General features: G+C 39.7%; 1 protein-coding gene and 2 pseudogenes across 3 annotated transcripts; all 3 read right to left on the bottom strand.

Annotated features, from left to right (window-relative positions):
* Positions 1-3,411: 3,411 nt before the first annotated feature.
* LOC308239694 (glycolipid transfer protein-like) lies at positions 3,412-4,034 on the bottom strand (annotated as a pseudogene). The gene has a single exon. The product of its transcript is annotated as a glycolipid transfer protein-like (transcript).
* Positions 4,035-17,642: 13,608 nt separating this feature from the next.
* IGSF1 (immunoglobulin superfamily member 1) lies at positions 17,643-31,444 on the bottom strand (the record flags this gene model as incomplete). Its single annotated transcript, XM_080653509.1, is given in 22 exon segments — positions 17,643-17,675; positions 17,679-17,778; positions 17,934-18,057; positions 18,505-18,783; positions 18,907-19,194; positions 19,357-19,644; positions 19,830-20,117; positions 20,904-21,191; positions 21,829-22,107; positions 22,406-22,696; positions 23,072-23,104; positions 23,201-23,271; positions 25,135-25,166; positions 25,170-25,255; positions 25,590-25,862; positions 27,043-27,336; positions 27,554-27,856; positions 29,729-30,016; positions 30,545-30,785; positions 30,787-30,827; positions 31,198-31,224; positions 31,375-31,444. Coding segments are annotated over 22 exon segments (4,017 nt in total).
* Positions 31,445-41,007: 9,563 nt separating this feature from the next.
* On the bottom strand, positions 41,008-72,036 carry LOC308240242 (olfactory receptor 10A4-like; annotated as a pseudogene). Its single transcript has 2 exons — positions 71,090-72,036; positions 41,008-41,243 (listed from the first exon to the last, which is right to left on the bottom strand). The product of its transcript is annotated as an olfactory receptor 10A4-like (transcript).
* Between the last annotated feature and the right edge of the window lie 72,143 nt (positions 72,037-144,179).

A 144,179-nucleotide genomic window follows, 5' to 3' on the forward strand; every position in this document is an offset into this window, starting at 1 on the left:
TATTAGGATAGAAAATGGAGGCAATTGAATCTGGAGACAGAGATAGAGACTAGATATGGTGAAAAGCTTTGCTTGTCACATTAACTGCATTAGACTGAAGTTTCAGAGACTTGTTGTCTTGGAAATAATGAACTAGAAGTTTCACACTGTGGTGTAAATGATCAAAACAGGTATTTGTGTTTTAATGAAGAACAAAATGTTCCAAAGGTCCAATTTCAAGCATTAGTAATTAGGGAGGAGAAATCTCCCTCATGTGCCTCAATTGACACATTTATGAGAAGATGACACACCTGGTTGTCAGGGTACCAGACTGTTCTACTTAATGGGGAATCTGCCACCCTACAAGAGTTATGGGTGGGTTCTATTTTCCAGAAACCCCTTGAACAGAACTGGTAATAAGAGGCTAGGGGAGAGAGGATGGCTCCCATGGTAACCAGTCAGTTGTGGACATTATTATATTTTTATTATAATACTAGAGGCCCAGTGCATGAAATTCATGCACTGGGGAGGGTGTCCCTCAGCCTAGCCTGCACCCTCGCCAGCCTGCCAGCCTGATCTGCCCCTAACCACTCCCCTGCCAACCTGATTGACACCTAACTGCTCCTCTGCAAGCCTGGTCCCCACCAGCTGCCCTCCCCTGCAGGCCTGGTCCCCCCAACTGCCCTCCCTGCAGGCCTGGTCCCCCCCAACTGCCCTCCCTGCAGGCCTGATCCCCCCAACTGCCTTCCCCTGAAGGCCTGGTCCCCCCCAACTGCCCTCCCCTGCAGGCCTGGTCCCCCCAACTGCCCTCCCCTGCAGGCCTGGTCCCCCCAACTGCCCTCCCTGCAGGCCTGATCCCCCCAACTGCCCTCCCCTGCAGGCCTGGTCCCCCCCAACTGCCCTCCCTGCAGGCCTGATCCCCCCTAACTGCCCTCCCCTGCAGGCTTGGTCGCCCCCAACGGCCCTCCCCTGTTGACCTGGTTACCCCTAACTGCCCTCCCCTGCCAACCTGGTGGCCCCTAACTGCCCTCTGCAGGCCTGGTCCCTCCCAACTGCCCTCCCCTGCAGGCTTGGTTGCCCCCAACTGCCCTCCCCTGTTGACCCGGTTACCCCTAACTGCCCTCCCCTGCCAGCCTGGTGGCCCCTAACTGCCCTCTGCAGGCCTGGTCCCCCCCAACTGCCCTCCCCTGCAGGCTTGGTCACCCCCAACTGCCCTCCCCTGTTGACCCGGTTACCCCTAACTGCCCTCCCCTGCCAGCCTGGTGGCCCCTAACTGCCCTCTGCAGGCCTGGTCCCCCCCAACTGCCCTCTCTCCTCTGCCAGCCTGGTCACCCCCAACTGCCCTCCCCTGCTGGCCATCTTGTGGCAGCCATCTTGTGACCACATGGGGGTGGCCATCTTGTGCGAGGGTGTGACGGTCAATTTGCATATTACCTCTTTATTATATAGGAAGAGAGACGTAGGGGCTATTCCAGGTAGAGGGAACATTAACATATTAAAAGTTGTTGGTTGTCCTCCATTCTATAAGATACAAGGGAAAATGCCCAGCATATAGAGTAAGATATTGATTTTCATGCCAGCTTTTCCACTTGCTAGCCATGTGACTATGGGCAAGTTACTTAATCTTTCTGAGATGCAAAAGGATTGTGTAAAACAGACTGAGGAATCTCAGAGGAAAGGGGGTGAGGGGGATTGGAGGAGATTAACCAAAATTTATATGCATAAGCCATGGACACAGACAATAGTGTGGTGAAGGCTTTGGGAGGGGGAGTGGGAGTGGGATGGAGTGGGGTCAATGGCAGAATAATAGGGGACATCTGTAATACTTTCAACAATAAACATAAATTTTAAAAAAGAAATGAAAAAATATTCTTTGGTGAGGTTTAACAAAAATAAATAAATAAGTAAATTAATTAATTAAATAGTACATATAAAGCACTTAGCACTGATGTGTGGGGATCATTTACATGTTAGCTTTTATAATCATAACTAGAGGCCCAGTGCACAAAATTCATGCACGGGGAGGGTGTCCCTCAGCCCAGCCTGCACCCTCTCCAATCTGGGACCCCTCGGGGGATGTTCAACTGCTGGTTTAGGCCCAGTCCCTGTGGGATTGGGCCTAAACTGGCAGTCAGACATCCCTCTCACAATCCGGGACTGCTGGCTCTCAACCACTCGCCTGCCTGCCTGCCTGATCACCCCCTAACCACTCCCCTGCCAGCCTGATCGACACCTAACTGCTCCCCTGCCAGCCTGGTTGCCCCTAACTGCCCTCCCCTGCAGGCCTGGTCCCCCCAACTGCCCTCCCCTGCCAGCCTGGTCGCCCCCAACTGCCTTCCCCTGCTGGGCTGGTCACCCCCAACTGCCCTCCCCTACTGGCCTGATGGCCCACAACTGCCCTCCTCTGCCAGCCATCTTGTGAAGATATGGGAGCTGTCATATTGTGTGAGGGTGTGATGGTCAATTTGCATATTACCTTTATTATATAGGATTTTTTTAAATTCCAAAATAGAGATTTATTTATTAAGAATTATTTGGTGTTTGCATAAAAGTCACCAATTGTTCCTCATAGGGTTTTTAATACACATGAATTCTTTGGGAGTCCCTCTATTCACCCCAACAATTTCAAAATACAGCTCTTGTTAGTGCCAGGCACAACAGTTAAGGCAGGGAGGTGATTCCTTGGATCTCAGCATCAGGAGGACTTGTGGTCTCCCCTCTGAGAGAACACACATGATAGGTAGTTTCTTAAATGAGGTAGGCTGTCCCTGAAGGAAATACTTATGCAGAAGAATGCAAAGTCAGTCATCTGTGGTCAGTTACTCATACCTGATAGCTTTAAAATAAAGTCCCCTTGGAAAGCTCATTAAAGGCTTGCTGGTTGTTTTCAACTATAAAAAAACTGTCTGTAAAAAGACAGTAGGAAAGAGTGGGGTCTATACTGACAGTGCTGTGAGGCTGGGCTGTTGCAACCACAGGAGCACACAGCAGTCTGTTTAAAAAAAAATCCTGTATAATTTCAAATCAGACTCCTTGTGGTCCTTAGACGACCTGAAACATCACTGCACCAGATCCTCATTTTTAAAATGAGGTGTATGACAGGGCTCCCCCAGGGTCACGCACCACATGGGGTGACAGAGACAGAAAACCCTAGGACTTGACTTATTAGTAACATTAATTTATTTTTATCACACTGAAATGAAGGCCGTTGGTCTGTGCTGCCCTGAAATTAAAGGTGATTCAGAAGTAGGGTGGTTATTTATTGCTCTCTTAGGATAGACCCCAAAAATGACTTTTCAGAAACCAGGGCTGTGTCCTTCACCCTCAGCCAGACTCTGGGCCGCTCTGGAGGACGCAGGCCAAGGCGGCCTCCAGCTTGCTTCACAGTGATTCTGGCTTGTCTGTTTCTGGGAGTGCTGGCCGCTGGCCAGCTTACACCTTGTAGTTGAGCTCGGCATTCATCCTGGTGTACATCTCATAGATGATGTCGATATTGGCCATGTAGTTGATCGGAACAGGCGGACCTTCTCCAGACACTCCTCTTCCGTCACATTCTGGCTCTTGGAGAGCGCTTTCAGGAAGTCGGACTTGTAGGGCGTGGCATACAGCACTGCCTGGAAGATCTGCTCGATCGAGTCGTGGTACTTCTTGAGCGCCATCTTGTAGGCCTTGGTGGCGTTGACGTGGATGAGGTTGGGGTGGCTCTCATCCTGTTCCCCATCGCAGATGCTCTGCAGGAAGACCTGGATGAAGCGGAGGCCCTTTTTCAGCTACATCAGCGCCAGCATGGCCCCCACTCTGAGCCACTCTGCTCCATACATTTCCTTCTCTGCCTCCAGGATGTTCTGCAGGGTCTGGAACTTGGCCGGGTCGGTGTACACAGCTTTGATTTTCATGATGTTACCACTTATGTCTGCCTTGATGGGCATAAACACTGGGGACCCAAGGCAATCCAAGAAGGGTGGCAGGTGGGACACCGCCTCCAGGAAGGGCCTGGTCTCAATCTGCTTGTCCACGGGCAGCGGCTTCAGCAGATGCTTGGCCAGCAGCGCCATTTCGGGGTCTAGGCCAGCGGTGATGCCCCAGGTGGCGCCGCCTCCCCTCACTACCCCCCGCCCCCCGCCCCCCGGCCGCCACCATTCGTGCCTGGGCTGTCCCAGCCCCAGCACCAGGGTTGTCACTGCTGCCCGCCAGCTACTCCAGGGACGCTGATGTCGCCACTCGCCCTTTCTTTATTTTTAAAAGACTGCACCGCACACGCCCAACCCCCAGAGCCTCCCTGGCCAGGGCTAGAGGCCACCGGGTGGTTTGAAGGTCGGCCACGCCCCCATCCAGAAGGGGTCCCCTCGTGGTGACTGGTTGTCCATCTGGTTGTGACGCCCTAGGCTATTATTAGTATAGATTATTCTCTCTTCTACATAAGCCCAGTAAGAATTACCATGATCTTTGTCATATTAATTATAATTATTATTATCCATTCTTAACCATGACTTTTTCTAAAACTTTTTCCTTCTTCACAAAGCCACCAAATATTACTATTATTGCTGTTTTTATTTGTATAATTCCTTCTTCCCTATGAGCCTACTGTTGAGTGTTTCTGTTGTCATTATTACTATGGTTGTCACTGATATTATTTGCTCTTCTCCATGAGTTCTCCTAGGATTACACTCCTCACTTTGTCTCCACCTTATGACTTCTCCAGGCCACACCACTGGAGGGAGCAGCAGAGCTGACACACCATTACTTGTGCATCTTTCCAGACCTGCCCTACATGTTTTTAGCAGTAGAGAGGGAGTCAAGAAGGCAGAAGTGAAAGGATTTCCTCTCTATGCTTTCCATACTAACCATCCCTTCCCTGCTTGCCAGGGTCATAGTGTCTCCTATAGTTTGGGGGTCTGCTTCTTCTCCTTTTTTCCTCCTTGGTAGAATGATTTGAATAAGTAATCTCAACCAATAGCTGGAAATAAGTCAGCTCACGTTTTCCCAGAAAGCAAAAGAGGATCTAGAAATAAAGAAAAAGTGAAAGAATTTATTGGATGTGGATGGAATCTATGAACACATTTCCAGAAATTCACAGACCTGGGAGGTATAAGCTAATGGGAGCAACTTCTTTTTACTGAGCTCTTACACTGAGACAAGCACATTATGTCCTATGGCACTCATATGAATTGGGCTCTCTTATCATTCTTCTGGTGCAGATGAGGGAACTGAGGCTGGGAGAAAGTAAGGGAGTTGTCCAAAGTCACAGAGCTGATAAGGGGCAGTGCTGGCATATGATCCCAGGCTTGTCTGACTCCTGGGCCAGGAATTTTCATCTTGACATCAAATTGTAGTTTAAAGAAAAAGTAAAAGAAGAACTTGAAGTTCACCAAGCCTGTGGCAGAGATAGCTCAAGGTTATTCCTATTCATAGTTATGTGATTGTGATTTGTTATAATTTTCTCTAGTATTTTTCTTTCAAAGTATTGTGATTTTGTAGCCTTCAAATTTTGTTTGCAATTAGTATCTTTTAAACCTCACTAGTTGTTTTCTAACAGGGTCCTTGCTGAAAAGCACTCAGGAACCACAGACCTCCCTAGCTGGTCTTCCCTTTTCAGATTCTCTAATATATGCCTAGTGCATAAAGAGAAAATATTCATTTAAAGTTTATTCTTTGAATGTTGCAAAATAGTCAGTAGTGTAATAACGCTGATACTATTAGCAGGCCTCAAAGTGGCCTTTTTCCATGTTGTCCCAATGATTGTCAGGTCTGGCGCCAGAAAGAATTGCTGCCTAGGGAGTATTCTTTCCTAGAACTTTTTTGAGACCTGCTACCATCTACTCTGCTCTTTGTTCCTCTTTGAGCCTGGCCTCATTTGGCTGTTCTCCCTCTGGTATGCCCCTAGCTGGAGTGCCAGCCAAGCCTTTGCCCTTCACAAACCCCACCCGCAAACCGATATGCTTTTTCTCTTTGCTTGGCTGCCAGGGAGAGGATTTATATCAGGATTGCTCAACTAAGAAATGCTCAGCTCCGTAAAATTCCAATTCTTGCTCTCTGTCCATTTTTGTTCTTTTGTAGTGTTGATGTTTAATCTTTATGTTGGAGAATCTTTATGGAAGAGTCTACCATGAAAGATTTTTCTTTACTAGTAAGTCTTAGGTTTAGTATACTGTGTCTCAAATTATTTTAATTGCCTGGCCTAGCCCACCTCTTCTGTCATTGAGCCACTATCAATAAAGATAGTGTTCACTTCTTCAATAAAGTAAATAATAAAACATTATTTTTTACATGTGTACTCTGATCAAAAAAGAGTTGTTTACTAAAAGTGAAGTTTTCTATTGAGGTCTGAGCCAAACCACCACCTGGCCATTTCTATAGTACTTTCTAAATTATCATACAAGTAGTAGTATTATATAAAATAACCCAATAGGGAAAAGTAAGTTTTAATAGCTATAAAACTATTTCTAACCTAACCTTCCTCCCACACATACCACATTTCTGGCCCCTCAATTATGTTAGTAGGCAGCAGTAGGAAAGCAAAAGTAACCATAAAATCACCAACATTGAAATATATTTTCTTCAAATGCTCTTAATTAACAAAATTTTACTTTAAAAAGTGTCTTTATGCATGTGCCTATAATAGGCAGGGGGAACCTGCATTTCAGCAATTACATAAGCCAGGGGATACATTTTGAGTCCTTGTGATGACTATTAGCCAAATGATTAAAGATAACTAGTTTTAGAAGAGTGTTTTTAACCTTGGATATGCACCAGAATAACACAAGGAGCTTTAGAAATAATCATTTCCAAGTCCTAACCACAGATATTTTAATGTGGGGAGCATTCAGGTCATGGGAATTTTAAAAAGCTCTTCAGGTGATTCTAGTGTGTGGCCAAGGTCTAGAACGATTAAGTTGTCATCCTCAGGCCTAAGAGTCTTGCTATAACAAAGTATAATCTGTGTACCCACATCATCTGGGAGTTTGTTAAGAAATGCCTAAAATCAGGCCCTGCCTAGATCTACTCAATCAGCACTGCATTTTAACAGGATCCACTAATGATTTATATGCACATTAAAGTTTGAAAAGCACTGTTCTAGAATAAGTGTGAGCTCTTGTAAAGCAACTCCTGAAAAAAAAATATTTTTGCATCATCAACCAATCTGCCCATTGACATTCTGGGCTTTCTAAAATATGGCATGTAAACCTGACAAACTCAATTGCAGATGGCCTCTACATCAGTCTAAAAATGATGAATTCTCCCACTTCAGAAAAATGAGAAAAAGTGGTAGGCAAGTTAGGGTCTAGCATTGTTTCTTTCTGGTCTGTATTATAAGCTTGGATACCTCCCTTGGTAGTATTCAAAGACTTGTGGATAAAAAGAGAGATGTCAAAAGATTAAATAAGACAATGATTCCCCCTCACTCCCAAAAGCAAGGAGAATCTAAAAATGTCAGTCTTTTGAGTTTGAAGTTGATCCCCAGCACACTTCCAGAATGGATTATTAAGAATATGATTTATCAGCCCTTGGAAAGGGACTTATTAATGACTAGGAACCGGCATGGGTTCATTAAGAGCAAGTCATGCCAGACTAAACTTATTTCCTTTTGGATGGAGCTTTCAAGAGGATACTGCAAAAAATCATTTATTTGAGCTTCAGCTAGGATCTTGACAAACACTTCTATGATGTCTTTTCAGACATTATGAATAAACAAGATAGGTTGATAGTATGGATAGTTGAAAGTTTAACTCATTAAATGATCATCAAAATGTATACATTTAATCAATTATTGTAAACCCAGAAAGACATATGCTCTAATACTTTGATAAAGACAAAAATGAGACATTGATCAAATTTGGGAGTAAGACCAAGCTTGGAGGGATATCTGTAAAAACTGTACAACAGAAAATAAGAATCCTATTTGTTGTCATCCTCAGGCCTTATATAGGCATGATACTTTTTCTTTTTTTTTTTTTTAATTTAGATGGCATTTATTAAATCTGGGGACAGTGAAACAAGAAAAGGCTGGGGAAATGAGCCTAGGCTGGTCTGCTTTGGCTCACTAAAAAGTCAGAGAAAAGGGGATCTTGAGGAAAGGTTCAGGGGGGTTGTCTGGGACAAACTGCCACTGCCCATTGCTGCCCTTGCTGCAAACCTTGTGAGGTCCCTAGAGTTTAGGAGATGCATGTCTATGGGGAAAGAAGAGGTGTGTGTGTGGGGGGGGCGGGGGGAAGTTTCAAGCATGCTCCTGGGAGGGAGAGAGCACACTGGGACCTTGGGTTTGAGGGGTTTTGAAGGCTGGGTGTTTAAGGGAGGTCTGTGGGGATAATCTCAATAGAATTTTCATTAGTTTTATGCTGAAATATCTCAATGAGGTTTCTTCTCTTAACTTCATTTGTCCTTAGATGTGGTTGGAAAATGGCACTAATTTAATTTCTGCTATATATCTCCCTGAGTAGGGTGATTTAAGCTATTTACCCCTGATTGGGAAGAAGTCTAAACTATTTATCCTTATGATTTACTAGGTGGTGAAAATGTTTGAATATCTGTCTGTTTCCCTATTTCACTTGTCCTGGCTTACTGGCCTGCTTCACCCCCTCCCAAGATACTTCCAAGCCTACAATCTTTAGGGGTGATGGAAGAGGATGGTATGTCTCCAGTAATTGCTTCCTATATAGGGTATGGAAGTCTCTCCCTACCTGACTTAAAGGTGATAAGGTAATGGAATTGGAGACTAATTCCAGAGCAATTTTACATATATTGTTTCATTCAATCCTCACCACAACCCTGCAAAATTAGCATAGTTATGATCTCCATTTCATATACACTGAATGGCCAGATTATTATGACCTCTGAATGCATAATAATCTGGCCACTCAGTGTATATCCTATATAATAAAAGGCTAATATGCAAATTGTCCCCTCGACCAGGAGTTCGATCAGCAGACAGGCCAGCCAACCGCCCATATACCCTCCCCCTGACCAGGCTGGCTGGTCCCCACCCATGCACGAATTCATGCACCAGGCCTCTAATATATATATATACTGAGTGGCCAGATTATTATGCGCTCAGAGATCATAATAATCTGGCCACTCAGTGTGTAGATAAAATGAGGTGGAAAGATTCTGTAATTCTCCAAGGGGACAAATAGTTGTGAAGCTGAATACCTTAAAAAAATAGTAAAACCTTCTTACTCTAATGTAGTTGGCATGAATATGAAGTTCTATATTTCAGCTCTAAAATTAATTACATATAACAGAGTGAAGGCAAGACAGGAATCCTATCTAATAAAAGAGCAATATGCAAATTAACCATCACTCCACTACACCCACAAGCCACGCCCACAAGCCACGCCCACAAGCCAATCAGGAGCAAATATGCAAATAAACCCAACCAAGATGGCTACAGCCACAGAGAGCAGGAGGGAGGCTTGGGTTTCCCCAGCAATGGAGGAAGCCAAGCTTTCTGCCTGTCCTTGCTGGCCTAGGCCTCCACTCAATGCTACAAAGTTTCAATGATAGAAGATACATAAATCCAAATAGAAATGGCGGCAGCCACGGAGCTGGAAAGAGCAGGAGGCTAGGGTTGCCCCGGGTGATGGAGGAAGCCAAGCTTTCCCCACACCCTGGCAGGCCTAGGCCTCCACTCAAGGCTACAAAGTTTCAATTATAGAAGATATATAAATCCCAGTAGAAATGGCTGCAGCCACGGAGCAAGCAGAAGGCTTGGCTCCACTCCAGGCTACAAAGTTTCAATTGTAGAAGATAAATAAACCCCAGATACCAGGGCCTCTGCTTGTGTCTCCGGGGGGCGTGGCCGGCCTGCAAACCACCACAGGCTTCTCTCCCAGGCTACCCCATGCCCCAAGGGAACCCCCACCCTGATCCAGGACACCTTTCAGGGCAAACCAGCTGGCCCCCACCCGTGCACCAGGCCTCTATCCTATCTAATAAAAGAGTAATATGCAGATTGACCATCACTCCAACACACAAGATGGCTGCCCCCATGTGGTCAAAGATGACTGCCCCCATGTGGACACAAGATGGCCACCACAAGATGGCCAGCTGGGGAGGGCAGTTGGGAGGGACCAGGCCTGCAAGGGAGGGTTGTTGGGGGCGATCAAGCCTGCAGGGGAGGGCAGTTAGGGGTGACCAAGCCAGCAGAGAGGGAAGTTGGGGGCAACTAGGCCTGCAGGGAAAGGCAGTTAGGGGGGGACAAGGCCTGCAGGGCAGGGCAGTTAGGGGTGACCAGGCCTGCAGGGGAGGGCAGTTAGGGGTGACCAGGCCTGCAGGGGAGGGCAGTTAGGGGCAAACAGCCTGGCAGGGGAGCAGTTAGGCATCAATCAGGCTGGCAGGGGAGTGGTTAGGGGGTGATCAGGCTGGCAGGCAGAAGTGGTTAGGGGCAATCAGGAAGGCAGGCAGGCGAGCAGTTGGGAGCCAGCAGTCCTGGATTGTGAGAGGGATGTCCGACTGCCCGTTTAGGCCCGATCCCACTGGGATCGGGCTTAAACGGGCAGTCGGACATCCCTTGAGGGGTCCCAGATTGGAGAGGGTGCAGGCTGGGCTGAGGGACACACACCCCCGTACACGAATTTCGTGCACCGGGCATCTAGTACTTCTATAAAAGGCAGGGGGTTTTCAGTTAGCTTCAAACTTAGTATGAGCCCACAGTGTTATGTGGTTGCTAAATATGCTATTGAGATCTCAGGGATATATTAATGCAAGTATAGAGTCTACCACATTGGAAGCGATAGTTTATTTGTATCTAAAGTTAATTAGAGCATCGCTAAAGTATTGTTTTACTCTGGTTGATACAGTTGAAGAAAATGGGGGTGTTTTACTTTAAACAACAAAGACTTAAGGAAGAATTTTGTGTATTACATTTTTTTTTTTTTTGTGGACCAATGACTATGAAAGCTGGAAGAATGCAGCTCTCAGAACATAAATGAATTTTTTTCATCTTTGAAGGGAAAACCACTCCTTATAGGCAGGAAGTCTCCCCTATGTACCCCACCCATCCTCTAGAAGGGTTCAAGCAGAAGTTGGTCAGCTACTTGTTTGGTGTGTTGTTGAATGCTTGTGTACTATAACATCTCTGATGATCCTTACAATTATACAATTTTTCAAGTCTAAGATTCCTTCACTGTGTTTAGACACATATGACCAAGTCCAAATTTGGGACATCAATTGATGAATTCCCCAAGATTGACTGCTGGGGTTAAAATGGAACAATTGCTTGAGTAATGATCCTGCAAAATAAGAGGGCTTTGGGTAGTTTTGAAAAATTTGTTTTGACAAGCCACGCTTTATAGGATTTGTTTCAAGTTCAAAACTAATTCTAGTCCCTGATGCACATTCTGCTAACCTATGATATAATGTAGATTATTCTTGGGACTTTAGCATATGGTGCCAACCATGGCCTTCTGAAATAAGAAGAGATTCTCTCACAAAAGTCATTCTTTATAAGCCAATAACTATTGTGAATGCTTTGAGTTTCTCTACACACACTTACCATACCCAGTTTAAAACATGATTCTAGTCAGAATCTTATAGAGTTATCTTCTCACAATATATATGATGGTCTGGCCTAGAAACTATTGTTGGGGGTGGGGAAACAACTGAGGGAACATCTCTCTTCTGCAGGCCTCTATTGACCTGCCACCACCAGCCATGTGGTTTTCTTTTTCAGGGATTTCCCCAGAATGGGAGTCATCTATCTATATAAAACCCTAATATGCAAATTGACTGAACAGCAGAACGATCTACTGAACAACTGGTTGGCGGGAGGAGGGGCCAGTGAGTGGGCAGCACCAGACTGCCAGCCAAGGCGGGTGCCAGTGGGGGCCCCCTCCCTGATCGTCCCACCACTCACCCCACAGATCAGCCCTGATCACTGGCCAAGCCTAAGGACCCTACCATACATATTGGAAACAGTGTCTTAGATTTCAAAATTAAAACCTGGCAAGGCTACTCTAACACTGAAAAAAAAAAAAAAAAAGGATCATGCAGCGATGACATGCATGGGGAAAATGGTACTACTGCCTCAGAAGGATCATGTTATATACTACTTTTTATAATCAGGGCAAAAACATGTAGCTGCCCATACAACAGTAAGATGTTTTTCACCTGTATGAAAAGTATGGTCACTGGTGCATGCAGCATCCCGGATTGCTAGAGGGATGTCTGACTGCTGGTTTAGGCCCATAAAACAGCAATAGGACACCCCCCATGGGGTCCCGGATTGCGAGAGGGTGCAGGCTGGGCTGAGAACCTCTCCCCCGTGGCCCCATGCATGAATTACGTGCATCAGGCTTCTAGTTTCATTATATTAACTCCCTTTTTAGGGGAAAGTTGAAAAAATTGGTCTACAGCAGAATAGAGTGGCTTGGAGTTCTGGGAGGTAAGGGGAGTGATCAAGACTAAGTTTGAGGACATGAACAAGTTTTCCTTCTTAAAGAAATACTTCCTTCTTAAACTGACCCATTGATAAAGAAAGGGAATGGAAAAGAAGGGAGAGGCATAACTGGATTTCAACAGGAAGGCCACATATTTAGAATTGGGCAGTGGACAGCAAGTTAGACCTCTGATGCATCTCTTTCCCTAAAGAGTGCAATGTCAGGATCTCAGAATAGCCTGAGACAGCATAGCTTAGTGGTTATAGATACAAATTCTTTGTAGCCAGACTGCCTGGGTACAAATCTTATCTCTAAAACTTGTTGGCTGTCTCACCTAAATCTTTATGGGGCTCTATTTTCTTCTTTGTGAGAAATATGAATAATGATAATACTTACCTCATAGACTTATTGTAATGATGAAGATGCTTAACATGTAAAACTCTAGAATAGAGCCTAAAAATTACTAAGTTAATATGAGTGTCAGTACCATAAAATAAATTAAAAAGTAAGGTACAAAGGTGGTCAATTTAGTAAATATTTATTGCATACTTCCCATTTCCAGATACTGTGCTATCCAAGATTCAATATGGGAGAATTTGGCTTTTGAGTCAGGCAAAATTGGATTCTAATACCAACTCTACCCTTGGCTCTGAGCTAGGTGGCCTTGGGCATGTTATTTAACCTCTCTGAGCCTCTGTTTCTTCATGTGTAAAATGGTAATAACAATAACATGAGGCCATAAAGGATTGTTGTTTGGAGTAATTGTAGTAGTACCTATATATGTGGCTTATGGACTGGGGCTCACTAAGTGCTAATATATTATTTCTTTAACCTGGAGCCTATACGATGAAATTAATGTCAAATCAAGTCTTAGATAAATTTCAAAATAACACATCAGGAGAAGAAAGGATTGAATTGCCAAGAGCTTGTGTGCAAAAGAGCTATGAGTTTTGGTTGACCACAAGTTCCCTATGAGCTAACAGTGTGATTTGGCTACCCAAGGGCTAGTGTAATTTTAGATGGTATTAAGAGAAATGGTGAGTTGAGATCCCAGAAAGTGATCATTTTACTGTCCTCTGTACTCTGTGTTGATCAGATCACTTCTGACATATAGGCCTGCATTTTGCTTACATGTTTCTGAATGGACAATGACAAACTCATTGACAAACTGTCCAGAAATGGTGACTTGGGATGGGAGGCACTGGAAAACCTTTCCTTGAGGACGAACTTAAAATAACTCAGGAGAGAATCACTAAGGCAATATTTGAAACAGTTCTTTCTTCTAATGAAAATGTTTACAGAACACATCCCACATCCAATCTGTCAACAAATCCTGTTGGCTCTTTTCTCAGATTTTATTAATAATCTAACCATTTCTTATCACCTCTCTGCTACTGTGATGACCTAACTCACCCTCTTTTGCCTGATTATTGCAATAGCCTCCTAACAGATCTCTCTGCTTCCACTCTTGCTGCTTAGTCTATTATTTACACGGAAGACTGAATGGTCCTATTTAAATGTTAGTCTAATCATGTCACTCCAGAGGCTTCCTGTTTCATTCAGAGTATAAGTCAAAATCCTTACAAAGACTTACGAATGTCTTGATTGGCCTGGCTCCCGTTACCTCTCTGACTGTAACCCCTTCTACTCTCTCCCTTGCTTACACTTCTCCAGTCACTGTAGTCTAGTCACAGTTCCTCAAAGCAGCCAGGCATTCTCCTGTTTCAGGGCTGTTGCATTTGCTTTTCTCTCTTATTAGAACCCACTTTGCCTACATATTTGTCTAGCTTGTTCCTTCATGTCTTTCATCATCATAAGTCAAATGTTATCTTCTCAGTGAGGTATTCTAAAGTCTCCCTTTTTAAATTGCAACAATTTCCCCACAAAACCCATACTGTTGTATTCCTTGCTCTGCTTTATTTTTCACCACATCATTTATCATTGTTTCATATTCTATATAACTAGAGGCCCAGAGCATGAAATTCATGCACTGTGGGGGGGGGTCCCTCAGCCCAGCCTGCACCTTTTCACAGTCTGGGACCCCTTGCTCCTTACCACCTGCCTGCTGGCTGCTCCTTATTGCTTGGCTCTCTGCTCCTTAGTGCTGCCGCTGAGGCGGGAGAGGCTCCCGCCACCACCGCTGCACTCACTAGCCATGAGCCCAGCTTCTGGCTGAGCGGTGCTCCCTCTGTGCACTGACCACCAGGGGGCAGCTCCTGCATTGAGAGTCTGCCTCCTAGTGGTCAGTGCGCATCATAGTAACCGGTTGTTCTGGTCATTCTGCCGTAATGGTCGCTTGGGCTTTTATTATATAGATTACTCTATATAATAACTGGTATATAAAATATATGAAAGAACTGTACTGGTTGAATATGGCAGGAGTTGGGTAGGAATGAACTCTGCCTTCTCTGAAACCTGGATAATTAAAAGTTAACTACATAAAGAAAAATTTGCAAGAGAATTTTGGCCCAATTCTGGAAGAACCATTGAGTGAGATATTCTGGACTCAGGGAGGACAACTCATATTTTCCAAATATTGTAAGACTATTCTGTGTAAGAAGTAGATTTTATCTAGGTTGCAGCTTGAATCAGAACTAGAGCCAGTGAGTATGAAAGGAATATAGACAAATATGAGATCAGTCAAACAATTAGAAATTCTCAGGTTGTCTCATAAAGTGATGAGCTCCCATACCTAGAGGTTTACAGAAAGATACTGTGTACCTCTCTATCAGCTCCGCTGTAAATTATATTCTGTAATGGATTGTGGATTAGGCCATGCCACCTAGACAATCTGTAGCTCTGAGAAGTTGGGGCCAAAGGTGTGTGAGCTTAAGGATCAGGTGGAATTAACAATTTTTTTTTTAAACTGCGGAGAGCATCTTTGGCCTTTGTTCCTAGAGTCCCAGAACCAAATTCTCCTCTCAAAGGTCCATTCCACCCTAATTGACATTCCATTTCCCAGAAATTACCTAATGCTGGGCTGATGATTAGAGGCCAGCTGGGGTAAAGGGACTGATTCCCATGGCAACCAGGTTGAAAAAACATACCATGTGGAACATTTTCAACAACAAGCTACATTTGTATTATAAATAGATATTTAATTCATTGAGAGTTTGTGATGACTTTTGCATTATAAGTAGATTTTTAATTCATTGAGATTGACAGTGAGTAGGAAAGTTAAATCTCAAAACCACTCTTTGTCTTTAAGTATTTCACAGCTAATTGACAACTATTTTTTTCCTTTTAAATCATGTAGAACTTTGGTTTTCTAAGTGAAAGAACAGTATATGTGTTTTTAGAAAACAAACCAACAGTCCAGTGTCACAATATTTCCCAATATTTGTTTCTCTCTGAAGGGTTTATAAAATTTTTCTGATAGTGTATCTTTGTCTGAATCTTTTCAACACAGGAGACCCCAGATTCAATGTCAATTCCGCAAGAATCTTTTTTAGTTGTGTTTGCCTCATATTCTTTCTGTTTTTCTAACTCAGAGGCTTCTCTAAATTTCAGTCCTTGGCCCTTTGCTCTTTTCTCCTCTTTTTTCTTTTCCTTGATGAACAGTTAAAACAATCAACTTAGCACTAGCTAACATGTACAGCCCTGCCACTAGCCTTGACAATACACTTTGGAATACCCAATGATTGGGAAACAAAATCAGATCTGATCAAAGGACTTTTATCCTAAAACCAAGGACTCAGAACAGGCCTCTTTCCAGTGTTTAAAGTGTACAGTTTGATTGAGGGTTAGGGATGGAGAGTTTGAAGGCAGAGAGTGGGTTCAACAGAAAGCAACAATCAGGTTTTGATAAATTCAAATGTAAAAGCACTTCTGAAATGCAAATTTTAGGAACACTACAAGAAATTAGTATAAGCAACTAACAGAATCTCATCAAACGGAAATCAGAGAGAGACTTTGTACTTCTATATCCCAAAGAACTTAATATAAATTAGTCTATATAGTACTCAGAGTGTTTCATTTTGTAAGGATTAAAGGAAATAGGATGCATTTTTTTTTCCATTAAGTTGCTGGGTAAATAACCTTCCTAATATAAGAATATAGGAGTTGCTTTCTAAAATTTGTTGTAAACAGGTATAAAAAAACTCATTGTGTACATTTCTTTATTGAACAGTGTTAGCTTAAAATTAAACAGTATTGGGAGGTGAGGAATTTTAGGGTCAGAGTTGAAGAGGTCATGACCTCCTTTAGAATCCATAATTTAATTCTTCTGAGGCTTTGAATAGGTTCAAGGAACTAGGCAAGTTTCTTTTCCCAATCCAAACCCCCAATGTGTGCTGAATTCCCACCTATGGGGAAAGTGACATACTGATCCAGGGAAGATTATCAGAGGCTTAGAATGTGAGCAAATCTCCATTTGCAGTCGTGGGAGTGGACAATGGTAGATCTGCTCCAAACCACCCACCTCAACTGCTTACTTGCCCCCTGATATCTCACCACCAAAGGTCCATTTTTTTTTTCAGGAAAACAAGGCTCTCTTTAAGGAGGGGCAAGTATTCAACTTTATCAATTGTGCACACTTAAGAATGAATTAATATACACCCTGTGATTGTGAGGTAAGGGCTACAAAGCACACTTTGCCAATTTCAAAGTTCTATAGAGGGCTAATCCTGATGTTTGTGTACTACAGACCTGGAAGTAACAGGGTGAAAATGATTTAACTTCAGTATTTGCCCTCCTCAGGCTCAACTTGGAGAGAACTTTTGACATTCACTTTTTCATTCATCCATTCATTCAATAATGAAATGGAATTACAATATGACATTCTGTCCAGGGATCATGTCTCAAATCAAATTGCTAATTACTATTTTGGAGCCTTCCCTCCCTCCTCCCACACCCTATCCTTGAGTTCCTTTCTTTGTATTGGCAGCCCCATGTTCTCTTATTTTGTTGTGGAGGTCAGTTCCAATACACCATTTCTGCTAAGTTGTAAGTGGACAACAGACCAATGAAAAATCACTGCCATAGTTTTTGCAGTTAAATACTGAATACTATCTTTTTTTCAAAAGAATACATTTTAATAGAATCACATGCACCAGTAAATCAGTACTGGAGGAACTACAGGGCTTGGGAATCTGCATTCAGGAAACATCTCACCCTATATCTACAGTTGAGAGTAGAGCTCACAACTCACAGAATCCCCATGACACAGCTCAGGTGATTAGTGGCCAAGGAATAGAAGATGGGGCTGACTCTCAGGGTAATCAGTCAGATTTGCAGGTTTCTGAGGAGAAAAGAGAGAGGAGGGGAAAGCTCTTGTAAAGGAAGAGATTATTATATTGGGACTGGCAGGTACACTGAGGTTCTCTAAGAGATTGATGATGACGAGTTGGAGTTGGTGCCCAGTTCTTCTTCTTGGTTACACTCTTCAAGGGCTATAGTCTGGTCCCTTCTATCTGTCTCTGAGTCTCTGTGAAAAGAAAAAGACATGACTAAATGAGTATCCAGAACTATCAACCCCAAAACAGGTTACATTGTGAGGCTAAGATGCTGGAGGCACAGTCAGAGCACTGTTTTTACAGCAGTCCTGGGTTCACAAAAAGGAGGCTGACATGAGGTACTTACTTGGTTTGGAGTTGAGGCCATTTCCTCCACTCTATGGCTAGCACCACCCCCAAAGCTACAATCACCACTACAATCAGGGTACTTCGGACAATGTTCCCCACAGTGCACTCCTGAGCAGCAAGCCCTGTGATGATAAAAGAGGAGAAACCAAGGCCATAGATGTTAATGCATATATGTCATAATTGATCTCACATTGCCTACTCATCTGGCCTCCTCCAAGGTTTTTTGTGTTTTTTTTTTGTGTGTGTGTGTCTTTGTTTTTTTTTTTTTGTGTGTGTGTGTGTGTGTGTTTTTAGAACTATGTGTTGAGACCGTAGAGGGGTGATCAGAGGCAATGTTTATGCTGGCACATAAGCAGCCTTCCTTTTGCGGAGGGTGAAAGAGACCTTGAAAAAATCTGGCTCACTATCTTTGAGCAAATCTGAGCTCCCACCTCCTCACCATCCTTAGAGAAATATCACCATACCTGTGTCTGACTCCAAACCCATCCTCTCCATATATGGGTTGTCTCCATGGGGTCTTTGGGATACCAGGTGTGTCATGCCAGGACCTGAAGGGATTATCCACTCACCAGCTGCTCCCACCAGCTCCAGGGAGTCACTCGACTCTGACCAGATACCAGGGTGGGTCTGGAGGTGGTAACTGCAGCTGTAGTTTCCAATGCCTTTTCCTTCTACGTTGTTAATGACAAAGTCTCCATCCTCTGAGAACTGCTGAGGCGCTTCGTCTCCGTCATGTTTCAGAACAAATTCAACACCTGGCATGGGTCCTCGGCACTGAAGGGTGATGTCCTTCCCTAGCTTGAACACAGTGCTGGGCCAAGCTGACAGGGAGGGTTTAGGGGGCTTATCTGCAACCAACCAGAGCACCGAGTTAGAAGAAGTAGCCCTGAACCAAGCCCTTTATCCCTTTAGGGTAAACTACTAAAAACACTGTAAAATCTAGATTCTTACTGAAATCTTCAGGACCTTACCAGTCACCCAGATGTGCAGGGAGTCACTGTGATTTGAAGCTGCAAGGGGAGCAGAGTCTAAATAATAGACACAGCTATAGATCCCAGAATCTTCACCTCTCACCGCTGGCATCCAGAAGTCAGCCCTGTAGCCACTTGGCTGCTGTTTGTCTATGGGTTCTGGAGAACCCTCCTTCAACAAGACAAATGTTGAGTCTGGAAGTTCCCCTTGACATTGAAGAGTCATATTTTTTCCAGGGAACACCATGGGACTAGGCTGGGCTAATAGGCTGGGTTTGGGGAGCAAACCTAGAAAAAATTAACTCTTGGTCAGAGAGAAGAGGTCACTTGCCAGTGCATCACCTTTGGAGACTCTGTTCAGTAAAGAGGAAAGACTATTAAACTTTTTGAAAACCAGTCTATTCCCTCCTTTCTATACCCCATGACCACTCCAGAGCATCTTCCTTTTACCTGTGACTATGAGTTCCAAGGTGTTGCTAAGCTGTATCTTGATAGGGCTGGCCCAGTCAGGGTGGTAGCAGCAGGTATAACGTCCTATGTTAGCACCAGAAAAATTGGTGATGGGAAATGCCCCATCATAACTGGTAGATCCCCAGGGCTGCATTGAAGTGGCTTCTTTTTCTTTGTGCAGAATGTACCCTACTCCATGAACTGGCCCTTGGCACCAGAGAGTAACATTCTGCCCCATGGGAACCACAGAACTGGGCTCAGCAAACAACCATGGCTTGGGGAATGTGTCTAGGAAGAGACCAAAGATGTAAAATGGTGAGTATGAAAACTTAGCACTTGGTGAATTAACCATTTATCTTTCTCCTTCCTGCCACTCCCCTCTATGGCCTAGCCTAGCCTTCCAAGAAAAATTACTCTCCCTAATCCCTACAGCCATTGTCTCTGTCCCAATTCTATGTTTTGTCTGTCCTTACCAGTCACCCAGATCATAATGGGCTTGCTGAGATGTGATCCCCTGTTTGACATGGTCGTCTCATAGTAGACACAGCTGTAGTTCCCAGAGTCCTCTGCTCCAGTAGTGTGCAGGAAGAATTCAGCTGAGTTTCCTGAGGAACTCTGGAACTGTAGAGGAACCTGGGTTCCCTCATGCAAGAGGGCAAACCTCATGCCCTCGAGTGCCCCTTGGCAGTGCAGGATCACATTCTTCCCAGGAAGCACCACAGGACCTGGCTCTGCCAGGAGAGTGGGTTTGGGGTAGAATTCTGAAATTAAAGATATCACAACATGAGAGAAGCCTGCCCATCATATTCTGTAAATGTTTTTTTTTTTTTGCTGTTATTGTAAGAAACAATATGTTTATTGTAGAAAATTAGAAAACACAGAAAAAAACTTAATGAAAATAATATAATTCTACCACACAATGATAACCATTCTTTATACATGTTTATATATTTCTTTCCATTAATTTTTTTATACATGCCCATGTCATTATAGCTATAATTATTTGGATAATTGGGATCTTATTGTGTGCATGGTTATGTAGGTTAATATTTTTCACTTAACTTTACACTGTAAATATTTTCCGATGTCGTTACACAGCCTTTGAAAACCCGTATTTCTATTGGCTGCATAATGTGCATCTGACATTTCAAGGTCTTCACCCTTTCTTAAGGGTCATCCAGCCCACCAATCTCTGACCACCCAACTAAAGAAAAAGTGGATATTGAGCCTAAAGGGAAAGGCCAAACAACAAAATAATTGTAGAAATAGGGCAACATGAAATTGGCTCTAGGGATTTCACACCCCATCTGCCTCACTTCTTTTCCCAGAAATTACTTGCCTCCTCCCTCTCCTTTGTCTTTTATTCCTGTATTGATAATCATTTCAGTAGGTGCCTTACATGTACTGTTTCCCATGTTCCAGTCACTGTCCTAAGCACTTTCTTGGTGACTTTAAGAAGGAAAATTTATTCCTCTCCAGCTGACAGGCCTTCCATTCACTGTCCCAGGGTCAGTAAAACCCTCCACCTTTATTTCCCCACTCCTGACCTGTCACCACGAGCTCCACAGAGTTGCTGGGTTCAGACCAGGTAGCAAAATCATAATATCGGCAGCTGTAATTTCCTCCATCACTGGCGCCCACCGAAATGATTACAAACTGAGCTGCACTGGCCCCTGAGCTTGTCCATGACCTGTCACTGGATGCTATTTCACTTCCATCTTTGTAAAGAATAAAGCTCATGTGCTGCTGTGGAGTAGAGCAATTGAAAGTCACTCGGGCACCAGGAGTGACCACTGGGCGGTCCCATGTGTTGAAGAAGGGCTTCGGGTACATTTCTAGAAGATGAAAAAAAAGACAACAAAAAAACAACTTAACGAAGGTGGAGGAAGAATAGTTCATATATTGGTTACAGGAAGCTGCTTTGTATTTTATAGTATTGCATTCATAATTAGATGCATTTAAAAATGTAGGCAAATTCACTGCAGATGAACATCTCACAGAGACCTCTCACTCCTACCCCTCACTTCCTGTGGCAGAATCCTCACTGTCATCAGGGCAGACAATGGAGGCTAGCTAAAAGAGTGAAGTGTCATTGGGCCTCTGCTGGTTCCCTGAGCCTCAGTTTGTTCACATGGACAAGAAGGGGAAATAGTATCTACTCTACAAGGTATCATTCCCCTTTCTTGTCCAAATATCCCTTGAATATTTTTGCTCTTTAGCTAAATAAAATAATTGATATGAAAATAATTAGAAAAATTAAATCACCCTCCACAAACCCCAGCTATTAATAACAATTACTGCTATTAATATCGTGCAGCCAGAGGCCCTGGCACTCCCAGCGCCACGCCTGCCTGGCTCTAAGATTGGACACAGGCTCCTAGGACCGGCAACAAAGTTTGCAGTAGGGAGAGGAGTGTCTGACCCAGAGTTTTGCTTTCCCCCTCTTCTCTCACATACCCTTTTCAGCTTTACCTTTTATAATAAGTTCCAGGGGCTCACTGGGCTCAGACCACTTGAAGGGGTGCATTTCAGTGTGAGTGCTGCAGCTATAATTGCCTTCGTCTTTATCCTCCATTCTTGGGATTGTAAAGAAGGCTTCTCTCCCAACTGCACCGAGTTGCTGGACAGGTTCCTGCAATCCCACTTTATACAGAGCAAATCCCATGCCTGCCAGCCATCCTTTGCACCGGATTTGCAGTTCCTGGCCTCGGAGTGGAGGGGGCGCAGAAATGACAGGTTTGGGGAGCATGTCTAGAAAACAAAATGGGGTGGAAAAGGAGCCCAAAGTATGAAGGTGCCCAAATGGGACACTTGGAGTCATTTTGTCGATAATAAAAAAAATCCATTTTGGACTGGTCTTTGGCTCTTCCTGTCAGTCTCCTCTCATTCTCTTACCCACCCCCTGCCTTATTTCAGTGTCCCTTCTCTCCTACATGCAGCACAAGCCCCTTGACTCTTAGTCTTTGTGCATTCTCCCATACTCAGCAACAGTATTGGAGTCCCAGGGGCTCTGGGGATTACTCTGGAAGGGCCCTTGGACATTTCTTACCTGTCCCTACCAGCTCAAGTGCCTCACTGGGCTCCGACACAGCCATCTCCTCCCATGAATGGCAATGGTAACTCCCGGTGTGACTCTGGGTCAGGGCGCCAAGGGGGAAAGCAGCCCGGACCTGCTTTGAGGCTGGGCGAGTTGCAATCCACCCGGTTCCGTCTTTCAGCAGCACAAACTCCTTTGTTGAGCCAGAAGGGCTTCTGCACCACAGGGTTAAGTTCTTCCACGGGGCCAGAGGGAAGTTGGTCTCTGCCCATAGCTCAGGTTTAGGGGTTGGCATGATTATTTCTAAAAACAGCAGAGTTAATGAAGCCATCCTCCCTCCTCTCCCCTTTTCCTTGCCCTTGAACCCCCTACCCAGATCACACTGCCCACCTCTCCTTTCAACTCAAATCCAAACGTTTCCCTTCCTTCGGAAGGTGCAAGGAAATGGAGAACTTCATGTCTTAGATGAGACTCAGAAAAGTGAAGAAGCTTGGGGGAAATTTTGCACAAAAGCAGAGTTGGAGGGGAGGCTGAATTTTGCCAGCAACTTTAGCAAGTGCTCCTTCCTGGCTGTCCTTTCCTTCCAATCAGTCACTCCCTGTCCACTGACACTGACACTATGTAGTTATTTCGGATCTCTAGGGAGGAATGTCACAGTCTGTAGCAGAAAAAACTCACCAGTCTCTTCTGTCAATACCCCACTGCACAGTCCTGCAAAAGAAATTGCTGCCAGGACTCTGCCCCCTCCGCCACCGGATTTTACCCCGGCCTTCTGCCCAGACCCTTACCCCACTCCCTTGTACTCACCACAGCAGAGAAGTGCCGTGATTATGAACAGCATGGTGACCCCTTGAGCTGTTCCCAGCAACCAGGCTTCTCTAGTGAGACCAGGAAAGAGATGAGAGGAGTTGCTGGGATTAGTGGGAGGGCGGAGAGAAGGGGGCGGCAATTTATGTCATTGGCTTACTCACCACCCAATAGGGATTGGATATGAGCAGGATAATGGGAAATAATATTTTCTGACACCGATGGTTTTTTTTTTTCTTGAGGGCCTCACCACCTACAAACCTCTTACTCTTTCATGAGCCATGTATCCCCCCGGCCTCCCTCTCCTCAGCCTATATCAGATGTCAGCTCCCCATGGCCCCTGGTTAGGCTGTTGCTGAAATTGAGATGTCAGATGTAAACATGCTTTTGTAACTCTAGCTCTCAGAACCTCTGGAGCTCAGTGTGATCGGCAGTTCTGGGTGGTGGGTGTGGGGGTGGAGGGAGAAATCTTGGGTGTTTCACTGTTGTCATGCTTAAGTTTGGAAGAAGGTTTTATTATAGCAGTATTGGTCCTCAGACTGACCTGCCTCACCTGCCTTTGTTATGGACGAGTTGCCTAGGCAGCCGCAGTGAATTACCAGAGGATTGTCAGTGCTGAGTTAAGCTTGTAATAGAGTGGGATCTCTCTACCCCACCCTTCCCCAGATTATGACTAGAAATATGCAGCAGCTTTGGGTTATTGGTCCTATAAAATTAGATATTAAGCCAAAATCCATTTGAAAAATTTTACTTAGAAAACACTAACTCTCCTTCCTGGTCAGGAAAACCTGCTTTTCAAACTGCTTTTTCTGAAATCTGCTTTCTAAACTCATTCTTTGTTATAGTGGTCCTGGACTGAAGTAGAGCACTTAAAGCTACATTCTTTCAAACCCCAGGTTTGGAGGTTACCCCAATGTATGTGGGACTCAGGATAGATTCTAAGGAGAACTAGAATTTGTCCTCCACTGAAACGTTGAAAACTCAAGGGATGGTAAATTTTGAAGAAGGCTTAGGTGGTGGCTCCCTTCTTGCTACTGAAGCACTCTGTCCCTCAGATCCCATTGGAAAACACAGACAAACACAATCATAGTTATAATCCATTGTGTATTGAATACTCCCAGACACACAAAGTTCTGTGATCATGGTGGTGGTGGGAATACAGCCAGGAGCAGAGGGTGGGGAGATGTAGGCAAGACATTCAGGAGCTGAGGCTCCCACCAGGTCAGGAGCTGTCATTTCTCTTCTCATTTTTAAACAGAATAGCTTGAGCACAGGCCATGGGGATGGAAAGAGAGGGGAATGGCATCAAAGATCAAAGGAAATGGCAGGAGAATCTGTTTAGCTTGCCATTTTCTGTGTCATAGGAAGCCATCTGATTCCCTGGCCCAATCCATTGCCTCATCAGATGCCCATCCAAGTTAAGATTCTATTCTCAGAATGCTCTGCACAGGTAGTTGGAGGGCAGAGTGGCAGAAAGACTGGTTTACATGGCAAGTAAGATAAACCACAAGACTATCCCTTAAGAGCTATGTATTAAAGATGAAAAGTTGGAATGGGAGTTGGATAACATCTAGGGAGACAGGAGAGCATGGCTTCTTGCAAAATAAAAAGTTCTGACCAAGTTAATATGGGAGACATCAATAATCTCTGAGGGTCAGGGTGGTATAGGTATGATGAAATTTGGGCACTCTCCTGGGGGGATAAGTTCTCCAGCTTCAGAAAATTATTCATTTTCCACCCTCTTGCTTGGGTACTGACCCCTCTGTGAGGTGAAAGAGAAAGAGTTGGGGATGAGAAAGTTTTGTGTCTTAAACCCAGAGGATGGGGAATATAAAAGGTGTACCCCCTGTGGCTTGTCTCAACCTGAGTATGACTCATGCCTGAGTCTGGACTCAGCTAGATAGAGTAACAGGGTGCTGAGACAAGACAGTTACCTGATTCTGAGTCTCCAACACTTCCACCTTATTCACAGCACTACCAACAGCAAGGCGACAAGTTGCATGGTTAGGGACAACCTGATAGCTTCATTCAGAACATAATTCCAGGTGAGCAAGCCTGTGGTCAAAGAAGAACAGAAGCAGGGGTCCTGATGGGGATAGGGACAGATGAACACATTCATGGGGGAAGGGAGACCTGGCTACTGACAGTGAAGGTAAGGTGAGACAGAACTGGGCTTCTTTTCATGAAGAATGGGAGCCTTGAAAGTATTCTGCTCACTGCCTTTGAGTGATTGTGAAACCACCCCAGGGGAATGGTGCCCAGACCCAAGGGCCCCGACTTACAAGCTCCTGCCTCCCCTTTCAATATCTATTTGGACACTGATCTGGGATCTCAGGGTATCATGGTCAAATTAATGAAGGGGGATCGCTATGAACAGTTGTTCTCTCACCTGCTGGACCTATCAGCTTCAGAAGCTCACTGCGATGTGACCTGATGTTAGGGTGTGCTTCTATGTGATATATGCAGCTAAAAGTCCTTGTGCCTTTTCCTTCAACATTACTGATGATGAAGTCTCCATCCACTGAGAATGCTTGGAATGTTGCTCTTTCTTCCCATTCCAAAGTATATTTAAGTACTGGATGAGGTACTTGACACTGAAGGTCCCTTCCTAACTTGAACATGATGCTGGGCCAGGCTGATAGGGAGAGTTTGGGGGGCTTATCTGTAAGCAGTCCAGAGACCAGAGTTAGAGGTGACCTTGAACTCAGTACCCACTCCCCCAAGAAATGTTTTTCAGATCCCTATTTTCTCTTAGTTTCTACTTTCACTAGATCAGTGGCTTCAAAATTTAATTGTGAAATAAACCAATCAGAGAAAGACAAGTGCCATATGATTACAGTTATATGTGGAATCTAGTGAACAAAATAAACTAACAAACAAAATAGAAACAGATTCATAGAGAACAGTCTTACAGCTGTCAGAAGGGAAGAGGGTTGGGAGGCTGGGTGAAAATGGTGAAGGGATTAAGCAAAAAAAACAAAAAACAAAAAAAAACCTCATAGACATAAACAACAGTATGGTGATGACCAGAGGGAAAGGGGGGTGGAGGGAGATAAAAAAGGGTAAGGAAGGGATAATTGGTGATGGAAGGAAGGAGACTTGGCTTGGGGTGGTGAACAGATGATGTATTATAGAGTTGTATACCTGAAACCTTTATAATTTTATTAACCAACTAGAGACCCAATGCATGAAGATTTGTGCAAGAATGGGCCTTTGTTCCCCTGGCTGCTGGCACTGCCTTCATTCCGGCCGTAGCAGCCTTTTTGCTCTGGCCCAGAGCTGCTTTTCCACCTTCCCATGCTGCCCAGAGGCCTGCGTCCCGCCCTGCCCCAGGCCACTTGGTGCCTGTATATGCAAATTAACCCGCCATCTTTGTTGGGTTAATTTTCATACTCACTCCTGATTGGCTGGTGGGCGTCACAAAGTTATGGTCAATTTGCATCTTACTCTTTTATTAGTGTAGATGTCACCCAAATCAATTCAACCACAGCAAAAGAAAAACAAACAAAAAAAATCCACAAAATGTGACAGTGCATCAGAACCCCTTTGCACTCCTTGGTGCCCACACCTACCTTCAATCAGGACTTCATAACTTAAGTTTCCCCTGGTATGAAAGAAAATAACATTTCCAGGGGTTAAAGTGGGGTTAGGCCATGCTAAGACATAGGGCTTGAGTAACAACCCTGGGAGAGAAGGTATCTAAAATTTTTGAAGAAAATTCTACATCAAACCCCTAGAGTGTTTTTCCTTGTATCATAACTCCAAGAGGATACAGGTCCACTAAGACCTTTTTTAGAGCATTGTAATGATAATAAAAACAAACAATAGTTGTTAGCACTTGCCTACAACCACAAGCTCCCTGGTATTATGTGATGTCATCCTGATAGAGGTCTTCCAGGAGTGGAGACAGTGGCAGCTATAGATGCCAGCATCACTGTTGGTCACACTATTGAGAAAGAATGACTTGTCATCATCAATGTTGATGGCATCCAAGAGTTGAAGTGGTTTGTTTTCTCCTTTCTTATAGAGTGTAAACCCCACTCTATCCACTGGTCCTTGATACCATAGGCTCATGTTCTGACTCATTTGGACCACAGAACTGGGCTGAGCAAGTAGCCAGGTCTTGGGGAAAGTATCTAGGATGAGACCCAAAATATAAAGGTCTAATAGTCTGACTTCCTCCTTCCACTACTTGGGGTTTTCCCCCTCTTATTCTTAAAATCCACCCTTGGCAAATCCCACTTCTGTACCCACTGTTAGCCCTGGCTACATTATTAGGTTCTCCAGGGGACCCAAAGGGAGTTGTGTTTCCTTAGGCCCTAATATGGGTCCCATAGCATCCTCCTCTCTTACCAGTTACCCAGATTTTCAGGATATCACTGAGGAGTGAACCTCTGTATGACCCATCATAGTAAAAACAGAGGTAACATCCAGCATCATGGATTTTCAAAGCCTGGAAGAAGAAATATGCCACATTTTTTATTGGTCTTTTGTGGTAAAAGGACTTCTCCAAGTCTTCAAGCTTTATTAGAGTAAAAGTCATCCCATAGATTGGCCCTTGACACCTGAGATTCAGGCTATCTCCAGGTGCCATGATGGGCCCAGGATAAGCTGTCAGAGTTGGTTTGGGATAAAGTCTTAGAAAGGGAAGAGACCCTGAGTTAGAGGTAGGATGATTCTTCCCTATTATTTTCTCTTTTTCTTTCCTAGTTTCTTTAAATAGGAAGTGATAGCTGAAATTTACCCTCTGTTCCCTCTCCTTCCTTGAATCTCTCCCTCTTTTAAAAGGTAATCAAGGGTATGTTTACTTATGCCCTTGCCCTCTCACCAGACTCTATCAGCTCCACTGAGCTCTAACTATGTTTAGGGGTGTGTCTCAGTGGAATAACTACATCTGTAATTCCTTATATCGTTAGGTCCCTGAAATGACACATGTAATTTTTCCACCTGCTAAGAAACAAACTTCTGAGAAATGACTTTGATTCCATCTTTGCAGAGCATGAATGCAAGTGCAATATTTAAGGATGGATTTTGAACACATGTAAGACCCTACTTCCCAACAGCAGATTGGAAGAAGACAATAAGGAAGGATTGTGCAGTAAATCTGCAACCCAAAGAAATCTATGTTAATGGGGCCACACCCTTGTTTCCATGTATTGTTCTTCCAAGGAGATCATACTAAAAAATAGAAGGCAAGCCTTCCTCACGTACCACTCCTTCTTATCCACCCCAATCTCAGGTAGACCCACCCACCCATTATTGGAAGGATCAGCTCTATCACATGCTCACTGAGCAATTTCTGATGTGTCAGGAATCATGTAGGACTAAGGATATGCAAGTAAAGAAGACCCAGTCTCTGTCAGCAAAAATCTCATGGCTTACGGGGGATACCAGTGAACAGGTAACTGCAGAAGTGTGTGCTAGTAGAATCTATTCTGAAAGGGCATTCATACAAAAATCATACATACATGCAGTTCAAACAGACAGACCTCTGTTTTTGATCCTTAATAAAAAGCTATACTAATAAAATTAATATCTACCATTTATTGAGAACTTATATGCCAGGCACTGTACATGTATTATATTTAGGCAAATCCTCACAACAACCCTGTGAGGTAGGCATTATTATTATTATACCAATTTTGCAGATCAGGAAAGTGAGGCACAGAAAGGCATCATACAGTAGATTGGATAGATACTATTATTCCATGTTTGAGTGGGGTAAACCAAAGCACAGAGATGTGAAGTCACTTATTCAAGATCACACAAGGAGGCAGTGTCAAAGGTAGAACTAGAAACCAGGATTGCTGCTTCTAAATCCAGGGTGCTTTCTGTAGCACCACAGCTTTCCCCAACCGTATTTAGCTTGATGGAGAAACTAAAGCAAATGTGGCCAATTCTGTCTAAAAAGCATCCAAGTCATGGCATGGGGGAGTTGGAGGGTGTGCATCTGGAATTTGGGCATTTTGGGGAGTCTTCAGCTGTGTTTAAAGCTTGTTGCTACTATACTGGTTCTGTATATATATGACTAAAGCAATTTATACAGTCATTTCTGAAATATACACTTTCTTTGTCATTTTTGTTTATTTTTATCACCAGTACTAGCAATTCATTCTATTTTCCACACTAAAAATTAATAATCACAAATATAATAAAATGCATTTAAGTTTTAAATATCAGTTTATAAGACTGCAATGGCAGTGCCTGGCACATATTATGTGCTCAATAAATATAGTCTAATGAATGCATGCTATTCAACAAGTAGCAAACAACAAAGATGTGATGAGTTGAAGCTGCTGGACATTTGGCTGGGCTTACTCACTAGCCAAGAAATTGGCTCCCACAGGTCTGCCTGGTAGCATGTGTGATTCTAATTTGCATCTTATTAAAATGTCAAATGACTCTAGCTAATGGGCCTTGTAGGGCCTAGGAACTGGCAGAGGGAAGTAAAATCAGAAACCCTGTCTCATCCAGCCATGATCCCGGGGACAACAATCATCAGACCCCAGCAGCCATAGCCACACCCACCTGTAACAATCAGCTTCAGGGGGTTGCTGGGCTCTGACCACAGGGTGGGGAGTATCTGAATATGTGTGCGGCAGATGTAAACCATTTTGCTTTCAGGTGTCACATTGGCAATGGAGAAGATGGCCACTATCCCGGTTGGGATTTGGTCATCCACGGGCTCAGCATATCCCTCTGTGAACAGCATGAATATCAAATCCTGAAGCCAACCATGACAAAGTATATTAACATTACATCCAGGAAGAGGAGAAGTCTCAGACTGGATCCAGAAGATGGGCTTGGGCAGCTGGCCTGGAAGGAAATATCAAACTGGAATTCAGGTAGAATAAGCATAGTGCTTTCCATGGAACAGACTGCCTGGAGCCCAAGAGGAGAGGGTTGGGAGTATTTGGATAAAGAAGGTGAAGGAAACAGCTAAAAAACATATGTGCATAATTTGGTAAAGGCCAAGGGAGGGGGAGGCAGGGAGGGTGGAGGTGGGCAAAGAGGGTCAGAAAGGGGGACTCCTGCAATAATGTCAACATTTAAAAAAATTATAATAAAACTTAAATTAGCTTTCCTGTATGATCCTAACTTGCCATTCCTCCTTCCCCGATTTTGGGTTTCCCCTAAGTTGAGAGCTTGCCTTCTAAATCTGTTTGAGTTTGCATCCTCACTCTACATTACTTACAGAGAGTAGGCAGTTATTTACTAACTGTGGAATGCCCACATATATGTATGCAGGTAAATCAACGAAAGAATTAAACTCTGCAATGGAAAGACAAGTTTGAATCCCAGGAGTTAGAGTTTATTCTTGCTTAGTTATTTCTGTCTTCTTACCTGGTGCCTCCAACTCTAAAACTTTACTGGGCTCTGACCAGCCTGTCTCCTTCCAGTAGGAGCACCTGTAAAGGCCTGTATTGGACTTAGTAAGGACACCTATGGGGAATGAAACTTGGAAGGTCTTGTAGGAAGGACGGATCCAGGTCATCTGTGTCTTATCTTTCAGCAGCAGGAACTTGCTTGAAATTTGAGAAGGGCTTTTGCACCAAAGTGTGATGTTCTTCCATGGGGCTTGGGGGGTAGTTGGTCTCTATCCACAGCTCTGGTTGCGTTTGTATCACTGTCATTCCCAAAGATCACAAAGATGTGAGTAGTACAACTCTCCCATAATGTGCCCCCAATGTCCCTTAAAATTAGCCCTGACCTAGATTCTTCTTTTTGTCTTCCCTTGGGAATATGAGTGTCTGCTCCTGTGGGAGGTGGGATAGGGATCCCAGAATATTTGTTCAAAGAATCCATGTGAATTAGGAAATAAAGTTCAAGCCTGACTTCCTTTCCATCTGAGATAAAGCTCTGCTATTCTGTGGGAAACCAAGTCATGAAGTGATGGGCTCTTATTCTTAACCAGCTCAATCTGAGCATTTTCTTTGGGATCTCAAGGAAGGCAGTTTGGTTCAAGGCCACAGAAGCAGGTATCAGGATTCACTTACCTATTGATGTCCTACCCAGACTCATCCCTAAAAAGAGAGATTATGGTAAAGGAAAGCCCCCCTCAGTGTCCCCACCCACTCACAAACAACAATATTCTCCTCTCCCTCCCCATGGTGCCCACTCATAGGGATACTTATGACAGAGTCACTTGCCCCTCACCCTTTCCTTGTACTCACAAATGCAAAAGAACAAGAGAGTGAATGTCCGCAGCATGGTGGCCTCCTCTCCTGGCCTGTCCAGGGTCATGGGGCCTCTGGTGCTCAATATGTGCTTCAAGGCTTAAAGGGTTTTGCCTCTCAGCAGGTGAGGTGATCTAAAAGCAGAAATGTTTTTACTCAAAGATTTGTCCTGCTCTGGGAGCTTGGATCACTAAACTGCTGTTACCAACCCTACTCCCTTCTACTCACTCACAGGCATGCAAGGGATAACAAGGTCTTACAAGGTCTTACAAGGTCACTTGCTACTTCCTCTCCTTGCCCCTTTTCCCCACTTCCCCCTCCAGTCACCCAAGGTCTTAGCTGGTATCTAAGATTCAGATTTGTTGATATGTCTGTTTTTCCTTGGGATCTCAAAGGCCCAGAGATGTGACCTAATTCAGGCCAGCAGAAGAGCCAAGGGATAAAGGAAATGGGAGTTGTAGATAGTCACCTTTTCAGAATGTATATATATATATATATATATATATATATATATATATATATATATATATTACTTGAGTCCTCCAACAACATAGCAAAAGAGGAGTTTCTGCCACCCCCATTTTTCTGGCAAATAGACAGAGGCTTAGTGAGGATGTATAATTTGCCCAAAGTAATATATATATATATATATATATATATATATATATATATATATATATATATATTAAATATCAGAGCTGAAATTCTAATTCACGTTGAATTCCAATACTTATACTCTAAAACCAACATTTTATCTCCCAGAGGCAGTCCTTTCCCTTATTCTCACCTTTCCATACCCCTCCTATTTCATCCCTTCCAGGCATTCCCTTTTGTTGAGTGCTTCAGATACAATATTATTCTCATTCTTGTCTCTTACCCGCTAAACTCAAAACTCCCAAATCTAGTAGGTGTTGGGGAATCAAGCTGCTTGAGCTAATTAATATAATGTGCAAATGATTTATTGGCTGCCTGTAATTTGTAAGCCTTTTTGTTCATGTCTGTAAAGAAAAAAAAGAATTGTTTGAATTTCAGGGAATATGGCAAAGATTTGAGTTCAGGGAATCCTTCTCATTTTCTGAAAATCACTACTGACCACTGACCCTGAATGTACATAATGTAGACCCCTATACTTTCCTGCCTCCCTGCACCCCATGCAGAGTATCCTTTTTGCTAAGAGGAGGTATATCCCCACCACACAAACTTAGGCTAATCTCCTCCACCAACCATATATTCAGAGTCTGAGGTCCTGGCTGACCCCAGGTGTTTAATCCTTCCTTGGTAGAGTGGGGTAAAGGCAACTCCCAGAACAGAAAGGGGCTGATTTTCCTTCCCAAATCGATCCTAGTACCACTGCTTCTAACTTGCTCCAGTGCTAATGCTGGGTGAATGGAATAACAGGAAAAGGAGGATCGTTTTCAAACATCTGGGCTGTAGGAAACAGGTGGACAGTCAGAGATCCAAGAAGGCATAGTTTCCTTTTGCATTTCTTTTGTTGCATTGAAGGATGCTCAAATCACCCTCTCTGAACATTACTTATCTGTGAAGTAGGGGAATAAAATCTACCTAAGCATTGTTGTTGTGTTGGATCCGAGATAAGATATGTACAGTGCCAGGCACAGAGTGAATATTTCTTTAAAAGAAAGTTTATTTTTCTTCTTCCCAAAGGGTACATCAACCTGGTGTAGGAGTCTAAGGATGCTCTTTCCATTTTAAGCTCTTTGCTCTATTCCTTTTAGGGTCAGGGCCAAGCCCAGGTTTGGGTGCCACCCTGTTGTTTTGTTGCCCTGAGGCTTTGGGCCAGGATTTATTGGGGAAGCCAGGTTCTACTACCAAAGGAAAGGTTCAACCTGAGATTCTGCCCATGAATACCATATGAGGTTTCATCCTTGTCACTTGGACCCTTAAACCAGAGTTTTGCCTCCTGAGGGCTTGAATGGAATCAGGGAAACTGGGATGCTCAGCATGGCTGACTCCCCCCCAATCACTAAGAAAACAATACCATTTACATTCAGCCAAAATGATGAATTTTATGCCCAGGAAATGGACAGTAGCTGCAAGTTTCAGGTTAATTGGCCACGCCCATTTTGGCCTTTCACACACCTCCACCCCCAATTTAAGAAATCTAGCCTTTTTATCTTCCTCTTTTACTCCACCCCAAGCACTTTCCCCACCCTTAAGCACCTCTGCAGTGCTTTTGAGCATATCCAAAACTAGAAATGTCAAAAGTACCCCCCCCAACCCCCGCATAGTTTTTAGGGCTCGGCAGGGTGTCGGGTACATGCTCTGCTAAAGGTTTGGAGGGAAGACTGAAAAGATAAAGGAAAGATATCTACAGTGTCCAGAGATTCTCAGCAAGGCAAGGCTGGGATGAGGAGGAAAGACAAAAGGAGGGGATAAAGAGGGTGGGGAACATACTAGGGAGCAGTTTGATTTAAGGGCAATTAATTACAGCGGGAGACTATTTCAGAGTTTTCTGTAGGAGCCAGTATTTAATCTTCAGTCACTGGACTATGCGTTCATTTGCTGGTACTTACGGTAGTTGAAGGCTGGCTACGATGTTGGAGATTCTCCAGTGAGCTTCTCCAGATGCAGCAAACTGCTCAGCATGGGAAGAGCTAAGGACAGCCTCTTTGGCTCCACGCCCTGCCTCCCTCTCTACCCTGCTAGCTCGCTGGCCAGCTCCAACCTCCCCCCTCCCACCGCCAAGCTCTGGGAGTCCACCTACACTAACTCTGCCTGACACCTTCAGTCCTCGGACAGCCAGGATTTCTATGCCCCTCCCAGCTCTCAGTCTCTCTCCTGTATCCCTGCAGAGGTGGTTGGAGCCAAATTCAGACCCTGCCACCTCACCTGTTCCTCAGAGTTTCACTAGGTCGCAGTATTCTGGAGGGGAGAGGGCCAACTCTTAAGACTGCCAAAGCTGTAGATTCTTCCTCTGCAGCTCCCAAATGCCTTTAAAGGTATCTCAGATCTTCCTCTGCTCATTTAATGTACCGTAATGCATAAACATTGCCTCCGTGGTTTAAAGGTTTAAATGCGTGCTATGTGCCTCTGATTCCTGGGCATCTACTATTTCTAATTTTCATAGCAACCCTACAAGGTGTGTTACTTCCCTCAGTTTTACAGATGAGGAAACTGAAGCTCAGAGAGAGTTAAGCAACATGGACAGCCTTTAAATTCCAGCTTAGGATAAAAAACTCAGGCTCTAGAGACATATAAATTTGGATTTCAGTTCAGGTTCCACTATTCAATAGTTGAGTGACCCCAAGTGAGTTAAACTCTCTGAGTCTCAATTCCCTATCTATAAAATAAACAACAAAAGTTATTCCAAAAGGCTTAGATGGGATAGTGCAAGTAAAACTTATGGCATAGAAAGCTGGGTACATGATCCGTGCTTAATAATTAGTAGCTGCTGCTACTACCACCAATGATATAGACAATTGTTCACAAATTTAGTTGACCATGAAAGAATTTTTGAAATGATAATGAGTGAATAAGTTATTCAACAAATTTATTCTTGTGTATGGTGAAATTTGGTGGTCTAGTTTCATTTTTTGCATGTACCTGTCCAATTTTCCCAATACCATTTATTGAAGACACTGTCTTTACTCCTTCGTATGCTTTTGCCTCCATTGTCAAAATTAATTGTCCATAATGGTGTGGTCGATTTCTAGCATCTCTGTTCTGTTCCATTTATCTATATGCCTGTTCTTGTGCCAGTACCAGATTGTTTTGATTACAATGGCTTCATAGTATAGTTTGAAAAGTTACACAATGGCATACTATGTGGCTGTAAAAAAAAAAAAAAGATCTCTTACTCTTTGCAACAGCATGGATGGACACATGAGTGAAATAAGCCAGTCAGAGAAAGACAAATATCACATGATCTCACTTACATGTGAAATCTAATGAAGAAAATAAACTGACAAATGAAATAGATCCAGAGGCATGGATGCATGGTTGAAAACAGTAGTGATAGTCAGGAATAAAATATGCATGCTGATTTTCAAACTTTTATATAATAAAAACTATGATAGTACCAGACACCATAAATACTAACTCATTGTGTTCCCATAACAATATGGGATAACTGTCATTTTCAGTCACATTTTACAGATGAAGAAAGTGAAACATAAAGCCATCAAGCAAATTGCCTGATGTCTACACAGCCAGCAAGAGGCAAAGCTAGGATTCACAGAGCTAGGATTCACATACAGACAGTTTGTATATACAGTCTTAACTTCTATTTTTACTTAAACCAGGGGTCCTCAAACTTTTTAAACAGGGGGCCAGTTCACTGTCCCTCAGACCGTTGGAGGGCCGGACTATAGTTTAAAAAAAAACTATGAACAAATTTCTATGTGCACTGCGGGCCCGGGACGAGTCGGCTGCTAAGCAGGACAGGCAGCGGCACCCGGCGGGCCGGATAAATGTCCTCGGCGGGCTGCATGTGGCCCGCGGGCCATAGTTTGAGGACCCCTGATTGATTTTACTTTATATCTGAATAGGTCTTATGCAGAATATATTTCTGAAACTTTTTATGCTAAGTAACTGAACAACTTCCTAACTGAATAACTTCTTAGCCCTTTCATTCTTTTTATAAAAACTGAGGTATAATTGACACATAACATTATATTTTACATAATGTTTCTTTCGGGTGTACAATATAATGATTCAATCTTTGTATATATTGTGAAATGCAGTCCCATTTTCTTAACCACTACCCTATGCTGTCTCTGCATTGAATGCTTGTAATGATAAAAATAAAAATTTAAAAAATTTAAAAAAGATGTGAAAATAGTAAAATAGAAAAGCACTAATCAAATGCATTGTTATTAATGTAGAAAAAAGGCAATGATAGTATTCCCCTGCTCTCTGAAAGTCCTTGGGCTGAGGCTTTTCTTCTTGAAACAACAGCCTGAATCTACAGCCCAGAATTCCCTCTAACTGGCCATGGATGCCTTAAAAAGGTCCTGGGACTGTGTAAGGGAGAACACCACTCACACTGAACTTTTGGGTCACTATGGAACCTTAAAGGGATTTATTATTCAGGTTTCATAGAAGCCCCTCATTCAAACTATGGCTGGCAATTGAGATGCTAGAAGTTCCATCTCTAGGCTACCTCTATGGGTCTTAAACCTTGCAGCCTGCCTGCAGGTGGAGAAACAATTTCTGACCAACCTCTCCAGGAAAAATCGAGTGGCCCAATATTATAAAACAGGGTCTGGGACTGTGACATAACTGAGATGGAGTTCTTTATGTTGGTTCTGCTGGCCTTTCCCCATGAATAAATCAATAGTCCCAGCAGGTTTGTGACTCTGACTCTGAATCTTACACAGTCTCTCTCTCTCTCTCTCTCTCTCTCTCTCTCTCTCTCTCTCTCTCTCTCTCTCTCTACAAGAAACCTGGTTTTCTCTCCTTGTCTGAAAGTTGGCTAATATTAAACAGCTCCTCTTTCAGGAAATGCTTTGAGAATGACCAGTCTTATTCCTAGTGGCCAGGTCCCCTCTAACTCTCCATTCCCTTAAACTAGTGGGATGGATAGGAGGGTGCTGGTATGGTAACTCTCATTATCACTGCCCTGGAAAGCAGTGATACTAGAAAATATTCCTGAATCACACCCCTTTTCACACTCACACCTTGAGCATGTTGGCTAGGTTTCCCCTTTGAAAGCTTCAGAATCAACTCTTATGGATTGTAAGACAACTGTTAGACATAGAGTTTATTAAGTACATACTATACACATTGGAGTAGGTGATGTGGTGGAGTGTAGAGGTGGGACTAATGTGATTTGTAAGACAGGGTTTCTAAGCTCCAAAGACTCTCACCATAGACAGAAGAAAAGAGCAATTATTTTACAAAGGCTGTAATGGGACCAGAGGAGTACTAGAAAAGCTTCAAGAAGATGGAACTCAAAGGAGGTGAGGCAATGAGGACCATGTACATGTACAGGGTGGTCTGGGAGCCTCTTTTTATAACTGAGTCCAGAGTAGGATGATATGATTTTTTTAAACTAAATCTGCCTTATAGTCCAAACAAGAGAAGCACGGGGCAAATGTGGCCTCTTCCTAGAGATGTGCTGGAGCTGGCTAGCACTGGCTCAGGAGAGATGAATGTCTCATCTCAACCCAGTATTCAGTAATATCATGTTGTTAGCTTAAAATTAGCCATGGTTAGAGAATTTACATCACTGAATAAGTAAATGCTATAAACTGCCCTTGCCCCCTCCCGCCGCAGAAAGTTGTTACTTAAACATATACTAGCAAACAATTTTCCCCCAGTTTTATGTTGTAGGGTAGTGATTCTCACTGGTAAATAGGAACTACCAGGAATTCTAATAATTTTCTTATACTCTCAAGAGAGTGATAAGCATTGTGATTCACTCCCCCTCTCTGTACTTCAATGCTGTGGTAAGCCATCTAAGAACTGTCAGATCAGTGTATTTGGTGCATTCAAAAGTTGATAATATGTTTTAGCACCCCTCCCTACTCCCCAGTAAGTCTAAGCCAATATCCTCTTCTGCAGTGGAGAGGATATGTGGAGCAGACAAATAAGGAACTAAGGTGGGACTAGGCAATTAGTGTTCAGGGACAGTGAGGGCGCCCAACCAGACAGATTAGGTTTCAACATAACGATCTGGTGGAAGTTTGAACTTTGGATGTGGGAAGTACCTTCCTTTAACAGTGGAAAAGGAAGCCCGGGCCCACCCACAGAGTTTGAGTTTCAACTTATTCTTTGTCAAGCATTTCAATAATTAAGGGCTCAGCTTGGGACACTAAGTCACTTCCAGAAGCTATAAAGGAGGGTATTTTCAGGATTGTGAAATTGAATAAATCAAACATAAGTGATGAACCAAACTAAAACTTATTTGATCAAGACACACATTATTAGCTATAAGGCATTATGAGCCATAGGCATAAAGTCCTGCATGATCAGACTTTTGGATGCCTGTCACAAAGCAAACCCAGAGTGGTATTATCTAGGTAAATTTAACTTAAGGTTAATGAGTGGATGGAGAAAATGAGGCTTTCTTTTGCTCCAATCTAGCCTGGCCACAGATTCTGCATGACCCACATACCATTTTCCCAAAAGGTAAACTATTGGTCCACTGTTCCCAAATAATAATCCTCCTAGCATCACAAGATGCCTGTCATGAGGAACAGCAAGAAGATATGAATGTGCTTACATGTTGTGTGCATCTGAGTACATGGCGGTGGGAGTTCAGGGATAGACTTATAAAATGAAGGAGGGCTTTAAGGGTGGGCCACAAAGTGTTTCAGTGCCCCCCTTTCCTTTGTTAGGTAAAGTTGATAGCCCCAGTAGAAAAGGTGTAGGCTCAGCCCTATGACCTGGGGTGGGCAGGGAGAGTGGCCCTTATGAGCAGTTTAGAATGGCTCCTATAACATAGGCAGGATGCCTTAAAGTGCCTGTGCCAGGAAAGCTTTTTTTCTGCATCACAGTTTGACTTGCCTTCAGTGTATCCAAATTATCGGCATTTTGATGGGCTTGGAGAGCATGGGGATGAGAGGGGGAGGAAATATCTCTTGGGAACTTTTTAAAAAATATATTTGTATTGATTTCAGAAAAGAAGAGAGAGGGAGAGAGAGACAGAAATGACAATGATGAGAGGGAATCATGGATTGGCTGCCGCCCCTCCGCACACCCCTCACTGGAGATCAAGCCAGAAACCTGGGTTCCTGCCCTGACTGAGAATTGAACCATGACCTTCTGGTTCATAGGTCGACACTCAACCACTGAGCCACACCAGCTGGGCTCTTTTGGGAACTTTTAATCACTTGTCCAAAACAAAGTATAGAAGTCAACAACTGTATTCTTTTATTCCAATTTATTGTATGATTAACCAATTATGTAATTAAAGTTAAATGGAGACGTCTAAACTTCAAAAGCAACACAAATTAGCAATTTAAAAACACATCACTGTAAACATCACCCATTGTTTACAAAGTTTCTAAAAATATCAATTTATAAGAAATCTTTTCAGTGTACATGCATCTCTTCGAGTTCTACTTGTTATGTGCTGGAGGATATGGTCAAATTTTCTAAAAGATCCAAGTGCCCTTGACAGAGGATAAAGGAAATTTCTACCTACACTAGCATGTTAATTTCATATAATTTATTGCTTTCATATTAACAATTAAAATATTTTTCTCATTTTATCTATCATATTCCAATGTCTACCTATTCCACCCATCCTTAATTATCATCATGCTGTATTCCTATCCTCTTTCCCATTTATCCCTCCTTCATCCCTTCTCATTTTGTTTTTCATTTTTCTCTTCTTTTTTCATGTAAGATGGATGGATGGATAGAAATATATATATATATATATATATATATATATATATATATATATATATATATATATAATAACAAATCAGTCAACATTCTATTTTTACTCACTTTCACTAATTACCCTGATAAATATGCAATTAATCATAAAACTAAGATCTACATTCTATCAAGAAACTTGGCTGGCCCTAACTGTTTTGGCTCAGTGGATAGAACGTCAGCCTGCAGACTGAAGGGTCTAAGCTTCGATTCCGGTCAAGGGCATGTACCTTGGTTGCAGGCACATCCCCAGTAGGGGGTGTGCAGGAGGCAGCTGATCGATGTTTCTCTCTCATTGATGTTTCTAACTCTCTATCCCTCTCCCTTCCTCTCTGTAAGAAATCAATAAAATATATTTAAAAAAAAGAAACTTGGCTTTTCATGCAAATTTAGTCACTTGTCTCCAGGAGCACCCTCTCCCTGGGGTGCAGCTGTTTGTGTAAAGCCAGTAGTTTTGGAGTTTTGCTGACAAATGCCTTGAAGTCATCTCTATACTTCAAATAGAAAAGATAGATTTCCTGAATGGTGCACTCGGGGCTTCAGATCCAGGAACTTGAATTGATAGCAGATCTTGTTCTAATTTTATAATTTCTATTGATAAGTATGGCATTGTCAGGTGTCACGCCTGTCCTCACATTGTTGAAAAGCAGTTCTTTTTTTTTTCTGAGCAGCTTGTAAGATGACGTCTTTCTTTTCTTATTGAAACTATCATATTCCTATGTTTTCCTACCCTACCCATCCTTAATTATTAATTATATCTAAAGTTTAAGAACTCTGCAATTATGTGTCTGAGACTTTCATTTTGAGAGGTATATTTGAGTGGGTGGGTACCTATAAATTCTCTCTGTATGTTAGTTGAGATCTATGTTTAGCTCTGGAAAAATATTTTAATAATTTACTTAAAATTGTTTCAAGATTATTCTCATTTCCTGCACTTTTAGGGGTAGCACATACACAAATATTTTACCTCCTTGATGTGTTTTCAAGATCCATGATGTTTTCTTGTACTGTGAAGAGCTGTTTACTTAAATTTTTTATCTTTTGAGACTGAAACTCAATTTCATTCTAATTGTACTGATTCTCTTTTCCATGATATTTATTTGGTAATTATACTTTCTCAGGGTTTCTTTCAATCCTTTGATCTCACTCATCAGTGTCCCGTAGTCTTTGATGAACTTTTTTCTATGTGTTTTTCAAAATGTCCAAATGGTCCTGTATCATTTTCATGGTGGAAAACATAAACTCCCTCATGTTGGCCCCTTCTCTGGGTTCTGCCTGCTGCTATTCTAGTCCAGCTAAATCTCTTGAAATCTCTGAGATCCCTGGTTTCTCTGCAGCATCACAGTACTTATTGCTTGCTCCTAAAGTTCTTTTCATCATTTTCTCATTGTCTTTTAAGCTTAGGTAATTTTTGTTTTCCTTATTCATCCTCTGGTAGCTGAGGCTTCTCTTGGTTTCAGGTTCTTTTGAAAGCTCAGCAATTTGGTTCTGCACACAGCTGCTCTCTGTCCTCTTCTCTAGAAACCGAAGAGCTGGGGTCTTTTAATCAAAATTCAACACCTATTTTAAGCTGAAATTCTCAGAAACACCATAGGAAATTAAGATATAATTAACTGATGTGCTTTCCTCTAAAAGCATTGGCTGTAACAACTTCATAGCCCTACATGTAAGGTAAATATATAAATGCATAAGTAAAAAAATAAACACATATAAATATATAATACAATAAATACCTGAGTACATAAATATATTCAAACACAAAAGTAATGCAAATTAAGGCGCAAACACATAAACATGGAAATCAATATGTATATAAAGTGAGCCTCATGTGTTCAGAATATTTAGTTTCTTCCTGGCTGAAGGTACGCAGAATATTTCTGATTAAGCAACTCGGTGCATTAGAATTATAAGGTAGAAAGTGAGAAGAGTTCATCTAAATGTTTCAGTGTTTGTAAAAAGAGATTTTGACTTTCTGTCAGGGGGCTTGAATTTCAGTCCTGGCAGAGCCACTTACTAGCTGTGTAATTGTGTGACATTTGGCAAGCTACTGAAAGTTATTTGAGTCACCATCTCCTCATCAGTCAAATGAGTATTCAATAACTGAGTTAAATTTGAATATAGAATTCTCTGTTAGCTTCAGCTTAATCATATTTTTAAAAATATCTCTTTACAGTGATACCTGGGATTTAGATTGTTGATGATGGTGGAGGTGGAGACAGGACAGTGGTAGGTAGGTGGAAATTTGACTAGAACTCAAGTGGATACTCTTGAATCCCATAATATCACCTCTCTTAAAAAGTATGTATGCAAATATGCATAACCCATGGACACAGACAATAGTGTGGTGAAGGCCTAGAGGGGTGTGGATACAGGGTGGAGAGGGTTAGGGTCAATGGAGATAAAAAGGGGACATCTGCAATACTTTCAACAATAAGAATAATTTTTTAAAAAAATATATATATATTCAGCTTGATTATATCCAAAGTATTGTAGAAAGTGATGAGATTAGAAAATAAACTCTGCCTTCAAGATTATGCTCTGGTGAGAGATTTACCCATATTCATAGCTGAGTATAATATACAGAGCACATGATAAGATTTGAAAGCAAGAGTATCAGAGCATTATAGGAACATAAAAGGGAAAAAAATTAATTATAATTTGTAGTACTTAGGTTATTCAAGTTCCCCAGATTCAAGCTTCCCTATAATTAGGTATGGTGAGGGCACCTATAAGGATTCCTACTCCAAACATCTGCCTCACCTATTTAATGCATTCCTGACACCTTGCCATTTAATGCACTTTTTAAAAATACAGAGCAAAGAAGTACAAAATACAGCAAGGCATGGGGAGAGTGGTTGAAAATGAGGCTATAGGCATGGGAAGGAGCCAGGTCATTAATGTCCATGTCTGCCCCATAGCATTTTTTTTTCAGTAAAATCCCTTATTTGTGCAAAATTGAAAGGCCAGGTCATGATCCAAATCCATAGGGAGGGCTTCCACCAACCAAGCAGAAAATGACCCTCCTTAGCTCCTAGTGCTCCCTAATGTTATACTATCCTGGGCACAGATCCTTAAGGACAGGCTCAGAGGCCACTTCTTGAACTGAAAGTCCACCTGTCCCTCTAATTCAGGCTCCTAGTAGTTCAGGTTTCTGTTTCAAAATAAAACAAAAACTGGAGATGGGGTAGTTTGCAATTAGTTATGCATATGAAATAACCATATATGAAAAGGTTGGCTCTTTTCAGAGGCCCAGTAATTTTCAAATCAGGGTCTGTCTTTGACTCTAATGTGTAAAAGCAGATAATTTTTAATGAGGTTTGGAGGACAGTTTAGTGTGAAATATGGTGTGTAAGAAATAGAAAATCAAAATTAGGTGCATTACATTCAAAAGCAAAAGCTGATTTCATCTGAATTCTCAGAGGTACTCAAAATTGCTGTAGGAAATTAGCATAAACACATGATGTGATTAACCTAATAAAAATTAGAACAGCTGTTTGGTACCTCTACATTTCAAACAACTAAAAAATAGTCTTAGTGCTCAGAGTGCTTAGGTACTATGAGATCTTAGGCAACTAGAATTTATACATTTGTGTTTTTATTTTTAAATATATTCATTGTATATCTACTTTATATGGGTAAATACATATTTCTAATGCTTGAATATGAGAAGGTATTTTCTTATAACTTTATTGTTACTAAAGACAAAAAACTGAATTTTGCTGCAAACTTTGGCAACTGAATTTTTGGGTGTCATTTAGTAGTGTCTGGGATTGCATGGGGTACGAATGACTCTGACGAGATTTTTGGATGGTCCTTTCAAATATCCTTTCCCTGAATCCCTTTATTCAGAATCAAGTTAACAGGTGAGGGGGAAAGGGTAGGAGTGTAGGAGAAAGATTACGGAAAGACTTTTACATGTTTAGAAAGGAGTAGAGGAAAAGGTTTGGCTGCTTAGCATTAAATATATTTTTTTAATTAACTATGTGACCTTTACCTACAGAAGATTTTTTTCTTAATATTTTAACAAGATCTCCAGAAATTTAGGATGGCATAATCCAGGAGGGAAATTGCAGTGCCAAAGAAATCTGAACTACAATTGTCTTTAGGCACTACGATGTTAAAAATATATATTAACTAATGGAAATAGTGCTAGACACTAATTAAAGTATCCAAATGACTTGTCATTATTAATAACTCTGTACTTCAACAAGGAGCACTTGCTGTGGAAGTTCTGTGACTATCCTGGGCACAGCATGACAATATTTTAAAAATATGTACACCATGAAAAAAATCCCACTTGAAATAGCTGTAAGATGGTGCCAAAAAGTTACCAAGTGGAACTTAGCACAAATTTAAAATGAAGTGGAAATTTGTTCTTATGACTTCAGGAAGTAGTTTAAATTTTATACTTTTTGAAAGTACGTGAGACATAACTTAATTATATATGGTTCCTTGGATTTCAAATGGTTAACTTCAATCTTACTCATTTAACCAACCTTTATTGAGTGCCCATTATAAATAAGAAACTCTAAAATATTTAGTGGAATAAGATGGGTGAACTATGGAAGTAAGGAAGGACAAAAGAATGTAAAACCTCCTGCACATATGTTGGCAGCTAAAAGATTAATAAAACACAGTCACTGACCTTCTAATAACTAAAAGTTTAGAAGTGGAGCAAAGACACGTAAACAAAAATAAAAATACAATGTACTAAACTTTGATAAGAAAGCTCAGGAAAAAATGATCATGCACATTCAGTAAAAGGCAATAATCTTAATATTCTTTCCAGCTGTGGGAATCAGTGAAAGCTGTATGTATAAGGTTGCATTTGAACTGAACTCTGAAATATGGTCAGATTAATCTGGCAGCTATAAACACTAATGGTTAGTTCTCCAAGAGTAGAGAGGGCGACTTACTCATCTGTGTATCTCCTATGCCTAATACAGAAATCACACTAATGATTACTACTATTTCTTACATGCTTACTATTTGCCAGGCACATGCTAAGAATTTTTCATACATTGTCACATTTACCTTCGCAATACTCTTGTGGAGTGCTTATAACAGCAGCAGCAGCAGCAGCAGCAGCAACAACAACAACAATAGCAACAATATTTGTTGAATGCTCACTCTGATCCAGGCTCTGCTTTAATAGCTATATGTCACTGTTAGCATTCCTTTCTAACATATAAGAAATTGAAGTTCAGAAAGTTTAGGCAATTTTCCCACGATCACCAAGTTAGTCAGAAGTAGAGTTGCAATTGAAATCAAAGTCATCTGACTCTAAAACATGTTTTATAATAGTTTGGTACCTGTTACTTGGAAAGGAGTTAGGAATTTTGAATAAATAAGTGAATGAAGATTGAGGAAAGAAGAGAGATATTGTGAAGATAGAAACCACTGAATCTGTAAACTGGGGGTAAAAAGGTAGGAGACAAAACTGTCATGTTTGGGTTTTTTTAGCCATAAACTAAAAAATGTAAATATTTGCTATCATGATAAGCTACCATGTACTGACTTTTAAAAAATATATTTATATGAAGCATTTGATAAATGTTATGATGTGTTTTACATATACACAGTGATATCCCATGAAGGTTACATAGAAAACAAAGTGTTCATGCGGGTTATTTTTTGTATGGTAAACAATTATTGGTGATGCTGTTCTTTTTTCTTCATCTCTATTTTCTACTGTGACAACTGATTTCTGATTTATAAAACTTTTACATGGTTGTGTAATATTTTAGGGAAGATTTAAAGCATAGTTAGAATTCCTTGTTGTTAGGAAATACACAAATCTAAATATTTAGGGATGATGTGGATATTATATTTTCTTTTGTGCATTTAATTTTTATTGTTGAAAGTATTATAGAAGTAAATTTTATTGATTTTGCGAGAGAGATAGAGGGTGAGAGAGAGAGAGAGAGAGAGAGAGAGAGAGAGAGAGAGAGAAACATTGATACATTGATCCGTTGCCTTCCGCACATGCCTGGACCAGGAATCAAACCTCACAACCTGGGTTTGTACCCTGACTGGAATCAAACCTGCCACCTTTTGGTGTTTGGGACGATGCTCCAACCAATTGAGCCACACTGGTAGGACTATTTATACTTTTATAAATGTATATACACACATATATGGGTAGTATTATACTACAATAATATATATAAAGAAAAACATATATGGAGAGAGCACACAAATATATTAAAATGTCAAAATTTAGAGAATGTGAGAGAAAAGTATTATCTGGGAATTTTTTATACTAATCTTACATTTTTTTAAAGTCTAAATTTATGTTAAAAGCAGAAAAAAACACTAGTTTGAATAAATAAAGCATGTGTATAGTTTATAGTATATAGCATGTGTATAGTTTATAGTGTATATATAAAACAATTTAGATTTAATAAAGAAAATAAACTTCAGAATCATAAAATTTGTACTCTACCTATAGCACTTATTTCTTTTGATTTTCTATCTTATGGCCCTTTCAACCCATCCTTTCAAAAGTTGCCATTTGTGCCAGAAGAAACCCATTCCTAGTTTGCACAATTGGGCATGTTACCTGCAGTACTTTTTTATTGAGCTTATTGGGGTGACATTGGTTAAAAAAAACACCATATAGGTTTCAAGTGTACTACTTAACAAAACATCATCTGCACATTGCATTGTATGCCAATCATTCCATCCCCATTTGGTTATGTCCCCATTTTGTTCTGTCCCCATCCCTCCCAACCCCATGCTTTGCCCACCTCCACCTCCACCTCCACTGCCCCTTTCCCCCTGGCTATTTCCACACTGTTGTCTGTGTCACTTTGTGTCGTGTGTGTGTGTGTGTGTGTGTGTGTGTGTGTGCTTAATCCCTTCACCTTTTATCATCCAGTCCCCCAATGCTCTACCTTCTGACAGCTGTCAGTCTCTTCCATGTATCTATGCCTTCGTTTCTATTTTTTTCATCAGTTTATTTTGTTCATTACATTCCACATATGAGTAATATCATGTAATACTCAATCTTTCACTGACTGGCTTATTTCATTAGCATAAGAATTTCCAGATTCATCCATATTGTGGCAAAAAGTAAGATTTCATTCCTTTTGTTTTAATTTACCTTTATTGTTGAAAGTATTACAGATGTCCCACCCTTTTTTCATTCTTTTAAATGACTAAGATTCCATTGTGCATATGTCCACTACTTTTTATTCAATCATCCATCGATGGGCACTTGGGATGTTTCCATAGCTTGGCTATTGTAAATAACACTGCAATGAACATAGGAGTGCATATATTCTTTTGAGTCAGTGCTTTGAGTTTCTTTGGATATATAACCAGAAGAGGAAATACTGGATCATAAGCCAGTTCCATTTTAAATTTTTTGAGGAACCTCCATACTGTTTTCCATAGTGGCTGCACCAGTTTGCATTCCCAACAATAGTGCACGAGGGTTCCCTTTTCTCCACATCCTTGCCAGCATTTGTTGTTTGTTGATTTATTGGTGACAGCCATTCTGACAGGTGTGAGGTGATGTCTCATTGTGGTTTTAATTTGCATCTCTCTGATGATTAGTGCCTTGAGAATCTTTTCATATGTCTATTGGCCATTTGTATGTCCTCTTTGGCGAAGTGTCTATTTGGGTCCTTTGGCCATTTTTTTCTTTTTTTTTATTAAGGTATTATATGTGTACATATCTTACCATTGCCCCCCTCCACCCCACTCCCATACATGCCCTCACCCCCCAATGTTTTGCATCCGTTGGTTACTCTTATATGCATGCATATAAGTCCTTCAGTTCCCTTGCCCATTTTTAATTGGGTTGTTTGTCTTCCTGGTGTTGAATTGTATAGTTCTTCATATATTTTGCAAATTAACCTTTTATCATACGTATCATTGGCAAATTATGTCCTCCCATTCAGTGGGTTATATTTTCATTTTATTGATGGTTTCCTTTGCTGTGCAAAAGCTTTTTAGTCTGATACAGTCCCATTTAATTTTTTTTACCTCTGTTTCCCTTACTTAAGGAGATATATAGGCAAAAATAAAACTGAAAATGGTTAAAAGATTTAAATGTAAGCCACAAAACCATAAAAATCCTAGAAGAAAACATAGGCAGTAAAATCTGAGACATCTCATGTACTTACAGTATTATTTTAAAGGCTAACTTCTGTTCAACTTCTTTAAAATTATCTTAAGATACTCAATGCATTTTCACCATTTTACTAAGATAACTAGTTTGTTTAGTTGAATTTACTTGGATATTTGTTTAAATAGACAGTTGGTAGGAGGCTTTTGAAAAGTGAGGTGGAGAGAGAAGTTGGAGAAATTGAGCAATTAATACAAATGGTGAGCCTTTTACACAAATACAGATTGACTTGGAAACAAAAATACAAAACAAACAAAAGTAAAAACTAAAAAAGAAGGTAGTTATGAAAGGTTTGTGAAATTGTTTTAAGTTCTGCTGTCTAATTTCCATTAGGTCCGATCTGACGACTATTATTATTTTTATTATAATTCTTTATCTTTGTATAACACCATTGTTCCTTTCCCACAAAGTGCTCATAGTTCCATTTTGTTAATTTACCTTCACAACAATGGTGCTAAGTAGAGCCTATGTACATGGGGCCAGTGCTTATTTTCTTAGTTAGCCTAGTATACAGAAAAACTAATCTGTTCAGAGGCAATGGTATCTTTGGACTAAATGGTGATATGCCATATATAAAGAGCTATTATAATTGATAATGGATATAACAAATTATAGTATGTTTGAAAGATGTTCCTAAATATTATTCTTAGCAGATATAAAGGACTAGCCATAAAAGGAGCAGCATTGGAGATATACTAATTGAAATATACTAAATATACTACTTGAAAAAGTTTTCTTTGAATTTGTGTTCTCTCAGAGTTCAGGAAGTGAAATAAAAGCCCACAACAATTTGAGTTTTCTCTTAAAATGAGATTGTGCTGTGATTTTATAAATTCACCACCTTATAACTTAATGTCATCTGCTGGAAATCATTTGAAAACATTAACAGGTTTTTCTAAGGCTCATGTTTATCAAAAGGTAATAAGGTTAGATTGTGTTCTTTTAATGTAATTTTAATTTTGGTTCTAAATAACTTGTGTCTCTTCCAAGATTAAAAACACAGAAAGTACACATAAACACTAAGTAATATCTAAACATTTTCTGAAATACATAAACCATCTCATTTATATAACAAATAACTTGTTTATTTGTGATCATCTCAACATTAAGCTAGATAAGTGGAATAAAAAATGAAAGGAATTTGATTTTTGACCTATCCATTGTCCAGCAATGAGGGACTATGATTGTTTTTGCAGTATTGCACCATGTTAGGAGTCTGGGAACAGTCTAGGCATATGCTAGTTGTTGTTTTTTTTCCACCGAAGGCTGAAACAGACAGCAAAATGAAGAATTTAAATCTATTATTTGTTAACAGGTTAAATGTGAGGACATTTACATTTTAAAGATGAATTTTGAAAATCTAAATGCCCTTGAAAGCTTAATTATCTGTGCTTTTACTTTGAAAATTAATTCTGAAAAAAACAGAAAAAATAGGACATTTACTTGATTGCAAAATTGATGAGAGTTATTTTTCAAAACCTCTGAATTAAGCTTAATAATACATGCATCAAAAATAATTTTTAAATGTTCATAATCTATGGAACATAGCATTTGAGTCCAAAACAAGCAGATGCACAAGCAAAGATTGAGATGTGGCTAAGTAGCAACACACCTAAAAAAAGATTTAGGGGTTTTCAAGGACCATAAGCTCAATATTATTCAGTTGTGTATTGTGGCTGTACAGAAAGCAAAATCCATCTTCATGTGCATTAATGGAAAGATAGAGTTGGAAACAAGAGAGTGAATAGTGTAACCTAGCTCTGTGCTTGGCAGACCTGTACTAGAAGTGTTTGATGAAAACAGCAGCATGGGGGTAGGACATTTGAGTAGCAGCCACAAGCTAAAATGAATCTAGAAGGGAAAGAGAAGGATGATGAAGAATCTGAAACTATGCTGATGAAGGGCTGCTGAGAGGCTTGGGCTTCATTAGATTGAAGACCAAAGTTGTCTTTCCTCTCTCCTTTGTCCCTTCTCTCCTCCTCCCTAAATCTATATTCCAAGATAGTGACGTTCCAATTTGGTTCTTTAACACTCATCTTATTTCCCTGCATACCCTATACACCACACTTTTCTGCAGTACCTTTTCACTTCCCCCTTGTTTTTGTGCTTCCCTGTTCACAGCTACCAGGACTGGACCACAGTAAGCCCCCACCTTTACATTGTATTTTTAGGAAGGACTTCATGACCCTGGGAAAGGAAACAGAATATGAGTTAATTAGCACAGACTCTTAAACCCAGGCCATGTGAAAAAGTGCCTGGCTACAAAAGGAGCAATTCTAATAAAGCTACAAAATGAACTTCTTTAGTCTACCCAATGCTCACTGGTATTAGACATGGGAATCTGAGCGCAGATGGTCATGGGTGGGCCTGAAAGTGCACCTGTAATACTAATCTAGGATGATTAAATATCAGGTTTCCATTTAACAAGAAAAAGAAAAGAGTTTGTTAATACAAAAGTTTGAACATAGAACACCACCTGAATGATTAAACCTATTTCAAGGGCTGAAATACTAATGACTCCAATTTGTCAAAACATAGGAATTTTAATGGGGGGCAGGAAGGGCTGGCAGTGGTATGCAGCATAGAAATCAACAACTGCATACTTTAAAGCAAAACATAAAAGCTCTATCAAGCTGAAATTCTCAGAATCACTATAGGAAATTAGGTGTAATTGACTGATATTATCTTATGTAATAGAAATGAGTGCTTAGTATACTCACAATTAAAACAAGTAAATTAAAGGACTTGGCAGCAAAAAATGCTATGATTTATGTAAATTGGCTACATCCTTGATTTAAACATCTTGTAAATATAAATTTTTATGCTAGAAGATGATAGGGGAGGATAGAGGAAATAGAAAGAAAAAGAGAAATAAGATAATGAGGAAAGGGAAGGACAAATGGAAAAAACAGGGAAATGAGTAAAGAGAAGGAATAGGAGAAAATATGTACAGAAATAGAGGGAAAATAAATAGGGAAATACAGGAAATAAGAAGGGAGAAAGAGAGAAGATGCAAATATTTGTAACCACAATGTATTTATATTTATAAAACACTTTAATTGAGAAGAAATCACTGTTTGTTTTTTTTCAACATATGGTCACCAATTAAAAAAACCCTTATAATAGTGCTAATGAATTAGACTCTGTCGAGAGGGAGAGGAGTATAAGTCCTGATTGGTTCTTGTTCCAACAGCCTTTTCCAGGACCCATTTATCTCTTGAGTTGAGGAGCTAGGCAAGTACATGACTGTAACTTGAATGTTCACAGCAATTTTATTCATAATAGCCCCAACTGATACACATTCCGAATGCCCATCAATTGGTGAACAGATAAATAAATTGTGCTCCATCCAAACTCAAGAATACTACTCGGCAAAAAAAGAAAACATATTATTGATAAATGTAACCAAAATAGATGAAACATAAAGATATTTTATGCTAAGTGAAAGAAACCAGGCCTAAAAGGTTGTATATTATATGATGCCATTTATATGGCATTCTAGAAAAGGCAAACTACTGGTATGGCAAACAGATTAGTGGTTGCCAGGAACTGTGGTTTGGAGTATGAGATTTTTGAGAATGGTAATGAGGGACTTTTCGGAGTGAAGGAAATGTTCTTTATTTTGTTTATGGTGGTGGTTACATGTTTATATACATTTGTCACAGTTCATAGGGCTGTATCCTTATAATTGGTGAATTCTAATTATGCCTCAAATAATGGCTAATAAAAACAAACAAAAAGTTTGTCCAACATCAATCTAGTAATCTGTGGTATTGCCCTTGCTTTTATCCCCTTATACTTCAGGAGAAGCAGTGTTTAGGAAGCAGAATTTGGGGGCCCAAAGCAGAGATTTAAATATGTTTTCAGAATTTCTTATAGCCTTATTCATCAAATTGAAATTCTTCACTCGGGCATTCAAGGTCCTCCATATTCTGACTCCATTCTGCTTTTACAGCTTTGACTGTCACATTGAATGTACACTCTTGACTACCATCAGGCAGCTCTGCTCACTTCATGGAACGTGCCCTCCTTGTTTACTCCCCTAGAATACATGCACCATGCTTTTTAAAATCTGTTTGTCTTTACTTATCCTGGTTTTCCTCCATGTTCTTATATGCCTTACTCTCATTTATTCAACTAAATATTGAGTCCCTACTAGGTTCCAAGTAAAGTGTTAATAACTGGCTATACATTATCAAGCTGTCTTCACACAGCTCACAGGCTAATGGAATATGGAAATAAGTAAGCAGGTCATTACACCATAGTATGAAAAGGACCATATGATAGTGAAAAATAAAGAAAACACATAAGCCATTAAATGGTTACCAGATGGATGTCAAAGTCTTGGTGTCAGAGTGACTGGAGGTGAGGGTGTTTGAAGGTGGCAGAAACTTAAATGGTAGCCAAAGACATTATGAGTACTGTACAATATTCAATTATTACCAAGCTACTGCAATGTGGAGGATGATTGCCCTATCTTGAGAAAGAAGTTATTTCATGGCTCAAAAAATGGGTGGAATCAGTGAGATGGCATTGAATTGGTAACATATTCAAGAAGATAAAATAGGACTAGAGTAAGCATATAAGAAAGCAATGGTTGGTTTGTTGGTATCACTATCAAGGTCTGAACAATGTGTCTCAGAGTCCTCAAAAAAGGTCACCAGAAAAATTACAAAGACAAAGAATTCTAACCCATGAAGATTCACACATCCAAGGAAAACAAGTTTCGTGACACTTGCCACATTTGCCTTTTTCTTTTCTTTATTTTATTTTATTTTTATTGTCTAAAATTTTACATATGTCTCCTTTTCCCCCAATTGACACCCTCCCCCACCCCTTCCCAGCCTGGGCAAGCCCCCACCACCCCAGTGTCTGTGTCCATTGGTTATGCTAATATGCATGCATATAAGTCCTTTAGTTGCTCTCTAACCCTCCCTCCCCTACCATTTGTCTCTAGATTGATATATTCTTGTTCATCAAATTATGTTGATCATTATATACCACATATCAGTGAGATCATGTCATATTTATCTTTCACTGACTGGCTTATTTCCCTTAGCATAATGCTCTCCAGTTCCATCCATGCTGTTGCAAATGGTAGGAGTTCCTTCGTTTAATAGTGGCATAGTATTCCATTGTGTAGTTGTACCACTGTTTTTTTATCCACTCATCTGCTGATGGGCACTTGGGCTGTTTCCAAATCTTAGCTATTGCAAATTGTGCTGGTATGAACATAGAGGTGCATATATCCTTTCTGATTTGTCTTTCTTAGGATATAGTCCTCGAAGTGGGATTACTGGGTCAAATGGGAGTTCCATTTTTAACTTTTTGAGGAAACTCCATACTGTTCTCCACAGTGGCTGCACCAGTCTGCATTCCCACCAGCAGGGAAGGAGGGTTCCTTTTTCTCCACATCCTTACCAGCACTTGTCATTTGCTGATTTGTTGATGATAGCCATTCTAACAGGTGTGAGATGGTACCCCATTGTCGTTTTGATTTGCATCTTTCAGATGATTAGTGACTTTGAGCATGTATTCATATGTCTCTGGGCCTTCTGTATGTCCTCTTTCGAAAAGTGTCTATATAGGTCCTTTTGACCATTTTTTGATTGGATAGTTTATCTTCCTTTTGTTAAGTTGTATGAGTTCTCTGTAAATTTTGGAGATTAAACCCTTATCAGAAATAACATTGGCAAATATGTTCTCCCATGCAGTGGGCTTTCTTGTTGTTTTGTTGATGGTTTCTTTTGCTGTGCAGAAACTTCTTATTTTGATGTAGTCTTATTTGTTTATTTTCTCCTTAGTCTCCATTGCCCTAGAAGCTGTGTCTGTAAAGATATTGCTAGGACATATGTCTGCTATTTTGCTGCCTATGGAGTCTTATAGGACTTTTATGGTTTCCTGTCTTACATTCAAGTCCTTTAGCCATTTTGAGTTTGTTTTTGTGTATGGTGTAAGTTGGTGGTCTAGTTTCATTTTTTTTGCATGTTATCTGTCCAAATTTCCTAGCACCATTTGTTAAAGAGACTGTTTTGACTTCATTGTGTGCTCTTGTCTCCTTTGTCAAATATTAATTATGCATACTGGCTTGTGTCGATTTCTGGGTTCTCTGTTCTATTCCATTGGTCTATATGTCTGTTCTTGTGCCAGTACCAGGCAGTTTTGAGAACTGTGGCTTGGTAATATAGCTTGGTATCTGGTAATGTGATCCCTCCAACTTTGTTCTTCTTTCTCAGGATTGCTGTGGCTATTAGGGGTCTTTTTTATTATTATTCCAGATGTATTTTTGGAGAGTTTGTTCTAGATCTTTGAAATATGCCATTGGGCCCTAACCAATTTGGCTCAGTGGATAGAGCGTTGACCTACGGACTGAAAGGTCCCAGGTTCGATTCCGGTCAAGGGCATGTACCTTGGTTGCGGGCACATCCCTAGTAGGAGGTGTGCAGGAGGCAGCTGATGGATGTTTCTCTCTCATCGATGTGTCTACCTCTATCCCTCTCCCTTCCTCTCCGTAAAAAAAATCAATAAAATATATTTGAAAAACCATTGGTATTTTAATGGAGATTGCATTGAATCTGTAGATTGCTTTGTGTAGTATGGACATTTTAATGATGTTGATTCTACCAATCCATGAACATAGTATGTTCTTCCATTTGTTTATGTCTTCCTCTATCTCTTTTTTCAATGTCCTGAAGTTTTCTGAGTACAGGTCTTTTATATCCTTAGTTAAGTTTATTCCAATGTATCTTAATTTTTTTGGTGTTATGGTAAACTGGATTGTTTTTTCGTTTCTCTTTCTGTGGGTTAATTATTGGTGTATAAAAAGGCTACAAATTTTAGGGTGTTAATTTTGTATCCTGCTCTATTGGCAACTTCATTTATTAGGTCTAGTAGTTTTTTTATGAAGTCTTTGGGGTTTTCCATGTATAGTATCATATCATGTGCGAATAAGGACAGCTTTACTTCTTTTCCAATTTGAATGCCTTTTTAAAAATTTCTTTATTGATTAAGGTATTATATATGTGTGCTTATTCCCCCATTACCTTCCATCCCCCCACTCATGCCCACACCACCCTGTTGTCTGTGTCCATTGGTTAAGTTTATATGCATGCATACAAGTCCTTTGGTTGATCTCTCCCCCTTACCTGTCCTCTCCCCTATCTTCCCTCTGAAGTTTGATGGTCTGATCAATGTTTCTCTGTCTTTGGTTCCATTTTTGATCTTCTTATCTGATCACTATGGCTAGCACTTCCAGTACTATATCGAACAGGAGTGGTGAAAGTGGGCATCCTTGTCTTGTTCCTGTTCTTAGGGGAAATGAGTTTAGATTTGGCCATTGAGTATAATGTTGGCTGTAGGTTTGTCATATAAGGCTTTTGTTATGTTGAGGTATGATCCTTCTATTCCCACTTTGCTGAGAGTTTTTATCAAGAAAGGGTGTTGGATTTTGTCAAATGCTTTTTCTGCATCAATTGATATGATAATGTGATTTCGTCTCTCAGTTTATTTATGTGATATATCATATTAATTGATTTGTGGATATTGTACCATCCTTGCATCCCTGGAATAAATCCCACTTGGTCATGGAGTATGATCTTTTTAATGCAATGCTGAATCCAATTTGCTAGAATTTTGTTGAGAATTTTGGCATCTATGTTCATCAAGGATATTGGCCTGTAGTTCTCTTTTTTTTTTTTTTGTGGTGACTTTATCTGGTTTTGGGATTAGGGTAATGCTGGCTTCATAGAAAGAGCTTGGAAGTGTGCCTTCCTCTTGAATTTTTTGGAATAGTCTGAGGAGGATAGGTTTTAGTTCTTTGAATGCTTGGTAGAACTCCCCTGTAAAGCCTTCTGGACTAGGGCTTTTGTTTGCTGGAAAATTTTTTATCTCTGCTTCAATTTCTTTGGTGGTTATCGGGCTATTCATTGTTATTTTTTATTATTCTTGATTGAGTTTTGGGAGCTTGTATTTTTCTAAGAATATGTCCATATCATCTATTTTGTCCATTTTGTTGGAATAGAGTTGTTCATAGTATTTTTTGATAATTGTTTGTATTTCTGTGGGATCAGCTGTTACTTTCCCTCTTTCATTTCTGATTTTATTTATTTGGGGTCTCTCTCTTAGCTTCTTGGTGAGCCTGGCTAGAGGTTCATCAATCTTGTTTATCCTTTTAAATAATCAACTCTTGGTTTCATTGATCTTTTGTATTGTTTTTTTGGTCTCAATATCATTATCTCCTTTCTGATCTTTATTATTTCCTTCCTTCTACTTACGCTGGACTTTTATTGTTGCTCTCTTTCTAACTCTTTGAGTTGTAGGTTTAGATAATTCATTACCATTGTTTCTTGTTTTTTGAGATAGGCTTGTAGAGCTATGAACTTCCCTTTCAAGATTGCTCTCAATGTGTCCCATAGATTTTGGATTGTTGTGTTTTCATTGTCATTTGTTGCCATGATGCTTTTTATTTCTACTTTGATTTCTTTGGTAACCCAATCATTGTTTAATAGCATGCTATTTAGCCTCTGTGAGTGTACCCCCCACATCCTGCATGGTTCAGGGTTCAGTTTCAGGGTTTGGGCTCTGGAGGAGGCCACATGCAAATGAAAGAGACTAGACAAGAAAATATTAATTTGGGAATTGGGGGCCAGGCAGAAGCCCAAGAGAGGACTCAGCTTTGCTCTGGCCTTGCTATCCCTTTTATTCAGGGTTGGGATCCACCTATAGCCCTTAGGCAGGCAATTTCCAATAACAGGCAAACTATCTTATCAGTAAGGATTTACATAAGACTGAAAGGTGGAAGTTGCTTCAGCTACCTTTGTCTCAACTAGACAGTGGGTGTATGGCTCTGTCCCTTGCCAGAGCCTCAAGGTTGACCAGCCTTCTGGGTTCCTTGTCCACCCCTTTCTGCTAGTGAAGGCAATGGGCAGCTTCCAATGAGCCTCCAGGTGTTTGATATTTTTTATTGTTTTTATTGTAGTTGTTTTCTAGTTTTATGCCATTGTGAACTGAGAAGATGCTTGATATGATTTCTATCTTCTTGATTTGAAGAGACTTTACCTGTGACCCAATATGTGGTCTATCTTTGAGAATGAGCCATGTGCACTTGAGAAGAATGTACATTCTGTGGCTTTGGGGTGAAATGTTCTGAAGATGTCAATTAATTCCATCTGATCTAGTGAGTCATTTAGGATTGCTGTTTCTTTGCTGATTTTTTGTTTAGAGGATTTGTCCAGTGGTGTTAGTGGGGTATTAAAGTCCCCTACTATGACTGTATTGCTGTCAATCTCTCCCTTGATATCCTCCAGAATTTTTTTTGATGTATTTGGGTGCTCCTGTATTGGGTGCATATATGTTTACCAGAGTTATATCTCCTTGTTGATTTGCTCCCTTTAATATTATGAAGTGGCCTTCCTTATCTCTTGTTATGGCCTTAACGTTGAGGTCTAATTTGTCAGATATAAGTATTGCTACCTCAACTTTTTTTTCTTTTCCATTCGCCTGAAAAAACTTTTTCCATCCCTTGACCGTCAGTCTGTGTGAGTCCTTTGTTCTGAGGTGGGTTTCCTGTAGACAGCAGATATATGGGTCATGTTTTTCTTATCCACTCAGCTACTCTATGTCTTTTGATTGGGCATTTAATCCATTTATATTTAAAGTTATTATTGATAGGTACTTGTTTGTCACCATTTTTATTCTTTACCCCTGTGTTCCTTTTTCACTTCCTATTTGTTCTTTTTACAGCAGACCCTTTAGCATTTCTTGCATTGCTGGTTTGGTGGTAATAAGCTCCCTTAGTCCCTTTTTTGTCTGTGATGCACCTGATTTCACCCTCAATGTTGATTGATAGCCTTGCTGGGTACAGTATTCTTGAATTTAGACACTTCCTTTGCATGACTTTGTATATTTCATTCCATTTTCTTCTGGCCTGATGTGTGTCTGTTGAGAAATCAGTTGCTAGTCTGATGGGGGATCCTTTGTAGGTAACTTTCTGTCTCTCTCTGGCAGCCTTTAAGATTCTTATTTTGTCATTGGCATTTGCCAATTTAATTATAATGTGTCTTGGTTTCAGTTTTTTTTGGTTCATCTTGTTTGGGACTCTGTGAGCTTTTTGGACTTATGTGAGCTTTTTCTTCCTTATATCAGGGAAGTTTTCTGTCATTATTTCTTCATACAGGTTTTCTATTCCTTGGTCAGTTTCCTCTCCTTCTGGCAGCCCTGTTATGCGGATGTTGTTTCATTTCGTTTTGTTCCAAAGTTTCCTTAGGCTCTCCTCCTGTTTTTTAAGGTTTTTTTTCCTAGATGCTCCTCTGCTTGGATATTTTTTCCTACCTTTTCTTCTAGCTCATTGATGTGGTCCTCCACCTTTTCTAGTCTACTGTTGATGCTTTCTATTGCGTTCTTTATTGCAGCAATGTAATTTTTCATTTCTTCTTGGTTCTTCATTTCCTCTTGGTTTTTACACATATTATTGAATTTGTCTTCTATACTTTTCAGCAACCTTATGACCATTTCTCTGAATTATTTCTCTGACAATGGAGGTTGTTTGCCTCCTATTCATTTACTTCCTTTTCTGGTGATGCCTCCTTTTCTTTTGTATGCGAGCTGTTCCTTTGTCTCCCCATGATCACTCCTCTCTGGATGTCTGGTTTGTAGTTCTCTTTCTCCTGCATTGACTCTCCCTAGGCGATAGCTGACCTTCCCATCCACGGATTTCCTCACCATCCATGGATTTCTCACCAGCTGTGTTTAATTCTCTAATTCCAGGTGGATATTAATCTAATCAGCTGTTCCTTCTCTCTGCTCTGTGAGAAGGCAAAGGGGTCGTCCGCATACTCACACCACTTTGTCTCTTCTTGGACAGACTTTCTAGGTGCCCATGTTTGAAAAGCTGGAGTCTTGATATTCCTGGGTTCCCAGCTGAGGTAGCTGGTCCCTGGCGGTTGTGGTTGTAAGGTCCTGGTAGGTATCTGAGGGTCTCCATGGTTGAAGTTATGGCTGGGCTTCAGATCACCGCCACTCTCCCCTTCATGATGGCACAGTCTCTGTGCAGAGCTGGCCACTCCAGGAGAGATTTCAGCAGCAGTAGAGGCTGCCTGGCCAGGGGAGCCTGGTCTGTCAGTCCCTAAAAATTCTTTGGAATATAGCTATTCCTCACTCACAATTGCATACACTCTCTGCACATCCACTCACTTTCCTTTTGTTCTCTCACTCACACACTATTTTGCAGTCTGCCATCCTGTCAGCAGCCATCTTAGAATCCCCATTTGCCTTTTTCTTACTATTGGATGTGCACTAGAGTACTGGCTCTTAACTAAGTTCCATCCATTAGGACGTATTTGGGAAATTGTGGGGACATTTTGTTTGCCAAAATGCTTGGGAGGTTCTACAGACATTCAGTAGATGGAGGCCAGTGATACTAGTTGTTCTGAAATGCATGGGATAATCTTGTATAATAAAGAGTTATCCTGTAGCCCCACAGTTTTCAAATATTCCAGTGAACCTTAATAATATAGGTAAGAAAAACTGTCTATAATTACATGAATCCTGTCTTATCTCAACAGTAGCTTTTATCTTACTATTTTCCTATATCTCTATGTTTTATGTTTTCCTTTCTTATATGTAATGGCTCCCAATCCTCTTACTTTTCTTAAATATAAACTTATTCATTTTAAGTTGGTTCAATCATGTAGTCTATTATGTTGCTTGATATAGTCATGCTCTTGAATTTATATATTGAAATAAATATCATTTTATTATAAATTACTTTCATTTCTCATTTAAATTTCAGTTAGGTCACTATATTGATTTTTGTGAAATTATGAATGTAGGTAGGTTATAATATCTATGAACTTTATTTCAGAATAGTGGAGTCACAAAATATTTATTATTAAGAGCAAGTATGACAACAACAATGAGGTACCACTTCACACCTGTCAGAATGGCTATCATCAACAAATCAACGAACGACAAGTGCTGGCGAGGATGTGGAGAAAAAGGAACCCTCCTTTACTGCTGGTGGGAATGCAGACTGGTGCAGCCACTGTGGAAAACAGTATGGCATTTCCTCAAAAAATTAAAAATGAAACTGCCATTTGACCCAGAAATACCACTTCTAGGAATATATCCCAAGAAAATAGAAACACCAATCAGAAAGGATATATGCACTCCTATGTTCATAGTAGCACAATTCACCATAGCTAAGATTTGGAAAGAGCCTAAATGCCCATCATCAGATGAGTGGATTAGAAAACTGTGGTACATCTACACAAGGAATACTATGCTGCTATAAAAAAGAAGGAACTCTTACCATTTGCAACAGTATGGATGGAACTGGAGAGCATTATGCTAAGTGAAATAAGCCAGTCAATGAAAGAAAAATACATGATATCACTCATTTATGGATAATAAAGAACATTATAAACTGATGAGCACAAATAGATATAGAGGCAGAGAAGCATTAAATAGACTGTCAAATGACAGCGGGAAGGCTGGGGAGGGTTGGGGCGGGGGGGGGGAGGTAAGAGATCAACCCAAGGACTTGTATGCATTCATATAAGCATAACCAGTGGACGCAAGACACTGGGAGGGGGTGAGGGCATGTGCTGGGGGGTACAGGAGGCTGGGGGAAGCTCAACTGGGAAAAAAAGGAGACATATGTACTACTATTTGTAATACTTTAAACAATAAAAAAAATAAAAAAGAGGGAGTATAAAGTCTAAAAGAAATGAGAACTACTGATCTAGAGCTAAGAATAAAAGATTAATATGTATAAGAAATAGGTTTTCCATTGTTGAAATCCTGGCTCATTATTACCAAAGTAGGAGGAACAAATCATCAATGTGAGTGAGCCACTGGGGCAGAAAGTTTCTGTCTAAGAATCTTTACTAGTGTGGGTCAGGCCCTTTTCATTAACTTTTCATTTCATCCTCACAACAGCCCTGTAAGATAACTTCCATTATTATTCCATTTTTTTGGATGAGGTCATTGGACCTCAGAAAGATAAAGTCAGTTGCTCAAGTTCTCCTAGTCACTGAGTGGAAGAATGTAGAGGAAGTCCAAGTCCTCTGTTACCTAAGACACATGCTTTCTATTATCTTACTCAGGCTCTCCAAGAGCAATCTGGGGAAGAAAGTGCTAGATATACCCATCCTTTTTCAGAAAAACCTGTCTGTAAAGATCGATGGATGGGGATCTCTCAGCATTTTTTTAAATCCTCACCTGAGGATATTTTTCCATTGATTTTTAGAGAGAGTGGAAGAGAGGGAAAGACAGAGAGAAACATCAGTGTGAGAGAAACACATTGATTGGTTGCCTCCTGCAGGAGCCCTGACCAGGGCCCGAGCCTGGGAGGAACCTGCAACTGAGGTATATGCCCTTGACCAGAATTGAACCTGGGACCCTTCAGTCCTCAGGCCAACGCTCTGTCCACTGAGCCAAACCGGCTAGACCTCTCAGCATTTTTGAGTGCTTCAAGGGGTGCTAAGAGATCAGAAAAAAGTAACACAGAAACCCCTTTCTCTCAATGAGTTTCTAATCTAATTGAATACTACATAAGATGTATAATAAGTCCATGGTTAAATTAGAGGAAGGAGAGAAAATGGTATTAACTGGAGTAATGGTAAGTGCAGGTGTGTGTGTGTGTGTGTGTGTGTGTGTGTGTGTGTGTGTGTGTGTGTGTGTGATTGTATCCCATGTGTGTCTTCAAGGAAATTTGCACAAGGATTTACAGAGTGCCTACTACGTGCATGGCAAAAGCAGGGAAAGAGATGAAAGACAGTGAAATACTGGGACAAGAAACCTGTCCTTGAGGAGGTAGAAGGACATACCTATTTGTCAGAGGTCAGAGGCTCATGGAAGAGGAAGACTGCATTATTAAAAAAAAGTTGGGGGGACTTGTATGCATGCATATAAGCATAACCAATGGACGCAAGACACTGGGAGGGGGGTGAGGGCATGTGCTGGGGGTAGGGGAAGCTGGGGGAAGCTCAATTGGGAAAAAAGGAGACATATGTACTACTATTTGTAATACTTTAAACAATAAAAAAAGTTGGGGGGGTAGGGACTGGGATGATGAGGGTAAATGGGGAGAAAGGGGAGATATCTGTAACACTATCAACAATAAAAAGTATATTTAAAAAAAGACAATTTGGGAGGCAGAGCAGGGGGTCATTAGCTGTGCAAGGCAAGAGAAGAGGGGGTAAGTTGAGAGGCCAAGAAGACAAGAAAAGGTTTGAGAAGTGCCGTGGGGAATGAATAAGGCCAAAGAATCAACAATAAATGAATAAAAGATTGTAGAGCTCCTGCAGGGCTCTGGTGAAGCTAAGCAGCAGGGATGTATGCATTTCTTGATTATCCACTTTGTGTGCTACACATAGTAAATATTCAACTCCAGGCAGCTGCCTCTGCAACTTCTGCACTCTTGGTCCCCCAGACAATGTTCTGTCTCATTCTTTCCTGGCAACAAATTCTGAAGACAGAGCATACACATACAGGGTTTGCTGTTATAATCAGAATTTACAACACAATTAATCTGACACGTATTTAATGATATGCATAACTGTTATTGTGCTTGGTGGCAATTAGGCATAAATTGTAAACAGTTCACATAAATGCCTGTAATTTGAATCACTCCCACACAGTTAAACCAAATTCTTAGTTTCTTTCCTGAGTTTGTCAGCTCTTGTATATCCCTCATCTGCATTCACATCAGCAGTGCAGATACTGGGCTTGTGTTAATCATTACTTTCATCAAGTATTTGTTATTTTTAGATAATAAAATATGGAGTCTTCTGGGCCAGTAATTATCTCTGGCCACCACCCATATGGCTCTTTCATCTGAAGTGCCCATCAAGAACCACTCCTCTCTCATAAGGTCTTCTTCCAGCCTCAGAGGGTGATTCCTGCCCCTTTCCAAGGGATTATAGTTGGGGACAGAGGAAATAACTTTGGCTAGTGGTGGCATCATAGGGGAAAAATGAATCTCATCTGGAACTCCAGGGTCAAGTGGATCATAGGGTAAGGTAATATGACTAATTTAGCCACCCACCCTTATCCCTGCCTCTGATCCTATGAAGTGACTAATACAGTCATCTTCATAGCTTCCCTTAAGGGGATCAATTCATACTAAAAAGAAAACCGTGCTCCAACCTAACCCTTGAAACATCTCTCCCTTCATTAAATGAAACAATTGCCTGAAATGCCTTTAAATTCCGGATATGTGTTGTTTTACTTTTGTTATTAAAAGAAAGTGGTTTTAAACCAAAGAATTTATATGCCCATATGCATAATCCATGGACACAAACAATAGTGTGTTGAAGGCCTGAGGAGGGAGACGGGAGTGGAGAGGAGGGGGTCAATGGGGGGAAAGAGGGGCATCTGTAATACTTTCAATATTTAAGATACATTTAAAAATAAAAGTAAAATAAAATTCTCTAGATAAAAAAGAGAAAATGGTTTTAAAAATTCCAAGGAACCAGCATATTGATGGGTATACTTGTCAGTAGATTAAGCTTTGGAGTCAGACCTGAATGCTACAACTTGCTAGCAGTGAAATTTTTATATTTACCCTTTCTAAACCTCAAGTTCTTCATCTGTAAAATGATGATAATAATAGTGTCTATCTCATATGACTGTTGTGAAGATTTTGTGGTATCATGTATGTAAAATATTAGTTCACTGACTAGAGCATAGTAAATTTTTAGTAACTATTAGTTGCATTTATTATTATTGTGATTATTGTTATGTTTAGCTATAGTTTTGGCTTCCTCATTATTGTGACCATCCCTCAATGTGTTTATTTTTGTAAGAAGCAGAACTTCAGGAAATGAATGTATGAAACGCTAGTGGTAAATCTGGGTGTTAAAGCCACAGATGACCTTAAATCAAACAGAAGAGAACAGATGGCTCAGACCCTCATCTATATTCCAATTTTGTTAGAGGGAGGTTGGTGCTGACCTGGTACACAGTGAAACCTGACATTTAGAGAAGACTGAAGCTAGCCCAGATTAAAATGATTATTATAAATTCATTTAACCACCAAAATATATTAACTGAACCTTCAGTGCAAAGCACTGGGGAGACAGATGTGATATAGACAAGATATTTAAGGAGAGGAGAGAGAACATGTACAACAGTATAACAAGGACACTAACAGAGGGGCATCTTTGACACAATGGTAGTACCTAGGATGGAAAAAGTATTCATCTCTGCTTTAGAGGAGCAGTAATGCTTCTCTTCAGAAAAACAGGTCTTCAAGTGAGTGAAGAAATGTATTCAATGATATAGTTTACATATTTTAAATCTAATGTGGGTAAAGCTGCATTTTCCCATATAGCTGAATTTTCTGAACTTACTTTTCACTTCCTAAAATGACATGGATTACATGGACACTATTCAAATTACCATTTCTCTATAACAAAGCACACAAGAAATAGTGGAATAAAACAATTGAATTATGCTTATTAATTCTATGGGCAGGAATTTGGACATATCACAGCAAAGATGGCTTGTCCTCATGTTGAAAAACTTCATGACTAGAGGCGACCAGACAGATAGGAAGTATGAACATCTAGAGCAGCAATTTTAAACCTTTTTAATCTCATGGCACACATAAACTAATTACTAAAATTCTGTGACACATCAAAAAATATTATCTTTTTTGATATTACAAAAATAGGTATAATTTTTATTCATTCCCACCAGACAGCTATTGTTATGTTGGCATTTTAAAAATATATATTTTAATTGATTTTTAGAGAGAAGGAAGGGAGAGGGAGAGAAACATAGATGTGAAAGTGAAACATTGATTAGCTGCCTGCTGCATGCCCACCACCAGGGATCGAGCCTGCAACCTGGGCATGTGCCCTGACTGTGAATCAAACTGATAATCTTTTGGTGTATGGGATGATGCCCAACCAACCAAGCCACACTGGTCAGGGCATGAAGAGCATTCTAAGCAGAGAAAATATCATATGCAAACATTCTGAGACAGAAAAAAATTACAGATATAGTAAATTGAAAATGTATCCCAAGACAATAATGTGGTTAAGGCCTGGGAATGGGGTGGGAGAAGGGTGGAGGGGGTTAATGTGGGGGGCAGAAGGGGACATCTGTAATACTTTAAACAATAAAGATCATTTTTTTAAATAATAAAAAATAAAAAGGTAAAAAATAAAATACAATATGGTTTCAATGAGCTCTTTAAAAATGAGAGAGAGAGATAGAGATAGAGAGAGAGAGAGAGAGAGAGAGAGAGAGAGAGAGAGAGAGATCCCATATGTGGCCAGAGAACATAGAGAGAATAATAGTATATGATAAAATTGGAACCAAACTCTTTAACAGGTCCACTCCCACTTATCCTGTCTTTTATTTCTATTAGGCAGCCCTTATTTCCCTTCACATTACTTGTCAGAAGGATTTTGGTAAGAGAAATATGGCAATTAAGTAAAAAGAGAAGGAAATATGGCTTTTGAAGAAGTAATAAGGTAGAGCCAGTCTGGTCTTATTGTTTGGATTGCCGTTAAAAGTCAAATATTGGACAGCAGGATGAAAAGTTTCCAAAAGTTGCTCAATCAACAAACATATGAAATATCTTGGTGCCTAGCTTGTATATTGCTTGTCAGAGATGATAGTAACCTGAAGCCCTAGCCAAACTGAGAAGCCTCAGAAGCTTGGCCACTATCTTCTACTTTCAGCAATCAGGCTACTGCATAGTTGTTTGGATACCTTCTTGGTTAATATTTCTTTACTATATCAAGGCAAGAAAGGGTTCAATGACATTCAATAATGATGATAAAGATGATTATAATGATGATAACTACTAAATTAATAACATGTATTAAATATCTCTTATGTGACAAGGATTTTACATACTTTATCTCTTTTAATCCTCATAAAACCTAGTAAGGTAAGGTAGATATTAGTATTTACATTTTACACAAGCTAGTCTGCCTGAATGGCGAGCCCACTCTTTTAAGCATGATAGAATACTATTCTTCCAGATAGCAAAACATACAAATAAGCATTGATACTTTGTACATGGAATGCCCCTCAAGGTAAATATTTCACTTTTATCCAGATGCCTGGCTTCATATAGGCCAAGTTGAACTTCAGCCTAGGCAAAAGTTCTATCCTTTTTGAGACATTGCCTTCACATTCTAATTCAGGTTTTTCTCAAAGGATTTCTTCTTTGCATTCTGGTTTAAGAAACAAGTCCTTAAACTGATGAACAAAAACAGATCCAGAGACAGAGAAACATCGATCAGACCGTCAAACCTCAGAGGGAAGGTAGGGGAGGCGGGGTAAGGGGGAGAGATCAACCAAAGGACTTGTATGCATGCATATAAGCCTAACCAATAGACACAGACAACAGAGGGGTGATGGCATGAGTGGAGAGTTGGGGGGATAATGGGGGGATAAGGACACATATGTAATACCTTAATCAATAAAGAAATTTAAAAAAAGAAACAAGTCCTTAAGCTTACACAAACCACCATTTTGAGCTTCAATTATCCTTGGAGAGCATGGCATGTAATCAGCCTCCTTAAGTACTTTGAATTAAGTGATATGCAGAGAATAGCTTGCCTTTAATAGATCTCCTTACCTGATTTCAATAGGGCCCTGTCTCAGGTATTAAAAAAAAGAAATCCAATTAGCTCTAATTGCTGCTCTCCATGAATGTGTTGCATTCTCATTGGCAGATGGCAGCTGGTATTGAGGAGGCAATGGCTCTTAAATTTTCCAGGTAGAGATACCATCCCCATTTTTCTTTACCACATTTTACCCCCTCTCCTTGCCCCAATGCATACTACAACCAACATATCTCTAAGATTTACGACTCCAGATCTAGGAATATGGTTATTAGAAATTGATGATCTTTCCAACAGAGGCCAGTCCCATTCCCAGATCAAGCCATTCAATTTTCCCTTGGCTTGGTTTATTTAGTTGAACAAACATTTACTGGTTTCAGTCTATATGTTTGGTACTATGTAGGTGGTCTATTGATTAAACTAAAGAGTTTTCAAGGTAAATTCACATGAACATTATTCTTTTTGTTCCCAGAATAATGCTATATACATAGTGGGTGTTTATATTTAAATTTATATTTAACATATTTTTATGTTAAATTTATATTTAATGAGCATGTTGAAAACATGGATGTATGAATGACTGAATGGATAACTTAGGCTGCCTTTCTAAGGGCTCAAGATAATGCTTGTCTCTGACCCAAACAAAAAATGCTCAAGATTTTTTACTCCTCACTAAAAATTTCATTGTCAAATTTGCTCCAAGATCAATCTCAGACTTAGAGAATTAGAAGCACCCTTAAGACATACAGTATTAGAGGCCCGGTGCACAAAATTCATGCATAGGGGTGTGTGTCCCTCAGTATAGCCTGCAACCTCTCCAATCTGGGACCCCTCGAGGGATGCCTGACTGCCCTCTCACAATCAAGGACTGCTGGCTTTTAACTGCTTGCCTGCCTGCCTTCCTGATTGCCCTTAACTGCTTCTGCCTGCCAGCCTGATCACCCCCTAACTACTCCCCTGACGGCCTGATTGATGCCTAACTGCTCCCCTGCCAGCCTTATTGCCCTTAACTGCCCTCCCCTGCAGGCCTGGTTACCCTTAACTGCCCTCCCCTGCAGGCCTGGTTCCCCCCAATTGCTCTCCCCTTCAGGCCTGGGTCCCCCCCAACTGCCCTTCCCTGCAGGCCTGGTCACCCCCAACTTCCCTCCTCTGTTGGCCTGGTCACCCTTAACTGCCCTCCCCTGCAGACTTGATCGCCCCCAACTGCCCTCCCTTACAGACCTGGTCCCTCCCAACTGCCCTCCCATGCTGGCCATCTTGTGGCGGCCATCTTGTGTCCACATGGGGGCAGCCATCTTTAACCACATGGGGGCAGCCATCTTGTGTGTTGGAGTGATGGTCAATTTGCATATTACTCTTTTATTAGATAGGATAGTTAAGCCTTTACTTCAGGCAGGCAAACAACTACCCTGCAGGATAAATAGCAGCATTATATAATACAATAACAATTGATTAAGAGTCAAATAGAGGTCTGATCCACCCACTAACTAATTGTGTGACTTTAATCAAGTCAACTAATACTTGTATTTATTTTTAAATGTTTATTTGAATACCTATTCTGTGTCAGGCCCCATTTTAAGTGCTGAGAAGAACTGGAGGTGAAAGTGAGGTAGAGACCAAAATGAGTAAGACATGTTTTTGTATTTAAGGAACTTATTATTAAGTGGAGAGACAGATATACATGTAAAAATAATCACTGTATAATGTCATCAATACTCACATAGAAATATATTCAAAGTGCTTTAGTAATATAGGAGGGAAATCTAACTTTAGAGGGGTAGTAAAGAATCAGGGGATATTTCACAGAATTTGTGACATTTGACATTTGATATTTGACTTGGGCTTTGAAGGACGAAAAGTTAACCCAGAAGAGGTGAGGCAGAGGTAAAAGTGGAAATAGTATGTTTATAGTCATGGAGTCATTAATATTATAAGACCTTTATTCTATTCTTAACTGATGATCTTTTTGTCAGAGGTTGGTTAAACACAAGAGGGATGTGAACAAATTTCCATTGCAGGAAGATCACTCTGGTGACAATGTAAGGGAGAGCCTAGGAAACCATTCTCACTTCATGCCCATCCCCTTGACAGCCTTTATGTTTGTACTGCCATAGTGGACTGAGAAGAACATCAGATATGCAGCTCATACTTTTCTTCATTGGGTTTTCTATTCTAAAAATAGTAACTCATCATGTTGTTAAGTATTGTTATGCTCACTGGATGTTGAACTCTTCTATCTTGGATAATAGTAACAAATGCTAAATTAAACATATATGCTATGTACATTTTTTGTATTAGTGTACAGTGGTGATAATACACACTGTACCTTGGTTTTTGTACTTACAATATATCATAGAGATCTTTCATATCAACACATGCATAGTTGACCCACTATTTTATGTTGTTTTTGTTTGTTTATGGATACATTATATTTTATTGCATGGATTACTTTAATATATTTTACCAGTTAGGTTGATTTTAATCTTTTGTTTTAATAAATAATCCTGCCCTGACTGGTTTGGCTCAGTGGATAGAGCATCAGCCTGTGGACTGAAGGGTCCCAGGTTCGATTCTGGTCAAGGGCATGTACCATTGTTGCAGGCGAATCCCCAGTAGGGGGTGTGCAGGAGGCAGCTGATCGATGTTTCTCTCTCATTGATGTTTCTAACTCTCTATCCATCTCCCTTCCTCTCTGTAAAAAATCAATAAAATATATTTATAAATAAATAAATAAATAAATAAATAAATAAATAAATAATCCTAAAATGAAAAACTAAAACAAATTTTAATCTCATGACATTTTTATCTCATACATTTTTATATCATGCATTTTTATCTAGAATTTAGTTGGGGAAAGGGGACAGACTGGGATTTAGATTGCATTACATTACTTTTATCCTTCTCACATCACATCTAACTCATGTTCCCTTAAGAAGTCATCTGCAGTGATGTCTTCCATGATCCAAGAAAACAATTTTTGACATTCCAAGATTCTGGGCTCCCCTTGGTTATTAGAAAGATCACAGATTTTGCGTTAAGCAAACCTTGAGCTCAAATTCACATTCTGGTTTCATTTCTGCCTGGCTGCATGGTCTTGAGCAAGTAAATTAAACTCTGGGACTCATTTGTGATACCTGTAAAATGGGGATCATACCAGTAGATAGCTCACAGTGTTGCTGTAAGGATTTATCACAATAATCAATGCAAAGAACTAAGCATAGCTTTTGGAATCTATAAAATGTTTAGCAAACAAAAGCTTAACACATTTTCTGTTTATTAATGTGGAGAACATTGATGGGACAAAGGAAAACCCATCAATTTCACTGTAACTATCCATTAACACTAAAAAAATTGCCACTTTATTGAGGTTTTCAGAAAGTGCCAAGAATCACTACAAAAATCAACTAAAGCAGTCATATTTTTGTGCAAAAAATTTAAAGTTATCAAGACTGCATTATAAAATTTACAAAAGCCTCCATTAATAAAAAAAAAGGGGGGGGATAGTAGGGTAATATCATGTAAGGAAAAATATCCTATAAGTAAATTACATCTAGAAAACTTTTACTTTACAAAATTAATTTTCATTTGTAATGCTAACAGCAAGACACCCATGAAAAACACACATGGTGTCTAAATAAGATAAAGGAAAATCGTTTGGGCAAAAATAAAAAGGATCCCAAATCAATTATATAGAAAAGACTCCTTTATTAACTTTTGGTTGAGAATATGTTTGTATATTTTCAGAAAACAACTCCAAGACCATGTGGATTCCTGCAACAGAGAGGAATTGACAGGTCTGCTCCAACCACGAAGACAAGAGGAGAAACAGTCCAGAGATGGAAGACGCTGACGACGCCTTGCCACGCTAGCAGTCAGCAGCTGTGTGACGCAGCAGGTTGCTTAGGACCAAACCAGAGAGGGTCGGACCTGCATTGCCACCATGTGCCCACCATCCAGATATCATTGCTGACATGTACACTTAAGGAACTGTTTGACATTGAAAAAGGGAATCAGAACTGTTGGACATTGAAACTGGGACTCAAACATTTTTTGTTATTATATGTTTATTTCTAGTCTGCAGAGGCAAGATTTTTTTAAAGGAAAGAAATGGGGAAAATAGATATGAAGGCAAAGAAGCATTGAACAAACTGTCAAACTACAGCGGGAAGGCAGAGGAGGTTGGGGAGGGGGGGCTGTAAGAGATCAATGGAAGGACTTGTAAGCATGCATATAAGCATAACCAATGGATAAAAAACACTGGGGGGTGGGCAGGTAAAGGCATGTACTGGGGGGAAGGGGAGGCCAGGGGAAGGTCAATGGGGAAAAAAAAAGAGACATATATACTACTATTTGTAATACTTCAAACAATTAAAAAATAAATTTAAAAAAAATCAAACTTCTTTTGATAATGTATACATTCTTCATTGCACCAATTTTCTCAGAGCTACCTTTGCATACTTGTTCCTTAGGGTGTAAATCAGGGGTCCTCAAACTATGGCCCGCGGGCCACATGCGTCCCGCCAAGGACATTTATCCGGCCTCCCGGGTGCCGCTGCCTGTCCTGCTTAGCAGCCCACTCGACCCGGGCCCACAGTGCACATAGGAATTTGTTCATAATTTTTTTTTTAAGCTATAGTCCGGCCCTCCAACAGTCTGAGGGACAGTGAACTGGCCCCCTGTTTAAAAAGTTTGAGGACCCCTGGACTGTAAATGATAGGGTTTAGGGCAGGGATAAGTACTGTATACTAAAGAGAAAGAAACTTTAATAAGTCTTCATACTGAGGCCCTGATGGGAAGCCATAGGCAATACTCAGTGTCCCATAATACAGACTGACCACTGTCAGATAGGAGGAACAATTGGAGAAGTCCCTCTGTTTCCCTGTGGTAGAAGAAAACCTCAAAAAAATGTGGAGATAATGTACTCTAGTAAGTATAAGAATTCAGTTAGCAGGAAGGGGTTAAGGGTAAATAAAGAGGTGCATATAAAAAAGGTAATCTCAGCTACTTGAGTATCAGTGCATGCCAGTTTCATGATGGGCTTCCAATCACAGAAGAAGTGGTTAATCTCATTGGAAGCACAGACTGTTAACAGAAAAATGAGAACCAGGAGAAGAATGGGTGCCAGAAATCCAGCCACCCAAGAGACAACAGCTAACTGTAAGCAATCTCAGTAGTCCACCATGCTGGAGTTATGCAATGGGTTACAGATGGCCATGTAGCAATCATAAAACATGACAACCAGGAAGAAACATTCTGTAACCACCAAAGCAGCAAAATAGTAAAATTGGCAAGCACAACCTGAGAAGGAAATAGGCACATGAGCTGATAACAATGTCTTCAGTATCACAGGCTCAATGTTAGTGTTGTACCCGATATCTAGGAAGGAGAAATAGCCAAGAAAGAAATCTAGGGGGGTGTGAAGGGAGCAATCAGCTGACACCACAGTTAGGATTACAATGTTGCCAATGAGAGTCACCACATAGATGACCAGATATATCCAAAAAGAAGAAATTGAAGACCACGGAGATCCCCCAAACCCAAAAGGATGAATTCTGAAATTTGAGTTATATTTTCTTCAGTGTTAGCCATGACTTAGATGTAAATAAAATGAATATTAAGAATGACCATTGATTAAATGTTATATTTAGAAAAAATCAAACTGCTTAGCAGCATCATACATATCAAGCATAATTGGCTTCCTTCTGGATGTTCAGGATTCTTAATTAATATATTTGACTACAATCTTCCAAATGTCATTTGGAAAGATAATCTATGACTTCAGTTACCTCATCATATATAGAACGCATGAAACAGTGAACTATGACACAAAATTCTGAAACAGTGAACTATGACACAAAAATATGCACATTTTTTCCTGATATTTATTTTGAAAAAAATAGAAGGAAAATGTCCTATCCTTGGAGATCTTGCTCTGCTCTGTTTTTTCTACTGATGCTATTGGTATTATCAATAACAATGAATATTATGAATCACTTATGTATAAATTATATAAGGTCTGTGATCAAATGTGTTTCCTGTTTGAGAAATTTTATACCAATTAAATTATATTAATTTAATTTCATTATGTTGAAGGATATATAATCCTTAAAGCTTATTTGATAGTAAGCTTTCTAAGCATTAGTAGAGGAGGCATAGTGGAGTGAGGATGAACTAGTCATGATAAGGAGATGGTACAGCATAGTGGAAAGAGACTTATCTGAATATAAATTCCAGCTTGCCACTTAATATCTGTGTGTCTTTGAGTAAGTCACATCACTTGTCTGACAGTTCACTCAGCTATATAATAACATGTTTTCTGCAATCACCAGGCCATATGAGCCATTTAATGCATTCATTCATCTATCTATTTAACCATATTTGGGATCCTTTTTATTTTTGCCTAGTATGTGTCAAAGTCTTTGAAAAGGTGTTTAGAATAAAATAGTGAAATAGTTAAGAATTTTCAAAGTCAGAAATACATCATCACAAGGAGTTCATATTTTAGTTGAAAATGAAAACTAAAAACAAGGAGAGATCCATAAAATAATTTTTGAGTTATGTACTATGAATATGAAATACAAGGAGTCAAAATAAGAAATATGCTGTATGTATATATGTTTGGGAGGGGAGTATTTTGTTGGTATGGTTAAGAAAACAAAAAAAATGAAACCTAAAAAAATGGGAAGGAGATAGTTAGGCAAGACTTGGGAATGTGGGTGGGGAAGATTATTCTAGGCAGACCTTAAAGAAAACATAATTAAAGTGTTAGAAAAACTGACAAAGTGAAAAAATATAAAGTGGAGTAGGGAGTTGGAGAGAGTGAGAGAAAGAGAGAGAGAGAGAGAGAGAGAGAGAGAGAGAGAGAGAGAGAGAGAGAGAGAGAGAAAGTGAAAAAATATAAAGTGGAGTGGGGAGTTGTAGAGAAAGAGAAATAAGGATGAAGAAGAGAGGAGTGAAAAATAGGAGGGCAAGATCATCCAGGTTCTTGTAGGCTATGGTATGCAATGTAGATTTTAAATACAGTAGAAATTCATTAGAGGGTGTTAAGCAGGACTGTGATCAAATTTACAGTGAAAAATAACTTTTGATACTGTATAATACATGAATTGGAGGGAGAACTTCATGGACAGAATGAGAGAGTTAAGACACTATTTTAGTGAACCAAGTGAGATATGATAGTAAAACTGAATAAAGTGTTTGCAAAAAAGATGAAGAGGATATAGATTCAAGATACATTTTGTAGGTAGAAATGCCCGGACTTACTAATAAATTGGATGTGAGGCGTGATGAAAAGTTAACTATCAAAGATAACTCCTGGGTTTCTGCTTTGAGTAACTAATAGGATTTATTTAAATGGTGATAGTGCAGAGGGAAAATTTAGGAAAAACACAACTTCAATTTGGAGGTATTAAGTTGGAGATGTTTATGAGAATTCTGAGTAGAGAGGAGAGGCTGACAGGTGGATTTCACCATATGTATCCCATAAAGAAGGCTGGAATGGGATATAAATTTAGGATTTATCAGAAGATAGATAATATTCAAAGCCATGAGAATGACTAAGATGAACTACAGAGAGAATGTGAATATAAAATAATGGTCTACCCTGAGCTTTAATGCCCTCTTTGTCTTAGGCCTGACAGAGGAGAAGATATAAAAAAAATGAAAATTTAAAGGAAGGAGTCAGTGAGGTAGGATGCAAACCAGGAGGAAATAGAATATAGAAGCCATGTTTCAAGAGAATTGCTGATTGTGTTAAAAGCTGTTGTAGTCTGGCCGGTGTGGTTCAGTGGTTGAGCATCAACCTGTGAACCAAGAGGTAACTGGTTAGATTCCCAGTCAGGGCTTATACCTGGGTTGTGGGCTCGATCCCCAGTAGGGGGTTGCAGGAGGCAGTAGATTGATGTTTCTCCCTCATTGACGTTTTTATCTCTCTAATCCTCACCCTCCTGTCTTTTAAAAAATATCAATAAAAATGTTTGTTAAAAAGCTATTGTAATGTTAAGATAAAGATACAAAATGGTCTCTCATATATGGTTACATGGACAATAGATTCAGTGAAGTAGTGGAGACTGGAGGTGAACAGAGAAATTGGGTGAAACTCTAGAGAAATCACTGACCCTACCTTTTGCATGCTGATGAAAATGATCCAGCAAAAAGGGAATATTAATGATGGTTAAGTAAGTGAGGAGATACTTTTGGAAGTAAAATCTTTTAGAAATGAGGGGGGATGGGATACAGACCACAAGTAGAGGGGTTAATGTTTGATAAAGGCAGGAACACTTTTAACAAGAGGAAGGGTAGAGAAAAGAGATACAATTGTAGCTAAATTGCTATATTTGATCTTAGGAAGAAGATGGAATTGCTTCTAATGGTTTCTGTTTTCTCAATGAAGTTGGAAGAAGATCATCATGTAAAAGTGAAGGTAGACGAGGAAATATGGGAAGTTTGAGGGCAGAGGAAAAAGTGTAAAATAGTCATATCTGGAAATGGGAAAGCTGTCCTACTAGAACAAATACTACAATTTCCAGATAGTATTGGATGACAATTTGATCTTTGAGATTATACATTTAAGACAGTGAATCTAGACTGTCTTCTTGCATGATTTTCTCTTGCAATGGTTAGCTACCAGAGTTGAATAGGAAAATAGTTGGTTTCAATCAGGTTTGGAATTTGCTGAATGAAAAAATGGAAGAAAAGAGGGGCAAGTGAGTTGGGCGATATTTAGAAATTAAGATTATATGATGTATTAAGTCTCTCCCACTTACTTCCACAAGTATTAAAGACAGGAAGTACTTTAAAATATCATTTGACCAATCCTTTAATTTTGTAACAGGAAAAAGAAGATTTAGGCAGGTAAAGTGTCTTCCTTAGGATTTCAGATCTGGTCAGTAAGAGAGCATGAACTGACACCCAGGTTGCATTTTCTAGTTCTTGCTCCTTTCATTATAGCATGCTTGTATGCTTTTTGCTGTCTTTTATTCTCTCTTCATTACCCTCCCTAAATGTGTAATATGCAAGTACCTGAAGAAAAACTTACCTGCAATTTAGTAATTTACATGTCAAAAGTTTAATATCTTTCAAATAACTTTCAGATCCATTATTATTTTTAATCTTCTCAACTATCTTGTAAGGTATTTTGGAGTAGGTCTTTGACTTGTCTCATCTGACTTTTCAGATGAGAAAACTGAGAATGATGATTACTACACTACCACAATGTACTTGCATTTCAATTATAACTCTTTCTACTGGAGATTAAAAGTTAACCTTAAGCATGTTGATGAAAATTTACAATATGATAATTTTATTATGATCCAGGGATTTTTGTCAGGTAATTGGATAATAGAAGCAATATGGAGATCATCACCATCTAAGCTGAACAACAAATATAAAAAAAAATGAGGTAGGCAATGGAAACTAAAGAGAAAATAAACAAATGGGACTACATCAAAATAAAAAGCTTTTGCACAGCAAAATAAACCATCAACAAAACAACAAGAAAGCCCGCTGTATGGAAGAACATATTTGCAAATATTATCACTGATAAAGGTTTAATCTCCAACATCTACACGGAACTTATACAACTTAATGAAAGGAAGATAAATGATCCAATAAAAAAATGGGCAACGGACCTAAATAGAATCTTTTCGAAAGAAGACAGAAGGAAGGCCAAGAGACATATGAAAACATGCTCAAAGTCACTAATTATCCGAGAGATGCAAATCAAAAGGACAATGCCATACCATCTCACACCTGTCAGAATGACAATCATCAACAAATCAACAAATGACAAGTGCTAGTGAGGATGCGGAGAAAAAGGAACCCTTGTGCATTGCTGGTGGGAATGCAGACTGGTGCAGCCACTGTGGAGAACAGTATGGAGTTTCCTCAAAAAACTGAAAATGGAACTCCCATTTGACCCAGTAATCCCACTTCTAGGACTATATCCCAAGAAACTAGAAACACCAATCAGAAAGGATATATGCACCCCTATGTTCATAGCAGCACAATTCACCATAGCTAAGATTTGGAAACAGCCTAAATGCCCATCAGCAGATAAGTGGATTAGAAAATTGTGGTACATCTATACAATGGAATACTATGCTGCTATAAAAAAGAAGGAATTCTTACCATTTGCAGCAGCACGGATGGAACTGGAGAGCATTATGTTAAGTGAAATAAGCCAGGCAATGAAAGAAAAATACCACATGATCTCACGCATTTATGGAAAATAAAGAACATTATAACCTGATGAACAAAAAGATAGATACAGAGGCAGTAAAGCACTGAACAGACTATCTAATTACAGAGGGAAGGCTGGGGAGTGTGGGGAGGGGGGGAAAGAGATCAACCGAAGGACTTGTATGCATGCATATAAGCACACCAATAGACACAAGACACTGGGGGTGGGGTGGGATGAGGGCATGAGACAGGGGGTAGGGGAGGCTGGGGGAAGGTCTATGGGGAGAAAAAGAGATACATGTACTAATATATGTAATACTTTAAACAATAAAAAATATATAAAAATAATAAAAATAATGAAAATTGTCAAAAAAAATTGAGGTAGATTTCAATGGTGGAGATATAACAAAAACTTACTTTAGGAAAAAGGGGTTTGAAGGGCAGGATGAAGTAAACTGTTTCAGAGCTATGGTGGGTGTCCAGCAAATATAGTAACTTCTTAGGAGAGGAAGAGAGAGAATGCATTCCAAGTAGAGGGAATAATGCTAGAAAAGGTCCAGTAACCAGAGGACCATGTTGCCCATTGATTTTGGAAAGATTGAGCAAAATGAGTAAGGGGCTGAGGATGGAAATGGGGGAAGCATATACATTTTTGGATAAGGGGAAAATATTGCAATTTAAAAAATGGGTCCGGGGAAGAAAGGAGACATCAGAATTGTTACTAAGGAAGGCACAATGGATATTGGAGTACTGGAGCAAGTATACTGACTGCATGGAGGAGGGTAGGTGAAAAGTAAAAGCAACAAATGTGAGTTACCATTTCAAGAAGACTGTTAGTGAGGTAAAGGAGAAGGAGAGAGAGAGAGTAAAAAATTAGAGGTAGAAGGGTGGACTGAGATAAGATATTCTTGTCTATCCTAGTTTTTGCTTTTTAGTAAAAGAGAAACTTGACAAAGATTCTAAACCCAGAGAGGAAGAAATATGAAAGACATTCAAAGGGATGAGTGGTGGAACAAGGAGAATCTCAGAGGAAGTTAGAGGAGATAGAATGGGGAAAATTCACAAGTGGAGGTATTATCTTCAGGCATGAAAGAAAGATAATTTTTTAGAAGAAAAGGGGGTAAATAAGGGTGTGGATAGTGATTATCAAGATAATTACCTTATATTTTTCCTTCCATTTGAGTTTGAAAACTTAAGCCATCCTTGGATGGCTATGATGAGCCCATGGTAGAGATGTTCACTTTGCTTCCTCAGAGCCTGTCTTCTTGCTCCATCTGTATATGTGGAAACCCAAATACTTAGTGGAGAGCAAAGTGGGTTGCTAAGACTGATAGCTGGTTTGCTGTATCACTACTATGCTATTTGACCAGTCGTAGATCCAGCAACAGGATGACAAGCACACTATTATATGTCCTTTAAAAAGATCCAATAGAATTTTAAGAATAATAGCTTTCCAATTTTTCCTTTTATATCTGCACAATTATACTTTCTCCTGAACTTCCCTGGAGCCCACCAGGCTTCCAAAAAGCAGAACTAAGAATACATCACCTAAAGACACTTAGTTTTTAGGTAGTGTGCCCAAAGCATGTTTAGCTCCTGCAGTGACCTCCTTTTAGTTTAGAAAGAGCATACTTGCCAGTGTATCTTTTCTTTTAAACACTCCTACAACCTTCTGCAAGCAAGGACTGGTAGATACAGTTCAAACAAGAAAACCAATTATCTTGAAGTTTGGCTCCCAAGGGAGCTTTGCTTTTTTAATTGAGAGATCAATATTGGACTCTCATCACATCCTGAACTTCCATTCAGTGAGTGCGGACTAATGGTGTGAAATTGGATATTGGAGTATCTGATATGTCACATGGGTCAGGGCCCCGATTCATCTAGGCTAGCTTCTGGAGGCTGCAGAAAGCACCAAGCAATATTTTGGGGAGGGTACAAAGTGAAATTAATGACAGAAAATCTATGTTCTAGAACTGGATATCCCACTGCACTTGCTGTCTGGTACATCACTTGTCTTTACTGAATCCCAGTTTTTTTCTACTTTGAATAATTCCTGCCATGCTGACTTCACAGGTTTGTGAAACTCAATGTGTGGGAACTCTTGATCAACTACAAACTACATGCTCCCTGCTAATATCATATTTGAGGAGTGTGCTAATGATGTTTCTGTTCATAAATGTTGAGAATAGTTTTGTCTTTAAGTTCAAAGATAGCTGGGCTCCTAAAACTGGAAGTAAAACTCTAAGGTTTTTACATCATTAAACATAGCCTGAAAACATCTAATTTACCTTCCCCCAAAGCCTTCAGTCAACTTTATGTGAATTCTACATTCTAATTAAAATCACAACTGTTAAAGCTTAATTTTTATAATCAAATTAAAAGTCCTCTTACACAAGCTGTCAGAGGTAGTTTTTTAAACCAGTTACATTGTAATTTTTTCATCCTTGGTGGACAGATTGTATCTGGCCTTCTGAGTAAGTTTCTTTAATGCTGGTTTAAAACGTTTTATGTGCTTCCCAGGCTGTACAGAAAAAAGTTGGTTGGGGGTAGTAAAATCATTTGTATAACACTTAGTGAGGCCTCTCCCCTGTTTTTTTTTTTTTTTTTTTTTTTAATGGCTGTGTAAACATCCTATAATGCTATGTGAGCATAACATAAAACAAAACACTTGCTGAAATAAGATCATTGCATCTGTTAACAAGCTATCATTATTGTCACTATTTGGTTATACTGTGTCAGGCAGTACTCTAAATGCTGGGGATAAAAAGGTGAAGGAAAGCTGGGAGGCTGAATCTATGACTTAGGAGGTCAATGAGCAGTGGAAATGACAGACATGTAAACAAAAGAGTGGAATAGTAACATAATAAATGCAACGATAGGACTCTGTACAACATGTAAATGTAGTACAGAGAAAGAAGTTTGCAGGGGAAGTAAACTATTGGAGGTGCTGAGATCTGTGTTGGGATACTTATTATTATTATTACTAGAGGCCCGATGCACAAAATTCATGCACGGGGGAGAGGGGGTGTCCCTCAGCCCAGCCTGCACCCTCTCCAATCTGGGACCCCTTGAGGGATGTCCGAAGGGCAGTTGGATATCCCTCTCACAATCCAGGACTATTGGCTCCCAACTGCTCACCTGTCTGCCTTCCTGATTGACCCTAACCACTTCTGCCTGCCAGCCTGATCACCCACTAACCACTCCCCTACCAGCCTGATTGAAGCCTAACTGCTCCCCTGCCAGCCTGTTTGCCCCTAACTGCCCTCCCCTGCAGGCCTGGTCACCCCCAACTGCTCTCCCCTGCAGGCCTGGGTCCCTCCCAACTGCCTTTCCCTGCAGGCCTGGTTGTCCCCAACTTCCCTCCTCTGCCAGCTTGGTCACCCCTAACTGCCCTCCCCTGCAGGCTTGATCACCCACAACTGCCCTCCCTTGCAGGCCTGGTTCCTCCCAAGTGCCCTCCCCTGCTGGCCATCTTGTGGTGTCCATCTTGTGTCCACATGGAGGCAGAATCTTTGACCACATGGGGGCAGCCATTTTCTGTGTTGGAGTGATGGTCAATCTGCATATTATTCTTTTATTAGATAGGATAGAGGCCTGGTGCATGGGTGGGGGCCAGCTGGTTTGCCCTGAAGGGTGTCCCGGATCAGGGTGGGGTTCCCGTGGGATGGCCTGGGTGAGGGGCCTGTGGTGGTTTGCAGGCCGGCCACGCCCCCTGGTGACCCAAGCAGAGGCCCTGGGATCTGGGGTATATTTATCTTCTACAATTGAAACTTTGTAGCCTGGAGCAGAGCCAAGCCTTCTGCTTGCTCCGAGGCGGCAGCCATTTTTTTTTTTTTTTTTTGATTTATGTATCTTCTATAATTGAAACTTTGTAGCCTTAAGCGGAGGCCTGAGCAAGCCAGGGTGTGCGGAAAGCTTGGCTTCCTCCATCACCGGGGGCAACCCTAGCCTCCTGCTCTTTCCAGCTCCGTGGCTGCCGCCATTTCTGTTTGGATTTATGTATCTTCTATCATTGAAACTTTGAAGCCTTGAGTGGAGGCCTAGGCTGGCAAGGGCAGGCGGAAAGCTTGGCTTCCTCCATCGCCGGGGAAACCCAAGCCTCCCTCCTGCTCTCTGTGGCTGTAGCCATCTTGGTTGGGTTTATTTGCATATTCACTCCTGATTGGCTGGTGGGCATGGCTTGTGGGTGTAGCGGAGTGATGGTTAATTTGCATATTATTCTTTTATTAGATAGAATTATTATTATTATAATTATTATTAATTATTGTTAATCCTCACCTGAGGTTATTTTATCCATTGCTTTTTTAGAGAGAGTAGAGGGAGAGAAGGGGGAGTGAGAGAAACATTGATTGCCTCCCACACTCACCCCAACCAGGGGTGGAGATCAAACCTACAACCCAGGTACGTGCCCATGGCCGGCATTCAAACCTGAGACCCCTTGGTAAGCAGGATGATGCTCTAACCACTTAGCATGCTGATAGGCCTGGGTTAGGATATTTTGTTTTTGTTTTTCCAAAGTACTTTTCCATGTATTATTTCACTAAACTTTATAATGCATTGAATTCTGAAGGATGAATAAAAATCTTTCAAGCCATTAAGGGGGTAGAAAGTGTTTTCATCAGAGGGAATAGCATGTGCTACTAAGGTAGTGACAGGAGAGGAACTGGAGATATAGACACGCACAGAAGATGGATCCTGTACACAATCCTAAAGAGTGTCGACTTTATCCTAAGGTCAAAGAGAAGTCATTAAAGGATTTTTAAATAGGGAAGTAGCATAGTCATGTTTGTGTCTTAGACAACTATACACTTTGGGTGGCTATGCAAATGACAAGTTAGAGGTAAAAAAAAAAAAAAAAAAAAAAAAAGACTTGAGGCAGGAAGTCCAGTGAGGAGAATGTTACCTCAATTCAAGAAAGAATGGTAGTCATTGGAAAAAGAGAGGAGGCAATGACTTTAGGCACTAATAAATTCTGTCATTGTCACCAAGACCATATTTTCCCTTCATCATCATTCAACTTTATCAAAAGTAATTTGTGGAGAGAACCAAGATGGCAGTGTAGGTAAATGCCAGTACTCACATCCTCCCACAATCACATCAAAATTACAACTAACATACAGAACAGCCATAATTCAGAACCACCTAAAATCTGGCTGAATGGAAGTCCTACAACTAGAGAATTAAAGAAGAAAGCACATTGAGACTAGTAGGAGGGATGGAGGTGTGAAATGGGCTGACCTGGCATTCACATGTGGCATGCTTTTTTTTTGGGAGGGATGTCTTGGCTGAGGAGGTTTCCTGTAAGGAGCAAGGAGTCCCAACCCCACACTAGACCCCTCAGTTTGGGGTTCCAGTGCTGGGAAGAGAAGTCCCCATAACATCGGGCTGTAAAAAGGAGCAGGGGTTGAGGCTGAATGACACAGAGGAGCCAAAGACCCAGACAGTTCCTCTTAAAGGACCCACACATGGACTTACTTGGACTCCCTCCCTCTGAACTCCAGCGCTGGGGCAGCAGCTTGAAAGGATCCAGGGCCATATGATGAGGAACTAAATTGTCTGGGGTAATGGCAAGAACTCAAAGGCAGCTTTCTCCCAGACAAAAGTTCTGGGACCTCCCCCTCACAGAGCTAACTGGCAAGGGCTATATCTGAGTCTCTATCAACCTGGTCCATACTGTTCGCCTACCTTGGTGATTCCCAGAGAGCCCACACCACTCAATTTGCAGCCTCATCCAAGCTGTTTGCAGTGTCTTTTCTATATGAATGGCCTGCTCTGGCCCAGGCTTCAGACTTTCCTAAAATCTCTCAAATAAGTGGCAGCTGGACTCAGTGTGCCCCATACCTCTTGATAAGTGGCCCTTGGCCTGGCACAAGCAGCAGCTTGCCAAGATTCACATCTTGGCCTCTCCTGGGCACACCTAAGCTTAACACAAGTAGCAGTCATCTGAAGATCACTCTATAGGTCATGCCAGGTGATCCCTGGCAGAGCACAAGCAGTGGCTGACTTTGAACCTCCTGGAAGGCCCCAGAGCCAGTGCACCCAGTGGACAGCTTTAGACCATGCCAGACTGCAACTTTACCACATCCAGAAGTGACACGCTCAAGGGGCAGATTCTGTGAGTACCAAAGTCCCACTGAAGCAAGTCCTGCTCCATAGAGGTGCCTCCTGCACAGCAGATCTTCTGCTGCTGCCACAGCTGGTCATCAAAGCCAATTGGCCTGGGGGTCAACTCCTCCCAGTGACACCAACAGCAATCAAGGCTCAACTACAACAGGACAGTGCACACAGACCACACAGGGGCACACCTAGAGGGCTCAGCTCAGGTGACTGGGGAGGATGAACCACTGGGCTTACAGGACACTTACTACACAAGGTTAATCTACCAATTCCAGGACACATATCAGCTCTATGTAATACATGTAAACAAACAAATGGAAGCAGTCAAAATGCAGAAACAAAGAAACATGTCACAAAAGAAAGAACAGAAGAAATCTCCAGAAAAAGAACTAAATGAAATGGAAGCAGCAAACTACTAGATACAGAGTTCAAAACAATGGGTATAAGGATGCTCAAGGAACTTAATGAGAGCTTCAAGGAACCTAGTGAGAAGTTCAAGGAAATTAGTGAGAACATCAAAGACATGAAAAAGGACTAGTCAGAAATGAAGGATACACTAACTGAAATGAAGAATAATTTACAGGGAATCAACAGTAGAGTAGAGGACACAGAGAATCAAATCAGTGATTTGGAATATGAGGAAGCAGAAAACACTTAAATTGGAAGAACACAAAGAAAAAGAAATAAAAAATATGAAGATACTAGTAGTGTAAGGAGACTCTGGGACAACTTAAAACATACCAACATTTGCATCATGGGGGTGCCAGAAGGAGAAGAGAGGGAGCCAGAAATTGAAAACCTATTTGAAAAAAATAATAATAGAAAACTTCCTCTACCTGATGAAGAAAACAGACATACAAGTCCAGGAAGCTCAGAGAGTTCCAAACAAGGCGAATCCAAAGAGGCCCACGCCAAGACACATCATAATCAAAATGCCAAAGTTTAAAGACAAACAGAGAATCTTAAAAGCAGCAAGAGAAAAGGAATTAGTTACCTACAAGGGAGTACCCATATGACTGTCTGCTGATTTTTCAACAGCAAGGACCTACAACCAAGATTAATCCACCCAGCAAAGCCATCATTTAGAATTGAAGGTCAGATAAAAGCTTCCCAGACAAGAAAAAGCTAAATGAGTTCCTCACCACCAAACTAGTATTACATGAAATGTTGAAGGGTCTTCTTTAAGAAGAAGAAGAAGAAGAAGGAAAAAAAGACCAAAGATATGAACAATAACTTGGCAATAAATATGTATCTATTAACAATTGAATTTAAAAATAAAAATAAACAAGGAATCTTAGGAACAAAATAAACTGATGAATGAAATAGAACCAGAGGCATGGAAACATGGAACAGACTGACGAATCTTGGAAGGAAGGGGTGGGGGAGGGCGGAAATAGATAAAGGACTTATATACATATATGCATTACCCATGGACACAGACAATAGAGTGGTGAAGGCCTGGGGTAGGATGCAATCAGGGTAGAGGAGAGCAATGGGGGTGGGGGGAGAAGGGAAGAACATCTGTAATACTCTCAACAATAAAAATATTTTTAAGAATTAATTTGTGGGAGAAAATAATTTTTTTCTGAGTATTTGCAAGCATGAATGAATAATAACTCTGATGTTTATATATGACTTGGTTATTTGATGTCAAGCCACATTTCCCAAACTTCTGGTCATCCAGAGAAATCCCTTTAAAGTAAAAGTACTTGAAAAGCTTTGTGTTTGCAGTAAAATATAGTTGTTCTCAAATAACATTTGTTACATGAATAACTGAATGAACAAATGAAGGAATAAATGTATGAATATAATTGGCTAACACAGGTAAGTCTGTACTAGGTTTGGTAGGTGCAAACCTAGGATGCAAAGACGTCACAGATATAGCTCTTGGCTTTGAGACAAATGAAAAAAATATTTCTGCTGGACAGCTCACCAAGTGACACCTCCTCCCTAATTGCCAGTTTGCTCGTCACTAAGGCTCAGCAGGAAAATTTATTAATAGAAAATCCAATAAATGTTATGTAATCTTAAATACACAAAGAACACTAACCTGAAGATCATACAAGTTATAGGGTTTTATTTTAAGTTCATGGATTTTTCAAAAACTAAGTTTAATGAGCAATGCATAATTTGTACATAGTGAATGATTAAAACCTATAAATAATCCACCCTCCAACCCCAGACCACCAATCTCTCTCCCTCTTTTTGTGGGTGGTTCAAGAAATTTTATATGCCTATACCAGTATTTAGCTATTTTTAAAATTTTTCATATTTACACAGAAGTGATTACACAGTACATAATTTTTCAGAACTTTTAAATTTAATATACCTTGGAACTCTTTCTGTATCTGTACACATAGATCAATTTTATCCATTTTAACACTTGCATAATGCTCTGGCATATTGATAAGCTATTGTTTATTTTTGTTACAGAGCTGGTTTTCTAAGAAATAAAATATTATAGGTATAGTGAAAATCCTTTGGTCCTACCTCCATTTCTCTTGAGCTCCAGAGACATCCACTATCCCAAAGTTGAAGTTTGTCCTCCATGTTCAAGTTTTTATCCTTCTACTATATATGTATGTATCCATAAGCAAAATGGTAACATTTTGTATGTTTTAAATTTTGCACAAATGGCATCAGAACTCTTTTCAATTTTCTCTTCCCCCCTACTTCACATTTGTTTTATTAGACTTATGTCTATGGATACATGTAGTTCTCATTAATTAATTGCTGATTTATCTTACTCCTCCTTATACTGAATACTGTGGGTTGCTTGGTTTGTATTTCTTCATAGCTTACTTGCTAAGAATAAGAATCCTGCAATTAAAATTATTTTCTTTAGATATTTGCTTTGAGTTTGCACTGGGCGCATTAATAAAAAGATTGATGATGCTTACAAATTGACCACATGAATTTTTTTGGTCTAGAAAAGGATGGCTATTTATGTTAATAAGTTTTAGCCATTACACAGTATTGCAATAAATGTCCTTGATTTTGCTTATCATATTTCTTTAAGGTAAATAAGAGTTGAATTGCTGGCTTGAAGTATATTCATACTAGTATTTTTATATTTACTAGTTATTACCTAATTGCTCTCTAAAATGGATGTACAAACATACATTTCCACAAGTAGTGTATAACAATATCCATTTTCTCACATTCTTGCTGGCATTTGGTATTAACAGGTTTTTTTATTTTGTTTGTAGAAATTTGATTGCTATGCAATAGTATTTCTGTGCTAATTTAATTTGTATTTCCCTGATTATTACTGGGAACAAAAGCAAGCTTTCATCTATTCAATGGTCATTCAAGTTTTCTCTTCTCTGCATTTTCCAATAATATTTTGACTATTCTTAATTTGGAATTATTTTATTAAATGTAGTCCTTTATGTAGTCTATATCTGTATTATATATTTGTTGCAAATGCCTTCTCCAAGTATGTCACTTGACTTTTAACTTTGCTTATTATAATATCTTAAAACATAGAAGGCTAGAGGGATTTTTTCCTTGATGTGGTCAAATTTATCAATCATTTATAATTTTTGCTTTTCATGTCTTATTCAACAAATCATTTCCTACCCTGACATCATAAGTATACTATTTTAAATTTCTTTTAAAATTTAAAAGTTTCAAAAACACTTATTTATTAAATCCATCTGGAATTTATTTATGTATATGATACAATGTAGGAAACTACTTTTACTTGTCCCAGTATGAATAAACAATTGTTCCTATATAATTTATTGCATAATTAATCCTTTTATCTCATGATCTACAATGTCATTTCTGTCATATGCCAAGGTTTGCTATATTCTCAGATTTGTGACTGGGTCTATCTTTTCTCCAATGATTTGTTGTCTTTCTCTACACAAATACTACATTTTTTAATTACTATGATTTTCTAAGTTTTTATATCTATGGGAAAATTTATTCCTATTTGTTCTTCATAGTTGTTTTGGATATTCTTGGTTCTTTAATTTTTCATATGAATTTTAAAATCAGCTTGTTAAGTTCTATGAAAAATCCTATTGGAACTTTAGAATTTCATTGAATGCATATATTAAATTTTGGGACTATGAGCATCTATAAGATAATAAGTTCTCCTGTATGTAAAAATGATACATCTCCCTTTATTAAAATATTTTATATCCTTCAATAGTGCTTACAATATTTCCCATCAAGAGTAAGGGCATTGTTTGTTAGATTTATACTTAGGTTCCTAATTGTGTTGCTTATTATTTTGAATGATAGATGTAGTTTAACTAGCTTTATTGAAGTATAATTTACAAACAATAAAATTCACCAATTATAATGAGATGAGTTTTCACAAATGTATATGGTTATGTAATCATCACTACAATCAAGATGTAGAACAATTCCATCACTCAAAAAGTTCCCTCATGCCCCTTGAATTATCTTCCACTCACACCAGCTCCTTTACAATTACTGGTTTCCTGTCACAGTAGTTTACCTTTATCTAGAATTTCATATAAATGGAATTGTGTATTATGTAGTCCTTTGTGTTTTTTGTGTTTATTATATAGGTGTATCACAGTTGTCTGTCCATTCACCAGCTCATGGTTGTGTCCAGGTTTTGGGTAAATTCCTACAATAGGATTGTTTCATTATATGGTAAGTGTATGTTTAACTTTATTTTTAAAATGCCAATCAGTTTTATAAAGTGGCTATAACATTTTGCATTCCCTCTATCAATGTATGAAAAATCTAGGAGTTATCCCACATCATCAATAACACTAAATATTATCAGTTGTTTGTTTTTCCAGTTTAGTCAGTGAATGGTAAATTTTTAAAAATTATATTTTCCAGTTACTTTTGTTACTATATAGGATTATTATTGACTAGAGGCCCGGTGCACGAAATTCATGCACAGGGGGTGTGTCCCTCAGCCCAGCCTGCACCCTCTCCAATCTGGGATGCTTAGGTGGGATCAGGCCTAAACGGGCAAGTCGGACATCCCTCTCACAATCCAGGACTGCTGGCTTCTAACCGCTCGCCTGCCTGCCTGATTGCCCCTAACCGCTTCTGCCTGCCAGCCTGATCACCCTTGAACTACTCCCCTGCCAGCCTGATCCACGCCTAACTGCTCCCCTGCCAGCCTGGTCGTCCCCAACTGCTGTCCCCTGTCAGCTTGGTCGCCCCTAACTGCCCTCCCTGGAGGCCTAGTCACCCCCAACTGCCCTCCCCTGCAGGCCTGGTTGCCCCCACATGCCTTCCCCTGCAGGCCTGATCCCCCCAACTGCCTTCCCCTGCAAGCCTGGTCACCCCCAACTGTCCTCTCCTGCAGGCCTGGTCCCCCCCAACTGCCCTCCCCTGCAGGCCTGGTCCCCCCCAACTGCCCTCCCCTGCCAGCCATCTTGTGGTGACCATCTTGTGTCCACATGGGGGTGGCCATCTTTGACCACATGGGGTGGCCATCTTGTGTGTTGGAGTGATGGTCAATTTGCATATTATCTATTTATTATATAGGATTTTTAAAAAATGTATTCTATATATCGACAGTAATGAACTCCTTAAACAGTTAAGATAGTTTGTCTAAAACTTCTCTTTAGTTTTCTATGTAGCCAATCAGATAGTCCATGAATAATGACACCTTCTTCCTTTGCAATACCTAATCTATTTCTATTTCTTGTCTTACTGAATTGACAATGATCTCTTCAATGTAATATGAAATAGCAATTTGGAAAGCAGGTATAATCTTCTCCATAATTCTAATAAAAATGTTTCTAAAGTCTTACATCTTATCTAATAAAAGAGTAATATACAAATTGACCATCACTTAACACACAAGATGGCCGCCCCCATGTGGTCAAAGATGGCCGCCCCCATGTGGACACAAGATGGTTGCCACAAGATGGCCGGCAGGGGAGGGCAGTTGGGGGGGACCAAGCCTGCAGGGGAAGGCAGTTAGGGGTGACCAGGCCAGCAGACGGAGCAGTTAGGGGTGACTGGGCTGGCAGAGGAGGGCAGTTGGGAGTGACCAGGCCTGCAGGGGAGGGCAGTTTTGGGGGGACCAGGCCTGCAGGGGAGGGCAGTCAGGGGGACCAGGCCTGCAGGGGAGGACAGTTAGGGGTGACCAGGCCTGCAGGAGAGAGCAGTTGGGGGCAACCAGGCTGGCAGGGGAGGGTAGTTAGGGGCAATCGGGCCAGCAGGGGAGCAGTTAGGGGTCAATCAGTCTGGCAATGGAGTGGTTGGGGGTGATCAGGCTGGCAGGCAGAAGTGGTTAGGGGCAATCAGGCAGGCAGGCAAGCGAGTGGTTTGGAGCCAGCAGTCCTGCATTGTGAGAGGGAAGTTGGGTGGGATCGTGGGATCAGGCCTAAACAGGCAGTTGGACATCCCTTGAGCGGTTCCAGATTGGATATGGTGCAGGCTGGGCTGAGCGACACAACCCCTGTGCACGAATTCCATGCACCGGGCCTCTAGTCTATAATAATAAAAGGGTAATATGCTAATTAGACCAGATGTCCTTTGGGCTTACCTTCCGGATGAAGCCAGGGCGACAAGGGAAGCCCAGGGCCCAGGTGCCAGAGGGAAGCTGGTGCTGGCAGTTGGGGGAAGGATGGCCTACTCTTGCACAAATTTTGTGCATCAGGCCTCTAGTTAATTATAATTTTATTGTAGGTTTTTGGTAGATATTCTTTATCAGATTAAACTTTTTCCCTTTATTCTTGATTTGTTTAGAGTATTTTTTTTTTCTATAGAGAGGTATGGAATTTTCTTTAAATTTCAAATCTATTGAGATAGGCACATATTGTTCTTTTTCTTTAATCAGCTTAAGTGGTAACTTGTAGTAATGGATTTCCTAAAGTTATACTACCCTTAAATTCCTGTAATCCAGCCCATTTGATCATATAGCATTATATTTATATTTTTGCTCAATTCAACCAACTAATAATTTAATTAAGACTTTTGAGACTTTTATAAAAAATGAGATTGCCGCCAAAACCGGTTTGGCTCAGTGGATAGAGCGTCAGCCTGCGGACTGAAGGGTCCCAGGTTCGATTCCGGTCAAGGGCATGTAACTTGGTTGCGGGCACATCCCCAGTGGGAGGTGTGCAGGAGGCAACTGGTCAATGTTTCTCTCTCATCGATGTTTCTGACTATCTATCACTCTTCCTTCCTCTCTGTAAAAAATCAATAAAATATATTAAAAAAAATGAGATTGCCATATAATTTCAGTCTTTCTAACATGCTTGTCTGATTTTGGTATCAAGGTTTACAAAACTCATAAAATAAATTAGGCAGCCTTTCTTCTTTTTCTGTTGTCTGGAATATTTCATATGATGTAGAGATTGTCTGTTTTTTGAAAGCTTGATAGTTTAAAACTTGTTTGTTAAAGAATATAAGACTGGTGCCCTTGGTAGCAGAGGGATTGGCTGCTGATTGAATTTGTTCAGTGTCTAATGGCCTATTCATGTTTTCAATTTCTTCTTGAATAAAATTGTGTTGATTTGTAATTTTCTACAGAATTGTCTATTCCATCAAAGTTTTCATGTTTATTAGCATAAAATATTTCATAGCACACACTTATTATTTTAAAATATGAAGTATTTATTTAGTAATGCTCCCATTTTTATTCCTAAGAATGGATATTTTATCTTGATTTTTTACTTATTCAATCTTATCAGAATATTGCCTATTTTATTTTTTCCTATTTCATTAATCTGTTTTGATATTTATTCCCCCTCTTTTACTTTATTCTGGTTATTTTCATGGTTCTTTTCTATCTTCTTGAGTTGAATACTTAAAATATTAATACTCAGTTATTTTGTTTCATATTGCATGCATTTTCTTATGAGTATCACATTAGTTACATGCTATAATTTGAGTCATTCAATAATAACTATAATTAATTTTTTTATTTATTCCCTTTGGAAATTTTTTCTTCAAATGTCTGACAGTTCCTTAGATAGTAAATATTAACTTCTATTTTATTGAATTTTTAAGAGAATATTATTAATATGATATTATTTGGAATTTATTCTGACTTCCTTTGATACTCGACTTGTGCTTTAGTTTAGAATGTGATTGAAAATAATGTATATCCTATATTTTTTGGGTCCAGAATGTGATGTGTATGTGTGTGTGTGTATTAACTCGAACTTCATATTGTGTTGTTTAATAATATATATACTTACATATCTGCTTTAACAATTTCTGAGAAGGAAGTGGTAACATTTCCCTTTCAGTAGTAAGAATTTATCAATGTTATTCTTTTTTTATTATACATTTTTATTGATTTCAGAAAGGAAGAGAGAGAGAGATAGAAACATAAATGATGAGAGAGAATCATTGATCAGCTGCCTCCTACACATCCTGCACTGGGGATCGAGCCTGCAACTTGGGAATGTGCCCTGACAGGGAATTGAACTGTGACCTCCTGGTTCATAGGTCAACACTCAACCACTGAGCCATGCAGGCTGGGCTGTCAATGTTTTTCTTGTTCTTGTGTCAAATTACTTCATCTTTCAGAGCCTTGGGTTTTATTATTGTTGTTATTTTTGTCTGTAAAATGAAACGAGAAATTATGTGTAAAACAACAGGTACTGGGATCATAGGGATTCATTCAGCCAAAGATGTTCTTGTTTGGTTGTTATTACTGTTATACATAATATTAGTAAATCCAAGCCCTGTATTCTCAAGGTACTCTAAAGATGGCTTAGTTTTGGAGTGTGAGGCATATCAGCCATAATGGAGCCCAAGCAAGAAAAAGTAAATCAAGTTGACTAGTTCATATCACCTAAGAAGAGACAGTGACAATTAGGAGTTACACCATTCACCAGGTAAAACAGTTGCTTCTAAAATACACATGCCTTGTGAGCTTTCTTCAGGTCACCTAAGGGATAATTAAGAGTCAGACCTCAGATAATCTTGGACCTTTTATAGATCTGCACCCAGCTTTAACCTGAAGGAAACGAACCTTGTACACAGATTGGCTCCTCCCATGCACACCTAGGCCCAGTAGACTCAGCCACAATCTGTTAATAGCGTAGCTCCATATAGGTAGCCCAGATCAGTTACATACTATGTTTGACATCAACCTGTACCTGAACCATGCCCAAGTGAACCCAGCATCAACACAACCATTGGTGGAATTCAGACCACATGAGAGCTCAACCCAACTAACTAGACACACAAGTGTCATGCCCAAAAGGGGATTCCAGCAGGCGCCAGACCCTGATGGAAACAACTCTGCATCCAGAGGCAGCTCCTGCACAGTGACTCATGCATGGTGATAAAGGATTATCCTTATAGTCAGCTAGCCTGAAGGGTTAATTCTACCCAGGAAAGGGTCAACAGCATACAAGACTCAACTACAATAGGAGGGTGCACATAATCCATAAGAAGCATTCCTGGAGTATCAAGCTCAGGTGATCTCAAAGATTATGGCATTAAGCGCAACAAGATACCTACATCATAAAGCCATCATAACAAGTTTGGGAATCATAGCAAATCTGCTCAATGCACATGGACAAAATGGGGAGACAAAAAATATACCCCAAATGAAAGAACAAGAGAAATCCTCAGAAAAAAATTAAAATGAAATGGAAACAACCAAGATATCAGGCACAGAGTTTAAAACAATGGTTATCAGGATGCTAAAATACCTTAGAGGAAGAATGGATGCTCTCAGTGAGAACTTAAAAGAGGTAGTAAGCATTCAAAAGACATAGAAACCAAAAAAAGAACCAGTCAGAAATGAAGAATACAATATCTGAAATGAAGAATACATGAGAAGAATCAAGAACAGGTTAGGTGACGCTAAGGACTGAATCAGCAAATTAGAGGACAAGATAACAGTAAACACCCAAGTAGAGCATTAAAAAGAAAAGAGATTTTTTTAAAACAAATATTGTTGCTTTAACTTTTTTTAAAATATATTTTTGTTGATTTCAGAGAGGAAGGGAGAAGAAGAGAGTGATAGAAACATCAATGATGAAAGAGAATCATTGATCGGCTGCCTCCTGCACGCCCCACACTGGGGATCTAGCCTGCAACCCAGGCATGTGTCCTTGACCAGAATCGAACCCAGGACCTTTCAGTTCACTGAGCCAAGCCAGCTAGGGCAGAAAAGAGAACTTCAAAAAATGAGGAAAGTCTAAAGAAACTCTGGGACAACATAAAGCAAAACATCTGCACCATAGGAATACTGGAAGGAGAAGATATTGAGCAAGGGGTCAAGAACCAGTTTGAAGAAATAATGGTAAAAAAAAACTTTCCTGCCCTAACCAGTTTGGCTCAGTGGATAAAGCATTGGCCTGTGGACTGAAAGGTCCCAGGTTCGATTCTGGTCAAGGGCATGTACCTTGGTTGCGGACACATCAGTAGTAGGAGGTGTGCAGGAGGCAGCTAATTGATGTTTCTTCTCATCAATGTTTCTAACTCTCTATCCTTCTCCCTTCCTGTCTGTAAAAAATCAATAAAATATATATTTTTTAAAACTTTCCTAACCTGATGAAGGAAAAAGGCATTCAAGTTCATGAAGCACAAAGAGTGCCAAACAAGATGAACCCACAGAGGCCCACACTAAGATATTATAATTAAAATGGCAAAGGTTAAGACAAAGAGAAAATCTTAAAGCAGCAAGAGAAAATCAATTAGTTATGCAAGGGAGCTCCAATAAGACTGCCAGCTGATTTCTCAACAGAAACACTTCAGGCTTGAAATATACAAAGAGATGAAAAGCAAGGACACACAACCAAGACTACCCTGTCCAGTAAGGCTATCATTTAAAGTTGAAAGCAAAATAAAGAGCTTCCCAGACAAACAAATAAACAAACAAACAAAACCCACAAAATACCTAAAGGAATTTATTACCACCAAACCAGTATTGCAAGAAATATTGCAAAAAATGTTAAAGTGTGCCTGCTTTAAGAAGAAGAAAAGAAATTATATATATATATATATATATATATATATATATATATATGTGTGTGTGTGTGTGTGTGTGTGTGTGTGTGTGTGTGTGCCTGCTTTAAGAAGAAGAAAAAGAAATTTTATATATGTGTATCAATAATAATCTTAAATGCAAATTGATTAAATGTATTTAATCAAGAGTCATAGGGTAGCTGAATGAATAAGAAAACATGAGTCATATATATATACAACAAGACTTACCTCAGAAAAAAATAAACACACACTGTAAGTGAAGAACTTGGAAAAATATTTCAATGAAATATAAAGGGAAAAATACCTGTGGTAGCTAGACTTATATCAGGCAAAGTAGACTTTAAAACAAATTCCATAACAAGAGACAGAGAAGGTCACTATAACACTAAGAGGATATAACTCTTGTAAACATATATGCACCCAACATAGGAGCACTTAAATATATAAAGGAAATCTGGTTGGACTATTAAGGGATAAAATGAGAGCAATATAGACATAGTAGGAGATTTTTAACACCACAGTGATATTAGTGGATAAATCTTAGACACAGAAAATCAACAAGACAACAGTGACCTTAAACAACACACTGGATCAGGTGGATTTAATTGAAGTGTACGGAACATATCATCTTAAAGCAGCAGAATATACATTTTTCTCAAGTTCATATGGAACATTCTCAAAGGTAGACAGCATGTTAGTACACAAATCAAGTCTTAATTCAAAAAGATTGAAATCATGCAAGCATCTTCTCTGACCACAATGGTATAAAAATGAGTAATCAATTACAATAAAAAATTGAAAAACATTCAAACACATGTAGGCTAAATAACGTTATTAAACAATGAATGGGTTAATAATAAAATCCAGGAAGAAATCAAAAGTTACCTGGAAACAAATGAAAATGAATATACAACAACCCAAACTCTACAGGACACGCTGCAGTGAAAGGGCTTAAGCAAAACTTAGATATAGAGCGATGATTTAGATAGATATAGATATAGATGATATAGATATAGATATAAATGATATAGATATAGATAGACATAGGCATAGGCATAGATATATAGATATATACCACATAGACAGAGACAACAATGTGGTGATATCCAGAAGGAAAGAGGGTTGGGGATAGTTGGAGGTGGGCAAAGGGGTCATAAATGGGGAGGGAAATAGACTTTCCTTTGGGAAATGGGTGCACGGTGCAGTGTGCAGATGATGTTTTATTGAGTTGTACACTTGAAAGGGGTATGGTTTTGTGAACCAATGTCACCCCAATAAATTCAATTTAAAAAGAAAGTAAATATTGGAGCGGAGGTAGAATACTGAAAAAATAAAGGGTGTGAATTAATAACATACTTCTTGAATTTTTAGAGGGTTCAAAACTAAACAAAAATGCCCAGGGTAGAGCCCAAAGATGTAGTATATATATCATTCTTCCCATGAGCATTATTAAATGCAACTTGGTTCCAAGCAGTGAGTTGGTTGCATATGTCCAAGACAACATCGTTCTCCCCTCTGAAGTATACAATATAGGCATAGGTATATGAAAATTAGAATAGAATAAGGTAGTATACTATTATAGGATGACTTTATGCTGCAATTATTGGTTCTAGAGCAGGGGTGGGCAAACTTTTTGACTCGAGAGCCACAATGGGTTCTTAAACTGGACCGGAGTGCCGGAACAAAAGCATGGATGGAGTGTTTGTGTGAACTAATATAAATTCAAAGTAAAGGAGCGGAGGGGAGAGCAAGAGAACCCTCCACTCTTTCAGCTCCGCGGGCCGGATAGAACAGCCGAATGGGCCGGATCCGGCCCGTGGGCCATAGTTTGCCCAGGGCTGTTCTAGAGTCTCAAGGAAGGAGTGAACACTTTTGGTCGACCCAAGAATTAATTCCTTGTGACTAAGGGTAATGATTAGGGACATGGGGAGGATTTTTCACTGATGAAAAGTGAGGGCATTGTGAATGAGGAGAATATTAAGTGCAAAGCAGAGGACATAATATGTGAAGAAGGGGAGAGTGGTAGTGAAAGATAAGATTTGAGAGGTAAGAGTCTTATAAGTTAAGGGATTTGGACTTTATTTTGAGGATAGTGAAGAGCCATTGAACAAACAGTCATGTGGTCAGAATAATCATAAGGTAGTAGTATGGAGGATAAAGCAGTCAGGGCAAGCTTGGTGGTGGTGAGACTGGTTAGGAGGCTACTGAAAAAGTCCTGGCAAATGATAAAATAGAGAAAAGCCAGCTCTAAGACAAAGGAATTCCTAGTAAGGAAAGTTTCAGGAAGCAAGCTCCTCCTCAGGGTCTTGCTGCCTTTAGACTTGAAGCAACTTCACTAGGTCACACTTGTTTAGACCTTGCCTAAGCCTAACTTGGCCACATGTTTTGAGTCAAGAATTAATTCCTTGTGACTAAGGGCTCAATTTTTTTGGTCATCTGGCTAATCTGAGGAATGTGGACCATACTAAAAAAAGAGTAAATTTTTATGGAGGTCTTGGCCTCCATAAAACATAACCCTTAAGCAGCCACACACTCAGAGCCATCTGCATTAAATTAGGAAAATCAGAAATCTATGTGAAATTTTCCACATATAGTTGTAACGATTGTTTCAATGTTAGTAAAACCCACAGGAAAAGGTATATGAGCCCTACCCAATTATCTCTCCATTTCCTTAATATCTTTTTTTCTACACAACCATCTGCCCAATTTTTCAATATCTTTTGCTTTTTAATTTGCCTTGTACCCTGCTCCAGCCAAACCAGCCCTCTATATACCAGACTCTTCTATCTCAGTCTCTGATCCCCAGTTACATTCTGTACTCATCCATTTCTACCAATCCCCACTCTTTATAGACTTGATTCAAATCACCCACCTCTTCCTAGAGGTTCTCATATAAACCCAGTCCATCCTGCTTCCCTTGCTTTGAGTCCCAATCTCACAATTTATATTCCTAGTGCTTGTTGATAGGCATAGGCACCCCAGTAATCTAGGAGGTGATATAGCAGAGTGGAAAGGGCATAAACTCTTTGGACAAACAAACCTGGATTCAAAACCTGGATTCATCAACATTCATTGTGTGACTTTGAGTGAGTTATTTAACCTATCTTAGCTATAGCATTCTCATCTGTAAAATGGGAGCAACAATAGTAACTATGCTACAGAGTTCTTGAGAGGGTTATGAGATAACTGATTTAGCACATATAAATAACTCAATAAATGCCAATTTAAATAAAAAGTCATAGTTCATTTGTGGGATCTTTTGTCTTCCCTAAATAATTTGGAAGCTGCTAAAAGGTAGTGATCATAGCTTTCTTTTTGCCTTGTGGTCCATCTACACCCCTGTTTCTGGTATAGGGCTGTGCATACAACAGATTTTCAATTAATTTAGTGATGTAATTAGGCATATCCACAGTTACAGAATTGGCTATGGGAAAGAAAGTGGGTTTCAAGTAGCTAAATCTACTATAAATCTAAGAGACCAGATTTACCAGAAAGGGAAAAACAAATTGAAAACATTGGACTCTGTGGGTGAAGAGAGAGCATGGTATCTTGCCTTCTTTGAAACAGTGTAATATAGTTGAAAGGGAGTTTCAGTCACACAGTCCTGAATTGATCCAAGTTCTACTGAATACAAGATATGTGACCTTGAGCAAATCACTAAACCTCTCAGGGCTTCAGTTTCTTCATCTACAAAATGAAAATAATAATATTCGATTTTTAGAGTTTTGAAAAGAAGGAGGTAAGGCATAATCTATTTAAAATTTTTAAAATAGTTCCTGAGACATGGTGGATGGCCAAAAATATGTCACCTCCCTCTCCTTCCCTTCTCTATTCCCCCCCGCCCTTTTTTTTTTTTTTTTTTTTTTTTTACTACATTTAACCTCATGGAACTCTGAGTGCAGAGAAAGAGAACAAATTAGAGCCTTCTTAATAATGTTCCCAAATGTTTCCTTTATATCTTTGTTCCTGAGACTATAGATAATGGGGTTGAACATGAGAAGGACCACTGTGTAGAATACAACAGAGAACAGCCTGTCCTGGCCTAGTAAATATTCAGAGGATGGGCGCAAGTAAATGAACACTGTGGTTCTATAGTACAGGCTGACAGCAGACATGTGGGAAGCACAAGTGGAGAATGTTTTGTGTTTGCCCTGGGCTGAGGGGATTCTGATGATAGCCAAGAAGACACATGTGTAGGAGACCAGGATAATTGTGATTGACACAGATATATTAAAGCTACCACAATCAAAGAGGATAACCTGAGGAATCTGTGTGTCAGAGCAGGAGAGTTTTAAAAAGGGAGGAATATCACAGAAGTAGTGAATGATGACATGGCACTTACAAAAGGTCAGATGAGAGGTTTTGCTAGTGAGGTGCACCATGTTCATCAGGCCCACTGCAAAGATGGCAGCCACTTGGTGCAAACAGAGACTTGGGGACATTATAATATGGTAGAGCAATGAGATGCAGTTGGCCACATAGCAGTTATAGGTCATGGAGGCCAGGAGGAAGGACTCACTAATATTAAAGATAAAAAAGCAGCTTATCTGGACAAAACCAGAGAAGGACATTGCTTGGCAACCAGAGAAAACCCCCATCGCCATTTTTGGGACTGTGACTCTGACTCCACACTCCCATGTATTTATTCCTCATTTTATGATGTGTCATATCACCTTATTTACTCAACTATTTACTCTGATTATAAAATATAATACACATATAATACCTTAATAAAAAAAATTAAAAAAAATAAAAAAATAAATAAAATATAAATTACTTTTAAACAACAAATAATTCTTTAATTAGTTTTATGTGGTGAATAAAGTATCGGAGTGCTACTCAGTGTTATAATAAAATACTTTCATACCTGAGACATATGTGGTCTCTGCCTTGTACCATACTTTTCCTTTAAAAAAATCCAGGTTTGAGTAGTGGAAGGCTTATTCCTATACATTTGTTTTATTTTTTCCATTCAATAAATGTTTATTAAACATATATCATGCACCTATCATTGTCTAGGAACTATGAATAGAAACTCAATAATAAATTAATAATATTCCCTATTTATACTTCAATCCCACTCTCTAATACATGCACATATGTGAGTGTGCTCACACACACACATACATACACAATCTTTTATTTGGGAGGCAATAGTAGCCTCAATCTCCTTTGGTGCTGACTCATTAACAGTTTTTATAGAAAATATTAAGCTATTATGCACTTAAAGGCCAAAAGTATTGATTTTAAAGCAAGAAGATTATTTAAAAAGTAGACTTTATAGACAAGTGTCTTGTGGAGAGATTAATTTAATTCTGTTGCTTGACTATGCAGAATTTTGTACTTATTTTAAATAGAGAAATTAATCCTTTTTCCAAGTTAACTTGTGGTACATTAGGTGATATTTGAACTAGTTTATGAGCTTCTGCTATGGCATGATGGGCTGACTCCACATATTGAAAAACACTGTCCCAGATTTAATTATCTTGGGGCATCTCCACCTCAAAGGATAAAATGAGCCATTTTGTTCATCACGACTGCAGCCTTTGCTGAAATGGAGGTTACAGAATAACAACTTAAAGGCTAGCTCATTAATGCTCAGGGATAAATGAGGTAATGTTCCAGTAGACCAAATTGGTGCCCAAATGCTTTCATCTAGACATCCGTGTCTCTTTCTTGTGATATATTAATGGGAATGTCTTTATCCATTTTCACTGCCTGTAGACATTTGAATAATGTAGATGAAATACTTTGTGTGTACTCAGCCCTGTGTACTATCAATTTCTCAAATTCCAAAGATCTCTCAGTGACTAGGAAGCAAAATTCTGATTGTTCCATAAAGTGCCTAATTTATAAATATTCAAACGATGGCATCAGTGCAGTCAGTCTCTGCAGTTTTTCTCATATGTGTTTATTAGTGAGCACTGCACCATCCCTAACTATTTGGTGGGGACAATGGAATAAATTAGTCCTCCAAATTATGAAAGCTGTGGATTTATGCCTCACTTAGAGCATTTATGTCCTCGTAATGTCAAAGCAGGTGACCTTTCTGACATTAAATTTGTTTCTCCATCTGTGCCATGCATTTCAGGAGGACGTGAGGAATAGGCTTGATGATACCCAAATGTGTTTCCTCTTTTTGTACTACTGTATTAATGACCTGGGGGAGGAGTGACCTATCATGGTGACAGATAATGGGGGATGTCATGTCACCTGTCTGCAGTGAATGAGTGCAGGGAATCCATCTTCATGGAGCCTGAAACATGGAGGTTTTAACTATTCTCCTGGAAATGAGTGTCCTCCTTTAGTTATGATGTCATCCTAGCCATTTGCTTTTCCAAATGAAATTTTCTCTAACTTCTCACTGGCTTCTGAATGTGTACTGTGCATCTTAGAAGTTATAGTTTCATGCTACATATTTTTAAGAAATTTATAGAGTCAGTCAGGAACTGTGCTAAATTCAATCACAAAATTTTAGGTTAATTTTACAACAGCCCTATGAGGTAGGTACTATTTTTATTTTTATTTTACAGGTGAATAAAATGAAGCACAGAGGAAGTAATAATTTTCATAGGATAGCATAGATGATATGTAACTAAGGCAGGAATGCTGCCCAGGTTCCTTTGACTCTACAATCCATCAATCTTTGTTCTTTCTGCCATTGCACATTGAAATCATCTTAAAAAAAAAACTTATTTGCTAATCATTTCAACACCCTTCTTTAAAACTAATGATTCTTAACACTAGTCTCACATTCAAATCACTAGAGACCTTAAAAATGTACCATACCCAATTCCCATTCTCTCTTGGATATCATAGATCACCTTAAGACCAATGTATTCCAAACCAAATATCTTCTACTGCCTTTGAGCTGGTCTTCTTACTGTATCTGCCATTTCAATTCATCACCTAATGATTTACAATTCAGCAGCATTATTTTCTTCCTTGTGTTTATGCCCCATGTCAGATCAGTCACGAAGTCATACTGATTCAAACTTCCAAAAAGTTCTCACATCTGTGTAACCGATCCATACATGTGTCTACCTTTATTGCCTTAGTTCTGGCCTTCATTATTTCTTATATGGGATATTGTAATAACAACTTTAATTATCTATCTTTCCAGCAACCCTCCCTCCAATCCATCCTCCACTTGCTCCTAGAGGTACCTTGCTAAACAAATTTAGCAAGGTAAATCCTCTGTTTTGGGAATGTTTAGAATTCTCCATTGTATGCAGTATAAAGTATACCCAATTTGGCATATTATTTTCAGGCCAACACAATCTGGGCCAAAATCAATTTTCCAGGACTACTTTCCATCATTCCCTCCATGTGCCCTACACTCCAGCTCCACTTACTAGTACGCCACAGTTCTCCAGCACATGAAATTAAAACATAATGTGAAATTCTCCATTTTATTCCTGATTGCATTTTTAAAAGATATTTATAAGCATCTTGAGGGCAAGGTCTATGTATTATTCACCTTTGTAGTCCCAGTGCTTGCTATAAGTAGATCTCAACAAATATCACATAAACTCATGAATAAATGATAACCTGGATTTGAATTCCATTTCCTCCATTCCTTAGCAATGTGACTTTTGGCCTGTTACTTAAAGCCTTCTGAGCTTGAGTTTACTCATCTGTAAGCTGGGTATAGTAATAATTGCCACTCAGTTCTACAGATTTTGAAGGGAGTTTTCATGTCCCCTTTATGTCCTTTAATCTCTAGATTAAAGCTTTACTCTAGTTTTGGCAGACAGTGTCAGAAGCAACAAGGAGAGGGCTATGAAGCCAAACATTGAGCAGCAGCTGCAGTGGGCCCACCTCCCAGCTGCTGTCCAGGCTCTTGGCAACTTTGCATTGCTAACCCTATGGATCTAGTTCTTGAGAACCTTATGAATTATTCACCTCTAACTTGTAGCTTCTTGGTTTCTGGGTAACCAACACAGATTATTCATCTACCAAACTGCTTCATCTTTTCTAGGCAAACTTTCTCAAGTAGACCACTGACTAGACATCACACACTCATCTATGTCTCAGATGAAATGACTACTTAAGCTTGGTGGCTCTCTTGAGTGTTAGAAGATGAATCCCAGGCCAGATCATAGAAGTCAGTGTAACTTCTCTCATTCAGTTAATACAATACTCCAGTTATAGCTTGACCTATATATATAAAAAAAACCTAGTAAACTTGAAACTCTGGGTTTTTTGGACATTAATATTCTGTTCTTGGTAACTCAACTTATATGATTTTATTTAGCAACTCAGTCACACCCTTGCCTCACATCAACGCATAAGTAAGTGAAAAACTCCAGGCCATTTTCATACCAATTGCTATCATAACAAATTATCCTGTATTTGTTTAGTTGGTGTTCTGAATTTTGAGAGAAAATTATGAAATTATTAATTACCACTCATTGTTCAATTCTCTCGATAAGTATCAAGATTCTTTTATGCACCCCTTCAGCTCCCTTCTACAGACTCCTCTTTTTATACACAGTTTTGAGTCATCTGCCCATTTGACCACTTGTCTTTTTTCATCCATGTAATCTGTATATTTTCTCTGAAATTTTTATTGTGGGAAAGTACACATAGCTTAAATTTTAGCATTTTAACCATTTCAATGTATACAACTTTCTGGCATTACCAACTTTTATGTTGAAATTTTTTCAAACATATGGGGAAGATCAATAAATGCCCATATACTCTTCACCTAGAGTCACTCTTTCCTAACATCTTGCCACATTTGCTTTATCCCTCTCTCTCTCCATATATATACACGTGTGTAGTTATCAACTGAATGTTTATGTCTCTCCAAAAGTCATATATTGATATCCTAGCCCCCAATGTGATGGTATTAGGAGGGCCTTTGGGGAGTGATTAGGTCATGGAGGTAGAGTTATCATTGATGGAATTAGTACCCTTATAAGAAGAGAGTGGGGAGCTTGCTCTCTTTCTGTCTGCTTTTCACCGTGTGAATATAAAATGAGAAGATGACAAACTACAAGTCAGGAAGAAGTCTTTCACCAGAATCTGACCATGCTGGCATCCTTATCTTTAACTTCTCATACTCCAGAACTGTGAGAAATAAATGTCTATTGTTTAAGCTATCAAGTTTATGGTATCTTATTATAGCAGCCTAAATTGACTAAGACTATATATATATACACACATACTGAGTGGCCAGATTATTATGATCTCTGAACATGTCCCCTCCCCCCTGGCCAGGCTGGCCGGACCCCACCCATGCACCAATTCATGCACTGGGCCTCTAATATATATATACTAGAGGCCCGGTGCATGAAATTCGTGCACGAGGGAGGGTTGACCCTCAGCCCAGCCTGCACACTCTCCAATCTGGGACCCCTCGAGGGCCGTCGGACATCCCTCTCACAATCCAGGATTGCTGGCTCCCAACTGCTCACCTGCCTGCCTTCCTGATTGCCCCTAACCGCTTCTGCCTGCCAGCCTGATCACCCTTGAACTACTCCCCTGCCAGCCTGATCCACGCCTAACTACTCCCCTGCCAGCCTGGTCATCCCCAACTGCTGTCCCCTGCCAGCTTGGTCGCCCCTAACTGCCCTCCCTGGAGGCCTAGTCACCCCCAACTGCCCTCCCCTGCAGGCCTGGTTGCCCCCAACTGCCTTCCCCTGCAGGCCTGGTCACCCCCAACTGTCCTCCCCTGCAGGCCTGGTCCCCCCCAACTGCCCTCCCCTGCTGGCCTGATTGCCTACAACTGCCCACCTTTGCAGGCCGGGTCCCTCCCAACTGCCCTCCCCTGCTGGCCATCTTGTGGTGGCCATCTTGTGTCCACATGGGGGCAGGATCTTTGACCACATGGGGGCAGCCATCTTCTGTGTTGGAGTGATGGTCAATCTGCATATTACTCTTTTATTAGATAGAATAGAGGCCTGGTGCAAGGGTGGGGGCCAGCTGGTTTGCCCTGAAAGGTGTCCCGGATCAGGGTGGGGTTCCCTTGGGGCATGAGGCGGCCTGGGCGAGGGGCCTGTGGTGGTTTGCAGGCCGGCCACACCCCCTGGCGACCCAAGCAGAGGCCCTGGTATCTGGGGTTTATTTATCTTCTACAATTGAAACTTTGTAGCCTGGAGTGGAGCCAAGCCTTCTGCTTGCTCCGTGGTGGCAGACATTTCTATTGGGATTTATGTATCTTCTATAATTGAAACTTTGTAGCCTTAAGCAGAGGCCTGGGCCGGCCAGGGTGTGCGGAAAGTTTGGCTTCCTCCATCATCGGGGGCAACCCTAGCCTCCTGCTCTTTCCAGCTCCGTGGCTGCCACCATTTCTCTTTGGATTTATGTATCTTCTATCATTGAAACTTTGTAGCATTGAGTGGAGGCCTAGGCCGGCAAGGGCAGGCGGAAAGCTTGGCTTCCTCCATTGCCGGGGAAACCCAAGCCTCCCTCCTGTTCTCTGTGGCTGTAGCCATCTTGGTTGGGTTTATTTGCATATTCGCTCCTGATTGGCTTGTGGGTGTAGCAGAGTGATGGCAAATTTGCATATTACTCTTTATTAGATAGGATATATATATATATATATATATATATATATATATGTGTGTGTGTGTGTGTGTATATATATATATATATATATATATATATACACTGAGTGGCCAGATTATTATACACTCAGAGATCATAATAACATAATAATCTGGCCACTCAGTATATATATATAATGTATAAGTCTGTGTGTGTATGTGTATATATAGTACTTACTGCACTTACATATGCTCAACACTGAAAAAAAATGAAACATGGTTTGAGTCTTTATGCAGTTCATAATGTGTTTTGGGAAGGTGACAATTCATCTTTTAACATATCACCACATTCCTGGGTTTTATTTCACCCAGACTATTACAGTAGCTCTCTGCCCTTCAATGGTCTGCTCACATCTGGCCTTGGCCTTCCTGAAACCACAATGCATTCTCTATACTATCATTAAATTATCTTTTTTAAACTCTGCACTCATGTTCTCAAACCTGGGTCCACCTTAAAGACATGTAGGGACAATCTAATGACAAAATCTTAGCTTCAACACAGATCAATTAAGTAGGGTAGGGCCTGGATATCCATATTTTTTAAGATCTCCAGATGGTTCAGATGTATGGTTGGAGTTGACGACAACTGCTGTAGTCTAATTATGCCACTTCTCTATATGAAACTCTACCAGCTTGTGGTCTCCTCCACCAAGTCCCTTTCCATGGTCATGATGACTTCTATGACCGGCCTGGGATTCATCTTCTAACACTCTTTATGTCACTCTTCATAATCCTATGAATATATTTTCTAAATAAGCAGCATTGCTTTATGACTTTGTATCTTTTCGTGCACTGTATTATTTGCATGGAATATCCTTCCTTTTTTAAAATCTGTCTGTCAAAATAGTATTCATTCTTTAAAACTTAAATGATGCCTTCTTCTCCAGGAAGTTTACTCTGAAATTTCTGTCTCTGTAGCTGGTAAAAAATATTGTTACTTAGTATAAAAATGAATTATAAACATTTATTTACACATATCCCCCTACTCAATTGTGAAGTCATTTAGAACTTGGCATGTGCCTCATTTACCTCTGTATCACCAAATCGTAGCCACTAGATATGGCACTTAGTGCTTAATACATATTTGTGGACTGAATTAATGAATGAGTAAATACATTGTTAAAAATATTCAACATCCTTAAGACAGGAAAATGAGGAAGAAAAAATGAGACAGATTCAAAAGAAGGGGTATGTCAATTGAAGGCACTCAGTGAGAGGATCTCTGCCATTGGGAAGAAGGGATTTTGTCTGGGGAAAACTAGCTAGAAAGGATAGCTAATTCCATATGGACAGGCAGCCAAGAACAGGCTGTGGCCAAAGTGTTGATGGATGACAGCTGGAAATATGGCTTGTGAACCAAAAGTGATACATCAATCTGAGCTGCAAAATAAATCATTGGGAATCCAAAGGCTTTTGTTCACTTTAAAATCTCACTCTACACAAATATTTAACAAGAACACCTCAAATTGTTATAATACATTACCACTTTACACTTTAAACATTCACATACATAATCTCATTTAAACTTCCCAACAATAGCATTGAAGATAATATTATCAACCCTGTTTTAGGATGGAAAAACTGAGGCTTTAAAAAATTCAGTAACTAGCCCAAGGTCATGAAAATAATGAGAGGTAGACTTAGAACACAAATAAACCTTGAGATAATAATGGGAGAAGAAATAAGATAAAAAATGGAGAAAGTAAAGAGAGAAATCCACAATATATACTTTAATTCTATTCTAGGGTCTATAACTTCAGGTCAGTTGGTCTTTTCTCAGTGATAAAGATTGGGTCAGAGAAGGGGGATGATCCTAGCTAAGAGTAATTGACCCTCAGTGTTGTACCATATATAGTATAAGACACTTTATATTTAATACCAATAATATCCCTATATGGCAGATTATACTATTATCCACAGTTTAAAAATGGAGAAATTGAGACACAGAAAGTTTAAGTAATTAGCCTAAAGGTCTGCAAAAGCTGAAAAAAACCTTTGAATCGTGTTCTGTTTGACTCTAAAATCAGTGCTATTTAGATAACATAGTTAATCCCTAAATGTTGGTTACATTTAAGAAAAATATTTTAAGAAAGTATTATTTGGAATGTCTATTATTTTTTTATTATTTATACAGTGATTTCATTTATTTTAATTTTTCCATCACTATCAATTCTATGCCCTCTTCCCCCTCCACTCACCCTCTCCCTCCCTCAATCACTACATTGTTAAAGTAAGGCACTAAGTAAGGGAAAGAAGAAAACAGTGTTCTGAGCATGGCAGAAGTAATCATGAAAGTCAACCTGGAGTAAAAGTGGGACCTGAGTCTTAAGGGAAGGGTAAAATTTGTAGCACCAGCTAGGCAATAAAGGGCATTCCATGAAGGGATAACAACATGGATAAATGTACTCAAGAGAGTAGCATCTGTTGGAGAGTCAGTAAAGAAACCAAGAATTGTGAGTGTTATAGACTGTTATCATCTAAGAAATTCAGTATGCCCTAGACTTCATCATTTGAGAAATACATCTGCCCCTTGAAATTTTTGAGTTTGGGGGAATTTGCATTCCTGAATGCTAACATTAAATGAGGGCCTTTCTGGTACAAGGAAATTGAATTGCTGATTGCTGGACTGTGTTATGAAAGGGAGCGAGCCACTGATTATCATCAGTTCCCTGCAGGGCCCCACTGGCACAACAGTGATAAATGGCAAATAGACCTTGAGATAAGAACAAGAGAAAAAATGAGAAATGAGATAAGCAAGCTTTCAAAAGAGACCCAAATTGGTATCTTTTATGGACTAGGTTTTATTGAAAAAGTAATGCATGTAGTTCTTACAAAAATTTCAGAGTACAAAAGTGTGTAGCAATGAAAGCCAGTCTACTTTTCACATACAAACATAAGTATATACATATCTATCTAATTAAATAGAGGAATATGCAAATTAGCCAGGATACTGTAACGTCACGACTGAACAGCAGGGACCTGAGGCTGCATGGTGCCTGGCTGGGGTGAGGGACCTCAGGCCGCGCCCCCTGCCCCAGCACCAGGCCGGGAGACCTCAGGCCATGCCCCCCACCCCAGTGCTGTGCCGGGGGACCCCAAGCTGCACTCTCTGCCTGGCGAGGCTTGATGGGAACCTCAGGCCTTGCCCCCATCCCAGTGGGGCTTGACAGGGGACCTCTGGCCGTGCCCTCCCCCACCCCAGTGCCAGCTAGGGGACCTCAGGCTGTGCCCCCCCACCCCAGTGCTGGGCCAGGGACCTGTGGCTGTGCCCCCTGCCCAGGGGGCTTGAAGGGGGTGGGGCCGGCTGGGTCTGGGTCTCCTGCGTTTTTGAAGCACGTGCAGGGGTGGGCAGGGACTTGACTCCAGGCCCTGCGACGTGCCCCAGACTCTGACAGGAGGGAGATTTTCATATACATTTTACTAATTTTCTTTCATCTCTAACACTTCTATTATAGAGAAAGGGCAAATAGTAATATTAAAATATTTCTTTTAATTCCCATTTAATGTGCATGAATTTCATGCACTGGGCCACTAGTTTTTATCATAAAAGGCTGAACAACATATCCTCCATTGTGAATTTTCTTCTTTAATCTCAACAGATTAAACTTCAAAATTATTACATTTTAGCACATATAAATTGCTTTTATTTCTTTGACTAAATATTTTTTTTAAATTTCACTTGAGTTAAATATCTGAGTGTTTTTTGTTTTCTTTTAAATTTAAATTCTATATTGCTTAAATTATTACATAGGTCTCCTTTTACCCCCATTGACCTCTCCCCAGCTGCTTCCAACCCCAGCACATGGCCTCACCCCCCTACTGTCTGTGTCCATGGGTTATGCACATATGCATGCATACAAGTCCTTTGGTTGATATCTTACCAACCCCCTTCCCCTGCCTTCCCTCTTAGGTTGGACAGTCTGTTCCATGCTTCTATGACTTTGGCTCTATTTTTGCTCATCAGCTTATATTGTTCATTGTATTCCACAAATGAGTGAGATAATGTGATATTTATCTTTCTCTGACTGGCTTATTTCACTTAGCATAATGGACTCTAGGTCCATTCATGCTGTTGCAAATGGTAAGAGTTCCTTCTTTTTTACAGCAGCATAGTATTCCAATTTGTAGATGTACCACTGTTTTCTAATCCACTCATCTGCTGATGGACATTTAGGCTCTTTCCAAATTTTAGCTATTGTAAATTGTGCTGCTATGAACATAGGGGTGCATATATCCTTTCTGATTTGTGTGTCTGATTTCTTGGGATATATTCCTAAAAGTGGGATTACTGGGTCAAATGGGAATTCCATTTTTAATTTTTTGAGGAAACTCCATACTGTTTTCCATAGTGGGTGTACTGTCTGCATTCCCACCAGCAGTGCATGAGGGTTCCTTTTTCTCCACATCCTCACAGGACTTGTGTCATTTGTTGATTTGTTGATGATAGCCATTCTGACAGGTGTGAGATGGTACCTCATTGTCATTTTGACTTGCATCTCTCAGATGATTAGTGACTTTGAGTATGTTTTCATATGCCTCTTGGCCATTTGTATATCTTCTTTCAAAAAGTATCTATTTAGGTCCTTTGCCATTTTTTGATTGGATTGTTTATCGTCTTTTTGTTAAGTTGTATGAGTTCCCTGTAAATTTTGGAGATTAAACCCTTATCAGAGATAACATTGGCAAATATGTTCTCCCATGCAGTGGGCTTTCTTTTTGTTTTGTTGATGGTTTCTTTTGCTGTGCAGAAGCTTTTTATTTTGAAGTAGTCCCATTTGTTTATTTTCTCCTTAGTTCCCCTTGCCCCAGAAGCTGTATCAGTAAAGATATTGTTACAATATATGTCTGATATTTTGCTGCCTATGGATTATTTTAAGATTTTTATGGTTTCCCATGTTACGTTTAAGTCCTTTGTACATTTTGAGTTTATTTTTGTGTATAGTGTACGTCGATGGTCTAGTTTCATTTTTTTTGCATGTATCTGTCCAATTTTCCCAACACGATTTATTGAAGAGACTGTTTTGACTCCATTGTATGCTCTTGCCTCCTTTGTGAAATATTAATTGACTGTAATGGCTTGGGTCAATTTCTGGGTTCTCTGTTCTGTTCCATTGGTCTATATGTCTGTTCTTGTGCCAGTACCAGATAGTTTTGAGAACAGTGTCTTTGTACTATAGCTTGATATCTGGTATTGTGATCCCTCCAACTTTGTTCTTCTTTCTCAGGATTGCTGCAGCTATTTGGGGTCTTTATTTGTTCCAGATAAATTTTTGGAGAGTTTGTTCTAGGTTTGTGAAATATTCTTTTGGTACCTTAATGGGGATTGCATTGAATCTATAGATTGCTTTGGAAGTATGGACATTTTAATTATGTTGATTCTACCAATCCATGAATACAGTATATTCTTCCATTTGTTTATGTCTTCCTCTATCTCTTTTGTCAACATATGTAGTTTTCTGAGTACAGGTCTTTTACCTACTCAGATAAGTTTATTCCTAGGTACCTTAATTTTTTTGTTGTTGCAATGGTAAATGGGATTGATTTTTTTAGTTTCTCTTTCTGTGAGTTCATTATTGGTGGATAAAAAAGCCTTAGATTTCTGGGTGTTAATTTTGTATCCTGCTACATTGCCAAATAAACGAATTAAGTCTAGTAGTTTTTTTTTTTTTTTTATGGAGTCTTTGGGGTTTTCTTTGTACAATATCATGCCATCTGTGTATAATGACAGTTCTAATTCTTTTTCAATTTGGATGCCTTTTATTTCTTCTTATTGTCTAATTGCTATGGCTAGCACATCCAGTTCTGTGTCAAATAGGAGTGGTGAAAGTGGGCATCCCTGTCTTGTTCCTGTTCTTAGGGGAAATGGGTTTAGTTTTTGCCGTATGATGTTGGCTGTAGGTTTTCATATAAGTCTTTTATTATATTGATGTATGATCCTTCTATTCCCACTTTTCTGAGAGTTTTTATCAGGAAAGGGTGTTGGATTTTGTTAAATGCCTTTTCTGCATCAATTGATATGATTATGTGATTTTTTCTCTCAATTTGTTTATGTGATGTATCACATTTATTGATATGTGGATATTGTACCAGCCTTGCATCCCCAGAATAAATCCCACCTGGTCATGGTGTATTATCTTTCTGTTATAATGCTGGTTCTGATTTGCTAGAATATTGTTGAGGATTTTAGCATCTATGTTCATCAAGGATATTGGCATGTAATTCTCTTTCTTTGTAGTGTCTTTATCTTTTTTTTTATTAGGATAATGCTGTGTTCATAGAAAGCTTGGAAGTGTGCCTTCCTCTTGAATTTTGTGGAATAGTCTATGGAGGATAGGTTTCAGTTCTTTTCTGAAGGTTTGATAAAACTCCCCTGTGAAGTCGTCTGTTCCAGGGCTTTAGTTTGCTGGAAGTTTTTTGATTACTGTTTCAATTTTATCAGTAGTTATTGGCCTATTCAGGTTTTTTATTCTTTCTAATTGAGTTTTGGAAGCTTGTATTTTTCTAGGAATATGTTCATTTCGTCTAGGTTGTCCAATTTGTTGGAGTAGAGTTTTTCATAGTATATTTTTGCAATCCTTTGTATTTCCATGGGGTCTGTTGTTACTTCACCTCTTTCATGTCTGGTTTTGTTTATTTGAGTCCTCTCTCTTTGTTTCTTAGTGATTCTGGCTAAAGGTTCATCAATCTTGTTTATCCTTTCAAAGAACCAGCTCTTGATTTTATTGATCTTTTGTATTGTTTTATTTATTTATTTTTGGTCTCTATGTCATTTATTTCCACTCTGATCTTTATTATTTCCTTCCTTCTGCTTACTATGGGATTTTCTTATTGCTCTCTTTCTAATTCTTTAAGTTGTAGGGTTAGATAATTTATTACCATTTTTTCTTCCTCTTCTTCCTCTTCTTCTTCCTCTTCTTCTTCCTCTTCTTCTCCTTCTTCACCTTCTTCTCCTTCTTCACCTTCTTCACCTTCTTCTTCTCCACCTTCACCTTCTTCTCCTTCTTCACCTTCTTCTTCTCCACCTTCACCTTCTTCTTCTTCTTCTTCTTCTTCTTCTTCTTCTTCTTCTTCTTCTTCTTCTTCTTCTTCTTCTTCTTCTTCTTTCAGGTAGGCCTGTAGAGCTATGAATTTCCCTCTCAACACTACTTTCTCTGTGTCCCATAGGTTTTGGATTGTTGTGTTTTCATTATAATTTTTTTCCAGGATTCTTTTTTTCCTTCTTTGATCTCTTTGGTAACCCAATCATTTAAAAGCATGCTATTTAGCTTCCAAGTGTTTAAGTTTTTTCATTGTGTTTATTGTACTTGATTACTAATTTTATGCCACTGTGATCTGAGAAGATGCTTGGTATAATTTCTATCTTCTTGTATTTGAAGAGACTTTGCCTGTGTCCTAAAATGTGGTCTATCTTTGAAAATGTCCCATGTGCACTTGAGAATAATGTATATTCTATAGCTTTGGGGTGAAATGATCTGAAGATGTCAATTAATTCCGTCGGATCTAGTGAGTCATTTAGGATTGCTGTTTCTTTGCTGATTTTTTGTTTAGAGCAGTGGTCAGCAAACTCATTAGTCAACAGAGCAGCAAACCGTGGCTCACGAGCCACATGTGGCTCATGAGCTGCAGTTTGCTGACCACTGGTTTAGACAATTTATCCAATGGTGCCCGTGGAGTACTTAAGTCCCCTATTATGATTATACTAGAGACCTGGTGCACGAAATTCATGCACGGGGGGGGGGGGCAGTGTCCCTCAGCCCAGCCTGCACACTCTCCAATCTGGGACCCCTCGAGGGATGTCTGACTGCCTGTTTAGGCCCGCTTGCCAGCCTGATCACCCCCTAACAACTCCCCTTCCAGCCTGATTGCCCCTAACTGCCCTACCCTGCAGCCCTGGTTCCCTCCAACTGCTCTCCCCTGCAGGCCTGGGTCCCTCCCAACTGCCTTTCCCTGCAGGCCTGGTCACCCCCAACTTCCCTCCTCTGCCAGCCGGGTCACCTCTAACTGCCCTTCCCTGCAGGCCTGGTCGCCCCAACTTTCCTCCTCTGCCAGCTTGGTCACCCCTAACTGCCCTCCCTTGGAGACCTGGTCCCTCCCAACTGCCCTCCCTTGCTGGCCATCTTGTGGTGGCCATCTTGTGTCCACATGGGGGCAGGATCTTTGACCATATGGGGGCAGCCATCTTCTGTGTTGGAGTGATGGTCAATTTGCATATTACTCTTTTATTAGATAGGATTAGATAGGATAGAGGCCTGGTGCACTGGTGGGGGCCAGCTGGTTTGCCCTGAAGGGTGTCCCGGATCAGGGTGGGGTTCCCTTGGGGCGTGGGGTGGCCTGGGCGAGGGGCCTGTGGTGGTTTGCAGGCCAGCCACACCCCCTGGCAACCCAAGCAAAGGCCCTGGTATCTGGGGTTTATTTATCTTCTATAATTGAAACTTTGTAGCCTGGAGCAGAGCCAAGCCTTCTGCTTGCTCCGTGGCAGCAGCCATTTCTATTGGGGGATTTATGTATCTTCTATAATTGAAACTTTGTAGCCTTAAGCGAGGCCTGGGCCAGCCAGGGTGTGCAGAAAGCTTGGCTTCCTCCATCACTGGGGGCAACCCTAGCCTCCTGCTCTTTCCAGCTCCGTGGCTGCCGCCATTTCTGTTTGGGTTTATGTATCTTCTATCATTGAAACTTTGTAGCCTTGAGTGGAGGCCTAGGCTGGCAAGGGCAGGCGGAAAGCTTGGCTTCCTCCATTGCCGGGGAAACCCATGCCTCCCTCCTGCTCTCTGTGGCTGCAGCCATCTTGGTTGGGTTTATTTGCATATTTGCTCCTGATTGGCTTGTGGGTGTGGCTTGTGGGTGTGGCAGAGTGATGGTTCATTTGCATATTACTTTTTTATTAGATAGGATTGCTGTCAATCTCTCCCTTGATATCTTCCAGATGTTTTTGTATATATTTGGGTGTTCCTGTATTGGGTCCATATATGTTTACCAGAGTTATAGCCTCTTGTTAAATTATTCCCTTTAGTATTATGAAGTACCCTCCTTATCTCTTGGTATGACCTTCACTTTGAGGTCTAATTTGTTAGATATAAGTATTGCTACCCCAGCTTTTTTCTCATTTCCATTTGCCTGAAATTTTTTTTTCCACCCTTCACTATCAGACTGTGTGAGTCCTTTGTTCTGAGGTGGGTCTCTTGTAGACAGAAAATATATGAGTCATGTTTTCTTATCCATTCAGCTACCCTATGTCTTTTGATTGGAGCATTTAATCCATTTACATTTAAGGTTATTATTGATAGGTACTTGTTTGTTGCCATTTTTATTCTTTATGCTTGTGTTCCTTCTTCCCTTCCTATTTCTTCTTTTTACAGCAGTCCTTTAGCATTTATTGCATTGCTGGCTTGGTGGTAAACTCCCTTAGCCTTTTTTATTTTTTGTCTGTGAAGCTCCTTATTTCACCTTCTATTTTGAATGACAGCCTTGCTAGGTATAGTATTGCTGGATTCAGTCCCTTGCTTTGTATAACTTTGTATATTTCATCCCATTCCCTTCTGGCCTGGTGTGTTTCTGTTGAGAAATCAATTGATAGTCTAATGGGAGATCTCTTATAGGTAACTTTCTGTCTCTCTTTGGTAGCCTTTAAGATTCTTACTTGGTCGTTGATGTTTGCCAATTTAATTATGATGTGACTTGGTATAGGTCTTTTTGGGTTCATCTTATTAGGGACTGTGTGTTCTTCTTGGGCTTTTGTGGTTTTTTTCTTCCCAACATCAGGGAAGTTTTCTGTCATTATTTACTCAAACAGGTTTTCTATTCCTTGGTCCACTTCCTCTCCTTCCTGCACTCCTATTATGTGGATGTTGTTTTGTTTTGTGTTGTCCCAAAGTTCCCTTAGGCTCTCCTCCTGCTTTTTAAGTCTTTTTTCCAGTTGCCCTTATGCTTGGGTGTTTTTTCTACCTTGTCTTCTAACTTGCTGATGTGGTCCTCAGTTTCTTCTAGTCTACTGTTGGAACTTTCTATTGTGTTATTTTTGCCACTATGTCATTCTTCATTTCCCCTTGATTCTTCTTCATTTCTTCTTGATTTGTACACATGTTGTCGAATTTGTCTTCCATCCTTTTCAGTGTCCTTTTAACCAGTGCTCTGAATTCTTTCTCTGACAAATTGCTTGCCTCCAATTCATTTATTACCTTTTTAGGGCATTCCTTTTCATTTGAATGGGGGTTGTTTCTTTGTCTCCCCATTTTTGCAGTTCCTTTGTGATTGTTTCTATGTATTAGGTCAAACTGCTATGCCACCCAGATTTTTTGAGTTTGTCTTATATAGTAGAAGTTTTGTGGGACCCAGTGGTGCAATCTCTCTTGTCTTCTGGGCTGGGTAATCTAAGGATGCCCCCTACTTGGGATATGTGGGTTCTTTTGATGTAGTTGGGTACTGAGTGTTATTGTCTCATTCATGGATGGAGTCTCCTCTCATGGTGTCTGGTTTATGTGGCACTCTCTCTACCAAATTGACTCCATATCACAAAATACAACTCGACAAGACATAACACAAGGCAACAAAACACGAATGTACTTATGACACCAATAACCCCAATATAAGTGAACACCAGAGAAAAGAGGATTAGGAGAGAGAAAAGAGAGCAAAAGTGATATTGACAAAAGAAAAAATGCAGGAAAACAGAAAAAGTTAAAATATATATATGGGGGCAAACACCAAAGAACAAACAGATAAACCAAAAAATGCAAACAAAAAAAAACACTCAGAAAAAAAGGGGGGGGGGCAGAATCTGTAGAGGCAGAGCTTATATACAGAAAGTAAGGTCAAGGAATTAAATGAATAGGAGGAGGGCCTTGGTTCAGTATAAAGGAGGTAGAAAGAGAGCGAGTGAATAAGAAGAAAGGAAAGAAACAAATAAAAAAATAAAAAATAAGATAAAATAACAATAAAAAATAATAGAATTAAGAAAAAATAATGTGAAAAAATAAAAAAATAGAAACACAAAAAACAAAGAAATAATGAAAAAATCCAATATAATAAAAGAGAAACATGTAAATTGACCATACCTCCATGACACCCACCAGCCAATCAGGAATGAGTATGCAAATTAACCTAACAAAAATGGTGGGTTAATTTGCATACACAGGCACTGGGTGGAGAGCAGAGCAGGAGAGCCGGCGGAGAGTGGAGCTGCTTGGGGAACTTGGCTCCCCAAGCCACCAGATGGAGAGCAGAGAGGGAGAGCTGGTGGCTTGGAGGAATTGGCAGAGTGGAAGGCCATGGGATGGAGACAGAGCAGGAAGGGAAAACCAAGAGCGCGGGGAACACCAGGAGTTCTGGGAATAGTAGTTCTGGTGGCAGTCCCAGGACAGGAAGTGGAAGCCCAGAGCACAAGGAGCACCAGGAATGCTGGCAATCATAGTTCTGGTGGCAGACAGATCTCCTAGACACTAGAGCAAAGTGAGCCTGGAGCAAGTTACTATTGCGGTGGGGGGTGAAGGGAAAGCAAAGGTGAGAGACATAAGTAAAATCAGAGTGTCTAGGAAAAATTAAAGGGAAGATATCCTAAAACTTCTAGGAAATCTCTACCAGTAAAGCAAAGGGGAAAAAAAAAAGCCTCTATTATTCTGTGAGCAACAAACCAAACTGGGTTGGGGTCTCAGACAATTCGCTCATATGATTGCAAAGACAGACAGAAACTCCCACATTGGAGAGGGCTCCCCTGAGGCCTCCCAGATTGGAGGGGGTGCAGGTCAGGCTGAGGGACCCACCCCTCATGCACGAATCTTCATGCACCAGGCCCCTAGTTGTTTTTAATAAAAGATAAAAAGTAATAATAAAATAAAATAAAAAAGTTAAGTGTCTTTCATTTCAGCTGAGTTTTAATGCCCCATGGGGGCTGGTTTAAGATCCCACTCTTCAGTACTGTCTGCCACTTCTCAGTTTCCTGTTAGCTCGTCAGCATCATGTTGAAGTTCTAAGCGACCCACCACTCTCCTGTTTGTGTCTATCTCCACAGCCTTGACTGCAAGCAGGTGGGACCAATCTGCCTACTGAGCCTGTCTGACTGCTGTCAATCTTAATATCTCAAGCAGCTGTTTCTGACAGGGCTATAGGTAGGGAGAGTTCTATATTGCTTTCTGGAACTGAACAGCCTCTCTTCAACCCAGTCTCTGAGGACTCTTTGGGGCTATTCAGCTTTTTGTGTTTTTTTGTACTTCTCAGGGTGTAGTCTGGGTGTGGCTTACTAGGTACCTTGAGGCTGCTGGGGCGGGGGGAGGGGGCTTGCTCTTCAGGAGAAAAATGGCTTCTTAGGTCTGAAGGATCAGGAAAGTCCCAGTGCTGGATTCCTGGTCACCTCTCCCCGATCCACTCTCCTCCACAGCCTCTTCCCAGACTCCACAAATCCGCACCTCCACCTGCACCTCAGCCACAGTGAGTGTTTGTATTTGAAAGGTCCTATGAGCTGGTATTAACCAATAAAAGCAAAGACCAAACAGAGGCAAAACAGCTGCGTGACTGTTAGTTTCTCTCTCCCTGTCACCATGCAGCTCAGACAGTTCTTTTGGAATTTATTTTAGGATAAGAAGTTGGGCAATCTCTATTCTATGGCAATCATGTATTTACTCATGTACCAGAGTCAAACAATTTTAATCAGTATACATTTATAATTATATATATATATATATATATATATATATATATATATATATATATATAATTGATTTCAGAGAAGGGAGAGGAAGGGAGTGATAGAGACATTAATGATGAGAGAGAATCATTGATCAGCTGTCTCCTGCACATCCCCACCCTCCCACTGGGGATTGAGCCTGCAACCAGGGCAGGTGCCCTGACCAGGAATCAAACTGTGACCTCCTTGGTTGATGGGTCAACAGTCAACCACTCAGCCACACCAACTGGACATAATTTTTTTAAATCCTCACCCTAGAGTATTTTTCCACTGACTTTTAGAGAGAGTGGAAGGGGCAGGGGAGAGAAACATCCATGTGAGAGAGCCACATTGATTGGTTTCCTTCCACATACATCCTGACCAGGGCCAGGGATTGAGCCTGCATCTGAGGTATGTGCCCTGGACCTAAATCGAACCCAGGACCCTTCAGTCTGTGGGCCAATGTTCTATCCACTGAGCCAAACTAGCCAGGGCTGGGCATCTTTTAATATATGGTAAGGAAAGTTTCTCTCAACACTCCCCCTACCTCCTGCCACTTTTCTCTTTTAAATTTTCTGGCTACTCTTACACTCAATTTTAGATAGATAGATAGATAGATAGATAGATAGATAGATAGATAGATGACAGATAGAGATACAGAAAAAAAAATATATATATACAGATTATACATTGTTAAGCAAAGAGATGGATAGCTGTTGTCTCAATATTGCAAGTGTGCTTCAGAAACTTCATTTTGGGAGGCATTCACACACACACACACACACACCCCACACCACACCACAAACACATATAAATAATGCATTTAAAAGTATAATAGAGATGAAATCCTTGGGATAATTATAATAAATCAAAAGAAGAGTTGCCAGATTTAACAATAAAAACACAGGATGCCCTGTTAAATTTGAATTTCAGATAACCAATGATTTTTTAGTATGCATATGTTCTAATTATTGCACAGGACATACTTATCTAAAAACTATTTGGTGTTTATTTGAAAATTAAATTTTACGTGGCATCTTCTGTTACATAGGCAAGTCTAGCCAACAGGAAAATGAGGAGTAGCTTTAAACTACAAAATAAAGTTGTATGGATTGATGAATTAACACTTTCTTGTCAGTGGGAAGCCCTTAATACAGACACTTAGACATTGGCTAAAGCCAAGCAATTACAATTCTGGGGCGCAAATTAAATGAACTTGTTTTGTCTTCTGGGCTTTGGCTTGAAAAATGAAACCTCTTAAATAAAATGCAAGGGGCTCAATGGATTTGAAGGGTTTTTGGCTTTCTAGCTCTGCTTTAAAAGAAAAGTCAGTTAAATAGAAATTGAAATTTAAGATTCTGTTTACATCTGTGTCATACTATAAAGTGTCTCGATACATAGGCTTTCTCTTAAGATTGGTGTTTTGTATCCAAATTATTGGGAAAGTTCCCAAGTTGATTTTATCATTTGGAGTAGGTGGGGAAATGTCATTCTTATTAATCACTTCAGATAGCAAGTTTAAGTGGAATTTTTTTTGTGGCTGATTAAGTCTTTTATTTTTAAAATGGCCAGGTGATTTGAATCTGAAATTTAGATGTTCTCTAGTTTATGAATATTTTCTTACCTAGTTATTTCATAAAAATTAACTTTACTTTTGAAACAAGATCCTGTACTTGCTGCTGGGGTATATTAATTAAGTCACTGGCTCTGGAGTTATAAGACCTGGATTAAAGTCCCAGATTGATCTCTTAGTAGCTCTTTGCTATAAATATGCATTAAATAACATCTTTGAACCTCAGTTTCCTTTTCTGTAAAATAGGCACAATAGTTCTTATTTCATCAGGATTAAGAATTAAAGGAGGCCCTGGCTGATGTGGTTCAGTTGATTGAAGCATTGTCCCATCCACTGGAAGATCACAGGTTTGATTATGGTCAGGGCACATACCTAGGGTGCAGGTTTGATCCCTGATCAGGGTGCCTACAGGAGGCAACTGATTGATGTATCATATTCCCATAAATGGGGGGGCATATAAATATAATGATCTAATGTTAGTATGCTCAGTATGAAACAAGCAAAAAAGCAAAATATATAACATGTATCAGTGGGGTTCCTTCTGTAAATGCACTGAATTTTAATAATGATACTTGCCTTTGTTTTGTAAATTATATGATCCTAAAATGATCCTCTTAATTATGTGGGGGGCAAAACACCAGCTCTACTTATGGAGAGGGGTTGAACATCATGACTGTTTTGTAATGCACACTTTGAAATGAACCTATGATTGGCCACATCAAGTCACAGATGGAAAGCATTTGGTTTCTGCTATTTTTTTTTTCTCATTGGAAATTTGTCAAGGATTTTTTATATGCTGTGGAATGGTTAGATATGAGAAAAGAGCCCAAGCATCATGTCTGGTCCCAGGCTTTTTGGATAAGTGTTGATGTTCTGTAAGAGTAAGAAGGTTGCTGATGAGAATGTATGAGACATCCAGGGAAGCGCAATGAGGAACAAGGCTTCCTAGAGACAGGAATTTGAATGTTCCATAGATTATCCCTTGTCACTTTCTCCTACATAAGCCCTACTCCCAATTATAGATACTGGCCCTGGGTAAGAAGTTAGAAGACCTGAGCTCTAGTCATTAACTCTCTATGTATTCTGGAGAAAGTAATTTCAAATTGCTGGGCTTTCTTCATCTGTAGAATTGAGATGGTGTGTGTGCTTGGGATGGGATTCGGGGAGAGATGGCTTAACTATCCCTAGGTCTGATGTGAGAAGAAAGAGACTTGAGTGTCCCTTTAAAAGTCAAGAAGTGCTATATAAATACAAGTGCAAATATTATTTATCATTATTTACAGTGATAGCAATGATAATTAGGAACAGTCAGATGTTCTCTTGATTTAAATAGACAGTAAAGGTGAACTTGGGTAGCATCCAAACCTTGGATTTCCTGGGAAACTGAAGGAGCAGCAAACTGTTATCACCTATTCTTTACCAGCTTTTCTCCAGTAAGCTCATGACCCAAATCTGGTCAAGGAGTCTATTAGTGTCTTTGATAAGGGCATAGTTTACCTCATAGCAATAGCTAGGTGTATACAAATGCTCTGCTGAGAAGGGACATTTTAGAAGTTTAAAACAATTAACTATTTTATTTGATTTGAAAATAAAACTCTACTTCATCATGAAAAAACATGACTAATGAAAGGTAAGCCATGTCATCAGTCAAATGAAGAACTTGGACCATCAGATTATTTCTAAAGGTCTCATTCAGCTCTGATGTTTTAACCTAGAGTCTTTGTGACAAAATCTCAGCTATCTTTCCAATTCAATCTCCCCCTACTCTGGGCTTCTCATTGTAAAATAATTAATTTCCTTTGCCTTCCCTTCCCAACCTGTTTCAGTTGCCCTGGGCATTTTAATGCACTTCCTACAAATGGAAATTCCACCCCCTTTCTTTTCACCTAGCTAAAACCCATGGAACCTTTGAGATTGCATTACCAATGATGAAATGAGGGACTACTGACCAGATAATACATATAATAGGTGCTCTATCTATGTAATTTTTAACACTTATATAAGCTTTACTCTTCTCAATTTACAGGAAAGTTAACCGAAGCTCAGAAAATGTAAGTAACATGCCTGAGATAACATAGCTAGTGGCAAAGTTAGCATTTGAGTTAAAATCTGTTAATCTCCATAGTTGGGCTTTCAAGTTCAAGACCCACTTCTCCTAGCCCCAAAAACCTTCACCTTTCTTGGACACTCTCAGGTATTCAAACCAAATTACACATTTAATAATATTTTGTAGTAGACTTATTTTAGTTCATATCTTCTCTTTCCAATTCATTTTTTAGTTCCCCAAGAGAAAGAATCATAGTTTATTCAATCCAGATACCAGTTTTGTGATTTGCATACAGAAAAAGCTTAATAAATATTTGTGGATGAGTGGACATCAGATTAATTTTCTGTTTAAAGCACGTGTTTGAGTATTGTTGAATATGTTTTTATCAGTGGAAGAAAACTGTAGCTTAGGTAATTTGTGAGCTGAAGCCATTGTTACCTCTGTTGCTAAGGGAAGCCAGTTACCCTGGGATACTAATTAAATGCAGCTATTGTGGAAATTAAGCCAGCAGCCTCCAGCGGGTTCAGAGAGCTGATGGGAGGAGGGAATCTGTAAGGTGTCAAGTAAGAAAATATATTTTCTGATTTGAAGGAAGGAGACTTAAGGGAGGGGGTAGCTTGTACACTTTCAGCCCCATCACACCTCTGTGAAGCTTATTTATTTTTGTTAGTGGGCAAAGAGTTTGTTCCCCATAATTAGCTCAAATAGTGGAGGCAATGTGAATAGACAGCCAGTGACTAAGATTAACAGTTTAGTCTTTGCTAGCCATTGAGGGATAAGCATCTGGAGGGGGGAGGGCTTTGACGTCAAAGAAACTCCAGGTCTGAATGAAAAGTAACTGTCAGAAGATACTTTTAATTAAGTTAAAATCCAGTTGGGCTGATGAAGGGAAAGGAAGAGATCAGTAAGAATAGGTAACAGGCTCTATCTGGGGCATCTATTGCATTTAAAAGAAATATTTACTCTTCTGACTAAATTTGGAGTTCAACTTTAATAAACAGATTTATTTATGATTCTAGAAAAAGTCTGAACAGTGTACTTATTTATCAGCAACATACCCAGAGCTCAAATTTTAGGACCTGGCCTCAAGTTGTTTTAACAGACTAGTTCCACCTAGTGATAGTGTACCTAAATTGCAGTTTGTTTTTCTGAGAAAGGAAGATGTTGCCTTTACAAGTGGTCACTGAAGCACTGAAGCCATGAAATTATTTAACAACTGAGCACCGGCTTTGTGAGAGGCCCTAGGTTAGGAACAGTGATATGTCTGGGGAAGGGAGAGTGAGTGCTTTGCATAATGGTTAAGTAAGACAATAATAAAACTTTTGATTAACAGCAGACAGTAAGAGCACCAGGCCCTACAGGAAACAAAACAATATTTAGAGATCACGGTAGGTGAGATTAACTCTCTCCCTACTGACTCATGCTGTTGAAAGATTTATACAAGAGATGTGTCACATGAGACAAAGCCACAGGAAGGTGAGGAAGAAAATCCCAGGTGGAATTCTGACCAAAGGACAAGAGGACACAATGGAATCCAGCAGCAACATGGTCCCCCCCTCTATAAATAAAATAATTTGATAAAGTAATTACTCAAGTTCACCAGAGTGACACAGATCTTTGCTCCAAATTCACATATCCAAATGCCTGCTAGGTTAAGCACCTTTCACTCTGAGGATCCAAAGCTAAAAAAGCTGCAGGTGGGCCAAAATACAGGTCTGGCAATTCCCAATTAGGGCTATTCTGCATTAGGAATTAGAGTAGCCACACCCCTCAGTGCCAGAGATGTGGAAGCAAGTACTGAGCCCAAACTATCCAGGGTGAATCAGAACTTCTGTAATTCAGACAGAGGTGAGTTTAAGAGCTCATCCTAAGGAAAATTTTCACCAAGCTCACTGACCTGCAGGTATAGGCTTTGGGCTGCTGCATGCATATTTGAAGTTCTAGACCCTTAAAAATACTCTCCAGACTTCACAACCTTTTTTTCTTCCATGGATACATGCAGCTCTACTGGAGGCAAAAATGTTTGCTCACCCCATATATCCCACCCCCACATCATTTTTCTTCAGGCCACAGCTTCCTGGTCATGCCCATACTTCACTTGCGACCCATCTCTGGGACAGCCAGTGAACACCTGTGGCCCTTCTGCTGTGTCTCCGGTATTCAGCCAATTTCTAAAACCCAAACGTGTAGTGAATACATAGATTTCAAAGTGAATCTTCTAGGTTCCTCCTAGGTTACAGGGGGTAGAGTATGAAGGAGTAAGGCTCAGGAATCTGAACAATACCCATCCAGTTTGTTCTGATTCAGAAAATCAACAGACAAGACCCTGGATTGAATTTTACCCCAGTACTTCCCGTTTTACCGTCTATCAGAATTTTCCCCAGTTTTATCAGTCTTAATCGATCTAGTCTTTTTGAATTTGTATAATAGATGATTAAGGGTTGTGAGCTTTTAAAAGAATCCAGAAACCAATCAATAAATGGTTACCTGAAGCAGAAATCCCCTTCACAGGACTCCAATATATGCCAATCCAATAACTGCCTGACCACCCCTCACCATACTTCAAATAAGGTAGAACCCACCATTTCACCAGGCAGCCATTCCAACCCCTATCTACACTAATAAAAGAGTAAGATGCAAATTGACCATACCTTCGTGACGCCCACCAGCCAATCAGGAGTGAGTATGCAAATTAACCCAACAAAGATGGCGAGTTTATTTGCATATGCAGGTGCTGAGCGGCCAGGGGCTGGGTGGGACACTTGCGTCACCATGGCGACAACGCAGGTGTTCTGCACTGCCCCAGCTGCTCCGGGCCTCTGGGCAGCATGGGAAGGTGGGAAGGCGGGAAGGTGGCTCCCGGCAGAGGGAAAAGGCGGCTCCAGCTGGAGTGAGGGCGGTGCCTGCGGCCAGGGGAAGGAAAGCCCATTCTTGCACAAATCTTCATGCATCAGGCCTCTAGTAACCTATATAAACAACCCTGGTAGCCAAAAATATCTCTTCCATCCCACTGATCTCAAATCTCCCCATGTTATAGCCTGAATCCACTGGGAAAAAAAATGGTAACATTTCAACAAAAACTGTTTAAAATATTTGCAAATTTTCTGTTTAAAACTACTTTGTCTTGAAAGTGATGCTGTCTCTTACAGAAAACTGTTTGTAGACATTCTTTTGCTAAAGTAGTTTGTAGTCATTCCCCTGGGTGTGTGTCTTCTATTTTGGCAATAATCTCAGAATCCTTGCCACAAAAGGCCAAACAAAATGCTAAATCCCTTCCAGCATCTTTGGACAGACAGATATATTGGTGGTCAGCTACAGAGGGCAGCTTAGAAACTGAAATCAATCTGCTTTAGCCTCTGCGCTTTAGCAGCATTTTCTCAAATTGCTCTTCTCTTTTGCTAGTTGCTGTAAGGCACCTTCTGTTGAAAGGGAAATTTATGCATGTAAACCCCAAGAAACACCTGTCTAGCACAGACCCTTGAAACCATAAATTAACATCAAATGGGGGAACAGAAAATAGAAAATTTTGTGGATAGAAAGAATTCCCCGTTTTTACTTGCAAACGTCATCAGGCATGACTTTGACTTAAACTGGTATAAAATAATAATTCATTATCAGGATTGAATTAAAAAATCGTGAGAGCTAGAAAGGGTTCCTTGGGGAGAGAAAGGAGATGGTGACTGGCATGTTTCATCACTCCAGGGGGAACCACTTAACTATCGGAAGGATATGGAGAAGGCTCCAAATAATTGTTCCCTGGAAGCAAATGAAGAAGGTGTCAGAGAGGAGATCTAGGAAACAGGTTGAAACCATTGCAGAACAAGGAGTGTCTTGAGATAACAAAATCAGTTAGCATTGAGTGTTTGGTTGTCTACATGGAGCTCCAGCTATGTCTAGGCAAATGAATCCAGCAGAGAACAGAAAATGCCAGTCTAGTCCCAGGTACTGATATATTCCCAGGGAAGGTGAAAGTATTGATAGAGAGTCAATATAGGAACTTGGAACACCAGGCCTTAAGTCTGACTTATAATGGGTGAGAATGGAGAGCAAAACAAGTCTAGAATGAAAGAACTGAAATTGCTGCTAGGATTTCTGCTCCAATAGCAACAGTTCAGGAAAAAGTGAAGCAGAGCTTACAGGTGGGGTGGGTAGTTAGATCCCTCTGCTAGAGGAGCTGAAAGAAGTCCGGAAATGAAGATGGGAGCTTATGAGGCTAACCCTGATTGCATTCCTTAAAATCCTATTGTGCTCCATACAAAAAAAACTTTAAAAAACTGGCATTTTATATTTTGTTTTTTATAACAATAAACTTACCAAAACTGACTCCAGAGCACATATATAGAATATACAACCAAATCAGTAACCATATAAGAAATGGAGAAAATTGTCAATGAACTATTCTCCCCTGAAAGCACCAGGTCCAAATTGTTTTATGAAAAACCCAACACACAACTCTGTAGTTTAGACCAAAGAAGACCTTTAAAATAAATATACTGTAAGATAGAAAAAATATTGCAAAATAATCTTTTCTCTTGCAGAAAAAGTGTTCTCAAGTATTTTGTATTAAGATTTATAGTATCATTCAAGATTAATTCCAACTTATAGTTTATTTGCCTAGGAAAAATAGATTTTATACTTTAAAAATAGTAGAAATCAATAAAATTGTTGACATAAAATAAAAATTAAAAAATGCAAGTGTTAATATATAAACACATTTTTAGATGTCATGAAAGAAGATATAACATTTGTAATTGCAATTATAAGAACAAATAAACAGGATAAAAACAGATTCTAAAAATAGACCTAACCAGAAATATATAGACAGAATATTAAAAAAATGTAAAACATTTGTTGGGTCATAAAAGTAGATTTAAATGAATAAAATTACATACTTTGTTCATTAAATTTATCTATACTATTAACATGATCTTATTAAAACAGTAACAAGGATTTAAAAATATGTTTTTATTAATTTCAGAGAAAGGAAAGGAAAGGGAGGGAGAGATAGAAACATCAATGATGAGAATCATTGATTGGTTACATCCTGCACGCCCCCTACTGGGAATTGAGCCTGTATCCTGACCAGGAATTGAATCCTGACCTTCTGGTTCATAGGTTGATGCTCAACCACTGAGCAACACCGGCCTAGCAAGATATAATTATTTTTAATGGCCAAGTAATATTTCATTGTATATATGTAACACAACTTTTTTATACACTCTATATTGATGGGCACTTGGGCATTTGGGTTACTTTTATATCTCGGCTATTGTAAATAATACTGCAATGAACATAGGGGTGCATATATTATTTCAAATTAGTGTTTTGTCTTTCTTCAGATATATACCCAGAAGTGGAATGGTTGGGTCATGAAGCAGTTCTACTTTTAATTTGTCAATAAACTGATTCTTAAAAGAAGTAACAAGGACCTAGACACAGAGGGAACTCATGAAAAAGAAGTGGTGAGGGAATCAGGACATAGACAAGGAAATCGATTAAGAGGATAGGAAAACTTCCCTGGTCATTGTAGCTCAGTGGTAGAGCATTGGCCCATGCATTGAAGGGTCTTGGGTTTGATTTCTGGAAAAGGGTATAGATGGTTGCTTTTCTCTGTTTAGGATGTCTAACTCAGTGTTTGGAAGATGCCTTGATTGTATTCATGGAGGCTGAGATCAGAAAACCAAGTCACAGGCTCAGTGGATGTTGTTAGATATTACAGGTGGTATTTGTGTCTTGTAAGGAATTGGAGATCATACCTTTCAGTTAAGAAGACGTTTGATTGTCTAGCTACTATAATGTACACCTAAAACTCATACAAAATGATATTGATTGTAATTGATAATAAATAAATAAGTAAATAAACAAACAAACAAATAAATTTGAAAAGAATTTTAATTCCATTACCCACTAGGTGTCTTTTTGCATAGAACTGAGTTGCAAAGCTCTCCAAAATTTTCTTCTGTTAGTGACCATTATTGTTAAAGCTTTCTGTTGTTTTTTCCCCTACTGTGTAAATGAATACCTACTGCCTGGCACTTCCTTTACGTATAAGTTTTACTAGTAAGGGCAACTTTTTGATAAATATCTTTTGTGTACATTATCTTATTGAGTTCCCACAATAATACAGAGAGAAAGAAATTGTTATATCCTCCAGGTTATATATGAGAAAACTGAGGATATATTGACTTTAGCTTGGTCAGAGGCTCAAGTTAAAGATAAATGAATATTGTTGGACAAACAAAAGAACTCCTGGATCTCAAGAGAATAGCTATTGGCCGTGGGTGAAAGGGGGATGGGTAGGCAAAGGTTTTCAATGCTGGCAATTATCAAGTATCCAGATGGTTTAAACTAATAATTCCCAACATGTTCAATGTTATGACAAACTAATTTTGTCTAATTTTACTAATTCCCCAAAGCAATATGTGGGTTCTTAAAATTAATTAAAGTCGAATTAAATATTATGTTAATTAAACATGGCTTTAAATGAATTTTAAATGATGTGAATTGGTTTTACCTCTTGAGATAACTGCAAATTGCCTATCCTGATTTTGTAACAACTTGGAGTATTAAGAACTAAAATTAGAGGACTGATCCAGAATATCTGTCGGATCTCTGAATTTGTGTCTTAGGAGGTCTGTCCTAGATGCATTTTTGGAACTCTGGAAATTCAAGTGTGATGGAAAAGTTCCTTCTCATAGGGATAACTGATTCTCCTCAGACTTGCCTTTATGTTAATCACTCTCTTTAGGCTACTCATTTTCCTCTATGCTATCACTATAGTAGGGAAACTAGCTAATCATCTGCATTGGGGTCAGTCCCCATTTATCTCTCTGTCCTGCTTATATTTCTCCATTCACTGTACCTATGGCCAGGGTCCTGACAACTTGTTTTCCAAACATCACAGGGTTCATCAACTCCAGTGTTCTACCTTCTATTCTGCAACTTCTGCTACTGTGATACTCCTTTAATCATGCTGATATGTTTTCTTCCTTCTTCTCTGTAACTTGGAAACCTTTAATTCCCTCTACGCTTCATCCATAAACATCCATCATCCTTACCATATTCAGAAGGCTCTCAGCTCCAGGGCAAGCATATGTCCTCTTGCCCTGGGCATCCACCTGACTACTTTCAGCCTAAGTTGTAAAACCAGGCATTTGCCTTCTTCCCACATCTCCATCCTTGGAATGAACACTCACTGGGTTGGCATTGGTGGTTTTAGTGCTCTACACAGAAATAATATGGACATTCAACTCCATAATCTGAGAGAAAATGTCTGATAAAATATTTTAGAATATCAGCCTTTTCTCTTTTTTACCTGTTCAAATGAAATCCTTTGAGTTCACATGAGATTTTATCATAGAAGATAATTCATCTTCCTAGTAACTTTATTTAGCCTAGGTTCCTATTTATGCAGTTAACAAAATGCAGTCACATTCCAAATTGTGTGTTTCATTTTTTCTTTGCTTTGAGAACATTGATAGAAGCTATTGTTAAATATATGTCCTTCCCAACAGTCTTTTTAAAGTTCTTTGTTAACAATTACTCATGTAGTCATGAGAGTTCATCCATACACAGGGGTATTATGCAACTATTAAACTCAAGTGGAAGAATGTTTATCCATGTGCATATTTTTCTATTTTAAGTGAAAATAACATAGTATAAAATAGTATTACATTATTTTACCAAAAGCACACTTATATATAGATACATACATATGCATGTATTAAAAAGCAGAAGATTAAAAGAACATACACCAAATCCTTAGCAGTTGCGTATAAGTGCTGATTTATATATTTCTTTTATTTCTCTATATTTTCCAATCTTGTAATAATGAGCATGTCATTCTTTTATAATCAGAAAAAGAGTAATTTTAGATAATTCAGTTATCAGAGTCAACTAGCATGTGTGCAAAAGGTGGCACTTCTTACTATAGAGAAATTAACATCTTTGTTAATTTGAATAAAGGTTACTTTAAAAAGTAAGAACATATCTCTAAAATTAAAGTGGAAGTCAGGGGTAACTTACTGAGTTTGAAATAGTCACTTTTTATATAATTTTCTAGAAAAGCATAAATTAAAACCAATTTCTATTTCATTTTTCTTCAAATGCTTAAAATTTTTCTTCTCTGGGGCCCATATTTTATGTTCCCTAAGAGAAAGGGCCATCTCTTCTACATCTTTTGTCATCTTCCACCTCTCTCCCCATTCTCTTCTCTATACTTCCTAGCGTAAATTTGTATATGCTACATACACTCTGAATTCTACCAGTGACAACTGTCTGGGCTCAGTCAGTTTGTGCAGATATAGTGGAGTCCCCCTTAAACCTGAGAGATCACTGGAGACTAATGTCTGGTCATACATTGTATAAGCTGGGTAAGTACCATTTAGAACACAGTCCTGCAGCAGATTCGGAGTAAACAAAACCTGATGCTTTTATTGGATATCTGAAAAATGTAGAATTCTAAAAGCAAAAAAATGATAAGAAAGATATTGAGCATATATTATGTTTGGACACTATTCTAATGAATGTGTCCATATCACCTCATTTAAATCATATTATCCCTATTTTTCAGATAAAGAAACTGAGACATAGGAAAGTTAAGTAGCTTGTCTAAGGTCAAACAATTTGGAAATAAGAGAGGTTGGTCTCAAAGTCTGGCAGTCTGATTCAGAGCTTGTACTCTTAATCACTACACTATACTGCCAGGTAAAGATAAAAGAAATCCTTCTCTCTAAGCAGAACTAGTTTTGTGGTCATATGATCAGTGCAGTGGCACAGGGCCCTGAGCTCAGAAGGGCCTTGAACTTGGGGTTTAATACAACTTCCTTGGTTTTTTAATAATTTGAATTCCTGCTTTGTAAGTGAAATCTAAAATGTGATGGAACAATTGAATATGCACTGGGAACTTGAAGTCTTTGCTAGCACATAATTCAATTTTTCAATGTCTCTCTACATCCCTAAGACAGATTCTTGGCTGCCCACTCTCCTGCCCCTTAGTACCTTTGTACACAGCCTCTTCCTCTTTGTCTCACACAGTAACTGCTGTACTATTTGCCCTAAGAGGTCTGATCATGGATGCAGGGAGGATTGGGGTTTGGTGGTACACATGCCCTGCAACATCCCAGGGTTAGAGGTGATGACAGCATCCTTGCCACAGGGTAATAGTGTCATAGTTCATTAGGCAGATGACTCAGCAGGGCTTATTTCCCACTCTGATCCAGGTACCTAGTGCATCGTAGTGCAGAGGTTGTAATACCCTTAGTACTCACTTGTTTAGTATGGGTTGCGACAACTGGCCCACGGGAAAGGGATATGCCTGTTTCAAGTTACTCACTCTTGATCAGGATACAATGCGTTGGTAGACTACTACACATACATTGTGTCATATGGTGGCATCACTGGGCACTTAAGGGGGCCTGCACTTGCCCTGAAAGTATTCCTGTGCCTGAGAGGGTGTGACATTAAATAGAAAATTTAAAACACCATGCCAAGTTGAGAGCAATACTGCAGTAGAAAGGAAAAAAAAACTATATTTAATGGCACTTTTCCCTGCCTTTTGAATAAGGGACTTCTCATTTACATATTGCACTGGGCCTACAAATTACATAGCCAATCTTTACTGTAAGGATTGTGTATTACTAAAGTATTTTGGTATACCCTTGATAGCCACCACTTCCTGCATGGTAATAATGAAAGCTGATGTGGTTGTAGCTAGCTCTAGTTTTACTGGGGTTATTTAGAGGATAGGGGACACTTCTACTTGTCAAGGAGATACATACTAAATCTGTATTTTCAGTTCAATCCAACGAGGCTGATTTTGTCCCACCCTCCCAGCTGTATTAAGTATCTCACATGAAAGGGGACTGGAAAATGAGGTAGCAGATGATATTCTGAGATATGAATTAGGAGACCTGAAGTCTAAATCTGCCTCTGCCACTAACTAGGTCAGCGCGCTCCCACAGTGTGAGTGCCACTTGGCTGACCGGGATGAGCCATGCTCCCACAGCAGGCCGATCCCCACAGGCCACGCCCCCCACCAGTGCACGAATCTGTGTATGGGGCCTCTAGAGTTTTATATATTTTCATTCTGCATTGGAATTCGCTTAAAGAAATAAAGCTTAAAAAATTAAAACTCGCCAAAACCGGTTTGGCTCAGTGGATAGAGCGTCGGCCTGCGGACTGAAGGGTCCCGGGTTCGATTCCGGTCAAGGGCATGTACATTAGTTGCGGGCACATCCCCAGTGGGAGGTGTGCAGGAGGCAGCTGATCGATGTTTCTCTCTCATCCATGTTTCTAGCTCTCTATCCCTCTTCCTTCCTCTCTGTAAAATATCAATAAAATATATTTAAAAAAAAATTAAAACTCATCATGATGATCTCTATGGAACATTCTACCTCTAACTTCTGACTCTGAAAGTCTTTAACATTGACTTCTACAAAGAGGATGGTCTTCATTCCAGAAAGAAATCTTCCATGAGCCTGGACCAGTGTCCAGAGAAGAACAGAAATCCAGACAGTATAAGGAGTTGCAGGTTGAACAGCTGGTTGGTATAGAGCTGAAAGATAAGAACAATGAAGAAGAGGTTCAGGATTCCTACTGTGGATTCAGATAAGAAATGTCTTCAAAACTAGGAGATTCAGCTAGAAGCTCATGCCTCAGGAGGTTTCCTCCATTACATGACAGAATATAGCAATGCTTGGTGGACAAAATGAACTTTATAAGGAAAAAGGTTAGTTGAGGGTAAATTTTAACCACTAATTTTTTGAGCCTTTACCAATTTCTAGGCCCTATGCTAGACCTAGGGTGGAAGATAAAAAAAAGTAACCAAATATGTCACCATCCTTCCAAAGTATTTCAGTATAAGATGAACAAAATAGAAATTCTGAAAAAAATACACAGAGTATTCTATAAGGCTAAGTGTCATAATGTTACAATAAATGTGCAAAGTACAATGGGAAAACTGTATGAATCTCACTTCCATCTGAAATGTCAGGAAAAGCTATCTGTAAAACAAGATGGGATTTAAATTTGGACATTAAAAAATCAATAGGACTTGGAGAGACAGGACATGGAGAGCTTTGCATGCCAAATTTAGGAGTTTGGAATTTATCTTATACACAAAGAGAGACATGAAAACGTTTAAAGCAGTGTGCAAGATAGGAGAAGGATGATCTGGTCGGATTTACATTTAAACCACTGTGGCTGTTATGTGAAAAGTGGATCTAATAGGATTAAGGATGGATTCAGAGAGAAGGAATAAAAGACCATTTCGCTAATCCAGAAAAAAAAAGGAGTGTGCCATGATCTGGGACAGTGACAATAGCAGTGGAGAAAAGACTAATTCAAGAGGCATTTGGGAGGAGGGACTGACAGGATTTGGTAATTATTGAATACTAGGGGCCCAGTGCATGAATTCGTGCATCTTGAAAGAAACTGTGGGCTGCGAGGCTGCGGTGGGCACAGGGGCAGGTCTCAGCCCATCCTCAGTGCCCCTGCCCAGCCCTCTCACCGCAGCACCTGGTCCTTTGTCTGATGGCAGCCCCACTCCCACCTCCGCTGCTCCCACATGCTGATGGCACTGGCCCTGCTCTCACTAGGCGCAAGCAGCGGGTGCAAGTGGGGCCAGTGCCGGCAGCAGGTGTGAGCGCCTGGGAGGACCGCAGTGTGTGGGAGCAAAGAATTTTCAGTAACCACCAGAGGCTCACCCCGATGACAGCAACCAGTGCCCCACCTTGGTCTGGCACCCCCACTCACCTGCTCCACCATCCCACCGTGGCCGAAGCCCACCATGTCCTGCACACGTCCTCTGTTGGTCAGCACACATCATAGCAACTGGTTGTTTGGTTGTTCTACCGTTTGGTCTATTTGCATATTAGGGTTCTATATATATATAGACTAGAGGCCCAGTGCATGAAATTTGTACACAGAAGGGGGGTTCCCTCAGCCCGGCCTGCACCCTCTCCAATCCAGGATCCCTCTCACAATCTGGAACCACAGGTTCCTAACTGCTCACCTGCCTGATGCCCCTAACTGCTCTCCCCTCCTGGCCTATCATCCTAACTGCCTAACTGCTCCCCCCTGCCAGCCTGAACCCCTTAACTGCCCTCCTCTCCTGGCATGATCCTCCTAACTGCCTATCTGCTCTCCCCTCCTGGTCTGATCACCCTAACTGCCTATCTGCTCTCCCCTCCTGGCCTGATTTCACCAACTGCCTATCTGTGCTCCCCTCCTGGACTGATCACCCTAACTGCCTATTTATTCTCCCTTCCTCTCTGTGCCCTTTGGACACTGGCGCAGGCATGCTGAGAGCTCTCTGCCGCAGCACTGCCCCCATCCTGATTGGTCATTACATGATAGCATCCTGGACAATTTGCATATTCCTCTATTATTAGTATAGATAGGAAGTTCAGGGGAAGGGAAATGTGAAAGATTGACTCAGGTTTGGGGCTTAAGAAACGGGATGGTGTCATTCACTTAGATAAGGAACAAAGGAAGAAGATGGACAAGTTTAGAAGATTTCAGTTTTTGAAGGTTAAATCTGAAGAGCTTGAGGAACTTCCAAGTGGTGGTAGCTGAAATAAGAATTTGGATCTCTAAGAAAACTGGTTTTCACATCTCACAGCTGGGGCTTAGGAGTTTTTGGCTGATGAATGCTAAGGCTAGACAATTTCTGACAATAGAAACAGAAGCAAAACCATTCTTGGGGCCCCAAAATTATGTCTGACCTAAATATAGATAAATGCTACTACTTTCTATTTTTTCTTCCAGCTTGAGTCAATTAGATTATTCCCCCCAACTAGTTGGTCACTTTCTCTTCTCTAGGCCTGGGTTTCCTCATCTATAAAAATAATATATTAAGGTTTTATATTCCTCAGATATAGAATTGTATGTTTTTTTATGAATAGCATGTTGGGCTCAGCTGGTATGGTTAAGTAAAGCATTAAGTACATATTAGGTGCTCAATGAATTCTACTTTCTTCGTTCCTTCATGACCACTCCTACTTATGTATTTATTAATTTTTCTCTCCATTACACCAAATAGAAGTGGAGGTATGGTGTGTATACACTATTATTATTTTTTACCAATAGAAGTGAACTTTAGAGAAACTGGCTGAAGTATAATCTCTATAATCTTTAACCATTACACACACACACACACACACACACACACACACACACACACACACACACACCCAGAGTTTGGCCAGAGCAGATAAAAGAAGAGTTTTTTACTTGTGTTAGTAATTCACTCCTTATTGCTCCAACCAAACTGTTGGAGTTAACTCCTGCTGCTTCAACAACTTATACCTCTAACTGGGGAGATTGGAGGAGAAAATATTGAGCTGACTAGAGATAATGGAAAGAACACTGTTTTCAGAGACAAAAGATATGGGGTCTTACCCCTGGCACTAATTTATATTGTCTTTCAGTGAAAAGACCACTTAACTTCTTTGAGCACCATATTTTCTCATCTCTAAAACAGAATAAACAATTCCTGCTACACTCCTCTTTTAGGGTTCGCATGAGGATCAAATAAGATAATGAATGCAAAAGTACTTTATAAACTCTGAAGGGTGATACAATACACATGGAACAGATCCCTATTATTGTTCTATCATGGAGGGTGGGAGAAGGAGGAGAAATGCATCAATATGATCATTTTCTGCTGCCTCTTTCAGCTCCTGCTTACAGAGCTGCACTCAGTGCCCTCCCACTCACCCCCTACACACACATCATCTGTTCTGTCTCTCCACAGTAAAAGTTTCAACCTATGAAGTTTTAAACAAATAGCTCTTAGCTGTTCACATATCTTGAATCATTAAAAAACATGTTTTAATGTTAGTTTTATGCACTTGTATATTTTTAAAATTTCACATTTTAAAATAATTCTATTCCTTGATGTCTGCATACATTGTAGGCATTCAATAAATTTAAGTTAAATAAATAAGTGACTCTCTATTAGTCTGTAGAACACTGTGAAATCTTTTTTTTTTAAATAAGATTGAGTTGCTTTTTCTTCCCAAAGGAAATAAACATTTAAAAATTAAGACTTTATTAAGAAAATTATTTGATACACCCCAACCACACATGGCACTGCATTAACTAGTATCAATATAGCAGCCAGAATTGGTATAATATTAACATGGGTAATGTGTCTTGGATATTAACTTACTGGGAATAATGAGGCACCCCTGCTATTTGTTGAATAAATAACCATTCATGTTTAAAAGATTAATTCATGCATTTATATCTAAAGGCATGTGCATTTATAGTACTGGTTCTGTAAAAAAATTTGGTTACTTCTCTTTTAAGACCTTTAGTTACATAGTTCACTGATATTCTTTCAAAAATAGCATAGCATTTAGAATTTAAATAAAAGCACACTTATTTATTCAATAGAATTTCTTGAGTGTTTAATAAATGCACTCTTTCAAAATATCATATGTTCCAACCCACCCATTTCTAGATAAAGAAACAGAAATCCAAAGAGATTGTTAGAAATTACTTTATTATGAAATGCTCCTAGAATTCTCAATTGTGTTTATTTTATTTTTTATTAAAAATTTTTAATGCTGACATAATTGCAAGTGTCACCTTTTTCTCCACCTTTTGCCCACCTTCACCTACATCCACCTCCCCTCCCTTGGCCTTAACCAAACTATTGTTCATGCCCATGGGTGTGCATATGTTCTTTAGCTAATCCCTTCACCTTTTTTATTCCCTCAACCCGCTTCCCTCAGACACAGGCCAGTCTGTTCCAAGTATCCATGCTTCTGATTCCATTTTGTCAGTTTATTTGTTCACTAGACTCCACATATGAGTGAGATCATATGGTATTTGTCTTTCTCTGACTGGCTTATTTCACTTAGCATAATACTTTCCTGGTCCATCCATGCTGTTGCAAAGGGTAAAAGTTCCTTCCTTTTATCTGCTGATGGGCACTTGGGCTTTGAGTTGTTTCCAGGTCTTGGTTATTGTAAATAACACTGCTATGAAAATAGGGGTGCATATATTCATTCTGATATATATATATATATATATAGTATTTATATTGGTATTTTCTGGGAATATATATGTATTCCCAGAAGTGGAATTACTGGGTAAAAGTAAATTGTAATGTTAGACTTGGGTGCATGGAAGTAATTAAAGTGCATAATTATTGTAGTTTATGATAAGACATGTTTTAATTTTACTGTATTTTTTACTGAATGATCTATTCCTCATCCCAAAGTGAGTATGAATAAAATTAGGTTAAATGTAGCTTGTGACATCACAGTCTCTTAAAATTTGTTTCATCCATTTTATTTTATTGAATACTGTCTGTATCTCTAGTTGTTCTGTTTGAAGAAAAAGGACAAATAAAACATGGCTAGCAAAACAAACTAAAAACAAAGAGTTTAAGCATCTCACCATGAATTAGTGGCAGAGCTACAGTTTGAACACAGATCTCCTGACCTAATTCAGTGACCTTTCCACATCACTTTCTTTCTTTTTCCTTAATATTTTTCTGAAGTTATTGTGGGATGGCAGTTTTGCCTTTGATACATTAATTCTTTTAACAACAGATGAAAGGTCATCCTCTTTCACTATATTTGAAGTATATAATCTTGAGTAAATACTTTGTTCTTTTTTGGTCTTAGTTTCTTTATCAACATAAAGCTGTTAGATTAGGTGGTCTCTGAGGTTCTTTCCAATTTTGAGCTCTAATTTCCCATGGCTCTGTGAGTCAAATTGTACACAGATCATTGGTTGTTCTCAATATCTGAGATGGCGGGAAGCTGAAAGAGAGTGAGTCTCTGTAGTTCCATGAGTCTATGATATACAAACCACTATACCCTACACTGCTCTTTCAGTCCCAGAGTGTCAGCAATATCATATTGGTGTTTGGTCTCTGGGCAAGGCACTAAGGACCATTGAGACAAAAACAAGGGAGGGATGTTTTCAAAATTTCCTAACTATCCTAAAGCAGAAAAAGGTTGGTCAAAGACCTTGTCGAAGTATCCAGGTTATGTCACAATCTAACTCTATGATCTTGGACGAATTGCTCAAAATTTCTGTCATCAACTCCTTTATCTAAAATGGAAATAATATTACCTAACTTGAATATTTTGTAGATTAAATAATCCTAGCATGGATGGACCTGGAGAGCATTATGTTAAGTGAAATAAGCCAGGCAATGAAAGAAAAATACCACATGATCTCACTCATTTATGGAAAATAAAGAACATTATAACCTGATGAACAAAAAGATAGACACAGAGGCAGTAAAGCACCGAACAGATTGTCAAATTACAGCGGGAAGGCTGGGGAGTGTTGGGGAAGGGGGGGGGGAAGAGATCAACCAAAGGACTTGTATGCATGCATATAAGCACAATCAATGGACACAAGACACTGGGGGTGGTGGGATGAGGGCATGTGACAGAGGATAGGGGAGGCTGGGGGAAGGTGTATGGGGAAAAAATGGAGATATATGTACTACTATATGTAATACTTTAAACAATAAAATAAAATTTAAAAAAAGAGTAATATGCAAATTGACCATCACTCCAACACACAAGATGGCTGCCCCCATGTGGTCAAAGATGGCTGCCCCATGTGGACACAAGATGGCTGCCACAAGATGGCCGGCAGGGGAGGGCAGTTGTGGGCGATCAGGCCAGCAGGGGAGGGCAGTTGGGAGGGACCAGGCCTGCAAGGGAGGGCAGTTGGGGGCAATCAGGCCTGCAGAGGAGGGGCAGTTGGGCGCGACCAGGCCTGCAGGGGAGGACAGTTGGGGGGGACCCAGGCCTGCAGGGGAGGGCAGTTGGGAGTGACCAGACCTGCAGGGGAGGGCAGTTAGGGGCAACCAGGCCTGCAGATGAGGGCAGTTGGGGGCGACTAGGCCAGCAGGGGAGTGCAGTTAGGGGTGACCATGCTTGCAGGGAAGGGCAATTAGGGGTGACCGGGCCAGCAGGGGAGGGCAGTTGGGGAGACCAGGCCTACAGGGGAGGGCAGTTAGGGGCAATCGGGCTGGCAGGGGAGCAGTTAGGCATCGATCAGGCTGGCAGGGGAGTGGTTAAGGGGTGATCAGGATGGCAGGTAGAAGCAGTTAGGGGCGATCAGGCAGGCAGGCAGGCCAGCGGTTGGGAACCAGCTGTCCTGGATTGTGAGAGGGATGTCCGACTGCCTGTTTAGGCCTGATCCCATGCTTCCATGTCTCTGGTTCTGTTTTGTTTGTCAATTTATTTTGTTCATTAGATTCAACATATAAATGAGATTATGTCTTTCTCTGACTGGCTTATTCTGCTAAGCATAATACTCTCCAGGTCCATCCATGCTGTCTCAAAGGGTAAAATATTCGTCTTTTTTTACAGCTGCATAGTACTCCATAATACAAATACACCACAGCATTTTTATTCACTCATCTACTGATGGGCACTTGGACTGCTTCCAAATCCTGGCTATTGTAAATGCTGTAGTGAATATTGGGACGCATATATTCTTTTGAATTATTGTTCAGGTTTCTTCAGATATATTCCCAGAAGTGGAATTGCTGGGTACACTTTTACTATGTCTAAAACGCTTGACACTTATGCTACCAAGTATCTTATCTTTCCTTTATTTCAGTTTCTACCCTGACTTGATATCTTGATATTCTCATGTGTTTACAAGTTTCTCACTCTTTCTTTCTTTCTTTCTTTCTTTCTTTCTTTTTTTTTTTTGGTGATGAAAAAGTTCTAAAATTGTTTGAGGTGAAGGTTGCACAATTCTGAATATACTAAAAATTACTGAATGTACACATATCTATATGTGTGAATTATATGGAATGTGAATTATTTATCAATAAAGCTGTTACCAAAATAAGGTAATCCTGATGAATAGTGACAAAAATAAGTTCATTATAGATTGGTCTTCCTTGGATGAATCTAAATCCTCTACTGACCTATAACAGAGAGTCCTGGTAAGCACTGGATGAAATCATCAATATAAAATTATTTTCAAAAATTTAACAATGACAAAAGAAATGTATTCAAAGGAAATAATAAAATTGTAATTGGAAAAATAAAGACATGAATAATGCAAAGAGATACTTTGCTTCCTACTGTCAAAGTTAAAAATATAAGAAAGATGAGACTCTTTAAGTTAATATATAGATTTATTAAACTATTAGTTAAAATTCTATAGGATGTTTTATAGACCATGACAAATTTATAGTAAAATTTAACTGGAAGAATAAGTAGACAAAAATGCCAAAATATGCTATTTTAAGTAATGATGGTAGATAGTCTCTCAAATTTTAAATCTTACTACAAAGTCATACATATAAAAGACACCATTTAGCATTAGGTTAAAAGCAAATATTTATCAATGAAATAGCATATGTCAGAGAGAAAAGATTCAATCTCATAAAACATTTCCAGTTGGTTAAAAAGAACACACCCACACAGACACAGATACACAGACACTGAAGGAGCACTAACAGATAAATATTGTTGGAAAAACTATATTTGTAAGAAGAAAACTGAATTTGGATATGTACCTCACATCATATGCTTCAATAAATTCCAGATGGTCAAAAATTATTCATAAAAATCTAAACTATAAAGCTAGGGAAAAGGCAAAGCAGCACTGCTTATCTAGCCATTAAAAAAATGGAAGGTATCATCAAAGCCAGGATGATGTGTTCAAATATATGACTAAAAATCTTTGCATACTGTACTGTAATAAAATCAAGATAAAAAAGTAACAACCAAAAGTGAAAATATATACAATTGAGTAGAAATTTTAAAACACACCAGTGATAGCATATAAATAAATAACAAAATATATGAGGTCAATATATAAAGTTCACTAGATGAACTTGTGGTACAAAGAAACTCAGACAACATGCATAGTAGGAAACACACTGAGTATATAATCACACGAGAGGCCCGGTGCATGAAATTCGTGCACGGGGGTATGCGTCCCTCAGCCCAGCCTGTACCCTCTCCAATCTTGGACCCCTTAAGGGATGTCTGACTGCCCGTTTAGTCCGATCCCAAACAGGCAGTCAGACATCCCTCTCACAATCCAGGACTGCTGGCTCCCAACTGCTCACCTGTCTGCCTGCCTGCCTGATTGCCCCTAACCGCTTCTACCTGCCAGCCTGATCACCTCCTAACCACTCCCCTGCCTGCCTGATTGATGCCTAACTGCTCCCCTGCTGACCCAATTGCCCCTAACTGCCCTCCCCTGCCAGCCTGGTCACCCCTAACTGCCCTACCCTGCTGGCCTGGTTCCCCCCAACTGCCCTCCCCTGCAGGCCTGGGTCCCCCCCCCCCCCGCAACTGTCCTCCCTTGCAGGCCTGGTTCCTCTTCCAACTGCCCTCCTCTGCTGGCCTGGTCACCCCTAACTGCCCTCCCCTGCAGGCCTGATTGCCCACAACTGCCCTCACCTGCCGGCCATCTTGTGGCAGCCATCTAGTGTCCACATGGGGGCAGCCATCTTTGACCACATGGGGGCGGCCATCTTGTATGTTAGAGTGATGGTCAATTTGCATATTACTCTTTTATTAGATAGGATAACAAAACATGTGACCTCAGAAAAATACAACTTAAACACAGTTTCCCCAGCTTCTAGTATGTGTATGATTAAGACCACTGTCAGGAAACAGGTCACCATGTAAATTGCTGGGGAAATATCTGGAACACACTATGACAAAGTGTAACTGCTCTTTGCCCCACTAATTCCATTTGCAAGATATGTATATCTGTAAATCACCATGTTATATGTTTAGGGTGATTTAATTATGTCTTAGATCCAATCTCTGCCCTCAAGAAGTCAACAATATACAGTAGTAGGGAAGGCAACTGTATATATAATATGTTCTATCATAGATATAAACACAAATAGCAACAGGAACAAAGAAAAAAATAGATTTCATTCCAAATTCCATGTGGGTGAAGCAGGGTGGGGGTGGGAAGAAAAAAAGTATTATGGAGGACGTAGTATTGGCCATGCACCTTGAAAGGTGAGTAGAGTTTGGTACAAGATGGAAGTGGTTAAAAGACATTTCATGAAAGATTCCAAGTGCTCAATAACTGGGGGATGGCCAAACACAGTCTTGGATGGTAACAGAGTGAATATCTATATAATCATTAGAAACATTCAAAAGAAATATATTTGTGATATGACCTTGAGCCACATAAAACCATTACTGTACCTGAAAAAAGTCAGATAGGCACTCAGACTGCTGGATATCCACAATGTTTGTTTCAGTAAAGTTGCTCATGTTCCATAATTTTAAAAAGTCAACAACTATATAAATATGAGTGCTAAGGCAAGCCAACACTTATTTGCTCTGATCCTAATCTGGGATTAAGCTTTAAGAGTCAGGAGAGTTTTAGACATTGGGTTCATGCAGTATCTTCAAGAAAGTAAGAGTGGTAGTTACTTCTTCCACTTTCACATCTCCAATGAACACAAGTTATCTGCTTGATGTGCCACTGCCACTGTATCCTTTTTTCCACTTATATGCTTTACCACTAAATCTTTTTTTTTTTAACCAAAGAAATTGAAATGCTTAGTCTCCAAATCCCTGAGTAATGGAACGTGAATTAGGAGGACTCAGAACATCTGTCTTGTTTTACTAAGTCTACTGACAGGGGAAAAGAAAAGCCCCCAGGATTGGGAACCTTAGTTTATATAAGCTTGGAATTCATCAGCTCTGATTTCTGCCTGCTACATTCTTACCCAAATTTATTGTGTTTCCTCTGCAGACATAAAATAGAAATGTGAAAAACAATTTAGAGTTACTCAAAGAAAATCTTGTCTCCCTGACTGAAGCTTTTCAAGTTGTAGGTCCCAAGCAGGTATCAGTTTTACTGAATGACTGAAATCAGCAGCTCTTGAAAGGGCCCACACCATGGCTTGCTCCCCTCCACTTCAAATGGAGGGCTTTAAAAAAAATGCAAAATGCCACTAAACTTACCTACAATGTCTTGTTACTTTTATCAAGGATCCCATCATCATTTCACTCATCTTCCCCAATTGTTTCTTCTGGAAGGACTGAAGCCTTTAGCTTCTTGGAATGCCATCCATATAAATAGCCACACGTGGGCCAACTGTGTGGTATAATGCAAACAATATACATCATGTAATACAGAATCATTCTCCCCTGAGAGAATCTGAAGCTAATTGGAAGGTTACTAGGTAAATAGGCTCTCCTTCCTTAATCAAATCTTATGTTTGTGCAAATGTTAGAAAAACTCTTGCCACTAATATTTTAAATTCAAATTCCACTCAAATCTATTACTAGACTTTTATTTTTCTAATACCCAGTGAGATTAGTAGGCCACTTTTGGTATACACTTACATGTCTGGGCTTATTAAGATCAGACCGTATCTTGAGGCCCCAAATTAGAAAGAACAATGAGCAGATTATCTAAAGAGATGAGCTCTGGCCTCAGCTTTGCCACTAACTAGCCATCCAAACTTTAGCTAATAACTGTCTATTTCTGGCCCTCAGTTGTTTTTGTTTTTGTTTTTTTTTCTGTAAAACAAGATACTGGACTGAACAATTTACAGGTTTTTCACCACTTCTAAGATTCAGTGAGTTTAGGTTCACAGACATGTTCCAAAGGCAGCTGACTCCACAAAATGTATCATAAAGTTGGAAATATATTGGTTTTCAGTAAAACAAACTTCAGTCTGAATTTGGATTTACCACTATCAGTGTTACTTTCACCTAGTTGACCTCTCCAATCCTTACCTTCCTTGTAAAAAGGAGGTAGTAATACTAACCTCATATGGTTATGGTGATAATTAAATAAGAACATATAGATAAAGCACAAGACACATGATAGCCTCTCAATAAATGGTAGTCATTATTAGCAGCTATATAGGCTAGCACACTGTAAAATTCTCTTTAGACCATATTTGTACATTACCTATTTATAAATATATTTCTAGCTTTCAAAATAAACATATAAATATTTTATCTAGTAAATATGCTTTAAAATAAAAATCTTATATAATAAAAAAGCTAATATGCAAATTGTCTCCTCAACTGGGAATTCGACCGGGAGTTCAACCAGGAGTTCAACCAGGGGGTGGGGCTGGCCAGCCAACTGCCCATGGCCCCTCCCCCTGGCAGGCCCGGACCAATCGGCCCTGATTGGGATGGGCCATCTGGACCCCACCCATGCACGAATTGGTGCACCAGGCCTCTAGTACATAAAATAAAATAATCATGGATCTTCTCTACTTCCCCAGTCAAAGACTACATTACCAAGAGTGTAATTACTATTTTAGAAACCTGATTTTACATATAAGGAAACCAAAATTATATGACCAGTCCAAAGTTGCACAGTGAGTTAATGACAGAATTGAATTTAGAACCCAGGTCAATTCATCCTCAGATCAGTAGATTTTACACACCCAACTGATACTCTTTAGACTAGGCTGTACTGCTACTAACAGTTTGCAGTGTAAGGCAATAATAATAATAATAATAATAATAATAATAATAATTTTCATTCATTCTATTACTTAGCTCATCTGGGCAAGAGAGCAAAACAGATTATTAGAAATCTGAGTAATTCAAGCTAAAACATGTTTTGCTAAATTCTGAGGCAAAATAGCCAAATAAAAACACTTGGGTAGTTGCAAAAAAGCAGGGCAGGTTAATATCAATGCTTGCCACCCCATATCTAACCTTGTTCTCCTCCCATTAATAGGACCACCTGAAGAGTGGGTGCCACTCTCTATCAAGCCTGAAACCTATAATTTATTTTTTCTAAATTCTTTATTGTTTAAAGTATTACATATGTCTCATTTTCCCCCATTGACCTCTGCCCGGCTGCTCCCACCCCCCAGCACATGCCCTTACCCCCTATTGTCTGTGTCCATTGGTCATGTTCATGTGCATGCATACGATTCCTTTGATCTCCTACCCCACCTCCCCTGCCTTCCCTCTTAGGTTGGATGGTCTGTTCAATGCTTCCACGTCTCCTGCTCCAGTTTTGTTCCTCAGTTTACGTTGTTCATTATATTTCACAAATGAGTGAGATCATGTGATATTTATCTTTCTCCATCTGGCTTATCTCGCTTAGAATAATGCTCTCCAGGTCCACCCATGCTGTTGCAAATAGCAAGAGTTCCTTCTTTTTTACCGAAGTGTAGTATTCCATTGTGTAAATGTACCATAGTTTTAAATTCACCTTTAATACCTTTATACTTCCACCTTTCTCCACTCCTCCTTTCTCCAAAGGAAACCAAGTCCTTGAACTCTATCTTATAAACTCCTCTTCACTCTGTTCAATTCTTTCTACCCCCTCTGCTAGGTCATAATCTTTTCTCACCTGGACTACTACAACAATCTGCTAACTGATGTCCATTTGGCTTTTTTTATTCCTATTAATTAAATATATTATGTATAGCCAGTTGATATTTTTACATGAAAAAGTGAAAATTTATGTACCATTATTATGTATCTGATCTTGTATAACTTTTCCCCCTTGAATCACTAATTATTTCATTTTGATTTGACCAATTTGCTGTATAATTATTTTCATTTTTTGGCATAAACACTGTTAGATGATATGACAACAAATATAATTTCCCCCAAATAATAAAATATGTCAGATTAACTTACTAAAAAAATTTACAGAATGTCTATTATGTCCTAGGCACTAGAAATACATAGTGAACAAGATAGACAATATCCCTATTTTCAA

Source organism: Plecotus auritus (assembly GCF_963455305.1).
Source record: "Plecotus auritus genome assembly, chromosome: X".
NCBI lineage: Eukaryota > Metazoa > Chordata > Mammalia > Chiroptera > Vespertilionidae > Plecotus > Plecotus auritus.